We start from the raw sequence: 103,881 nt of genomic DNA on the forward strand, positions 1-103,881 counted from the left end.
AGTGTTAACACTTTGTTGATGGCGAAGAAAAAAATGATTTATGTTCTGTTTCGTGGAAAATACTAGAATATGCCCAAAGAGTCAATGCAGTAGAACAAATAAGCCAGAATATGAATTTTCATGTAAGCGTCGATACGCCGATCCTCATGATGGACATATCCTTTATTCGTCACCAAAGTGATCAAATCTGACTCACAAGTCATATTCTTGGCAACTATAACATTAAAAGCATGTGGTTTTAACGAAATAAATTAGGTAAATGAAACTGCTATAAATAATGAATGGATATTTGAAAGAGTAAAGTATTCAATTACATGGAAAAATGAAATCAACGAAAAGGGTAAACGATTTGAAGTTTTCAGATTACATTGATTTACCCGTCGCACTTTTCAATCCCGTCGGACTTTTTCGATTCTTGAAATCTACACTTTTTGCCAAGCAACTAGGATAAGTTAGCTCTGGAACGATGTTATAAAGCCCTTCGGCCTCCATTGTAGCCGACATACACCCACTGTGCATTGGGGCCCTCCAGTCGCACAGTAGTAGTGTCCATTTAGTGCGCGGGACAGAAGCTACCGAGAAGCCATTCGCGTATCCTGTTCACCCTGTCGTCTGTTGTCGGCCTCTTCGCCGTTCCTCGACATCCAGACGTTTGCTGCGGGCTTGCAAAATTGTAGATTTATCATTTAAGTGGTGTCTTGTTTTGCTCTCGTCTCGACCACCATCGCCATTTCGTCGAATTACCTCCCATTAAATGACGTATACGCGCGGATCTGTCTCCCTCGTTCCCTTTCCCATTTCCATCGCACTGTCTCCTTCTCACGTTTACTTTCCCACTTGCGTCGTTCTGGCTCCTTTGCAGGGCTCCCAAACGGAAGCAACCCCGCGATGGATCGCTGGATAAAGTGTCTCGTTTTTCGGTTCAACGATTGGTTGTGTTTTATTTTCTTTCACCCCCTCCCATTGCCACCCCACCCTCACGGAACGGGGGAGCACGTATGGTGGGGGGTTTTTTATTTCATTTTCATTCTACGCTCGGGTACACTTACGATACCAATACTTTTCGCGACCGCATCTATAAACCCTACCGGCACCTCCTTGCCGCATCACCCTTTGGCGTTCGCATCAGAATGATTCCAACGCGCCATCCATTAGGGGACATTCCGTCCTCCCGTCCTCCCACCCTTTCGTCCCCTCCCACCCCATCCGAGGCAGTCTATTTAACTGTAATTAACATTTGCCTTCGCATCATGACTTTTTCGCTTGAACATTCAATTTTCTGTGACGGTTTTAAAACATGTTTTCAGATCTGTTTTCTTTTTTACTTCTTTTTTATTTTGGTTCGTCGTGCCGTGCCATGCAATGAGGCCACACCACACCGTCGTTGGGGGCTGCTGCAGCACGGAATGCATCATTTACCGAGCAGTGCATTTGCATGTGCACGGAAAAGGGACGCCGCCCCGTAATGGACGATCACGATGAAATGCACACGATGCAGTTTTTCGCCCGGTCCCTTTAATCCCGCGTTATGTTGACGGGCAGCCAGCAGCGGGTGCTCTTCTTATAATAACTATGCGAATGCGAACCAAGTGCACATACACACATGCCGGGCATCATCACGGGAATGCTCTTTCGCATGGGTGTCATTTATTTATTGGACGAAGCTTTGCTTACAACAAATCGTGCGTGCCCGCTTGGGATTAGGTGGAAACGTGTAGTGCAAACCAAATTCAATTAATGCTTATAGAATGTTTTCAAATCATTTTCATTATACTTTTCGTACGAATTTGAGCGTGACAATATTAGAAATAACATATTGCTAGTCACAAAGCACGTTCCATGTTCACTATCATGCCGGATGGTTGTATCTTTAATATAATCCTTCGGCTTGCTATTAAAAGACTGGATTATTCATACTTTTAACTGCGAATCTTTCCTTCGACCGTTTGTTTAAATGTTCAATTGGTTTGTCTTTCTGCATTTAATCCTCAAGAGTAGAAGGGAATGGTGAGTTAATATTGATTAATATAACAAACAACCCGAGACAAACAGTATTATTTCTGATTGTTCAAATGTATTTGAAAATTTTCTTTTAAATTCCTTCACAATTTTCACCTTTTTTTTTGGTGAGAATGATAATATTTTTACTACCTGTTTGTAGATGTTTCATGAACAAATAGTTGATTCTTGTTTGTTTTAAATAAATAGTAGGCCTACGGAAGGCCTACGGAATTAATGTACAAACATTTTATTTTAGTATGAATATATTTTTTTACATAAAACAACACTTCATAACTTCCACGAATATAAAAACTGTTTGGAAACCTTTATAGCTCCCACGGTACCTGAATGAACCAAGGTATTAAAAATTATTCGACGAGGTTGTGTACTGTTTTACTTCGAAGCCGACATGTAAAAACATACATCCTTTCTCTCGATCGAATTACCCATTCGACAATAGTTGTAATTGTACTTAAATGGCAATCTGGTTTTTATTATTACGTTCACGCGGGGACGTGCCCGCTTTGCGCACGGTTATGAAAGTGTGCAATTAAAGTCATGGACTGCTGCGCAAACGCGAACACACGCAGAACGCGCAGAGAGGGAAAAAACGGCACTTGCATTTTAAACACCCCCTCCCACAGCGCCGATTCAAACGATCAATTAATTAACAACTTTTCTGACGGACAGAACGAACAGCACCAATTCAAGCAATTGATAACGAAAATAAACCACTCGACAAGGATGGTGAGGGGTTGAGCGCGGGAGAGAGGTATGGGGAGTGGACGCTTAAATAAAGCCATCGATAAATAAAGAAACACGAACGATGGAGACACTTACCCGGCGGGGGGGAGGTTCTTTCAACGGGTTCGCGCGTAATGGCTGGCTTCGATAGTAGGTTTCTGTTTTTACAACAATCTTCGTGGAATAGTATATTCCATCCGCACCTGTGCTGTGCCTGCTGTGTTTATCTGGTGGATTACGGGTTTATTACTACTTTCGGTCACACTCTTTTCACTTTCCCATCGATCTTGAATGGGCCTTTGGTTGTTGCACACTGCACTCGTTGTCTTTCTGCCGCGGACAAAAGTGGTAATGGTAGTAATTGGAATAATAATCAATACACTTCAGTTGCACAACCCTCGTTACTTTCTATATCCACTTGTTCCTTTTCGGCTTCTTAGCGGCTGGCGAACGGAACACGGTTGGAACACTTGAGAATCATCACACACAATCACCGATTCAAATTGCTCAATAACTGTCACTCGCAGCCGTGGTCGTCGGCCAGCTCGCTCGTCGGATGCTGCTGCGCCGCTGTTGCCACTCTGGCTCGACCTGGATGATACATATTATAACCATTGCCATGCTGGCCATCAGCCATCCTTTCCAATCCCTCCGCGTCCCTTCGCCCCAGGCAGCTGACGCATCCTTTCCCCCCGTTCCGTTCATTCATTCATGCGCGTCTGCCACTGGCGCACTTTCCAAAAACCCCAGGGACCATAACTTGCTTCGATTTATATATCCCCACACGACTCGGTTCCCGGGGCCACAGATTCCGTCTCCGACGACGACGACGACCGTGTGTGTTCGTCCGAGAACGCGTCGAACCGCACTACAAACACACTTCTTGGACATACTTTAGTGGCTCGATCCAGTAACGCCCGCTAACGATTCCGCTGCGTGTAACGACACGCGATCGAGCGCTGCGGGTCGACCGTTTTCAGATGGTTCAGGAATTATTATTCAATTTACCCATCGCATCATACACACACACACACATACACACACGCATGCTTTCTCCCTCTCGCGCCGCACTGTCCACGTTGACACGACGGTGCGAGAGGTGGAACGGGGCCAAAAACAACCCCTTTTACCGAACGGTTGTGTCGTGGTTCTACGTAAATTTCCTACCACCGGACGCGGCGAGACAAACTTACCCCGACGCTTGCCGCGTCATCCGCTGAAAAGGAAGGATGGCCCCCGCCAAAGACAGCGGAAGCACGTGGGTAAGAAGGCTTGTGATGCGGGTGGTGGAGGGGGGTTGTGTGTGTGTTTGCACAGCGCAAGTGATTTCGTTTCCATTCCATCCAATTGACACACTGGTATCCTTTGCTCGTTCGCGCACCATCAACCTTAAGGCCTGAGGCTAATTTGTCGTAATGAAATTATTTTCCATCGCGAACGCCGATATGTGCGCCGATGTGAATGAGTGGTAGGATATTTTATTTGAAATTATAAAAATTATTTCCTAAGGTGTTGCTCGCAAAAGCTTCCTTTCAACGTAATTAACACTTGTTATTTTTCTTCCTTTTAATTGCTGGGCACGAAGGTGACTCAGTTATCTTTCTTCGATTGGGCTAAACCCTTACGCCTACGACCGCTTAGAAGGGAGATTTATTCAACCCTCTTTTATTACAACGACTTGATCAAATTGAAATTAAATATTGCCTATATGAAACTTAACCTTTTCTTTTTAACATTTTTATCCTTTGTAATGGTCATCATAAATCAAAACCATAATAATTCGTTTACGGATTATATAATTATCAAACCTGCTTCCCGATCTAAATTTATATACCAAATTTAAAATATACGTAAGAAATATATCAAATAAAAATAATGCATTATTTAAGTCGCAGCTATGAGGGTTAGTAATAAAAGGACGGCTACTGCTGAGAAGTAATAAAATAATGCCTGCAGATGCACGTGCAGGCAGAGTACCGCTCACAAGCATACGGCCATTCATCAGCCAATCAGTTTACAACCCCTATATTAGTAAACACTCGCTTGGCGCTATTAAACGACCCCTCCGCGTAATAATAATCGACACACAGTGTTGCAGTTAAACGCCGGTGTAGCATTCCAAAACGCAGTTCTCTCGCCAAACCCCAAGCAGGGCAATAATAATAATATCAATAAAAATAAGAGTAGCATCGCGCAAAATCGCGGTCAGAAACATTCTCGAGTGATCAACTTGCACTACTTGCACAGACGGGAAGAACACGGTACGCAATGGGGCACACACTTTGCGCTGTGGCCAGAGAGCAATGAAAGAAGAATTAGCACGCGAACACCCCGCGGAGCGAAAGAGCGAGATGCGCGCGATTGCAAATTAGCTCACGGCGATGATGACGATATGGCAAAGGGGACTACGATTCCAATGGAGAAAAACGCCGCGCTCGTTCACGTCGACGGCTGCCCCGCGGTTAAAAGCAGGTAAATGGTGAAGTTAAATCCGCGAATGATGGGAACAGAAGTAAGGCAACCGAACTAATCGCCCAGCGAAATATTACGCGCGACGAGCACACAGAAAGCGCCAGTGGCCTGGTGCACAGTGAGTTTAGTGATATAGTTACCGTTTGCACTCCGGTTAGTCATTGACCGGTAATTCTGGTTCCTATAAATGTCTTTTCGACGACTGCAATCGCACACAGCGGGGAAGAATGCAACTATCACAACTTGCATCCCAAGCGATCCATAACCGACCGAGTAGAAAGTAATTACGATAAAGAGATGGTAAAGCAAGCTGATGACACAACCAGAAACGTCCATGAGCTCGACGAGCGTGCCGTAATTACGTTCGGCAAAAACGTCGTTATTGCTTGAAAGAATCAGAAGGGGCACTGCCGGGAAAGCCTCCTGGAAAAACGCTTAAACAGAGCGCCTTAATTGAAATAAACAGCGTCGTCGTGCCAGCAGCGAACAGGAAACGCGGGAGGTACAACAAAGCAGGCGTGTGTAAGAGAGAGAGCGAGAGAGAAAGTGCTCGAGAGCAAACGACGATAATAATAATAACAGTAGCAGCGATAATAGCAGCAACAACATAACACAGTAACAAGAGCAACAGCAGCAGCAGCACGACCGTAACTGACACCCGAAAACACGCACCGCCGCCTCACTTGCCTGCGCGCTGCCTAAACACTCAGCTCACTCAAACGGCACAACACAACGCACCTAGATATAAGCTCCTGGTTCCCGGTACCACCATGCACACTGCTCAATGTCAATTTATCGACTATTAACAAAAACTCCGAATGTCAATTTACAACTGAAACCATTTGTCTGATTTGAGAAACAAACACATCATGAAAGGCAGTAAAAGATAATCGACTCCCCTCGCGCACTAATGGAGCATAGAATTACATTCATATTCATCGCACACAACACCATCATCCGTATATTATTACTGTCGCCGCTTGTTCACCCCACCGGCGCTGCTCCTTCCCCTTTCGTAACGTTGCGGCGGTGTAGGTGCGTTGGGTTGCACGTGCCAGTGTGTTGGAGCCGGGAAAAGGATAGCAGCATGGTGAGTGAAAGGCGTGAGACGCGTCGAGAGAAAGGACGATGTTCTCTTGACACGTTGTGAGAGAGAGAGAGAGAGAGAGAGAGAGAGAGAAAGAGTTGAAGAAGGATAGCACGAATGGATCAATTGATATGGTTGTGTGAAATAAATTATACACAAATCAACGACTGCGCTCCATCACCAAATGCGGGATGGAGCAGACCGGGACGCTATCCCGATGCCCACGTGGCAGAGCGAGAAAGAAGAACAGAATGAGCGGAACCATTCGCCATTCGAAACGGGAGCAAGAGAATTGTGCCACTTTTACTGCGAGGAAGATGAGGGATAATGGTGTGCCGCGATGGCAACAGGAGCGAGTAAACGAGACCACCATCTTTCGATCGTTTCGGGGCTCGCTTTTGATGAGCTGGCCTTATTACCGGGAGGAGAAAATAAGATACCATCATAGTCGCAGCTATCACCATCGATTGCCCTCAACGGTCGACTCGGTGTGTGGTAGTTATACTTGATTGCTACTGCAACGTAGGATCAGGGCAGGCGTGGGATTGGAAATTGGAAAAACGATTCTGATTTGAATGTCCCATGCTCGTTTATACGTGTACAATTTTCGTTTCTTTTTATTCTTTCATCCCTGCCAGTCTTTCTGTCCCTTGCGTCCTTTCCACTTTCTTTGTAGCTGCAGAAATCATTTATCGCTTCCTCCCGGTGTGGCAGGTCAAATAAACTACCCTCGGGAGGGAGAAGGAAGCATCAGTATTTACAGTACTACAAGTGTATCATCTCCGCTATCTACCGACGGTAACCACGCGCCATATCCCGTTTCGCTGGGCGCAGCAGCACGCCAATACGCGTGCATTTCGCTTCGCATTGCCTACTGTGAGCTTCCCGCGACAACACAACAATCGAACGGCAAAAGCGGCGTACATTATGGGGGATGCTTAAATGCTGCCACCAGGGGGGTGTTTCTCGCCACGGCATAATGGAATCGTCGTCTTCGGTTAAGTGTTCGGACTGCGATTTAATTCCCACTTGTCTCTCGCGGTCCTCGTTGATTGATGTACTGCGTACGTTTTATTAGCTACAACGACGAATGAAAGATGATATTGGATCTACTTGGCGGGTCGTGGAGAGCAATTGTTCCGTTGCTATGACTTAATTCTTGAACCAATTCTTGTCGCGCTGCTAGCAGGGGCAGTAAATTGAGAAACCAATCTCGGCTGCAAAGAAAGCAAGAATGGATCGTAAAAAAGAAATGGCATGTTATGCTTTAGTTTCGGTTAAATTATAAACTAGAATTTACATGTTGTTTTATAAGTGACCCAGTCGTAACGTTTCTTTATTAAAACTTTGACCAAGTTATGTAAAACAAAAATGTACTTCAACATGTAGAAGTTCTTGGCGTGAAGTAGGATTAGCAGGTAGGAAAAATCATAAGTTAAATTCTTCTTGGCGTAACGACCATCTTGGTTATGCTTGCCTGTTAAGGGCTTACAAGACTTACGGATATTTATATGACACTGCGGATATTTATATGACATTTTAGGTGTAAAGCTTTTGTCACTCACATCATCAATATTCAGTTATATAGATTTCTCTCAATAACCTTTAAAATACTAAATGTATTGTCATTTATAGGGGTCAGGCGGTTAGCAAATCGGACCACGCTATAACATTACCAAGGTTTTTACTCATTTCTTTCAATTTATTTATTTTAACATCACATAACATAACCGAATCTTTAAAATTCACAAATCACATATTTGCACATTTTGTTAAAAACAGTACAAACAAATATATACGTCTAAGGATATGCCGAATGTCGATTCACCGATATTTCAAACTATGTGTTTGAACAGTATGTCGATTGGAACCGGTAATTACCGGTTCGACAGAACAGTCGATGAACTGTCAAAACAAACAACAGAAAATTACTTGGACTGTTATTTTCAATTTTACAAAGATGTTTACTTTCATGTGATTTATGCTTAAAGAAGTAAAAAGTAACATTAATAACGATAACGTTGTTATGTTTAATTCACGCAAAAAGGTCTCCAGAAATCACTATTACACCAGGCACATTCTCAGATGAAACACTGCTGCATTTCGTCAACGTCAACATCAGCCACAACTTGCTTAGCCGGCAATTTTTATCAGCTCGTTACGCTTGTTAATCAAGAGCTGTAAGCGAATAGAACACGTTATTTCCTATCTCTTGTGCCTTTAGTTCAACAAGCGACGTTCAATCGTGCGGTACAGTGAAGGTTTCAATCACAATCAACCATGAAGCAAGTGTTCCTCGGTCAAATTGTACATTCCAAATCGCTTGAGGAGTTGGAAATTTACGTTGATGGTTTCCTTGCAGTCAACGATGGAAAGGTGAGTGATTGGGGCAAATAATAGCAGACTGCTTAGATTTCTATGTGTATTTTTATCTGTTCGTCCCTCGTTTAGATTGAAGCGATTGGTGATCGCTCGCAGCTATCTTCCCTATTGCCGGAGGCAGCCGAATATGCGAAAGTAGAACTTTCGCCATCTCAGTTTCTGCTGCCTGGACTGATCGATTGCCACATACATGCCCCCCAGGTGCCAAATATTGGACTAGGGCTGGACAAACCGCTACTCGAGTGGCTCGAGTCTTACACTTTCCCACTGGAATCAAACTATCGTGATGCTGCCTTCGCGGAGCGGGTGTACAAATACGTGGTGGTAGGGAATCAGTTGTCTTCAAGTTGAAAGTGTCGCTTAAAATTGATTCATCCACAGAACAACACGATTGTCCATGGGACCACAACCGCGTGCTACTTCGCCTCGCTGTACACTGAAACGAATAAAATACTGGTGGACGAAATGCTACGTCAGGGGCAGCGGGGTTTCGTCGGGAAGGTCTCTTCAAACCGTATGTGTCCGGACTTTTACATGTGAGCTTCTTTTAAATGTGCACAAATATTCTCTATCGTTCCTTCCTGATGCTCACATCTTTCCAGTGAATCATGCACCGAAAAATCGGTGGAGGACAATGTGGATTTCATCCGGTATGTGATGGCCAAGGAAAGCGATTTGGTACGCCCGATTGTTACGCCCCGGTTCGCGATCACTTGCGACGATAAACTCATGCGTGCCTTAGCATCGCTGGCCGAACAGTATGAGCTTAACGTGCAGACGCACGTTTCGGAAAATCTCGGTGAGATTGAAACCGTCAAGCAGCAGTTCCCCAGTGCCCCGCATTATGTCGGTGTATATGATGAGGTGGGACTGCTGACTGGGAAAACCGTACTAGCCCACGGGGTTCACCTAGAGGATGCCGAGCTTGAGATGCTCTCTGCCCGCGGAACGTCGATTGCCCACTGTCCTAGCTCTAACACTAACCTCGGGTCGGGATTTTGTGACGTCCGTCGGTTGCTAGAGGCACGGGTAAAGGTTGGTCTTGGCACGGACGTATCGGGTGGCAGCGATATGTCCATCCTGGCGGCGATGCGTGCCGCGCTGGGTGTCTCGCAGCATCTAAACTTCATGAAAACGCAAAATGTTAAAGGAACCGGACGAGTCGAGGGTGGATCGGATGGGCAGCAAAAACCCTACACACCGTTCAACTACAATCAGGTCTTATATTTGGCCACTCTTGGAGGCGCGCAAGGTAAGAACATTTTTCGTTTTTCGTCGTAAGCTCCTATTGATCTGGAAATGTTCTACTTTTCATTAAAACACAGCACTAGCACTGGATGCAAAAGTGGGAAACTTTGTAGCAGGCAAACAGTTTGACGCACTGCTGATCGACACGGAGCCTCAACCGATTGGTGGATACCGCTTGCCCGAAGCGTTGACGAAGGAGAAAACTAAAACCCAGCTGCTGCTAGAGCTGGTTCAGAAGTTTGTCTACGTTGGTGACGACAGGAACATCTTAAAGGTGTTCGTCGCTGGAAAGCAAATCAAGCAATAAGCAATAAGTGTTGTGACTATTCATGATGATTTTATAGCCATATACTGATGTCGGTTCACTGTAACAGTTTTTTAATCGACAAAAAATAAAAACAACAACGAAATTACCAAACACTTTTGTTCATGTGTTGATTTTGCCAAACATTTGGTTGGCGTTATCAATGTACGCATTCGTACGGGACACGCTCAAAGGTTATCAGTATGTCGGTTCAAATCCCTCATTGTTTCGTTTATTTCCTATCTCCGATTGATGTATTACTCTCTAAATTTTTTAGCCTGGAATGTCCCTCTGCTGCAGTCGCCCTATTTGTTGTGCATTTCGCGCATTTTATTCCGTAACTATTTGACATATACTCGTTCACATCATTAAACAAATAAGATGATAAGATAACGGCTTTCAACGACTCATGAAGATTCTGTATCTTACAGCGAAATGGATTTACAGGAGAGCTCTCGTTATTCAGTCTTAATTGTAATTTTTGTATGCAATATCGCTATTCGAAGCATTTGATACTTTAAAAGTTATGTGGAGCAATTAATAACAGAATTAAAATAAAATAAATAAACTGCTATTGACATTGAAAATAAGCATAATGAAATACACATCCTTAAAACCGTAAAACGTGTTCTTTCGTAAAGCTATAGCTTTGCTTATAAACGCCTCATCCGTAGTTTCCCGACTATACATGTATTTTGTTTTTATTTTTGTTTATTTTAATCTTATCACTTACTCCAAGGGTTGAAACGTCGAAGGATATCCTGCTTGAAATGTCTCTTCATTCAATAAATCCTACATAGCGTGCATCTGTAGCAAAATATAAATTAAAAAAAGAAATATTAATGTTCCTTCCTTTATGGACATTTGTTTCCATCTTATCCATTGCTGCCATATGATATGAACATTTGGTTGCTACAAAATCATTGGTTCCACGTTTCCGTATCCTTTGTTCTGGTTTAGTTTCCTACTTGCACAAGCATAAATTATGCATGGAGTAGTTTTATTATGCAATAGCCTTATTCTTATCTTTCAGACAAGTGTCAATCACTTCGTTAGGACATATTTATCATCCCTTCGTTAGCAGTATTTCAGCATTTATTATTATCATAAAGTCATTCGTCGGAACCGGTCACTTTGAACTGGAGCTCCAGAACAAGTAGTTCTCGCTGTCCATACGATGCGGGTTACATTGTTTCTGCTGCTAAGTGTAAGGGCTGTGCTCGCTTCGGTTATCCCCAACCGGGCCAAGCACTACGAGGAAATGCGTGCGGCAATCGTTGGGGCCGAGCAGGACTATGGTCTCGGTGGAAAAGTGTTCCTCAATCCGGACGAACAACACGTGGATCGAGTGTTGCGTGAGATGAAAAAGCGGGAACTTCACCCACCGGAAAGTGGCCTACTGCCAGCCGGAATGCACTTTTTCGACGCGCGGCAATTGATTGAAGACAGTCCGGTCTTTCGGGCGCTGAAATCGATGCCCAAGGGTGCTGTCCTTCATTTGCATAACTCTGCTGCGGTGTCCTCGAGGTGGGTTATCAGTAACCTTACGTACCGGCACGAGGCAAAGCTATGCCGAAAGGATGATCGGTATTTCTTTACTGTGAGGTAAGTACGGGATGGGCTTTCATAGAGCAGCAGAAGTCGGGGGATTGATGTGAAGCTTCCCAGATATCTATATCTTGATTCAATCGCTTATTTGACTGCTCCAACCAATCATTCCATGGAACCTTCCATTTTTAGACCACATAGTCACTGCCTGGAGAACCAAACGCACCGCATTACGGACATGAGAAAGGAGCACACGGAAGGCGCCGAAGCATTCGACAGTTGGCTGGAATCGATCATCAACATGAAGCACAAGCCGACGGCCAATATGTCCCGCTTGGCCACCGTGAACGAGCTTTGGGTAGATTTCGAGAGTTGTTTCGATGCGATAAAGGGATTCCTGCAGTACAAACCGTTCTACGAGGCGTACCATTGGCAGCTTCTGCGCGAGTTTCACGATGACGGCGTGTTCTATATCGAGTTCCGGATCTCGCTGGGTAAGGTGTACGACGAGGGTGGCAAGGAATATGGTCCGCCGGAGACCACGGCCATGCTGCGTCGGATTGTGGACGAATTCCGCCGGCAGCATCCTTCTTTTCACGGTGTGAAAATTATACTAGCGAAGCATAAAAACATGGACGATGCGGAGCTCGAAAATGCATTAAAGTTATACGATAATCTTAGGTAAGCAATCAGTTGATATAAATTACCTTTTTATTTTAGGGACTAACATTTAGTTTCAAAAGGAATTTAAAAAAATTAAACGATGTCTATCTTCCAATGGTGCTTCTTTAACTCTTCCAATGAAATAGCACTGCTTTTCCTGGCTTCGTGATTGGGTTCGATTTAGTTGGACAGGAAGATAACAACCGTTCGCTGAAAAGTTTCATCTCTTCACTTCTACTTCCACCCATGCAGCCCCGAGCTCCTAATTATTTTTTCCATGCTGGTGAAACAGGTAACATAGACCCCAGGTCGTCAGGTTGGGTACACCTTGGGGCATAGTTTGGACTAATCCTTTCCGATCTCGATTGTTGCCTGGCAGTCGGATACTACACCGAGGCGGACGAAAACGTGATCGACGCCGTGCTGCTCGACGCGAGACGTATCGGCCACGGCTATGCACTGTTCAAGCATCCAATTCTGTGGAACGCCATGCGCCGGAAGCAGATCGCCATTGAAGTGTGCCCAATTTCGAATCAGGTGCTCGGGCTGGTCCGAGACCTGCGGAACCATCCGGCGAGTTTTTACGCGGCCCACAACATTCCCATGACGATCGCGAGCGATGATCCGGGTTTCTGGGATGCAGTGGGGGTCAGTTATGACTTCTACTATGCATTTATGGCAATTGCACCACACACTGGATTGGGGTTTCTCAAGCAGCTCGTGTGGGATTCGTTGAGGTGAGTACAATACTGGACAGTCTCAAACGGACGGTGTTGAAATGGAGTTATTTCGGTTACAGATTTAGCACTATCAGCGCAGATGAGCGTCTGAATATTACTGCCACGATGGAAATGCAATGGGCCACGTTCATCAGGGAATTTCGTAATCCAAATTTATCCGAAACATAATTGAACGTGAAAATGAATAAATACGTGTTTGCTTGAGTAGATATTGTTGAGTAGAAATTTAAAATGAAATTTTGGTTGCATAAAAATGGCAGATACATCCGAGGATCAGAATTCTTACGAATTATTTCTCTAACGCTTATCAACAAAAAGAAAGTCCGGACAAATTTAATAATGTATCTCACATAGACGTAGGATAAACATTCACTTGCTAAAATGTTTAGAGAATAAAAGCAAGAGCAAGATGACACACCTATTTGGGTTGAGGTGTTTAAACAAGAAACTAAGATAAGCTAGAAAAATGCATATGTTGGTCGATGGCCCAGCACGGACTCAGCATCATAAGGGTTAGCAGATTTCTCTTTCACATTCGGAAACACACCTTCGTACATTCACCAACATTCCACTGCGATTTATTCCTGCAACAAGTAGCCGCATGCCCCGCTCCCAGAAAGGTTGTGCAATTTTCGTATCTTTCGCGCAGCCTCCGTTTTTCAGCTGGGAAGGACGAATCGAGAGCACGAAAGGAAAGGGTACTTAAAATCAGCAGGGTTTAATTGCGCCGGTCTATGGTTTTGAATTGATTTTAATTTTACTTCATACACTTTTCACAAACTTTTGAACTAAAAAGGGATGTGTGTACTGTGTTAATGGTAGTTTTTAAATAATCTTATTACCAAAGCTAGAATGTAGAATTAACGTGAAACACACTGTAACTGCCGAGCAGCGATCGTCGAGCGACTTTTCGCTCTCCGCTCTCCAAATCCGCTAGCATAAAAAGAGAACGAGAAGAGAGAAAGAGAGAGAACAAATCCACCGAAAGAAAAGGGAGCCCCGAGAGCGGGACAGAGAGAGATCGTGTGTCGCGATCAACGCACACAAGAGCTGTCCCTCTTTCCAAACCCAAAGGGGAACATCGATCGTACACAAAAGGGTGTGTGCGTTCCCGGTTGACAGTCGCAGAGTGTGTGTGTGTGTGTGTGTGTGTGCGCGTTAGTGTTGAGCAGCAAAACGGGTGAGTCAGGCGGCAACAAACCCCGCGCGACTTCACTCCACCCCAACCCCTGCTCCGAGCGAGGGGTCAAAAGCGTACGATCGAAGGTTTCCTTTTTCTTTAAGGGTACAAACGACGGGATGGAACGAAGGAGCGGCTAAGGAAGGGAAAGAAGGAGAAGCCATTCGAAAGAGTACTTGGGAGAGGAAGAAACACACAACACAGATGGCGATACACGGTGGCCGTGCAAGGGTGTGCTTTTAACCCTCGAGAACATACGGCAACATCCTATATGTGGCTAATGCTCCCCCTCGGTTGAAAGAGAAACGACGTTAACCACCACGAGATGACGACGGCGACGGGAACACATTAAATGTACTGAAGCAGCGGGGGGTTTAGGAAGAGGCATGGAGCGGGAAGAGCGTCGCACCCTCTACTTCAGCTGGATATATGTGAGTGAGTGAGTGTGTGTGTATGTCTCAGAGAGAAGAGGGCAAAACGCGTTGATCTTTCAAGCGCGCCACACGAGAGACACAGTACAGCTATACACACACGCTCTCGTACTACACCTTGTTTTCAACTGTCGATCGCGGAGACCGACCGGGGGCTTTGGCTTTGTGTGTGATGCCATGCCGCCGCCTCAACGCTGCCGCCTGCTATGCTGCGGCAACTCTGGATGTTGATTATTACCTGTTAGAGCGGAAGGCAAGTGTGTGACACGTTTATAAAAGTTTTTCCCGAGAAAGTGCGGCCCGTACGTCTTGCCCGTCCAGCGAGCGGGGCGCAGTCCAGCAGCAGTCGATCGCCGTCGGAAAGACGACACGCAAGCGCGTTTTGCTCTCCCGATCGTTCGGGGTGACTTTTCTGGTTGCAACCCTTGCCCAGCGCGCCGTAGCATCATTTTTGTTTTCCGCTGCTGCGCTCGATGCCGCACGGGAGTGGATGGGTGAAAAGTCGACACTTTTTATCCCGAAATCGGACGCGTTTTTCCCAACCCCAAGTTCCGGGTTCGTGCAGTGAAAAGTGCAAGGCATTTCGGCACTGCCTGAAACGCCGTCGGTTAGGGGTGAAAAATTAAAAATGGCGAACGGAGGATAACTGTGGTGAGCCCTCGCAAGGAGCGATCGTCGCATAAGATTCGTCACCCTCCGTGTCGTTTGTTATCCTGTGTGCGTGTGTGTCAGTGTTTGTGCATGTGTGCTAGCTTAACGGGCTGCACCTTACATTTGAAAAAGTGTGCTAAACGCAAGCATAAAGGCCTTCAGTAAGCACGACCCCAGGTGAAGGGTGGCCAGTTAGAAGGCAAAGCGAAAAGAAGGAGATTTTAGGTAAAGCGTCTCCTGCTGATGCAAACTGTGTGTGGCATGCAAAGGAAAGATCAATCGTTAAACGCTCGCATGTCCACGTAATCATCTTCCGCTTGGTCAGTGTGTGGCTTCAATGAAATGAAATAAGGCGAAAAAAATAAGGATTCGAGAGAATCGTGTGGTGAGTGAAGCAAAGAAGAGAAAAGGAAAGAGAAAAATGAATGTGTCGCCCAAGAAAAAGTATGCCGCCTGCGGAATAGGTGCTGGTGAACGGTGCTGGTGGCGGTGGTGAGGACCGTGGTTGGGGAGTGCCGCGCACACAGCACGATGCTGTGAATGGAAAGAGGAAAGATATCGGAATTTGATATTTAGATATACCGCACTGGCAACCTGGCGAGATCGACGAGTTGTGCGACACGATCAAGGGTACAGCGATTAGCGGGGGAAGGAGCGGGGGAAGCGGGTTCGGTGTCCGCGGTGGTGGGGGAAGAGAAACTAGGAGCGGTCCCGCAGCATAAACGCGGCGAGAGCGCAGAGCATATTATAGCGTCATCATCGGAGGAAAGGAATGTTGACTTCATACCAACCCAACAACCAGCAACAGGTAAGAGAGCCGAGAGCTTTTTCTGTGCTTCAGCCTGTGGATGAAGTATGGGGTCGGGTGGTAATGGTGGTAGTGGTGGCGGTGGGGACATGGTAAAGTGTAGTGGAAAGGTGGAAGGACGAATGGAAAGGTAAAGTGCAAAGGGAGAAGAGGCGAACGAAAAGGTGCTGCAAGAGCGGGAAACTCCACACACAACAAAAGGAAGCTGATCGCGCACGCCGCGGCCGGGATGATCGCGGTGTAAAGGACCGGTTGTCGGTAGGGGGAAGGCGGGAGAAAGGGGCCCAAGCGGGACTTGTCTCGTTAAGAAAAGAACCTGAAAGGAGAAGAAGTGGCCCAAACAACAAACGCACACTCATCGAGCTGTTTTGCATACATCTTGTTTTTTTTTGCAAGAAAAAGGGAGGGGAGAATGGTATGCAAATGGTCATCTGCTGCGTCCAGTGGTGTACCTAATAAGATTGTAATAATTTTACCTAAGATTTTCTGTATTGTCACTAAATTTGAAGGGCACTTGTATAATGCAAAGTTTGGTACTCTTTCCAATTTTCTTTGTTAAAATATTACAAAGTGTGGCCACATCATAGTTGACCAATGTTCGGGAACGGTACTTTTTGTTTGCATATGACACTATGTATGCTTTTTGAAAATAGGTAAAATGTTTTGAGGCTTAACAAAACCATAAAATATTGACTCGAAAAGTTGTAACATATAACCTATAACAACCCACTTGTTGATGTCAAAACATATTTTAGTATGTTGCAATTGAAATGAGCCAGTGAAATTTGGTCTTTACGGCATTTTAGTGGAGCATTTCACATCAACAACACATTGTTGCCAAGTTTACATTTACAGGCTGGCCCCGGTTTTCGTCAGCCCCGGTTTTCGTAGTTTGAAAAATCGTTCGAAGCTGGTTTAAGTAGCGTGCTTTGTTCTTTACTCATATGATTCAATGCATTTTGTATGACAGAAGATCCGAACATGGACTAATAAACGAGTAGTGCAGGTTTTCTGCTTCAGACTACTTTGCTCAATTAAACATATCTTCCAATTGAAGCACTGAATGTATTATTGTAAACCTACACGGCATGGAAACCAAAGAAGTAAAACCGGAAAATAAAACGGTTGATGGCCATTGATTTGATGATTAAATACACAAACTTTGATATAGTTTGAAGAACAACTTCATATCAACCATTGAAAATTCAGACGAGAATAATGATCACATCCAACGTTTGTTTTGTGTTAGTCAAGTCTTGAGTAGGTATTATAAACGTAAGAAATTTAGTCCGCTAGCCCCGGTTTTCGTCGCTGTCAAAGTCCCGTTTGGTAACGAAAACCGGGGCCAGCCTGTATTTGATTAAATTAGTTTTGTTGCTCCTGAATCCTCAGTAAAACACGGTTGAAGCATACATTTTTAGTGTTTTTAATTTGTGATTTTTCTATTTTCATTACTTTGCATATTTAAATCTATGCTGGTAGATATTGTTTTTAATGAATAATTTAAGGTATTATTTGTTCACCGGTCTATAATATACCGCCTTTCGGTAAGACGTAACTCTCTTTGGAGAGAAGCCTGAACCAGACAAAAGCCATAGTTTAAACGGCTCCTGTGAAAGCTCGAAAACCAAAATCCAGAATAGAAGGTTTTTTTTCTCTCGGTACAACCCTGGCTATATGCCCTCCGTCTCATGCTTCCCTTTGGTGGTTCAGTTCGAGCTGGCGCGAGTGCGGCGCGATCGTTCGGGGAATAACGGCGATGGAAAAGTGGTTTTGATGATGCGCGATTTTCTTCCCCCCCGGGCTTGTGTGTGCATTTTGCTAGATTCACGGTCGTTTGCTTCGCTGCAATGCCTAGAATGTGGCGATGGTGTGACATTGAGTGTATAAAAAAAATATTACAAGTTATACAACCAACTTCTGACCTTTTTGCTTGTCGTTGGACGAACCTGTTGACCAAAGTACAGTTTCCTGGTGCTGTTTAAAAATTTTCCCATGATTTTTACTAACTGTCTTCTCATAATCTGCTTTGGTTCACGTGTGAAATGCTTTTTGTAGACCAATGGAAGCATACAGAAAGTTCAGGTGAACAATACAATGAACGGTTAGACGTTGCTCTTCAACAAAATGCACACACTCTTGATTGAGTATTCAGTAATGTATAAAGAACAAATTCTTTACGTTTTTTCCCCGAGAAAAGAGTATGGTACACAATACAGGGGGATAATGAGGGTAAAAGAATTCTATGTTTACAAGAAACAAGAAATAAAAATAAAAAAATAAAATAAAGCTAAAAAAACCGAATCCATGATAACAAAATATCGAAATACATCGTATTCAGAATAAACAATAAGGTCAAATCGTTATGTAATAAAATCGAATAGTCCGAACTGAACACAATGCAGGATTTTTAGGAAGGAGCTAGGAGAATCAAAGCTCATTCTTATTGGAAGGTTTAAATCTTAAACGAAATCAAATGTAATTTTAGATTGGATGCAACCCAAATGAACGATAGAACCGGTAGTTCACGGTCAGCTTTTTACTGTTGGTACAAATAGTACAGCGCGCTTTCTTTTGGAAAGAACATTTTTGCGTTTCCTTTTTGCTGGTACTTGATAGAATTAATCACGTTTGCGTCCCGGGAATTACAGCAAAAGAAAAAGAAAAGATTTTTCTCTCTATTCGTCCATTCAAATCACGCACGTACACGTACATGAACATTTAAATGAATGTTTAAAAAACGAAGAAATGTGCCTCCCCCGAGCACATGCGGCGATCGTCGTCGTGGCGATGAGATATAACCGTTGCCAAAACGTGATCGTGTCGTTGCTGGCCGGTTTGGGGTCCGGTCCGTGCGTGGTTTGTGCTGCGTAATGCGATTGGTATGCCCCGCGGATGGCGGGAAAAAAACAAGCATCGCACCCGATCGCGCTGGCCGGGACCTTCGGCATACGTTTGGCGTCCACGGAGGCAAACCCGGATCGACGAACGTTAACACAAACGAAGGAAGGCATCTTATTAACGAACAGGAGAAGGATGCGGCAAACGAGAAAGCGATACGCGAACGCGCTCATTTGCATGCCAACCGTTTGTTTGACGTTGACGGAGACATTTAAATTTTCGACAGGAATGTCAAGTGGCCAGCCACAGCAATAAGGTAAAAAGAAAACGGCTTGTTGTAACGGGTGTCGTTCGGATGGAATCGTTCCTTCGTGCTCTCCTTGGAGCGGGAGAGGTGTTCTCGTAAACGACGGCTGCGCACTGCTTTTTGGAACACAATTTCAACGCCGCCAACAAGGACACAAGCCCTTGACTATCTCGCTTTGGCTTTATTGCTTCGCCGCGAGCTCTGTACTCATAACACATTCCCTGTCAGTGCGCTGGTGGTAGTTGCCAAGCGAAGAGTGCATTTTCCCGTAGAAGAAACTTTCGACAGGAAGTACTCCAGCCAGGGAGGCCACTTCCTGTGCTGTGGCGAACAGTTTTCCGGATTGCGTTCCCGATTCCGGGATGGAAACTGGGTTGGTGGAAAGTGCGATAGAGCGCCGTCTGGGTGGATAATTTCAGTTCACACTCGCCGCCCATTACACCGAACTCCCGCGGGTTGTCCGGAAAAGTGTTGAGAGTGCTGAAAACCCGGACTGCCGTTTGGCGACGGTGATTGTTTCGATTGTTTGGCGTTTGGCTGTCGTTAGGCATGGTTAATCTGTCAAAATTGCAAGAAAACCGTGGACCGCGGGACGGAAAACATCATAAATCAGTATATTTGTTTCCCCCCTGTCCCGCTCCCGTGTCGGTGCTTTTCCCCATCCACTGCACCTTCCCTTTTCAGAGGAAGGTTTTCCTTTTGCGTCGCCGCGCGCGCTCGTGTTGTTTATCGTAATTTTCTCACACCGTATAGTAAAACTTCATTCATCGTGGAAATGGGGGAAAGAGGAGGACCAAAAAGAGCGAGCCAATTGGCGTGGAAAAGAGAGAGAAACCAGATGGCGATGGACACATAACCGTGGACGGTGCTGGTGCGCGTTTGACCATTTCCCGTTTGTCCGGGAGCGACAGTGACGGGGGCTCGCGATTTTCCGAGGGAAATCTCGGTAATTAGTATCGATTACGGTGCAGTGAAAGTACTTTTCGGGGTTCGGGTTTCATTTTTCGGGCGATCCGATTCAAACGCTACCCAGTTCCATTCCCTTGGATTTGTGGTTTCCTCTCCTCTTTCCCCGGAACGGTTGTATTAGGAATGAAATGAAAGTGTACGCGTTGTGCAGAGTACGGAAAAAGTTTGATTGACAAATTATCCCTTCAGCATTAGACTCGACCGCGCGGTAGAATTCGGGAATCGAACAGCAAAGGAATTTCTTTAAGTTCCAAGTACACATATCCCCACATACACACACGCACATGCACGCACACGTCGTCGCATTCGGGTCACGTTTTCGTGTAAAACACGCGTCGACCGTGTCCGGGTTTTAAGGGGCTGCCCAAAGGAACAACCGCCCAATCCGGGCGGAGAGCAAGCTGCCCGGGGGAGGGAGAGGTTGGAGGTTGGTGCTGGCGGGAAAAAGCTGGCAAAAAAGTGGGTCATGAAATTAGTCGCCGCTCGGTCGGTCGCTTTTCCGTCGCCAAGTGGTTGTAGTAGGCCCAGCATCATCAGCATCAGCATCAGCATGCATCATGCGGGGTGCTACGATTTAGCATAACTTTACCGATTATCGCGCTTTTATGCTGCAGTGTGTTTTGTGGAGTGGGCCAATGCAGCAGGGTGTGAAGGAATGCTGTCCAGCAGCAACAGCAGCAGCAGTAGCAGTCAGTACCGTGTGCGTGCATGTGACTCTCGCAAAATGACACGCTTTTCCCTTTACGAGGAACACATTTTTCTTTCGGTTACAACTTTGACGAGGAGTGAGTGGATGCTGATTCGGAAACTTTTTGGTGGACTTCTGGATGGTATACTCTCTAGTATACCGGGGGGTGTGTTTTTGGGCGTGTGTGTGTGTAGAAAACTGTTCCAAACGTGAAAAGGACAATTTCGCAGGGAATTTCTTACGCAGCCGGTGCTGGAGATTAAGGTGATTTTTGTTTATTCCTTCCCGACCCAAGGCGTGCAGCATTCCCTTTTCCCGAGTGTGTGATGTGCGTGTGAAGTATTAGTCTTCTGCCGTGCAACTAGCAAGATGGCCGTAGAAGTTTAGCTCCAAACAAGAAAAGCATCTCGAAAGAATCATGTTTAGCTGCCTGTGGCAATTGTGGGACTGGTAAGCTTGCCTAGCACCGCTTCATAACTCTGTGTGTTTGTGTTTGTTTGTGGTGTGTGTTGCACGGCGTGTGTGTAATGTGATGCGAAAATGATTGTTTTCATGTTGTTGCAAAGAGTTTTTGTGATGTTACTTTTTTTTCGTTCGTATTTTCGTGTTGTTTTGTCGAAGTAAAATCCACCAGCATGTTCTATGCCATCAACACTAACTGATTTCTCATCCACTTCCCCCACACGTCAGGATTGATCCACCCACCTTCACGACGATGGAGAGCAAAAAGCTGCAGCAACTGCAGCAGGCCAACTCCCATTTGGCTCCGATGCCACAGATGAAGGGCCCATCGCAGCAGGGCCAACACCATCATCAACATTTTCAGCAACAACCCCACGGAGGAGGAGGAGGAGGGTACGACTACGGGACGACAGGCCGGTCGCCGATGTTCGTCGGGAGTGGCGGTCCCTCGCAGTACCAGAGCTTTGCGACGACGGCGACCAACTTCGCCCAGCTGAACCACCCGTCGGCGGCCCTCCGCTCGCCGTACTCCACCGGAAGCCCCAAGTCGTCGCTCAGCACGAACAGTGGCGGGGTGGCGCTCTACGGTGCGACGGCGGACACGGGGGACCTATCGTCAGCGAGCGGTGCAACCCCGCACCATCATCATCTGCACCAACCGGGGGTTCAGCAGCAGCAGCAGCAGTACCGTGGCAACAACTATGCCTTCGAGCAGCAACTGTACCGGGTTAGCTCACCGTCGAGCGGAGGCAGCGGTGGTGGTGGTGAGCGGGAGCGACTGTACCAACGACCGCCGGGCGCTGCCGCCGTTGGCACGCCACATTCGATGGCAAGCAGCAGCGCCACCATCTCCGGTGGCGCCCCGATGTCGAAGCTTGAGCTGCAGTTTCAGCAGCTGCAGCGCGAAAAAATCCAGCAGCAGATAAAAACGGCCACCGAGGCGATCGCGCACCAGCAGCAAACGTTCGCGCTCCGGCAGCAGCTGAACCCGCCCGTGCCGAACTACCACCTGAAGCAAAACTTGCTACAGAATCTGTCCCAGCATCACCAGCAGCAGATTCAGCAACAGCAACAGCAGCAGCAGCAGCAGCAACAGCAGCAGCAACAACAAGCTCAACAGCAGCAGCAACAGCTGCAGAAGCAGCAAATGCATTATTCTCAGCAGCAACAGCAGCAGCAAAAGCAACAAGCTCAACAACAGCAGCAGCAGCAGCAGCTACAGAAACAGCAACAGCAAATGCAACAATCGATGAAGCAACAGCAAATGCAGCAACACCAGCAACGGTACACGACGGCGGGCGGCTCGCACCAGAGCCGGAACGTGCCACCGTCGAGTCTGAACCTGATGAACCACTGCCAACCGGCGGCCACCGAGACGGACAAAATGCTGCCACGGACGCACGCACCATCCGCCTCCTACCAGGGAACGCTGGATCACGCGCACCAGCAGCAGTCGCTCTACAGCGAGGAGGAGTCGCTCTACCAGAAGGGAACCGGTGGCTTCTCGACCGTCGGGCCGTCTCCGATGGGTGGTGGCACCGGTGGCCCGAACGAGATCATCATCCAGCAGAACATTCCCGGCCAGGTGGTGAACCAGGCCTGCCAGACGCAGATCAGCTCGATGATTGCAGCCGCGGGCGGGATGAAGTCGTCCCCCTCGGATACGCTGTCGAGCCCGTCGCACGATTCGATCGAGCGGAAGAAAAGCAGTGGAGGCAGCGGTGGAGGCAGCAGCAGTAGCGGTGGCCAGCAGCATACGCTCAAGTCGCCGGTTACGAAGCGGCCAGCAAACGCACCCGTCGCACTGTCCGGGTGGCTGTACAAGCAGGGCTCGGATGGGTTGAAGGTGTGGCGCCGCCGCTGGTTCGTCCTGTCCGAGTACGTGCTGTACTACTACAAGGGGCAGGAGGAGGAGAAGCTGCTCGGCACGGTGCTGCTGCCGTCGTACAAGGTGTCCGCCTGCTTCCCGGAGGACAAGATCTATCGGAAGTTTGCGTTCAAGTGCGAGCACGCCAACATGCGCACGTTCGTGTTCGCGGCAGAGAACGGGGAAGCAATGAGCCAGTGGGTGCGCGCCCTCACGCTGGCCACGATGATGATCCAGCAGGGCGGACCGGGTGACGCGGAGGTTTCGATGGCACTCGCGCAACATCAGCAGCATCAGCAACCGTACCAGCCGCAGCAACACCACGGCGGGTTGACAAAGGGACAGGGGGAGCTGCTTTCCAGCGACTCGAGTGGAACCGTCGGTGGTCCGCAAGGCTCGCAAGGCTCGAACGACACGATCAAACTCATACAGCAAGCGAGCAGCGGAAGCAGCGGAAGTGGTGGCCTGGGAGCGTCCCATCAGGCGAACGAAAGCATGCCCTTACCGCAACCGCTCTACGCCAATGCGCCTCCGAAACCGCGACGCGTGAACGATGCCGGCTACTCCTCTCCCAGCCCCGAGCACACGATCCTCCACGATCGCTACGAGCAGATGATGCACCAGCACCAGCAACACCAGATGGCCACACCCGGTCAGTTCGCGGCGGCAGCGTCAGGCAGCACCGGGCTGCTGGTAAACCGGGCGGGAGGACAAACCATGCTGACGGCGAACGCCATCTACGGCGACCCGAAGCGCATCGAGCGAGACCTGTACATACAAAAGCTGATCGAGCAGCAGCAACAGCAGCAGCAGCTCAACGCCACCAAGCAGCAACAGCAGCAACAGGGAATGCAAGCGTCTCCAATGCATGGACAAATGGCGCGCGGTGCCGGTACCAACCCATTTCTCTATCCCAGCAACGATCGGCGCACGCCGGACACGTACGGTCCGCCGGGAAACGCGGGCATCGACCCGAAGCACATGTCCGACTACGAGGACATCTACAACCTGACGATGCTGTCCAAGTCGCTACCCTCGAACGCGGGCTCGTCCGGGCCAGGTGAGGGGGATGGCGCCACCGGCTACAAGCGACCAACGAGTCCCCAGCACTACGGAAGCAATGGAGCTTTCCCTCCTTTCAAGGCAAACACTACAACCATGTACTCTGCCAACCCGTTCGAGGTAAGTGTGTGTGTGTGTGCTCTAGAGGAGGGGTGAAAATTAGTTTCCTATAATGCCCTCCCTTAACCGATCTTCCTCTGTTGTTCAAGTGAGCAAGTGCTTATCCAGTTATACTACTTGTGCACCACGGAAGTGTTCCGTGTTATGCGAGACACGACTTTTCCCACTTCAAGACGGATCGTTGCTGAGACTAGTAAAATGATCGTTCCATCCGCCGCGGAAGAGAAATTGATAGTTAACCGTAAAGCGCGATTCACAACAAATCGAATCAGGTGCAAAAAGATCTGTTTGCTCAATGAATCGTCAGAAGTATGATTGGTTCGTATGGGTATACGGGTCTTTTCCTATGACAATAACCGTACTGTATGAGTTTATTTGCAAGTGTAAGCTCAATTGAAAGTGTATAGGGGCGAGCGGGGCATAACGGGCCTGTTAAGAAAAAGTGGTCACTTCTTCAACTGCTGATAATTATAGTTTAAATGCGTTCGGATTGCACCAAATGTATGTAAAGTAATCAAAGGCTATGTAGTGTAAGAAATAATCTCAGTTAAAATATTTCCATAAAACCATGATCATGGAAATTATGAGTTTGGTTTGATACGATCTTACATTTTTTCCAAATTTCTTTTCCTACAAGATCAGGTTCGTATTACAGGTCAATTGCATTTTTACCTCACTGAGGGAAGGAACTCATTTTAAGTATGATTAAACGTTTAGAAAATGTATCCGTCTTTACGATTTACGTAAAATGGTTACTTTCCGGCGACGAAAATCGTAATGTGTCTTTAAATGTTCATAGAAACCTTCATTGTGTGCTTCACTTCGTTCGATGGGACTTAAAACGTTGTTGGTTTCACAATGGTCCGAAGTGGGGTTAATATACCACAGACCCCGGCGAGACACAATGTATGCCTTTGGTTGCATTTTTTCAACCATTGAGAAAAGGTTTAATTTCAACTAAGTATGGGAACGAAATGCTTTGCCCGGGCGAATAGAAACGTGGAACGAATTCATTTATTTACGCCCGATTTCACTCTATGTGCGCAAGTAATGGACGCATTTACCATGCGTGAGGTGATAGTTTGATTTCTAGTCGCCACGGTTTGCGCCACGGTGATTTCAGAAAAATTCCCAGCCGATCTCTGGAAGCGACATGACGACATGTTCATTAGGCAGAGGTGAACGTACGTTTAATTTGAAGAAATCGCGCTTTGTAGCAGCCAAACTACGTGCAAGAAAGCCAACATAATTGACATTACGATTTTTGTTGATTTGTATACGTGTAAAAAAGTTTGGAAATGATTTATTCGAATATGCAAAAAGTTTTAAAATGTGTGTGCAATAATGGCGGTTTGAATTTTAGGAAAAACCTTTGTGTTTTTAATGCTATTTTAATTTTTTCAACTAAAAGTAAACGTATGTTAGGGAATCTACATTTATCCTACATAATGATTCGAATCCGTACTGTTCATCAATGCCAAATTCATGAGCTTAATGACATTAAAGTGCTAAATGGAGTTTATCTAGAGTATTTATTTCTTTTTCCTTGGTACAACCTTTCGATTATTATATTTTTAAACTTTTGTTTAACATACTTCCCCTTTTTAGAACGCTCCAGTGACACCGATGCAACAGCACGTCCAGATGCGTGCCCGGCCCATTCCACCAAACATTCCCCGGCCACATTCGGCCGACTTCCTCGACTACGAGACGCGCCATCCGATGAACCCGGCGGCCAGCAGCACCAACGATGAACCGAGCCCGGCCCTCCGAACCCCACGACCAAAGTCGAGCCTCGACATCAACCGCACGCCAGACCATTACTACTACTCCGAGGCAAGCTACGCCGAAAAGATGCGCCTCCAGAGTGCATCGTACCTGCAGCGGGCGAACAATGCCGCCGCGTCGTCGACCGGCGTTTCGCGAAAGCAACGATCCGATGACGTTCAAGGTAGGAATGGTGAAGGAAATGAGTTTATGATTAAAACATAGGGTTATTTAAATATTTTCCAAATCACAACCTGTTTCTTTGTAGGATTGTTCACTGGCGGAACGATGCCCCGGGATGGATTGTACCGTAGTGGAAGCGGTAAACTGCTCCCAACGCAACAGCAGCACCAGCAGCATCAACAGCATGCGGAAGCCGATTACCACCACCCGGAGGGTACGCAAAGTATGCCCCGACCGTCGACCACCGAGCGGCCGACCGGTGGAGGTCGTCCGTCGGTGAGCAGTCTCAAGAAGCAAGGCTTCTCCCATCAGCAGCAGCAGGAACAGTTTGCCCGCTCGGCCAGCGCCCGGTTGCCGCGCAAGGAGGAGGACGCTTCGCTGCGGGACGGCGAGCGCAAGCGGGAGGAATCGATGAAGCGACTGCTGGAGTGGAAGCAACGGATGCTCCAGTCGCCGCTGACGAAGAAAATCACTAGCCAGCATTCGGCATCGATGGCTTCGGCCGAATCGCTAGATCCGGGCTCGCACGCCAGCCTCATTGCTGCCGAGCGACGCCATGAGGAAATCTACGGGCTGAAGTCGAGCGATTCCGCACTGCTTCGGGGGGATTACTACGCGACAAACTACGAACGTCAGTCTACCGGTGACTTGACGGGGGTTGGGACTGTCCGGGGTGGTGGAGGAACGGAGCGACACGGTGGAAGCACGCTTAACATCGCGCAACAGGCGGCCTACGGCAGCGAGATGAAGCTGAACGGCGACTACAACAGCTACTCTTCGGATGATGAAGGTAGGTGGCAATCTCTCAGGAGGAGCGTCAAACGCTTGATAACGATGCCGATTCAAGATAACTGCCACAGTGGCCTAACAATTAGTTCAGCTTGCTGAAGCGTACTATCCTATCCTTCTTCATGTCTCCTATAGCTGTGTGTTTTGTGATTTTACTATTGCTTTTGTAGCGCATCCTACCAACTGTGTGTGTGTGTATGTTTGTGTACTTCCTAGCAAAAAATTTTTTTATTTAGTTAACTGTACCTCCAAACACTCCCTGTTCGGGTTTTGAATGTTTGTGCATGCCTTCCTCATAGTGCTATCCTTCATCTTGTGAGATTTCTCTTAGTACACAGGAATGATCTTGTGGGACAACTGACGGTAACGATCATTATTTCTCTTCTCTATGTCGAAATTGAAAAACAAAATGAAAATCTTTCGAAATCGAAATCGAAATCATATTAGTTGGTTAGTTGAAGTATCTTTGCAGTCGTAATCGTAATGCTTCCGGGTTCTATTCGTCTACATTTCATCTTCGTTTCCCTCCTTTCGTTTCGTAATGTTTGCATTTCGTATCTCTCTATATGTTAAAACTATTCTAGCTTCAATTTCAGTTTTCCTACCTTCCTACCACTTCCCTGTTTTTCATCCAAATACTATGCCTTTTTTCCTTTAGAACATTCTGGATTTGCTTAGAAAGCTGTACGCTATTGAGTAATCATATACATATGTCGTTCACAATAAAGGCGCATCTACTTGTGTGGGTATTTTGTCATTCGCGAACAATTTTTAAACGGAACGCGGTTGTTCTTGTCTTCCAATGTCTCCCACGTGGAGTCTATTGCATTTTGTTAGAGCAGAAGCGGCGGTTGTATGTTGTATTGCGTTTGTGTTGTGCGTGATGCGCGTGATGGTGGTTCGTTTAGTTTGTTTTGTTTTGTTTCACTTTCTATTCCCATGATTCTTGATTTCCATGTGTCGTCTGTGGGTACCGTACAACGATTGCGAGACCTTCCTGCCAACAGCGTAGAAGCAAAACGATTGTCACGATTGAGAAAAGAGTGACAGAGGTATGAGAATGATGTGAAAATTTTGAAATAAAAAGTGTTGTCTTTGTATATTTTTTAAAATTTTTGTTAAAACCAACCAAAGCCCCTCCGTACCGGACCTCCCCCATCGATTGGATAGGGAAGTTAGTGTATACAGTCTGGTAAAAGCAAATCCTGAATCCTGAGGAACGGTGTATCCGAGAATATATCTGTGACCGTGTCTATTAGGTGTACCTTAGTACTAATACTACCCTTTCTCTTTCCATTAAACACATTACTATCTTATTACTACTAGTTTCCTCCGCTACCATCTGCAATCCAGTGTTTGAAGGTAACGCAAAAGAGAGTATTGATAACCTAGTAAAGGGAGGATGCTATTCCTAAAGTGGGAAAATCTGCCCCCCTTCATGACTGGAAAGGAAAAAAGGTTGCTTACTGAATTGAGATTAACTCTCCCACTCCTCCGTTTCCCTCCGTCCCTATAGTACATCCGTTCTTTTTCCAAACAAACTGTCTGTTAGCTTAACCAAGGTTTCGGGTAAAATCGGTCTTTCGAGGGGCTTGTCTTTGTCTTTCCTCTCCTGGAGCTGGAGATAGACTTTTTGCCGGGTTATTGGTGGATGTACCTACCTCACAGAGAGACCCCCTTAGTGTTTAGAGGCAGCGTAGTAGTGTGGGCAGGTGGAGAGAGGGACTGAGTGGGTCTGACAACAACCTATATCTCATACCATTCGTTTCGTTGCTGTTGTGTGTGTTTCTTATGTATCGTGTTAGATGGAAGAAATTTTACGCCGGCAGGAAGGTCGTCCCCAGTCGTTGTTAGTATCGCCACTTCCGGCAAAGTGGAAGCGGAAGCACCGTCGTCACCGAAACCACTACCACCACTACCAACACCACCAACACCATCACCACCACCACCACCACCACAATCATCGGCACATATCCTAACACAACGCAACCACAGTGTGACCACCGGGGGTACGAGCAGCACGGCCGAGGTTGGCGTTAGAGGAATGCACGCTGGTGGCGGGGAGGCAGATCCGCGGCTAAGCAGCAGGACAGGACACAGTAAGCAGGAGCACGAGAATGAGGATGAGGATGGGCGTGATGAGAAAGGGCAGGCAAAGGTAGCGATCCTCTTCCCGGCCATGCTCGGCGATCGGAGAAAGAAGGCGGCCGAGGCAGAGGATGAGCCGGAGGGAGTCGAGGACGAGGAGGAGGATGCCGTTTACGAGGATAGCTTAGTGAACCACGCCAGCGCGAGCGCAAGCCCGAACCTGAGCGTGGACGCGAATGTATATGAGAACAGTTTCATAAAGGCGGCACCAAAAGAAGATAGGAACGAGACGAAGGGGAACAGCTTTGGGAGGGAAAATGGAAAAGGGTTACCGACGGCGAGCGCCGAACGGCACGAGCGCGCGAAGGAGCTCTTCGAGCGCCATGTGAATAGCGGTGGCAAAAGTAGTAGTGGTAGAATTCCGGGACGGGTGAAAGATAACCACAGTAGTATTACATTCGATCGCGATAGCATTAACACCGGTGATGGTACGGGCAATGGTAAGTCCCCCCACCACCCATCGGTGGGAGGTCAATCTTTGGGTCAGCGAACGAAAATGGCCTCCCCCGGGCCGATCGCAGCGTACGTGCCGGTTTACAAGCAAACAACGCCCCTGAGCGTGGTGGGTTCTTTGCAAAGTAAATCGAACGATGTTGATGATGTCCCTGCGGAAGCAAACAGTAGCTTGGATGTGGTCGGGGCGATCGGGAGGGAAGTGCTGGGGGAAGAAAGTGCCGGCGAGGATGCCGACGACGATATATTCGAGTACACGGATGAAGATTTGGATGAGGCGTTGCAGCAGCAGCACGACGCCAGTGAGCAGCCTGCGTCGGAGGGCGTGAATCAGGAGCATCGAAGGACGGAACCCACGTCCGTCGGGGACCATCCGCCGTTCGTACGGGAGGAGATCGATGATGAGCTTTCGCTGCAGATCCTCGAAGGTCACTACATGCCGATGACGCCGCGGAAGAGCGTAATCAGCTCGGCGAACAGCCTCACAACGCTGGCGATGATGAACCGAGCGAACAGTATTAGCATTGGCAATCAGCCACCACCGGGGGGCGGCGGCCGGTTACGCCCATGCGAGAGCCTCACGGCCATGGACATCCTCGACTCAATACAGAAGAGCAGCAACGAGATGCAGATCTGCAGCAGCAATGCGTACGACGAGAGCACGTACATCGAGATGACCAAGGGCACGCTGGGGAAGAGTGTGTTTGCGGACGATCTGCGTGGGAATGGCGGCGGTGGTTGTGCGACGACCTACGAGATGATTATGGTTCCGCCACCCCTTCCGACAGGAGGTGCGAAGAAGGCGGACGGTGAGCTGTTCGGTCGCTCGACGGCGGAGGATCAGCGAACCAAGTTGATCGATTCGGAGCCGTTGTACATGGAGCTGTCACAGCTGCACAGCAGCATAACCACGCTCAAGCAGCACGACGGAAATGGCCGGGCTTACCTCGAGGCGGAGGAGAAGATGAAAACGCCGAACCATAACGTCGAGGGAAAGGAACAGCCGGAGAAATTCGGTACTATCGGTCGGAGAATGAAGAATGTGATGGGCGCGGGAGGCGGTGGGGGTGCATCGGGTGGAGCAACGGGACTGGGGAAGAAGAAGAAAAAGGATAAGAACAACTGGCCCGACATCCTGATGCAGTCGAGCGGCAGTAATAACAACAAGAGCGATGACAGCGATAGCGACTCCGACGTTATGGCGCTTTCTTCGAAACAGACGAACAACGATTCAGGCGAGGGCAAACTGCAGCGCGCGGGCAAGAAGAAAGGGGGCGGCGGGAAGGAGAAGAAAATGTCGACCGGAGGTGGATCGGTTGCGGCCACGGACCTGCTGTCGGCCAAAACGGCGTCGGCTCGGTCACGGTTTAGCCTTTCGGATACGTTCCGGCCAGCATCGTACTATTTGGGTGCGAGCGGGGGCAGCGGGGGAGGAAGTACATCGTATGGTGTCGCTGGCCACGGCACGACCGGTACTGGGAGTGACACGCTGCTCGACAGCTCCGACAGTGAGATCGTATCGCCACCACCGATTCCAATCTCTTCGCTTCCCCTGGACGAAGCGGATGGCGGTGCTCGGGGAGACGACCTGGCGGGAACGATGATGATGGCACGGTACGGTAGCCGGGAGCGGTTTCGGTCGAGCGATGCGATCGACCTGATCCGAAGCCACGCGCAGGAGAAACGCCAATCGGTGCAAAGCCTTCTCGCCGGGTTGGGCAACGGTGGAGGCGGTGACGGCGTCGCGATAAACTTCCAGGGATCGTACAACAGCAGAGCGGGGGCGGGTTTACGCCGGGAGAGTGGCAGCATATCGTCCAATCGGTCCAGCATTATCTTCGGCACACCGAACCACCAGCAACCGGCGCGCCACGACTCTCCGAGCTTTGTGCACGATCGCTGCTACGATGGCGTTTCGAACGCGTCCTCGGAGTACGAGATTCTGTTGCGCGGGGAAGGGCGCCCCAGTGGTGGCGGTGTGGCGACGGCGGGGACTTCTGCACGCGGGGACGATTCGTCGACGCGCAGCTCGATCACGCTCTCGGAGACGAGCGGATCCATCGAATGGCGCAGCCGGTCCTGCATGGACGTCTCGGTAAGAAACAAACGGAGGCCAATATCGGGCAGCTCGATGAACTGCTCGATCGAAATGGCACTCGTGGACGGCACGGGGGGTGGAGTCGACTTTGATGGTAGTGTGGCCAGCAGTCAGCCGTACGATCGCGCCGCGGAACTCGATGACGGTGCTTCCGGCGGCGCCAGTGTTCCCGGTGGTGAGTATTCGATGCACTTCCTTAGCACCGCCTCATCGAACCTGTCCCAGAATGGCCACGACAACAGTATCTACTACGAAAACGTAGAGATCGTGGGTGGTGTGGTGGTGGAGTCGTCTCCCTCCTCCCGGCCACCGTCGTCGGCCGGCGGAACCATCCTCAGCCCGCTGAGGGAGAAAAACCTATCCCTGCACGATGCCCGCTGCCAGTCGGAGTACCTCGGAACGGTTCCCGAGGGCCACAGTCTGGACGTGGACAGTGCGTCACTCTCGTCGGCGATGGATCTCGATCAGCGCAGTTCCTGCACGGTTCGGTTCGATTACGCACGCTCGACCATGTCCAACCGGACGATCACACCGACGGATGGTGGCGGAACGAGTCGCACGGTCGGTGGGGGAACGACGGCCACGCACAGTCGCAACAATAGCACCCTTTCGTCCGAGTGCGCACCGTATTATTACTCCGATCTGCAGGCACGCACCGGGGAGGAAGAACTGGAGGAGCGGTCGCAAATGGAAGACAGTCAACAACAGCGCCATCGGCGGACGACGAGCAACGATCGTAGCAACGGTGGTGGAAGTAGCAACGGAAGCTCTCGGGCAGCATCGGCAGCGGCCATGGTATCCACAACGCCGACGACAATGACCTCACTGCGAGCGGGTGGAGGTGACACGCTGAACAACCAGCGAGACCCGGGAGGCATACGACGCCAGGCGGCGGGCATCTTCCACATCCACAATCCGCTCACGAACACACTCAAGACGGCCAACCTGTTGGTGCACGCGTCCGCCACGGAGAAGCACGCCGACATCGATCGCAAGAACATCTACGAATCGGACCGAATCGGCCAGAAGGATGTAAACAAAACGATTGCCGCTTCGCTGGCCTCGTCGTCCGGTGTTGCCAGTGGGTCCTCCACGCTGACCCGTGCCACCTCGTCTTCGTCGTCGGCCGGAAAGGGTGTCGTAAACAGTCACCACCGACGATCGATGGGATCGATGATGCAAGTTGGTGATGATAGCGGTGACGATCGGGCACCGTCTGTGTCCGGATGCAGTAACAGTGGCAACAACAGCAGTATCGTCCAGCAGCTTCTCGTTTCCGCGGGCCATATTTCGTCCGGCGATCAGCTGTGGGAAGAGGACACCCTTTGGCGTGACAACCTTCGGCGCGTTTCACACATCCACGCCAAATCGATGGACAACCTCGATCATCTGGGAGTGGGTGGTGGCTCGGTACGTGCTACACCATCGGCCGTAGTACTGGCGAAAACGGTCAACTACCACCACCACCATCACCACCACCAACAACCGGAGCGTACGGGAGACGATGACAATGGCAGTGAAGTGAACGCGGAGGTTAAAAAACCGACTGTAAAGATCAACCGTAAAGATGTGACGTACGTCAATGAGAACCTCATCGCACTGAAGGCCGGTGTTTCGGGCGCTCAATCACCAATCGTCACAAAATCGATCCTACGTACGTCGACGCCAAGATCCGCACTGGCAGCGAATCGGGATGAGAGCCAGGGACCGGCTAACGCGGGGGACGACGATGATGTTTACGTTCAACTGGCCAGCAACGTAGCATCTGCTGACACGACCGCTCGTGACAGCCGCTGGTCCACGCATCCGCCACAGTCACAACCGTCGTCCGATGCTGTGTACGAGGTGCTACGCGACGAAATCAGCCGGTACGATATCAACCGCGAAACGATCCGTCAGTGGGATCTCATGTCCAGCGGGCTGGTGAACAATGGTTCCACCAACTATGGCAAGGGTACTATGGCACCGGGGCAGTCGTACGGGGTCGCCTCTTCTGCGTTCAGTAGCACCGGCGCCGTTGCCGGTGGACCTGGGATGAATGAACCTGGGAAGCAGATGGGCTTGCCTCCAGTTGGCACGAGTTTCTACAACCAACACCACCCGCAGTCGGGCCCATTCACTAACGCAGCAGACCTACTTACGGTTTCGGTTGATCCACAGAATGGCGCACGCTTCAACGCGTCACCCGTTGCCCTTCCGGAACTCTCCAGCAGTGAACCGTCGGAGAGACGCACCAAAGTGCCCAACAATTCCAAGTACCCAAGCAGTACAAGTGGAGCCGTAAACCACCACGATGAAGAAGTGATGGTGGTGGCGGCGGCGGCAGAGGGAAGAGTGGTGGGATCTGCTGCTGAGGGGCTTTTATTGTCCCGGTAGTTGGACTTTGTGAACCACAGATCAATCCGAGCCATGTAGATTGTTAATTAGTTTACCTTCAATCAGTGATAAACCGCACTTTTTTAGCCCTTTTTGGTGCGAATGCCGCGCTTGTGGTGAAGGGTTGTGTGTAAATTTAAATAATTTACATATGTTTTATTACTTTTGTCTTTCATTTTCACCTTTTAAAGCATTAACGTTAATTACAAAAGGAGGGAAAGTGTACCAGTGTACGCCATATTGAATCGAAAGGTTCAGATTATTTTTTATGGTTCTAGTAAAGCGCTCGTGGAGGGCAAATCTATCCAGGTTTGTCCTAATAATTTGATATATTTTTATGGTGGCCCACACTGGTACATTCGCCCTGTATATACCCTTTTTTCTTAGATTTGTTTTATTTTGCATTAGCTTTACTTTTCTCTTACTAACAATGTTCACGTGGCGATCGAAGAGGGATTAGTTTTAACAATCGTTTATCGGAACGACTTTTACTGTGACATCCGGTGTCGTTTTCTTTCTCACTTTTAAAAAACCCTCCCTGGGGCCCCATACTACCATGTACAGCGAAAGTGAGAAACTTTAAGACGAGTTGCAAGGGTGAACCCCACCGGGGGAAGAGAACAGTTAGGAACGCGAAAATTAGTGCCAAAATACGACAAAAGGTGGCTAGGAATGGCTAATTCGTTTGTAAGGGAAGGTGATTAACGGCGTTTCTAGCAGTAAGCAATGTAGAATACCATCACAAATCTGTAAATACATAAGAACGAACGATCAACCCCGTGCGTGCAGTTTGTATAAAGTGTGGAAGGAATGTGTGTTGTAAATTGGTTTTTATTTATCCTGCGTCCAAAGGCGTGGAAGGCATGTTGAATGTACAGTTTGTGTGTTTCGATCCGGACACCGGAGAGTGTCGTTTAGAGAACCGTTTCAGGATGCGTAGTGTTATTACACTTAATAATTATCTGTTTTCCCCATCTGTTTCCTTTCTGCGCGTTGCTTCGCGTCCCATGCGTTCCCTTCTGTCAGCCTCCATATCCGTGCGGAACGTGTTCAACATTCCCAAGGTGCCGCTGACCGTCAAACCGGACCCATCGGATCCATCCTACCTTGCAGCGGTGGTGGGCAAGCAACACCACCAGGGTGGTGGCTACTATGACGGTAGCGGTGGTGGAACCATGATGCTCGACTATCCGGGCGGTGAGAAGTACATCCGGCCGGACATCAGCTTCGAGTCGACGCACGATTTGTACACGCAGGCGCAGCTTCAGCGCGCTCAAGAGCTGAACCTGCAGCAGCACTATCAGCTGCAGAACATTGACCGCAGCCTGGCGACGATGCAGGACCAGCAGCACCCGGACGCGTCACCCCAGTCGCCGATGGTGGTGGGACCGGGGACCGGTGCTCCTTTGACGACGCATGGCATGGATGAAAAGTGGAGCAACAACGGATCGGCGGTGGCCGCTCTCGGTGTGCAAGGTGGTGGTCTGTACGATCGTCACAAGCACGGTTCTTCCAGCGAGATGCAGGTGAGACATTTGCATGCCACTTTTTTCTACCTACCAATACTCCGAGCTTCGAGGATAATTGGATACCCTACCATGAAAATGTGTTTCACAGCATGACTCAATAAGACTCGTATTATTTCCTTCTACTGTTCGTTCTTATGTTTTTAGGTAATTGGATGTATTTATATTGTTTATTTTTTGCTTTAAATTATTTCTGATTATTGGTTTCTTATTTTTTGTTCCTCAACCAATATTATATGTCGAGGTTTAAGTGTACAAGAATTTTGAATGGACGTCGCTACAGGATGTAGTTAAACAAAATCTAAACTTTACGTCTACAAATTTCAACTCAAGAGTTTGACAAGCTGAAGTCCATAAACCATTCAGAAGAGTTCAAATTGTTTATTGTCCAACGAAGTTAAAATACATATCATACATCGTTAAAGGTATTCAGTCCTCATTAGAATAATGTCTCATGTGGATAACAAATGGCTATGTGCCCCCTCCTCCTTTTACGATATCCCACAGCCGCTGGATGTGTCCGCCGGTGATTTGTTGAATCGCACGCATGAAGAATTGATCCTTTTGCTGATTCAACTGCGACGACAAAACAGTCAGACTGCCCGCTCGATCGAGCAATGCTGCACGAACATGCACGCGTTACAGGTTATTTTAATTTTGATTTATTCTTTTCTCCTTCCTCTACCTATGGCTTTTGGTGGGTTAAGGTACCCAAGTGCTCTTCTAACCATTTTAACCAGCCCAAAGAAGAAATGTAACTTGTTTGGTTATGATCTAATTTTAAATTGATTTTAATTTTTATGGTATTCATTAACAACTAACCCAACAGAACTAGTATGTGAACGTTTATGGCATAACGGGTTTAAAATGGTGTGGATGTTTTTTCTTCGTGGAAAATGTTTTTCCAAATATACAAAATAACTAATTATCCGCTCTCCCTGGGTAGAACCTCATCCGTACCGCCGAAGGCGAGCGTAAGGCGGACAGCTTGGCGAGGCTGGACGCCCTCAAGCAGCAGCTGACGGAGCTGGAAAAGCAGTACGAGAAGGAGAAACCGTTGATCAATCTGGTGGACAACATGGTCAAGCTTGGCAGTCTGTACCGTGGCCCGGTTGGCGGCAAGAAGCAGCTGCAATCCCCGGAATCGGCCACGCTGGATCGGTTGGAGTTTAACCAGCGCATACAGGAGCGCCGACTGCTGCAAGAGGAGCAGCGCCAGTGGGACCGCACCAGCCCGAACCACGTCGAGCTGCAGGTAACTGTTTGGTTTGTACGGATGACGAAGGATGTAAATTAATTCTCTATCGATTCGATCATGGTCCCACAGTCCAAAGTGCAACAGCTGTACCAGATCGATAAGCTAATGCAGGAAGAATCCGGTACGCTGCAGGCACTGCAGCGGGACAAGGAAAATCTCGAAAAGGCCCTGGCAATGCTGAAAACGCGCGTGCTAAATCGCGAGGGCGGAAGTAGTATCCCGATGCCGATGGATAACGCCCGGCAGCAGCAGCACAACCTGGAACGGGAACTTTCTCGCGTGCATCAATTGTTAGCGGCTAACTCAAAGGTAACCCAGAAAATGTTTGAGAATCATTTGATCTTCATTTAACACTTCTTTTATTTATTTTTCGTTTGCAGAAATTAGAGAAAACTGTTTCCACCAACGCCCGCTTGGAGCAGGAATTACTGGTTCTCCGTCAGAAGCTGCAGGCAACGCGTGAGCACCGTTCCATGCACTCTGTCTACGATACGGCCTCGCCGATGGATGGTCAGTACGTGACCGGCTCGGTGACGGCCGTGCTGGAGTCTGAGCTGAAGCGGGCTAAGCTGCTCGTTGGCGATATGCAGCGGCAACGGCAAGAACTTGGCCAAGCCGTGCGTCAGCTTACCTCCTACGGCAATGCGGACGTCGGTGGAGGTTCCATGCAAATGGATCCACGGCATTCGGAACACGGCAACCCATCGGAGCAACAGCAGCAGCAGCATAAACGAGAGCAATCGCTAAAGTCGAAACATAAGCGCAGCTACTCATCGTCGTGGGTGGAAACAGATTTGGATTCAACGGCAGGAAAGGATGGTTCGGCGTCGTCGGTCGGGTCGACCGCAGGCCATCACCGCACGATGTCCTCTTCCTCGTCCAGCGTGCTGACGATCGACGATGAGATGCAGAATCTGTTTCTTCCGAGCGGTGGTCGTGCGCACGAACCATCGCTCGATGGTGCGGAATCGATGGACGAACTGTACGCGATCGGTGGTGGCGGTGGAGCCTATGGGTACGGCAATGGTGCGGCAATGATGGCGATCGACAAGCAGCAGGAAATCAAAACCGTGCGCATAGTGAAGCGTGAATCGGAACGGCGCACCCGCGACAAGGAGAAGAACGATCGCAATCTGGCGCTCAGCCTCGATCAGGTGCTCGAAGAGGAGGCGCAGCTGATGGAGGACTATCAGCGGGCCAAGTCGCTGCCACGCGGCTACGAAACGCACGAGCTGTTCGTGCAAGGTCCGGAGACGGATGGACGCATGGGAGGATCGATGGGCGCGATCGACAGTGGCCGCCTGATGATGAACGACTACTACAGCAGCGTGGTGGCGTCCGCAAATGGCAACAGTTATCCCGTGTCGTTGATCGACCGACAGGCGGACCTGTACACCGGTCATTTCGAGCCGGGTCTGCTGCAGTCGAAGTACATCACGAACGGTGCTTCCTCGGGTCGAACGACGACGATGACGACCTCCTATCAGGAAGGCATTAACTATCCCACCGGGACTACCGGTAGTACGGGGCTGAAGCGAAAGACGGAATCCATTCAAAGTCTGAACGCGGCTGGCCCGGAGTTCGATCCAGTGTTTCAGAGTGAGGCGGCAAAGCAGATTATAAACGAAATGGCCACCGGGGCGGGTGGAAATGGCAGTAGTGGTGGAAGCAGCAGTAGCACCGGTGTTGGTGGTGGTATGCTTATGGCCACTGGCGAAACAAGTGGCGATTCTTCCGGTTCGGGTAGCTCCCGGGATGCGAAGCTAGATGGCACGGCGTCGGCCGGATCATCAGCGGCCGGCACTTCCTTGACGGAACAGCAGCAGCAACAACTACTTTTGCAACAGCAGCGCCAGGCTCAGCAGAATCGCCAACGGCGCGCGGTACCGAAGGATAAACGGCGCCACCATACGGCACCCCACCATGTGAATGCGAAATCGATCGAGCTGATGCATAGTGAAAACGACATGAATAAAAATGTAACTAACCTCCTACGAAACACACCTATCTCTTCTCCATCCCCCTTGCACGGTAACGATAACTGTGTCTCTTTTCCGTTTTCTCCCTTTTGCAGAACGTTAACTGGCGGGCGCGCGATGATGTCGATCTGGAGGTCACGATAAGACCCCGATCGAACGCACCGGATGTGGTACGGTCGGCGCTAGGACCGCGCGAGAAGATATCCGAGCACACCATCGACAAGCTGCTGGCGGCTCCGAGCAAAATCCTCATCCCGGAGCGCTACGTGCCGGAGCAAACGCCGGAGCTATCGCCGGAAGAGAAACGGCGCCGCCAGGAGAAGGTGGAAGCCATCAAAAAGATGCTCTCCGACACACCGATCGGTAGCGGTGCAGCTGGCAATGTAAGTAGCAAACAACACTGCGCTTTATGTCCTCTTCTGTGCATATACATCATGCATTAATCCATTTGTAGGAGACCGGTCCGAACCCGGTACCGAACGTGGAGAAGAAACAGCGTGAACATTTGATTCAGCTTAACCAAATCCTGGCCCAACAGGTGATGCAGATGAGCAAGATTGTTGCAGGTAAGTGCATAGCCGGGGAAAGAATATTACGATCACTCGAAACAGATTGATTCTGGTTTTTACTTGTTACCGAATGTCCGGTACCGTTTCCAATTGCACACGTTATTTTAGTGGCCGTTGTTTTTGGATCTGTTTTTGTGGTAGCAATGTGTTCAAAGCAATTCTGTATTGTAGTGTAGCTGTAACTTCATTCTCATAGGAGACTTTCATTTTTTAAAACGCCTAGAAAAAATTATTCTAATTTGCAAGTTTGTCAGTGTGCTCAAGCTCGGTGTGTTCCTAATGTTAATTGTTTGACACTGTAGCTTTTATCATCTATATACGCAAACTATTGCCTCATTTTATCAACCATCATACTCAATGCACACTATCAGCAATAATGTTTCTCATAAGTTTACTTTGCTAAGATCATTGTGTAGAACAAGCGTATATTCTAAATATTATTTATTGTAGCAAGAATTTTTATGTGACTTTAGTAATAGAAAAAAGAAGTACAGTTCAGTAGTATAAAAGTGAACGATGGAAGGTTTAAGTTGCTGCTACAGCTCTTCTTTTCGCCATAAGTCAAAAGTTCAAAAACTGTTTTTTGGTTCATTAAATTAAGGTTTAATAATTCAGTAAATCAAGTTGTGAGTTCACCTTTTTTTTATAAAACTGATTAGTTTAATCATAAAATAAGGCATCGAGTCTTGTTAAGAGACTCCCTGTAGTATTAAGTATCTATCATGATCATAAAAAATTATTTATTTGTTTTTGAATGTTTTTGCTTGCATACGTTTATGTTTTATGTTGGTATGTTTTTTTTTCTTTTTTGTTTTTCTTTTCTTCTCATACCAGGCAACCCCAGTCATCATTCAGCTACTAATGCACACAAGTAGTAGGCTAGCTTGCATCCGAGTTTTAATCACGACAATAGTGTTGGGGGGGCGTTGCTATGCAATGGAGAATTGGATAAAAAAAAGAATGATTATGGAGCTGCACAGCCGGCAAAAACTTTAACGCCTCGCCGCAAATATTACCTGTTGCTGTTACATTCTGTTGTTGTTGCTGTTATTTCGCTGTGTTGATGTTGTGAAGCGCAATTGCACCCATCACCCATCACATCTCATGACACACTGCGATGCACTGGCATTGTATCCCTTTTCGTTTGTTTTGAATCAATCAACCAACATTTCACTCAATAACTCAATTCGATCCACTGAACGGACACTTTTAATCCATTTCCTGCCCACAAAACGTTTGCGTTCTTCAATTACTCTAACACCACCACCACCACCACGATCACCATACACTCACGCAGAGGATAAGCCGCCGACGCTGGCCAAGTATGGCACGAACGACGTGAGAAAAGGTTTGTATGGGGTGACGCTCCGTGCGCGAACTATCAGGGCATTAAACGTCCTATGTAAATATAGGCAACGTTTGATAACAAAAAAAAAAGAAAGATTTAACTATCGAACTGTTTAAAATTAATCTGTTGCAAAGAGCTGTAGTTATCACACAACAGCTAGAAAAAAAAAATGAATTGAACGCTAATGAACGGCTGTACGAAATATACAACATCAATTACAACTGCATCATCCATTGATCATACAGAAACACACGATCATCTCATACGGAAAGCATCATCTGCTAAAGTATGGTAAATCTGTGTACTGCAACAACAAAAAACTATCTATTTAATCTGATTATGAAAAACAATTGCATGTCGTTTGTTGCGGTTGCTATTTCGAAACTATTTGGCCAAACGGTTGTTCGTTCTATACGTGCATGCAGGCGCATTGTAAGCTATCGTGAAGTCGCGTATCCGACTTTCTAAAGTGTAGAAAATGCTAATCTGTACTCTTTATGTGTTTGTTCATAAAACTTCTCCCCTCTCCCGGATCCCGTTCGCATCGAGCAGAAAATTCGTCGGCCGTGCTTCCGTCGAAAATCAAGCGGCGAAGTGGTGGCGCGTTCGGTGCGGCAGGTGCTTCCGGTAGCAAACCTGTGGACGAGAAGGACAACTACGAGTCAGACCTGGAGGACTACGATACGGATTCACCGGCGGAGCCATTACCACTGTACCAGCAGCGGGAAAACTACTTCACATAAACGACATCAACCAGGATAGTGACCAAAGGAGGTAGCACATGCAGCAGCAGCAGTACTGTAAACCTGCATGTAACCTGATCCGATCGATTTAGTCGGCTCACTTCCGTCCGTGTCTTATTCGAATCGATTCCTAGCAAAGCGGTTAGGTGACAAAGAAAACATCTCTGAAACAACGCAGTCTAGGCCTTCGGGTTTGGGATTCGGCAGCGCATCTTCCAACGATCATCAACGTGTGTCATCGCGAATCATAACTTGCTTTCTAGTGAACAGGCTCCATTCTTAGCTACTACCTTCTTTTGAGGTAAACACTATATGGCCAAAGGCGAAACCTGCGGCCGGTGCAGCGAATTGAAGTGCATTTTCCTATTATACTCAGTATATACGTACACCCCGAGCACCAGTTTTCGTTTATCAACGGTGTGCCGGACTCTGCGAATTGGAATCAATGCGAAATCCCAGTGTTCAATTGAGGTAAAAATGATTGATTCTACCGCCTTTTAAATTAGCCAATGCGGGGAAATAAATGCAATCACACCTCATGCAACTACATAGTGTGCGTACGAGCAATCATTTTACATGAACCAACATTGCCGGTTGATAGTTGTGTGCCGTACAGTAGTATAGAAATGTTATACAGTGTACATCTATCTAGCATGCCTGTTTGGCAATCGAAAAACGGGTTCCAGCTCTATGTAAAATTTGAAAGAGGATGTTTTGGAAACTCCATGGCTTGCTTGTAGTTTTGGATTTGACGGGGTTTTTTTTGCACTTCGGCGGTAGCGCATCCTCCGTTACAAAAGCATTGATATTTGAAGGCAACTGTCACTTTGAATATTTTGTACAATTTTTCGCCACGTTTTTGTTTCACGGTTTTGAAGCAAATAACCCTTTCCCAGTGGAGATAGGTCAAGGCGAAGGAAATGAATTTGTTTCGTGCGTTGTACATGAACAGTATCAGATCGATAATGGAAGAAAAGACAAACACACGAAACTGAAAAGATGTAAGGAAGATAAGTTGGCATGCATCGAAAAAATATTAGAAACACATTTCACTACGGGACGCGTGTTCCCTGACTCGTTGAAGTCACACCGAGAGAGCTTTTACTCCGTAGAAACGCCCGCTACTGTCCCGCGGATCAGCGCCTCTAGCTATACAACGTAAACACGGCGCTGTGGCTCATCAAGAAGTAGAAACATAATTTATTCGTTTAGAACCATCATCATATCAACCGCGCGCCGCATTAGCCAAGGCTTCCAAGGAGAAACGATACAAGTTCCCACATCCTCTCATATCATACTAGAAAATCGTGTCATTGCAAGAGCAGACGCCCCTTAACGATCGACTTGCTCAAACCTGGAAAAGGGTACGATTGCGCGTTCGGCCATACGAATGAGGAACAGACGGCGGCTGCGGCGGCGGTCAGTTAGTCAATTAGTTGTGTGTTTGCACAAAGGACACCTAGAGCCGCCGAGCACAGAATGGATAGCAATGTAGGGCAGTTGCTAAAGCAAAACTGATAAAACAATTATGGTTCTAGAAAACACTAAAAAAAGGGACTACCTATCACGAATGCAGGGGTCGCGAAACGCGAGTGTGCTGAAATTAGGCTAAGAAGAATATTGAAACACCACAAAAAAACCCCCTATGCTTTATCTGCCATATTACCATTCTCATATATGCATACATATATAATATAGAAAAAAAAGGTTTATAGGATGGACAAACCACCACTCGTAAACATATTCGATCCAGCGTACTTTAGCCACCAAAACAAACCAAAACCACATAGCTACATTATATATCCGTCGTTTACCGTACCTATCCAAAACCGATAACACAAAATCAATGGGCGCTTTCTACTGCACTTAACATACAACAAAACTACGCCACAGATATGTAAACTCGAGCGGGTAGCACGTGCAAGCCACTGTTGTTCGCATTAAAACGATTCTTTCATGTGTGGTGCACAAGTTCTCAATTATTTGCTCAGTCAATTGAAATATTTTATCGCGCGCTAAATACCGGTTGGGCGTCGCAAGTGGTCAATGAAAAGACTTTACCAGTATTCAATTATGGACGGCAATTAATAACGTAATCTATCGAGTATGGAAAAGTGAAACACACGTGGCTCGTTCAGTCGGCCTGAATGGTTTTCTCGTAGATTTTGGTTACATTATATCGTTCTCACTATATTGTCTGCTTCTATTGAAATGGTTTCAGAGTTATTTTGTTGTTGCCATAGGTGTAAAAGATGTTTGCTTTGGATAACGCTTTCCAACAAAGCTGTCAAATTGTTCATTGCCTTTATTTATAGTGATTGTTTTATTTTCCTTAAGCAAAATGTGTAGAAATTAGTAGACAATAATGCGAAAATTACCCGGTTTTGAAGATGGAGCACCATTGATGAAGCATTTACGCAGGGCATCCTGGAAGGAGGGGAAAGAACATTTCTTTTCGAGAGTACAAGTACAAGTTTAAAACAAAATTTAGCTCAATCTGTTGAAACACCTCGACCAGGGGGTGGCATAAAAGACTACTCCCCGAAAAGACGATCTGAGACACGAAACACGAAAAGACATTCTTCGGCAAGAAGTGGCAGCCAATTATTTGCAGTACAATTTGTAGTAAGCGACGTTCAAGGCACGATTGGCCATTACTATATGGTGTACATAAAAAAGGGGGGGAAAAGTAAGTTAGTTTTTTTTTTATTATTATTGAGTGGAAAAAGGCGCGCGCGTCGATTGTTCATTATTTTTTTATCAATTTATCTTCGTTAATCTCAACCATTTCACCAGTTCCAACACAAATCGCTCGTTCAAAACGAAATGTGTGTGTGTGTAAAATTTTAAATTTATAATTTCCTTTATGTACTTTAATGCCATATTAGCCAATACTAGGTTACGGGTAGGGTTAGTACTTTTCCGTACGCTGCTGGAAGGCGCTTGTAAACTTTTAGAGCACCCGCAAGGGGAGAAGCGACATCCGATTCATCATGAAGTTACCTCAGGCAAGGAGGATCATACTGAGATGTTCATTCTTTTTAATTTTTTATTTGTTCAACTAGACAATGATACACGCTCGTATCATGCGCCGTTCGTCAGTTGTGTTGTATACGATTTGCTCATTTATTCTTTAGCAAAAATTACCTCCGGTACAGTTCAAACGGCGACAGTGTTGAAAGGGATAGCAATAAACAATATATTTAAATTGCATTACAGCAAACCCCATAGGTGTGCACCCATTTTAAACCCATAGCGTACATATATGAAACGGTTCGTTATATTTACCTTTAACACACAGCAACAAGGAAGGAACAGACAAAAGACAAACCGAGGTAGACAACTAGCTTACTTGCAGCTACAGATGCGAATTTTATACTAAGTGATTTATAGGAATTTAGTGTGCTTCGTCACCCGTGCGCCAGCAACTCTTAATAAGGACTCTTTTAAGAATGCACTTCAATAACCGTAAGATTTACCTTGATTTTTATGCAGCAAAGCACCACCAACCCTCGACCTTTTCTTCGCCGCGTGTAGGAACAGATCGTGGGAAATAAATGATTATACGGTACATCTAGAATGTAAGATGTTAAATTATTATAATAAAGATACTGATAACTATACATACAGTCACTTAATAAAGTGTTCGTACAAGCCTGTTTTGTACCCCCTGACATTTTGTTCTTTTCCCACTCATCAAAAAAACTTAGCATTTCTAGTGACCATATGGATTCCACCGTCTTGGGGGTCCGCGACAGCCGAGCGGTAGTGCCGGTTAGAAAATCGGCTCATGAGCGCCGGGGCTCAACACCTCGACGGCGTGGGTTCGAATCCCAACCGAGACCGGACCGTCCCCTGTACGAGAGGACTGACTATCCATGTACAACAGGGAAACAAGTCTCGTAAGCCCTTAACGGGCAGGCATGACCTAGAGGTCATTACGCCAAGAAGAACAAGATGGATTCCACCGATGAGTTTGTAAATTTTCTTACGCGAAATATGTCATCCCCTTTACCATGCCAGTTGAAAGAGAAAGGCTTTTCAAATTATTTTTAGTTATAGAAGATTGAAATGTATCCAATGATGCCTGTTACTCTGCCTATGTGTAGAAAGCACGTAATCTTGTTTATATATTTGGAAGATTTCTTCTTGAGTAAGAGGCGATTATTTTTCATACTATTTCTTTCTATTGTTCGTTTCTTACGTTTCTTCGTTTAACAAAACATTTGTAAATAAATGTAAATAAATTATTGTGCAAGCTTTAGTTGTTGAGGAAAAAGTAAAGTGTATAATACCCAGACCAGAAACAGAGAGGTAGCGAAAAACACGAAAGAATAAAAAAGAACGTTTCCCCGGAACCTTGTTACATAAAATGGCAATTAATCTCTTTCTTCTACTAATGGTCTGAAAACCAGACAAGTTGGTATTTTTTATTGCGATTGTTGAGTGTGTTGCAAAATAACTAGTTTCATCGTCTTAGAGAAGAGTCGATTGTTTTTTTTCATGATTGGGGGAATGTTGTTGTTACAGTTCTCACATTTACGCAAGGGCGCCCTTTACTGTGCGAAGGGTAACGTTTTCCATTGTTGCTTTTTGTTTTTTTGCGTAAATTTCACCCTCAATGTAGTTGCACCCTTCACAACCCAAAGGTAAGTGCAATTTCTTTTTGCTGATTTTTTCTATCTTGTTCAACTTTCACATTTGTGATCTTCAATTGAAACAAAAAATATGTTTCTAGTACCAGTGGGTATTAGGTGGTATTCCTTATTGTCTATTTAGACATTTTTTCTTACTCGCTCGTTGAGTTTGAATTTATTGGTTTGTATCCTAGCCTCTTACTTAAATACTACAGTATTTACCATAAGGAGTTTTTGAATTCATGTCTTTCAATGAGAGAGCTTTTAAGCCTAGGTCAATATCATTCCCAACGGAAGCAACCGGTGCGAACGTTTCTATCAACATAACATACGCGTTCAGTTCGGAAATTGGATCATTTTCATCAAGACTGTTTTCCCAGCCCTCCCTCCCCTAATTCTATGGCAAAGAGTGGGGACTTATTGTGACCTGCATAGGTCACAAGTAACCTCTTGAACCAGCTGCTTGCAAGTGCTGTGTTAAGCTTTACCCAGGGTGGTTCATATGAACGACGGCAAGTTTTACTCCATATCGAAAAGCATATTAATTGTGCTTATGTGCAGTGAATAAAGTAACCAATATGATGCTGCAAAAAAGTCGAATGCTTTTACACGGTGTATTTGTCATAATTCTGCTGGTTATGCTTTTCTTCTTCGAAGATGTTCAAGCATCTCCGTTAAAATTGCGACGACAAAAGTTGGTAAGTAAATGATTAACATCACCGATCATTCACATTCTTATTATACATTGTTCTCCTATTACTCTAGAAATTTGGACGAATGATCACGCGTACCATTAACAATGCGATGTATGGGTTTTTCGACGTTTTTGCTGGTTAACGACAGAATAGAACCTGATCTGGAAGTACAGCATGATAGTGAAACGGAGGAAATACGATACAAGAATAGGAAAATGAAAATGAAATGAGAGAAAAACAGCTAATTTTAAAAGAAAATACCAAATGTTCTCAATAGATAAAAGCCAATAAATTTGTTAGCAATTGGTTTAAGATGAAATTATTTTTTTGAATTGCTTAAATGTCCTCCGACATCCGTTTTCAAATCTGACGTATAGAGGGCGTTGGTAGCGTGCATTGAGAGTCGACATAATGTTCCGAAATAAAACATCGCACTAAGAAATGGCAAAGGATAACAGCTGCTATCCTTTATATAAGATTTATGATTAAAATGCATTTGCTATTGTTAGACGGGTTAAATTTCTTTCTTCCATTTTCGCGCGCTGTTTTGATAGAAATAGAAAATCTTTACTTTAAACGGTACTCTCTGTACACTGCGAAGTACCGCGATTGATCGATTATGAAAATATTGTTTTATTTTTAATAATTTTACGTGAACTTCCACACTTATGCTAAACGTATTGATCATGTTTTTATCTAGTTGGATTAGCCGCAGAAGAAAATTTACCATAGGAAGTTTAGCAAAAACCTCCTACCATAAGCCTCGCGGAACTAGATCAGTAAATCGGAACCGATGCCGCCTGACTGGCTGATAATTTAAATAATGAGAGTATGACGGCGTGGGTAAACCACCCTGGGAGTAGTGGTTGGGCTCATCGGTGCCGACACCTGGAAATTGCCAAACAGTTGCAGAATTCGTCAATCAGCCATCGCTCCTACCGGCCCTGAAGGATGGTGTAAAAGCATCAGGCTGTAAAAAAAATCTAATGTAAAATGTTTTCAATTGAAATGGTCTTACAATCATGTACAGTTAAATATGTACAGGTTAAATATTTTCTCCAGCATTTTAAGCTACAACAACCAGGACTCACCTCGTTAATAGGTGACTAATCACTCTCAATGCTACACTCGATGCTCTTGGATGCCCCGCTGTGGCCGTTGGTAGTGGAGTCGCCTGAGTTCAGCACGTGGGTCGGTGTGTCGTTAGCTACCGCGCCGGATGACAGAAGCTGTCGGGTGCTGGAGCTAGACGAGTAGCTATCGCTCGAACTACGGGTGGAAGTCTGAGAGTTGCCACTAATCGGACTGTCCGGTAGCGAACCCTGCGAGAATTCTTCCTTCAGCACGGACAGTGCCGACGGTGGAGCTGGCGCTGGGGCTGACGTTGGAGAGGAGGTGGTCAATAATGGCATCGGCACACCGACACTACCCGAGAGCAGCTTCCGGCCAACGTCGGGTTCCACTGCCAGCTTTGGCAGCTCGTCGTCGTCGTCGATCGATTTCAACGGGCTCGTTGCCGGTGGATCTTCCGGCGTGTAGTAATCCTCGGAATCGTCTGCTACGATTGTGATGATGCTACCACCAACACCACCCACTCCTGCTCTGCCCCCTCCTGTGACGACCACACCATTCCCGCCGATATCGTCATTCCCGATGATGGCTCCCTTTAGCAGCTCGGTGATGACTGTTGAAGGGGATGTTTTCATCTCACTGCCAGCACCCGATCCGATTCCACCACCGGTCAGCAATTTCTTCATCGCACTGTCCCCGTGAGGAGACTTTTTCGAATCGTAGCTCTCGGCACTCTTCCGAAGCAAGGGCGATAGTTTCTCCCCATCGCTGTCGTCGTCGTTTTCGTTCGGATCGGTTGTCACCTTCGTGTCGGCAGATTTTGGCAACCCAACGGTAAGACCAAGCGGAGGTACACCAACATTACCACCACCACCCGCTGCCGTCGCCACGGGCTTTTCATGCACCAGCTGGAAGGCGATTGATTTTTCTCCGCCCGACTTCGATTTGCCCGGCCCATTCGGTCCCCCGGCGCCGCCGTTCGCGTTGGCTCCGATGCGATGGAGGCTTCCTTTCTCACGCGGATTTTTGTCCTTGCTGACGGGAGCCCGCTGCAGCAGTGGGGAGTGTTTCGAGAGAAGCTCCTTCTTGGTCGACACGGTCGGATTGGTGACACCGCCGCCAATGGTTTCGCTACCGTCGCCCGGTGAGCCACCGTCACCATCGGCAGCCAACAGATGCATTCGTATGTCGGCGGGTGATTTCTCCGAGACGATGCTTCCATTTGCTAGCTCGCCATTGCTACTGTGGTCAGTAGACGATTTAGTCATTTTGCTGCGGAATCCATAGCCGTTTTCGGTGCTCTGTAACAAAAACAAAAATCAACGCACAATAAAAAAAACTCAAACAATAACACCACCTGCGACATACCCGATTATTGTCGCTTCCGGTGTCTGTCGGTGCAGTCGCATCGTTACCGCTTGTAATTGCCTTCGAAGAAACGGTCGGTCCGTTGAGCGCCTCGATGAGTGATATGGTTTTATAACCGGCAGGAATGTTATCAGCACCCTTTACATGAAGAGAAATGAATCAAAAGGAAATTTAGCACATAATTGTTGAAAAGCGATAATATTATTAATGCTTGTCTGTGTGGCTAGCAGAAGTGATTAAAATTTAAAGTCTATTTTGGTGTGACAGATAAGATAGGTTCAATCGGATAGGGATAATCTACTGGATCACGCTACTCCAGCTCCCTTTTTATTGCCCAACAAAGGGAATATCTATGGTGAACTTTGTTTTCATTCTTAGTCAAAAGGAAAGGGGGTTTGGAGTGTCCTATATGTACTCACATCAGTCGAATTTTGTCCAGCCGGGGCACCCCCGCACGGCAATCCATTCCCAGTATCCTTCTGCACCGCCCGTATCTGCAGCAACGCCCGGAACGGCGCTCTACAGATCGGGCAATTGTTCGCTTGGTAGCGCAGGGAATCGGCGCACGAGTTGCACAGGCACAGATGACGGCAAGGCAGGATGAGTGTGTCGCGCGTGTCACACATGCAGATGACGCACTCGCTTCCATTGTCTTCCGTCTCTTCGTCCGTGATGGATTTGCTGGTCAGCTTGTTCTCGATGCCATAGATCTCCTGCAGCAGATAGTACAGCCCGTCAACGAAAATTTTCTGCTTCAGCGCTCGCAACGCGTACGTGCCATCGGAGTGGTGATCGATAACGCAGATCGTGGCGTGCGATTGGCGGCTCGCGTTAGCTTCGCTTACATCCGCACCGGTCGGTGCTGTTGTGGCCGTTGATCCTCCATCTCCCACCACGCAGTGTATGACGACGGGGAACGTGTCTTTCTCGGGGTTATATGAGAGATCATCCTCCGCGTACAGTGCGGGATAGATGATGTGATGGGGCGCCGAGAACACCTGGTTCACGCCGCGCTGGAAGTGGAACGTCTCCGAGGTCATGGAGGAGTCGCGCGAGATGTAGTTCAACCCGCCCGCCCCGATGTCCTCAATGCAGAAGTAGTAGATCGTAATAAGACAAGCGTGGTCGGCATCGAACACGAACTCGATGTTGTAGCCATTGCTGATGCCGTTGCCATTGTTGATGGCCGGTGCTGAGTGGCCCTTCCCCGCGGGATCACCGTTGGCAATGGTCAGGGCAGTGTTGGACAGTTTGTTCCCATTGGAGCCACCTTCCGACACCTTCACAAAGCGTACCGACTCCTTGCGAATGTTGACGAGACTTTTAAGGGTTTTCGTTGGCTCCGTTGCCTGGGGCGGTGGATAGGGGAACTGTGAACGAACCAAAAAACGATAATACCCTATTATAAAACGACGAACATACGACGGGCTACACTTCATCCGACTCACTGGTGTAGGTTTGGAACCGAGAAAATTCAGATCAGCGTTCTCTCCGAACAGGTAAGCTTCCGGTTGAGGCGTATCGAACCTCTCTCCACCCATTATGAAATGTGTTCCAAAGTAATTGCCTACGGTAGAAAGAAAACGGGAAACCGTACACTGTGGCTGCAAAACTGGAACACGGCTGGTGCGTCCTATTTCCACCACTTACCCGTTCGAGGTGGATACTTGTACAGATGGTTCAGGCTCACGTCCGTCTCCTCGACCGTGGCATTCTGTCTGCTAGCAAACAGGCCCATTTTTCTTGTTTGGAATTCGTCTGTTGTTCTCGTACAATCGCAATCCGCCAGAGACTATTAAAAAGAATTCATACTTAACTGGCTTCAAACACCCCTGCAATGGCAGGCTCAATATATGACCACGGAAGCACTAAACAGCTAGCACTGGAGCAGTCTGTCGCAGGCTGACGAGCTTGTTTTTCGATATTTTTATAGTTTTCGTTCTAATTTTCTCTCGCCACAAAAACCATTTTTGCTAGTGACAAAAACAAAACGCGAAATGACAGTCCGTCGACGTTCGCTTCGCCTGTGGCATGGACAGAGATAGCACTTTACAGTGAAAAGATAAAGACAGCTTGATTTGGAGTTTAGGTTTAAAAAAATGCCACATTGCCAATAACTTTTTAGTTCCTCAACCAATTTCGACAAATGATCCCTCAAATGAAAGGTATTTTAAAGCCACGCAACTTTGTCCTAAGTATGTTACTACATTTTCCTTTCTTTACACTTGATTTTTTGTGAAATATGACTGTGTTTTTAATATGATAGAAACGTCAAATTATGTCTGCACTAGTGGTGAGAAATCGAATCCGGACCTAGGTTTGCGTAACGATTCCAGCTCGGAGCAATTTGGATTAGTCATTATTTGAATCTCTTCAAACAGGTTAACGAATTGACCATGTAAATAGGGTATTTACACATCAGGATATTTGCAATTTTACGTAAGTTATAGTAAATAATTGGTATGATGCAAACATCGTTTGTAAAATAAATGGTATTTTAATTTGGACTTCATTTTTCGGTCTGAACCGCCTATAGGCGGTGTTGTAACACGTGCTCTTGTCCTGTACTACACCATACCGAAACTTATCGAAGCAAATTCGAAAGTACGTGTTTCAAACCTATCATTTAAATGAATAGAGAATAACATGTTATGTTTTCTACTAAAAAACGCTAGTTTCTATTAAAAAAAGCCTAAACTCTTGGAGGTTAGAATTTATTAAATATATTATATGTGTCATCCGTTGCATACCTGCTGGGCGCAATATTGTATATCAAACTTTTTATACTTTTACACATCAATAATCCACCATCAATCTTTGTAGATTCACATATTTTTCATTGACAACAAAACATTCAATAGAAAAAAAAAAAAAAAATAGTATCACAAATTCCTGTAGTACCTTAAAAAAATGCCGTAGTCCCGAAAGCCTCAGACAATTTGTAAGGATCCTTTAGAAAGGGGATCATACATCTTTGAAACACTTCACCATAATCCTTCCGCCAAGGCTTATGGAGCTGATTTGTACCTGTTTGTGTGCAGTAGCGTGTAGACTGTACTGTACTATCTCTCCTGTTGCTCGGGGCGGCACGGCATAGAGCCTTGCCGGTCGCTGATCCTGGCTCTCCTGTTGCGCGTGGTCGCGCTATCCTGAATCGGTAGAGCTTTCCAACAGTCTGGCATTGAGGGACTGGAGAACGGAAGGGCTACTTTTCGGTAATCCAGTAGTGTGCGTGCCACCTTCCATTCACCATCTTAGCGTTAAAAGGACCTACAGCCGCTAGCTCGCGGCTTGCCTAGTGGCGGGCGAAAAAAGGCAACGATTGTCGTAAATACACACATAAAGTGGCCGAACTCTCTGCGCCACTACTAAACACTGACTTTTGCTCATGCTCTTGCTTTGTACTGCTTTCCTTATCTCACTCCCGGCTGGAACTCTCGTCCCTCCGACGTTGCTGCTCCAGCACGTCGTCGTCGTCGTCGTCATCGTCATCGTGGTGTCTCGCTCCTGTGCCTGCAACAGGCGCCAGGTCTGGCAAGGAGCAAACCCAAAGCCGACGAGCGCGCGCGGACCCATCCTGGCGGGCCTCGATCGGGTTTTTCGGTGGGGATAGGACTAGCAGAATGACATATTCAACTGGTCGCCACTGCTGGCGCTGTGTTCGTGAATCCTCGTGGCCAGGACTCACGCGCTCCACGCTCGCAGTGCCTGGATACGTTTTGCAAAGTTCAAAAGCACTTTTTTGTTCGTTCGGTCGGTTCGTTGGTTGATTTGTTCGCAAGGCAAGCGGCCTAAGGTGATTTATGGAGCGTCCGTAGGGCCTTTTTCGGTTAGAACGCGTAGCCTGTCCATAGTAGTGTAGCGAATTTGTGAGCGAAAGCCTGGTTTTGTGTATAGTTCTCACCCTTTTAACCACCATTCGATTGTTCTTCGGTGTTGCAACTCTGCGGTGTCGCAAGATATTTCCCCGCTGTCGTTCGCCGTAGTACCTAGCCTCCGCCGGATACACTCCCATTTCCCCCCTCCTCGTCTAGCTCATTGTCTTCCACGGGCAACACGATTTTAATTGATACCAAATTTGCCAAACCCCAGGCTCTGGTGGGTAAATCCTTCTCTACTCGTGCCTCCCGCTCCTCGTCGCAGTCGGTCGGGTTTTGCCTGTTCACCTGTGTCCCTGCTACCCAGCAGCGGAGTAGCCGTGCGTGCTAGTGTATGTGTGTCTATGTGTGTGCGTGTGCGTGTGTTTGCCCGTAAAATTCGGATCCCGTACGCTGCGTGCGGAGGAGCCCTATTGTGTCGCTCGTGTACATATCCTTCTGGTGCTGGCCGTGGTCCTTCGCGATACAGCGATTCCACAAATAAATCAATCACATCCACGTGTGTGTCGGCGACAATAACACCGAACAAGGAGCACCACAACTGCAAAATAAAAGCAAAAGGAACGGGCCCACAGTTTTGCCAATATTATTCACTTACGGAACGCCTAGCCGCTAGCGATCCTTTCATCTGGGGGTAGTTTTTGGGTTTTTGGTCCGCGTCCCGAGTGAACCAGTGTGCGGCGATAAAGGAGTGAGTAGCCTACGTGGGGTATACAAAAAAAATTAAATAAAATAAAAAAAGAAACAAGTGTCAGCTCCTTACGCGGGTTGTGGGTATGTGTACGCGTGTAAACTGGGCCTTTTTCGTGCGTCGTGCGTGACGGCGAGGTGCGCGTGTTGGTGCGTTGTATGTGTGGTCGATGTACGAGCGGCTCGTGGAAATACTTTAACGCGTGTGGCAGCCCTCGGTGGGGCGGAAGGGTTCCGGCTGTGAGGGAACGGGGGACCCAAGGCAGCAAAAGCGGCAGGAAAGGAATTCGTTTGAGGATTCGTTCGGTGAGCCAACCCCGGTCAACCAACCAACCAACCAACCAACCAACCAACCACGGACGGACACATACACATAGGTTGGGGGTTGCTCAATTATCACCTGCCGAGCATTCTGAGCGTTCCTGGGGGTTAATTTACCTGTCAAATCCTTGCGGAGAACGTGGACAAAGGTATATTAATGTAGCTTTTTTTTCTCTTTTTGTTGAATAATTACCATACTTATGTCCTACCACCGCTAACATAGTCCTAGTCCTAGAGACGATTTGATTCAAATTGCGGTTTTGCAACACTCCAATACGGACAAGACGATTCATAAGAATGTCCGGAAAAATGCCTCATAATTCAAAACCCCTAGACAAATCTCTCACAAGTGCAACAAGTTTGAACGAACGAAAAGATATTTGAACCGCAAACTTGGAGAACATAATTTAAAAAAAGTATTCATTTTTATGGAGAACAAAATTTCTTTCCAAACGAATAGAAATACATGATTCACCCTTTCCGGCGCAAACCATCGCACCTCGGGGGCATTTCATGATGTTGCCTGACGCTCGTTCATTACCACGATTGCATAAGTTTTCCGATTGCGCCAGCGAGGATGAAGTCTTTCAACATTTGGAAGGAAAGCAAACGAACTGGCTATTATTGTTATCCCAGATCTCCTTTAGCTGTCCATGTGAACCTTCGGTGGGGAGATTGCGTCGTGAATATCCGTTTTCGGTCAGCATTAGAACAACTGTGTTTCCTGTTGATTGAAATGTGCTACTTTAAGTAAAACAAAAAAAAAAAAGCGAAGTGGTCCTTGTAGGTTGGGTTTGTGTTTTTTTATGACTCTAGCGTGCTGTAAACTAACGAGATGAAAGATATCATCGAATAATCAATACACATCCCGTCCACTTCAACCCACTCTCGACCGCAGCCAAACCGAACCGTCATCGGTTTCCCCCGGACGGATTGTATTGGAAACACTATATTATTGTTACTGTTATTGTTATTGTTACTGTTATTAGTATACCCAACCGCGCGCGGAATCGGTGGTTCGAAGTCGTAGCGGAGTCGGTTGGCAAGGACCAACCGAAAGCCCTGGAGAGCGAGAGCATGTGACTGTGGCGGAAACCACGGTGACAACCGGTGGGAAAATGTGTTACATAAATGTGGGCGAAGTGAAAAGCACATGGAAATGGATACCCGCTCCATCGAGTGCGGTTGCGAGTGGCCCTTTTCCTTGCCAACATCTATTTTTCGTCGTCGTCTCCCTTCGGGTACGACCCCTACTACCTCCGCCCTTGGCTACACTTCTCTTATTTATCCTTCCTTCTTTACCAACGGGTGAAACAATAGAAAAGCCTGAATGAAAACCTCAGAAGACAGACTCTGGGGTGTACATTCTGCCGGTATCCAGAGACATTTAATTTCTGTTAATGAAACAAGGAAATTGACCGCTTCCTACTTATAACGGTGCGTTCTAATGTCAGAGCTGTCCTCTTTTAGATCCCCTTTACGTGCTTCGAGACTATTAGAACATCTTTTTACATACAAGCCTTGCCTTTTATCTCTACCGTGTACTTGCAATAATGGTTTTCCTTCCCACCTTTGGAGGAAGTAACCACCCAACAGCCTTGCCATGATTTGATTATAACTTGTTGCCTTTTCCCGCGTTCATGCGGTTTCTTGCAAGACACTGCCGAGTAACAGATTTTTCTTCCATTGTCATTTTTGTTTTCTTCGGGAAAAATTCCGTGCCTTCCGGTTTCGGGGACCGAATCATCTCGCACCTGGATTCAAACAGGGGATACGACACTCGGCAGGATATTGAGCGCACGATGGCCAGTGGACGGGCCCGGCTGCCACCAACCCCTGGGACCATCGGTGGTCCCAATCCTAGTACACGTCCGCTGACAGAGCTCCACACGAACAACAACCTTTACCATCCGGTGACCTCGGGCACGGTAAAGTCCGCCGTCGTCAGTGCAGTACCAGTTCACGGAGGTGACCCGGAATACCAGCAACAGCAGCAGCAACAGCAGCATCCTCAGCATCTTCAGCATGCCCACCAGCAGGGCATGGGACCGTCGACGGTCGGAGGACAGTCGCAGGCAGCCCATCTGAACGTGCACCGGCACCAACAGGAAGTCGTGACCACCATCGGAACGGATTCGGCGCTAGGACATGGCGTCGTGACGCAACCACTTCGCAAGCAGTTCGACGCTACCAGGCAGATGTAAGAAGGGATGCTTTTTAATCTATATATGACTTGGGAAGGGGTTCCAGTTTTTTGCAGAAGTTATATAAAACATTTCTTTAAATAAACCACTGTTCATTGTCACGCCATGTATGTGGAACGCGTTGCAAAACAAATCCTTTGTTTGAGATTCAACCCTTTTCATCAACCCCTTGTTTGAAATGTTGGGCGAGTTGAAAAATACAAAACAAAAATTAGCTTTCCACGATAGTGAATGCTGCTCTATATGTAATGAAATATTATTATTGAAGCATTTAGAAAACCATAGCAATAATCTAAACATAAACCATTATAGCCACTATTGGAATAGAGAACCTATTTCACAATTGATTATAGCTTCATATCAGTTTGACATTTCGTATCGGTTCTCGCTTTTTTACATTTGTGAGCAATGTATCTGTAAGAACAAAAGCATTTTTAAATTTGTATGCATTGTCTGTAGTTCAATTGGGAAATATCGCAGATAATTTCAAGTCAGCTCTGCTGGTATCATTAAAACATTTCCCAATCGTAGTGGCCTAAATTGTCTCGAGATCTTTAAGAAACCTCATCAAAGAGTGTAAGTGCATTTTCTGGAACGTGTATGTTACGATCTTATAAGTCATCCCCTCGTAGCTAAATGTTCAAGGTTTTTTCCGGAATATGCTATATTTCTGATGCTGTATGCTGTGTGTATAAAAAAGGCATAAGAGTTTTCTCAAAAGTTTATTTTAGCCTTTTGGAGCCTTTTTTTAACTACTCGTAATCGAAAAGTTTAATTTACACTAAGCGATCGCCAACGTGCGTAACATAATAGCCTTCCCAGGACACCCAAGGGTTAAGATAAATAGCAGTGGTAAAATAAATCGCGAACTAACCGGGCCTGCATTGAGTCTGATTGATGGTGTCAGCTGTAGCAGAAAAACAAAAACAACAGCGAACAAACAAAAAGGTCCTTACATATTCCCCATCGCCCATCCGTCCACAGCTCGTTTAGATACAACAAAAACCGCCCATACACCCGGGCAAGAGTGTCCCGGGGAAGTAGCACAGGCCACTACCATGCACATGTGCACGGAAGCTGTAGAAAAAGAGAGGGACATAGAGAAAGAGAGCGTGCGGGAGTGGGATGGAGACTGTGCTTGAAAATGGAGAGAATTGTTCAAATATGGTTCCGTTGGTTTTTTGGACAGAAAATGCACAAAAGATGCAATTCGAGGCAGCAAACAGTTGAAGCTTATTCCCGTTTCGAGCGACGAAGCTGCGGCAATGATCGATACGAAACTGTGGACAAGCTGGATATAAAGCCCTGGGCACAACAAGTGACTCACAGGGGAGCAGGAGGCAGATGTGTGGAAAAAGAATGAAAAAAGGATGTAAGGATACAATTAGCAACAGGCTCTTTGGATATGAAGCAACACATGTCAGTTATGTGTGGTGGTGGTGTTGGTTGGTTCGTGCTACAAATACACCTGCACGCGTCAAAACAAATGAATCCTCAGCGCCCCATCATGGCATTTGTCGCCTCCAACCCGGGGATATCCTTGCGGTCGTGCGCACACAACAAAGTTCCCAAGGATCACTTTGTTTGTTTGTATGTGTGTGTGTTGCTTTTTACTACGCGCGTGAGCGATAACGAATCATCACCGCCGATTTCATCCCAGCGCAACGGGAAACATATAGTCCAACCGCCGTTTTCTGCTTTGTGCACCTGTCATTCATAGGAGCTTCAGGGCAGCCCCTAGGCCAGTACGTTGTTTCCGCTTGGAGCTTTGTTGTTGAAGTCACTTCCACGTCCCGTGGTTGGCGAAACCGGAAATTCAAAGTAACTGAAAAAACTTTTTACCCATAGTCACAATCGTATTCGTTGGGGCAGCACACAGGTTCGACACATGTTGCGACTGATGCTTTGCTAAAAGTTTTCTCGTCCACTACTATAGAGCTGTTGAATTTATAAACAAAAAATGGTGTTTTGTACTTGTTTGGATGAGTTTTTTGCTATCTTGTTCAAATCAGAAATTAAGGTGCGAAATTGAAAAAGTTTCACGAGCAAATGAAATGCTTTAAACATCGGTCCGGTACCACTGGGAACCTAGTTTGAGGTGAAAAAAAGTAGTTGAATATGAAAAAAGTAATTGAAGCCATGCAATACGCGAAAACTTATTCTCAATCTAAGCTCATAAAGACGGAAATAAAAATATTTTACGTTTTTTATTACTGCAATTAAAGACCCACCCTGCAAAAAATCAACAATGACTTTGAATTGGAAATTTAAATTCATTTTTTACTAACTTTTTTGTATTTAGAAAATATTACTATGCTTTTTACTTATTTGAAAACTATGCTTCAAGAAAATACTAACTGAATCGTTATCGTGCCATAAAAATGTATTACGCGCCATAAACATCATAACTTACGAAGTGAGAAAAGCTCACTTCGCGAGCTGTGATTGGTCCGTATCGTGAAACGGTCGAATGACCGTCGTCGATGCGGGGTCTGTTTGAGCATAGGTCATCGAAACGGTATTTGCGTTCTTTTTTTTCTGCAGGTAGTTCCATTCCTGTTTTCAAGTTTTTGTATGCCCCGCGGATTGTGTTAGTATTTGTGCATAGCACTGCCTGATGCCATGCAACTTGCCAAGCACCGTGCTGTATAGAACGCAAGCAACAGTTGAGCAAGACAGCTTGAATGGTGCGGAGGTGAAACTGCGCTGCAGGTTGCTCCGGGCTATTCAATCGTGCATTTAATCGGTGTTTTTTTTGTACTGTGAATTATGAAGAAGCTGAAAGAAGCAATAATTTGATCGTATGAAGTTTGGGCAAACCACTGGTGGATAGAGTTTAACCGTTCGGAAAAAGTTAAAGTGAGTAGAAGCTTTAAAGCAACCCCAGGTGAGTTGATCCAGTTGCAGAAAAAGGGTTAAGCGTGTGTCGAAGGAATAAAAGAGGCATGTTTAAAAATAGCCCAGCAGCTCCTAGCGCAGTGGAGGAGCCTCGAACGGCCGTAGGATATAAAACCGGGTAAACATACACCTGGGGACCTGGGGCCCCCGCCGTGCTTTCGGGAAGGTGGCTTTCAACAGTTCTTCACCACGTTATGGGACATGTGTCGAATGGATAATGATATGCTCTCGTACATCCTTATGCGGTTTTGTACTGTTTGGTTGCGTTTTCTATGGTTCATTTTGTAGGACCGCTTTTTTTCTTTTTGTTTGCTTTTGCTTCGCTGAACGATGCACATGTGTTTGTGTATCTTTTTCTTGTTGTGGGTTTCCAAGTTGACGCGCGGTCGGGTCAGGAAGAAATCATTCAATGAAAGGGGCGTCTAAAACCACAACCGTTTGTTCGCTTGCCACTCCTGTCAAGCTCCCCTCCCTTCAGCAATGTGGACACCTGAATCACCACGCTTCTGGTTACCATGCCAATGCAGAATTCCAATCAATCGAACAAGTGTCACTTGTCACAAACGTGCACGTACAATTCATACGGAATATATGGGGGTTGCACGCCCGCCGTGTACGCGCGTCGAATGGCTCGAAGCAGTAGAACAGAAGTCAGTTGTCCCACAAGGGGCTCATTTTGCATGCGCTAATTAATGCGACATCAGCAGAGTACGGTGTGTCTGGGACTGGCCTGCCAAGAGTATCAATTACACAGAAGCGTGTGTGTTTTGTAAGTACGATTGATTTTTTCGCGCAAACCAAGTAAAAGTAGGTTCACTTGCAACGGCTACTTGCTTCGGTCGAGGGTTAACCACCTGAAGTGTAGATGAATTTGGGAAGAAAACAATGAAAAAGGGGCGAACAAAACGAACGCGCGCCGCACTGCTGAGGTATTAATTAGCGTGACTTATCATTCTTCAAATATGTGGACCCTGGTTTTCCATCCATCCCTCGTTCTCTATGTGTGCGTCTGTATTCACCCCCTCCATTGGGGGTTGAGCATCTTAGACGCCTGCTATTTTTTCTTTCTTATGTTGTACATCTCTCGTTGACACCTGGGAAGGCCAAAAGAACCGGCCTGCTGCGATTTGGATAAACGATTTGGAGAACGGTAGATCTTTGTTAACATTTCTAACAGTCTCTCCCCCTCATTTCCCATTCGCAGCCCCGAAAGGCCCAGCCATTTGGCCGACGAATGTGACTGGATGAGCGAGTATGCGGACAACAATCTGAAGCGGCGCAGTTCAATCTCGAAAGACTTCCTGCCGGCGTCGACGGCGTCAGCTGCACCGACGACGTCGGATTGGCTGAAGAAGAGCATCCGCCGCTCGTGGACCATATCCAGTAAGTCGTCTCGAAGCCGTCGAACCGACATCGATCATCGTTCAGCTTCTTCAGCAACGCTCATGCCCTTCTTCATCATCTCGTAGTAGCTGTAAAGTGCGCGCGCAAACGCCACGATCGCTATCGTTGTTGCTATTCACATACCTCTCGATGTCTATGGCCGGACGTCGAGTGTTGTCGTATCTCTCATCGGATCACATTAATACCGTTCTTTTTCCCCATTCTAGTAGTGTGTAGATTATTTGTAGCATAATATCGTTTCACATCTTTACGTCCACATTTATCATCTGTATACTCATCTTTAGGCAGCCACATCTCATTGCTAACTAGATCATATGGTTGTGTAGTGCTTTGCTTAAACACGAAAAAAAACGGATGCTCGATCGAGAAGGGAACCCTTTGGGAAAAATGGCGCGGGGGTTTTCGCTGGAGCAACTGCGACGAGTCGACAGTTTATCTTATTAACCATGCCTCGTGGTGTTTGCTTGTAGATGCAGAAGATGATAACGGTGCCACGCGGGATCCGGACGTGCAACCGTATCCGCATCCGCACCTTCCTCGCAAGCAGTCGCAGTCAAGCTACCCGTCGCTGGTGAAACACCCGTACTTTAATCCGCTCTCGATGGCGGACGAGGACGAATATGGTGAGGAGGAGGAGGGCGAGGAGGAAGGTATGGATGCGATCGGCGGTGGAGGAAATCGGCGACCAGCGGCACTGCGACGTGCAATGCCACCAAGACAATCGACCCTGCCTAACCCGGAGGGCATTTACTACGGGAGCAATAATAACCTAATGCCACAGGTGTCCGTGTCGGTGTCGCCGAAGCAGCAGCTAAGCCCGAGCCCGCAGTACAACCAGGGCACTACCAGCCCGTACCAGACGGACAACGAGGCGGACAATGACACTGGCTCGGATCACCACCGGTCGCCGCTGGCGGCACGGTACAAAATACGCAGACAATCAACGCTTCCCTGCAAGCCGAACGAGATGGCGATGGAGACGGGAGGGGGAATAGTGGCAGGAGCAGGCGGGCCGGCCCATGGCAGCGGTCCGAAGATAATGATGATGTCCTCGTCGCCGAACAGCAGGACCAATCTGTACTCCAAGTCGCCGGAGCGGGACGGTTCCGATGCGTCGAAGCAGCAGCAACGTTTTCCACCCTTTGTACGTCAGTCCACCTTTCCGTCGAACTCTAACGACCCCTTCCTACTACAGATCCAATCCCATTCTTCACCTTCTTCTTCGTCCCTGTCAACGCAGCAGCCGGGGCAGCAAGCGGTTGTCCCGCATGGGCAGCAGCGTCAGCTGCCCACGTCCCCGAATCGGTTGGTGTTTAACAAATCGCCCGATAGCGGCACCGAGTCGGGGCCGGGGGCGAGCGAAAGTAGTGGCACCAGCCCGCATCAGGGCGGGGGGCCATCGTAGTGGTGGTGCCGCCGCCGCACAGCGTAGCTACCAAATGGCTCGCCAAGCGACACTACCCAATCCCGAGCAGCACATGAAGCTGCTTCCCACATCCCCTCCCAAAAAGCAACTGTCACCGCACAGCATCAAGCGCTCTCCCGACTTTGCACGCCAAAACACGCTTCCAGCTTCCCAGCAGCAACAACAGCAGCAGCAGCAGCCGGCTTCGGCACCTCAGTCGGCCCCGGTAGCCGTGCCGCAATCCGTAGCCTCGTCAGATGGCGGCGGTATGGCACCGATGGGCGGTGTGGGGACGATGAGTTCACTCACGGTGCACCAGCACGGGCCCAAGTTCATGCCCATTTCGCCGCGCCAGAAGGCATCCTTCCTCTTTCCCCAACCTGCCGCACCACAACCACGTCCCTTCCACTCACAGCAGCACTTCCCGACGCACTTGAGCACCTCGCCTTCGGCGGCCGCGGCCATCAATGGGACCGCCGGCGGAGCCGCCATCGGCGGCATAGGCACCAGCCACTCGTCCTCGACGTCGCTCGTGTCGGCTGCCGCGTCGAAGATGATCAAGGTGCGCAGTCACAGCAACGAAGAGTATACGATGACGGCGGCTACCAGAGCGGCCATGGGGATGGTGGGAATGGGTCCGCTGAGCGAGGGACGCCGAATGCTGCCAGAAATACCGACTGGCACCGGCGGGGGCAGTCGCTCCCCGAGACTGGTACGTCAAGAGCACGTCAGAGACGAGCTAGTAATCGGCTGTGTTAGTCAGGCCACGCACTCAGACAAACGTACCCCCTCGTCATCCTCATCTCCCAAACAGAAAACGTTCGCTGAGGCGAAGCAAACGATGGCGTCGGCGGCAGCGGAGGACATGATGATGATGGGCTATGAGTATGGGCACGTTGGTGAATTTTACGACGAGGATCAAGAGCTATCGCTGGGCGATCAGTACGAGGAGAACGATGAGACGAGAGTACACGAGCGCACACAGCAGCAGCAACAGTATGCGGCCGAACCGTTTCCGCTGCTCCCGATACAACAGCAGCGACACTCCTTTGTGCCGCAACCAGTCGACTCCAGTCCGGAATCGGTTGGCCCGGGAGGAAGCTACGGTTTCGCGAGCCGTAAAGATCGGCTCCGGTCGCGTCGCAAGTCTCGCGATATGTACGAGCAGGATGAATCGCACCATCAGCCGCAGCCACCCGCGCAGCAATGCGCCGTTCCAGCGGAAATGTCCGATGCCGGCCCGCGAATGCCGGCTAGTGAACCGGTCAAACGAAAGCCGGAAACGATGCGCTCCATCTCCGAGGAGGCACCAGCTGCAAAGCCACCTAAACCGATCACCAGACGCTCGTTGTCGCATCCAGAAAAGGAGACGCAGGTAGAAACGAATTCTTTAATATACGTACGTGCGTATACAAATTAGAGTTATTTGAAGCACCCGTGCAATTTTAAACAATACTTTTATTTAATGTGATATGTGATTGATTTCTCATTTTCTTCGCATTTTGTTGCAGGTATACGGTTCGAAGAAACAGGACATTTGCAAGATCCCATCGCCGAAACCGCTGACGGAGCTGCACGATCGTCAGTACAAACCGTCGTCAGCGGTCGTTTCCGCTACGTCACCGCGCAGGAAAAACATCAAATCCTTCGACTGTGGCACGATGGGCACCAAGGCGGCCAACCTCACACCGGGCTATCATCCGCAAATGCTGCCGCTCGGTGAGGGCATGCAACAGGCAACTTCTCCCGGGGCTGGTGGCAGCTGCCTTAGCACCGGATCATCGCCGAACACATCTGGCACCAACCGATCCACCAGTGGCTACGGAGGTTCCGCTACGACGCTCGCCAATAACAGCAACGGTGGCGCGGCAACCACGACAATGGCTAGTAGCGTTGGTAGCAACAGTGCCGTGGCTGGAGCGGTGGCCGGATTCCAGTCGTTCGGGCAGCGGAAAATATCAGCCTTCCAGCAGATCCTGCAGCGCCAACGGCTGCAGAAGCGCGACTCGAAGAGTCTCGACATTGTCGCCTCGAAGCTGATGGAGGAAAAGTACGGCAGCGGAGGGCAGGATGTGGATGTTTCGAAGTCGCTGGACGATGGCATTTTCTCAGAGAGTGCTGGCCATCAGTCGGACGACAATAGCAGCGACGAACATATCAATCTTACGTACAAGACATCGGCGGTAAGGATTTTTGTTTTGTGTTCTTTTTTTGGGGTGCTAAAATGTAATTCGTTTTGCGTGTGGTTTTCTTTTTTACTCTAGGACAACAAAACGACACTCGGTGAGGCAGAAATACAGAACGCTGTCGAGGCGGCGGCCGTCATCTTCAAGAAGGTGGTGCTGCAGCGCCGGGAGGAAAACAAATGCAAAACATCAAATTCCAACAGTAAGTGTTACGAAACGAGCGAAAAGGCAACAAACCACGCACTGTGTGGCTTTGTCGTTGCCAAATGTAGATAATAATTAGCGCTTACTAACTAATGGGTAGAATGGGACTGTCCTCTCAGTGGGATGGAATGTATTAACCGTGTTGGTAGCTTGGTGTAATGGGTGTAATATCGAGGGCTAGCATTATTTGGAGGTGTGTGGCGTAGGATGGAAAGCAGTTGTTGTTCGTCGTCAGCCGTAGGTGTGCTCGCAAAGTCGCTTACTAACCGAACCTAACCTTAACGGGCTTTTCTGTTGGTAACCACCGCTCTCTCATGGCCTCCTCTAATGCTCCCTCGGGGTCGGGGAGGAAGTTGGTTTGGTAAATCGTAGCAACCCATATCTTGCTAACACCATGTTCGCTTTTAGAAAAAAAAAACAAAGTTTCTGATTGAAGTATCTTTTCTTTGTACGATCGGTTGAATTCCCTTCCGTGGATTTCCGTTCGTGGTGTGCTATTGCCTACCGTCTTTTGTGCGATCTCAACAGCTGAGTGCCATAGCAGCAGCGCCGATGGATTTACCGACGAATCGGCCACCATTGGTGGCTACTCATCGTCGGAAACGGAAGCGGTCGGCCGGATGCGTGGTGGTAGGTCCAACAGTAATCGGCCACTGGTGCCACCCGGACCGCCGGCGGACTACGAAGAGTACCGGTTGGTGTTTTTCAGCTCGGACTCGTCGAGCAAGGAGGAAGAGTACGACAGCAGCTCCACTTCGTCCTCGTCCGCCATACGGTGCGCCCGGCGAACCGCCAACCGCTATCCAACCACCTCGGCCTCGCTGGATGAGTGCGATTGGGATTACTTCGAGCCGGACATGATGCCGGAAGCCGCCACGGCCGATGGTCGCCAGGGTACATTCTTCTACGAAATGCTCGCCATGGCAACGATGACTGCAGCGGCCGCAGGATCCCCTCAAAAGCTCGGTCATCATCAGTGCGCTCGGAATGTGGAACCACCGCCAACCGCCGCCCCCACATCACCGTCACCGTCAACATCGTCCACAGCGTTACCGTACTGCCATTGCGAATGCTGCAATCGGCGGCAAACGACGCAGTACGTGCCGATACCGGTCCCGGTACCGGTGCCCGTTCCGATAGCCGCCTTCCAAAGTTGGCTGCTCGAGCAGCAGCAACAGCTACTTTTGTTGCACGGCGGTGGAGGTGGTGGAGCTGGACCCGCGCCGGCCACCGAAGGACGTGCGGCCGAGCATGCCGTACGGGCTGATTTGGTGCAGCAGCTGTGGAAGCAGTTTGCCGAAGCCAGCGGACAATCGGGCGGGGTGGCGATGGGCGAGCCGGGCCCGAAATGTTCCTGCAAAGCTACACGAAACCGTGACCCGGAACCGTGTCCGACATCCGAAAGCCACGGCAGTAGTGATAATGACCGATTGTTTGATGACCGTGCCGTCCACGTGCTTCCGAAGGGAGCGCAATTACAGCGTGGTGGTAATGACGATGCTGCTGATGACGATGATGATGACGGGTCCGTTAGGCAGAAAAGTGGTTTACTAGCAAACACGGTGTGCAGCAGCAGTAAAGTGCAAGTGCAGAAAAAAACAGCATCACTGCCTGGGTCGTTGTCGTTGTCGTCGTCGTCGTCGTTGTGTAATGTAATTACAAGTGGTGGTGTAAGTGATAGCCGCTGTTCATTGGCTTCATCGAAGCGCAGCAGCAATAGCTGTAGCAACAACAACAACCCGTCGGTCGCGGTCCGCGATGCCGCTGCACTATTACTACCACGATCACTACCTTCACCGAACGCAGGTGGTGAGTTCTCGTCGTCGCCGCCGCCGCCGCCGCGACTGTTGCCGCCCCACGTTCCGGTTGCTGTGTCCGCTAGCGCTAGCGAAATCGGTACAAACATCCCAGCGGCAGCAACAACTACAACCGCGACGTCTACGACGACGACGACGACGACGACGGCGACGCGGGCCATTCAAGCGAAAGATAATATCGATGGTGGTGTGGTGGTGGGCAGCAACATCACCGAAGCAGGCGACGACGGGCAGATTACCGCGACCAGTAATGTACGTCGTGCTAGTGTTGCAGCAGCACTCGCTGCCGATAGTACCCGTACCCGGTCCGGCTGCGTTGGACTAGATACCGCGATGAATGAACGAGCCGACGACGGTTCGCAGCAGGCGACGACGGTTGCAGCACAACAACGAAACGACGACGGCGACAAAATCGAGAACGATGGCATTGAACTGCGAGAAATCGAACAAATCTCCTCCTCCTCCTCCTCATCCTCATCCTCCTCCTCCTCCTCATCGTCGTTGTCTACGCCGTGCAAAATCGACAGCCTGAACGCGGCAAAGGTCGACGAGGGGGACCAGGATCAACCAGAAGATGGTGGTGGTGATAAAGTTTGCGCAAAAGAAGATAACACGGTCAGTGATAGGAAGTCGGTGGTGGACCACCAGTTACTGCGACCGGTGAAAATCGAACACCGACCGTCGATGGACGACGCGGTGCGATTGGTGTCGATAAGTGTGCGGGACGAGCCGGAACCAGACGATCACGACACCACCCGGCGGTCCGGGGAGGGCCATCATGTGCCGGGTGGTGATGGTGATGATGGGGATGCCGGCACAAGTGTTAAAATTAGGGCAGTTTCACCGAGCGGCAGTAGTCAGGGATACTTGCAGTACGAATTGCTGTACCACCTGGCACAGTCCGGCGGCAAGTCATCGACATCCTCCTCTTCATCCTCGTGCTCTTCTTCCTCGTCAGGCGAGGAGGCGGAGAGCAGCGAAGCGGCAGCGAATGCACCCGCGGGTGAAAGTGAAGGTTCGAGCAGGAAGAAACCACCGTCGTCATCCCGGAAAGTCAAGGTGGGAAAGTACTCTTTCCGCCTCGGGCAACTCCACCACCACCTCCCTCGGGCAGGCAATGATGATTCTTCCTCGCCTCGCTCCTCCTCAGCATCTGACGCCGGGTCGGTGCATAAGTCGAGCGACGAGGATTCGTCCGACGAAGATTTCAACGTCGATCATCTTGCGGAAGATGACGATCGTAGTAGTACCACCTCCTCGGGCGAGGAAGATGACCGGCCCGATGGTGGCTGTGACGAGGGATCCAATCGTTTGTTGCTGCGAAGGAAACGAAGCGGCAAACGGTTTAGCGCTGTGATGGTGGTTAATCCCGATCTGGACGATGATAGCATGCGCGGTACGAGCGACGAGGGTGACAGCAGCAACAGCAGCGACAATCAATCGATCGAAGAAGGCGGATGCTATTACGGCGCGGACGTAGAAGAACGCGACCAGCTAGGAGGTGGCGGTATAGTGCTGAAAAAAATGAGATCAATCGTCGGAGTAGGCGACGAAGAATGTCACCAGTCCTGGCCGAGCAGCAGTAGCAGTGCCGTTGCGATCACGGGCGGCGTATTGGTCAGGAGCAATCGGAGGAGGAGGCAGTCAAGTGCGGAGGAGTCAATCGAGCCAGAAATGGTTAAAGGAGAAGGGAGTGCCGAACGGGAGCACGCGCATGAGGAGAGCGTGACGACGGCAGACGGTCAAGTAGAAGACGGAAACGAAGCAGAAAAAGAAGCAGGATGCAGCTCAAGAAAGCCTCGCAATGTGGAAGAAGTTAGTACTTTGGCACCCCTAGCGGAGAAGCGTGAAGACGCGGTGGACGAAGCAAAACTTTACCAGCGGCAGCCGCAGGTAGGGGAGGTGGACCCCGAGAAGACGACGGGTACCAGCGATGCTGTTGATGCTGATGCTGTTACCGTTTCTGCCCGTACCTCCTCCGATGGTGGTAATGTTGCTGCTGGTGGTGCTTGTGGTCGTATTCCATCAACACCATCACCACCAACCGATGCGCTCGATGCAGTGCATCGGCAGCAACATAACAGTGGCGCCCAAGAATGGGAAACACCACCACCAACACAGGCGGACGGCGAGCAAAATAAGATAAACCTGATGGCGTGTGCAGCAGGTAGCAGCAGCGGTGTTACAGGTGGGCAGCATGCATCAATACCAACGCAACAACCGCCAACATCGGAAACGCATACCACCGTACTGCTGGCCCCCGCCGAGGTGGCTACAACTACAGCCACACCGATGTTGGCAGATCGAGGGGGCTTGAGATCACGATCGTCATCACAGTCATCATCCCCGTCGTCTTATGTGGATATCGTGTGTGAAAACACCACGGCCACGACTGTTGGCACCAGCAGCAGCAGCAGCAGCAGCAGCAGTAATAACAAGTATACGAGTCTTGTTATGATAACGTCGCCTATTGCTTCTGGCAGCGCAGGTAACGGTAACGGTAGTGAAGAAGTTGGTTCTGCACGCTGGACAGCAGTGCCGTTGATCCACGACAACAACGACGACGACGACGACAACGAAGCTGCCAAGGTGGCCAGTGAGCACGTAAACGTTACAGCAAGTGCAAGTGTGGAAGGTGGCCTGGTGGGTCGGCATGAGTCCACGTCTGAGGCGATCACTGTGCAGCACACAGCGCCCTTCTTGTCGGGGAGCGAATTGTTGTTTGCTGGCCATCGCGATCAGTGTTTACCAGGGGAAGAGTTACATCAAGTGGAACACCACCAGCAAGACGAGCGCAAGGGCGTAATAAATCACCGTGGTGAGTTGTTGGCGGTCGGTGGTGAGAATGATTATGACGGCGAACGAAAGAGTTCAACGGAAGAACACGGTGAAAACCCGCCCCAGCATAGGTGTGACGACGACGACGACGAGGACGGAACGGCGGTGATGGATCGTGAACCTTCGCCCTCCTCGCTGGACCACAGCGTCATGGATGAAAGGAGGAAGGCACAGAATGTTGTAGGTGGTGATGATGGTGAGCGAAACAGAGTGAGTTTAAGCCGTCAGCATGATGGGGAGCGCTACCATCAGCGGACTATAACTGTGCCGTACGGGGGAATCGAGCCACACGCAGTGAGTGTTGACGACGTCGACGATGATGGACGTTTATCGCAAACCCCCCCTGTGAGTTATGGTGAATCGTCATCGATGGGAGAGTCCCATGAGTATGATGATGGCCACGGTGGCGGTGCACGGGGGGAACAGTTTGGTGATGCTGAGAGGCAGGACGGGGGCGATAGTGTGACAGTCGTGACCGGATCGAGCACGCTCTCGGCGGTGATCTGCCTGGAGGATGGGCTCGCGGATGACGATTCGTGGGTGGAAGAGATTAGCCAGGATGAGGAGGAGTTCGCCACGACCACCACGGCCACCGATTCCGATATGGACGACTCGAGTGAAGAAATGTCGTTCTCGTCGCAGCACGAAGAGGAATTGCGCGGCTATAACCGGGCCGCGATCGATTTCACGCTGCACACGATCGTGGAGGAGAGCTGCGAGGAAAGCGAAATCGAGTCACGTGGGTCCGGTCGGGCGGTGGGCGGTGGGCGCCATCGCGTACGGAGGGGTGGAGGCGGTGAACACGGTATCGGTGCGGACGACGGTGGTGATGATGAGGACGGGCCAGACTCGGCCCATCGACTTTCCGCGTCCGAGCTGGAGAAGTACTTTTTCTACGGCCTCGGTGGGGACGTTGGTGGTAATGGTGGTGGAGGAGCTAGTGGTAGTGCTGGTGGCCGGCAGACCGGGCAGTTTGGTGGATCGAGTGGCTACGGCATGAATACGCACGACGATCAGAGCGAACTGTCCGAAGAGAGTAGCTCACTGTGTAGCGAAGGGCACGATTCCCTTGGCAGTGGTACCGCGTCGGGGAGCGCATCGGCGGCCCGGCTTTCAGGCGCTTCAATGGACAACCATGATCACGAGGGGGAGGACAATTCGACTGACTCTGTGGCGGATTTGGCTTCATCGCGGTTGGAGAAGTACTTCCTGACCGGGTTCCTCGGTTACAACAGTAACGATCGCGGTGGAGGCGGTGGAACCGGTGGTGGTGGAGGATCGGATGGTAGCGGTGGCAGCGTTGGCAGTGACAGCGAAGGACACGCCAGTCCCGAGCAGCGCCGGAAGAGGCTGGTCCGGGCCCGAGGGGCTACGCGATCGCACAGCTCGCTGGACAATCTGCTGCTAGCCGGCAAAGATCCGGCCGACCACGACATGACACCCGGGCTCGGTTCGGGCACACACTCGGGGACGTCTTCACTCGATGCCGGAGGTTCCGGGCTTCCGGGAGGACCGAGCAGTGCCGCCGGCAGTGGCGATATTGATCATTCATCCGAAACGGACACCTGCGACGAAGCGTCCCTCTCGTACCCACATCCGGACCGAGGAGAATCGTCTCCATACGACACGATCGGAAGGCGCAAGAAAAAGTACACCATGAAGAAGTCGACTGAAGTGTTGTCGCGCGTTGACCAACAGCATGCCGGTTCCGTTGTTCAGTCCACGGAAGGAGGTGGAGCTGGTTCGGAATCGGAGGATAGTCGTAAAACCCCACAACCGATCGCTCCACCAGAAACGGGGGCCACAGGTGGAGCAGCACTGGCTGCCACCTCCAGTGTCGCGACCCTCCAACCCGCTGCAATCGAGAATGCGAGGAAACAGAACAGCCGGGACAGTGGTTTCATCGGAAGTAACGATGATCTGCTGAAGGAGGAACATGGTGGCCACACGAACGCCGTCACCGTTTCGACGAAGTTGTCCGCTGGCTCGGAGCAGCGGTTCGAGTTGGCGGGCATACAGGAAGAGAACAAGAGCGACCTAAAGGAGATGGACACTGGAGCGGCGACGGCGACGATGGCGGCGGCAAGGAAGCCACCGCTAGGAAAAACGACAACACCGACGGCGGCCGCATCCCGATCGTCGTCAACGGGCGCTGGTAGCGTTACAAAGACCGGTGGTGGTGGTCCAGGTATGGTGAATCTGGTGCGCAAGGATAGCTTCAACAACTGGAGCTCGGACGAGGAAACCAACCTGATGATGTCCAAGATGCGACAGTTCTTTAAATCGCTTGTCGCCGCCTCGGCCAACAGCTCCCGCCGGTTGCCAAATTCGAGCAGCAACTCGACGCCAGTCGTCAGTGGATCGAATACACCCCAGCAGGGTGGCAGTACGCCGGTGGCGCGACCCCGCGGCATGCGCACCAAGCCCCCGCAGTTGGTGTACTTCGAGAACGAGCTGACGCGGTTGATGAAAACCGTGCCCGGCATCCGGGACGAGCAGGTGCGCGAGATTGTAGAGTACCTGAGCAGCGAGGACACCTGGTCGGATTCGTACGATTCGTCCGACTACACCAGCTCCGATCTGGAGGGTGCCGGTGTGACCGGCGACGGCGGGGGCAATCCGTTCGGTCTGCAGGAGGAGATATCGGCCAGCTGCCGGCAGATCATCAGTAAGTTTGATAGCAGCGTGCGCAAGGACGAGGAAGGTGACATCGGAGATGGCGGGCTGGTGACGGGGATGGGGCCACCCGAAGAGCCGCTCGTTCCGTCCCATCGCCCTTACCATCACGCGCTCCCTCATCATCATCAACATAACAGCACACCGCTAAGCAAGGAAACGGCCTTTGTCTATCAGCGCTTGGTGGCGTCTTTGTCAAAGGTGGTACCGAACGAATCACCGGGCGTTACCGACCACGATGGGCCCGAAAACGAAGTGAAGAAAAGTGCCTCGACGATGTCGGGCACTGCGACCGCCGGGACTGCCGCACCACAGCCTGCTGGGGCGCCTGGTACGAGTTCGTCGACCTCCTCGCCACCGCTCATAGCGAAAGTGATGCATCATATCGGAAGCCGTCTGGTGGCGCTCATGCACGAGGTGAGCAGTGGCGAATCGTACGCTAGTGTATCGCCGAAGCAGCACAACCGGATAGGAGGCTCCGGCCACCGGACACCTGGTGCGCTTGGGGGAAGCAATCCGATGGGCGGCGGATCGACGCACCATCTACCCCATCATCACCACCATCATCATCTGCACCATAACGTAATATCCGCGACGACGACGGAGGACGATGAAGATAGTAGTACCTCGGAGAGTAACGACCGTCCGCACCATCATCATCATCATCACCACCAGCACCACCATCAGCCTCAGCCTCAACACCACCATCGGGCCCGAGGGCAGGACGATGATGAATTAGTAGCAGGACCAGCCGAGGCCGGATCCTCGTCGTCATCGTCGTACGCGGCGACGATGCTACTGCCAAGGAGCAAGAGCCACGACTTGCTGCTCGGTGATCAGAGATCTCAGGGACCGTATCAGTATCATTCCGGCGCCGGGTCCGGCGATATGGTTGGCATGGAGGAACGGGGCGAGGCGAGCGATTACGAGCGATTTTCCTGGCGAGGCAGCTTCGAGTCGGCACTGCTGGCCAACGGGGACTCGCGCACCAAGCTCTCCATGTTGGACAACTCGTCCTCCTCCAAGTCGGTGCTGGTGGCGAAACGCCGGTCGGCCGGCGATCTGCTATTCAACAATCAAAACCTGAGTCAAGAGCAGCTGGATCGCGTCCGCAGCTGCGGCAGCATCGGGGGCGATCGGGAGGACTTTGACACGTCCTACCAGCAGAGCCCGGCACACGGCCACCAGCAGCCAAGCATGCAGCACCACCAGCATTACTCGAGCGGTTCGGCGACGACGGGCCGACGGCGTACGCTCTCCAGTGTGGCCGCTGATGAGGAAGACACCGATTCGGACGGCTCCTGCAGTAAGGGAGGCACGGCCGGCAATGTTGGTAGCGGCGGCAGCAACAGTAGACTGGTGCTCGCGTCTCGCTCGACCCTTCCACGAAGTTTGCAAACCACGATGGCCACCGGCACGACCAATTCGCTTCCCCGGCTACCGACGTCCAACCTTCAGACGATCATGCAATCGGTGGCCTCGTCTTCTTCCGTTTCGTCTTCGTCACTCGCGCCGACCCCCGCCACCGCCATCTCCTCGGGATCGACGAAAAGTTCTGGCTCCGCTGGTGGTACCGCGAGTGGTGCAAGTGGCGTGGCCATGGGCCAAAAGTCCCAGAGTGTGTACCATTTCTTGCAGAACAATGTGAAAAGTGCACGTTACCGAGCGCCCGGGTTCAACCGGCCCCCTTCCGCTCCGAAGCGGGCCATGTCCGCGCCCGGCTTACAGCCACCTTACCCGCGTCGAGAAAGGCGCGGTCGCTTGCAGCACCTCTTAAATGGTAAGTGTCGCGGATGATGTTCTGCGTGTGAAATGAACGAACGAACGAACAACATGTTCGCAGTGGAGATTTTAAAATCTCAAATGAATGTGGTCAGAGAGCAAGTAATCTTTAAAAAAATAATGCAGTTTTAGGAATAGGAATTTTGGGCACTGGACGTCTTATCTTGAAACAGCACTTAAAAACAATTAACTTTTGGCAAAGAAGGTAAAACATATTGGGTTCGTGTACGTGAAAAAATACCTCTAAACTTCTGCTATCTTGTATTGCCACAAAGTATCTTCAATTACCATTTGACCTGGTCATTTGAAGTTTTCTTTCCCTGAATATCATCTCATCGGCGCGATGGAGTAAGATAGCAACCCCTCTAAATTTAGCCACATCTGTGAAAGGCTGGAGACACATGCACGCCATAATGGTTGTATTGATTTATCTTTGTTTGACCGACAGCCAAGCGGCACTGTTGAAACTGGTTCAATTTCACTGAATCGAAATTTGAGCAAACGTTGCACCAACCCACAGCGATCCCCTAGCATTCCAAGCTGCTGCACACGGTGACCGCTGTCTGTAAAGTTTGTTCTGCTTGATATGTTCTTTGCTTTTGCGTTGACCACAAAGACTACGACGGCGACGACGCAGCACCAAATCGTGTCCAATTAAGATCAATTGACCCTTGGTGTCAATTAAATTTGCGCACGATTCTGCGCTTGTCCTGGACAGCAGAAGGGACCCCCAGGCTGACGGTAAGCTACTGTCTCTGTCACCCGAAATGGGAACGATGAGCTGTTTCTCATTCCCTTTGCAATAGTAGAGAGCTTGGATACAGGGCCGCTAGGTGGGGAATATATCAGAATTCGTACGACTAATTGAGCCCGTCCTTATTGGTTACCCATTCGCTCGACCACCCCCGGGGGGCCGAGATCACGTATCTAAGTATATATATGATCGCCAATCAGCGACTCTGGTCGTTCATTCGGTGCATTTGTTCGGTGGCGCAATGAAGACCTCGGACCCGGTGCTCCGTCGTCGGGGAGTTGACGTGAATCTCACCAAGCAACCGATCTGTCAATCGGTAGAAGTAAGTGATCGGCTACGGGATGACTCCGGGAAAACGTGTGGCACAGTAGTAGCAGCTGGCCCAGGTGTATTTAGCAGATGCCAGAGTGGTGCTTCCGTCCGTACTACAATGCTCCGCATCGGCTAAGGGGGACGATCGATCATGGCGAAAGGGAAATGGTGGAAAAGAAAAACGCGTAGTGCGAATCGTTACGCAAACTTTAGCACAAACCAACCCGTGAATTCGACCGATGGTGACGGTGGTGGGAAAGCTGGAAGAAGCGATTCTTCTGCCACCGTTTGCGCGAGTGCCCAGGTGAACCAGAAAAGCCGGTCGACGAAGGCGCAAGTGTCAGTCCGTCCGCTGGGCGGGGTGGGAAAAGCTAAGCGCGGCAAATGGACCAGGCGAATCGTGAGGTTTATCTGTTGCGGTCGAAAGCGAAGGTCGAAAACGAAAGAGGTGGCCTCAAAGGGAGGCACCACATCCTCGAAGGCTCGAAAATGTTGTTCGAACCAGCTACGTTGGAGTGGTTGGTTATGCTGTTGCTCGTGGTTTCGGTGTTGTGCGTGTTGCAGCTGCTGCCAGACAGCTTCCTGGAGGCAAGGCAATACCGGAGGGCCGCATGACGTCGACAACGACGAGGATGTCGATGCAGCGTTCGAAGCGTACAAGTTGCAGCTCGGTACCTCCACCTCCGGCACCGTGACGGACTTTGACGCGTTGTCTCCGTCGCAGAAGAGCACCATACGCAAGTTGAACAAAAACTCCCAGTGGGGCTGGAACGACAGCTTTCGGTCGGTGTCGGATCGCTTTCTCGAAACGCTCGAGCTCGACGATGTGAGCGCCTGCGGGGACAACAGTCTGCGCAAAAAGTTCGCTGTCTGCTGCCGGAAGCGCCTTTCTTCGCCCTTCCGGGAGCGGAAGGCTATTCTCGGCGAGATCGAACTAGGTTAGAGAGTCAGTCACCTGATCGTGGCACTCGCTAACGATCATCACCACCACCTGGAGAGCAGTGGTTGGCCTCGACCTGCAAGTGCATGCGACGACGAACGCACATCCGTGACCGCCTATGTCTATGATTACGAACGCTATCCACTCTCGAGCACCATTACGATGAGCAAACCCGAATCAATGCACCTCACTTCTTTTCTCTGGGGAAACGCAAATGAGGAAGTGCAAGGAAATAAACTAACATGACAATTGTGGCATACACTTTCAGAAGAAAACAACAGTCCCGAGTTGACGGGATCGACAGGGGCGCTTGGTGGCGACGAGGATACACAGGGCAGCAGTCCGCGTGCGAGCGGACCAGGTGCCGGATCATACGACCGGGCGGGTGGCGATGGAACGGCTCCGAACGGTAGTGGTGGAGGAGGCGGAGGCTCGCTACACAAGGGCGTTGGAGGTGGCAGTATGGTATCGTCACCGGTGGGATCGGCCGGCGGTGCCAGCGACAACTGGCCGTCGCAGTCGGACGAGGATATCGATCGGCTGGTGGCACTGCACCAGAACCGCGCCAGCCTCAGCTCGCTCGGTCTACGCTCGGACTCGATGGCGAGCGTTTACTCGGGCGCCGGCGAGGGCCGGTACGGTACTGTTACGGTTCGCGGACAGATCGAATTCGGTATGCAGTACAACTATAAGCAGGGCGCCCTCGAGATACACGTGAAGCAATGCCGCGACCTGGCCGCGGTCGACACGAAGCGAAACCGTAGCGATCCCTACGTTAAGGTAAGGTTTCAACAATAAGTGCCTAGCTAGACCCCCGGGGAACTTTAATGGCATGGGTGTGTTTTATGTGTTATCCCCTTTTTCACAGGTATATCTGCTACCGGACAAATCGAAGAGCGGTAAACGAAAAACGAAAGTAAAGAAGCACACCCTCAATCCGGTGTTCGACGAGGTGCTTCGGTTTCACATGAGCCTCAACAGCTTGCAGACGCGCACGATCTGGCTCACCGTGTGGCACTCGGATATGTTCGGCCGGAACGACTTCCTCGGCGAAGTGATGATGGGTCTGCAGGATAAGGTGTTCGACAATCCACAGCCACAGTGGTATCAACTGCAGGAGCGGGTAAGCGACAATTTGTTCGTTATTGTTGGCTTCTGGAACACTCAACTCCTTTCTTCATTGGTGGTTTTTAAAAACATCCAATCGTTAGCTTATTATTACGGTAGAACCTAGAAAGCGACGAATTTTCTATTTAACTTGAGTTTAGTGTTCCAACTTGGAAGTTTGGAGATTCAACATCAAATACTTTTCAGTAGGCTATGATTGTTTGATGTTCTACGTACCCTGCCAGGGTTACTAGATGATATATAAATCGCTGTAATATAAAATACATTGTTACAGCTTCCTATGATGGTTAAAAAATCAAACAAAAATAATGCTAATATACGAGCGATGACGTAACAGCAACCGATCCCTTACTGTTATCAGAAATACAAGAAAATCAATCAATCAAAAACTCATTCCAGTTATGGTCCACAATTTAATTGATTGTCTTTTGTATTTCTAGAGCGAACCGTTTGAAGATCTTTCCGCATACAAGGGAGACATCATCGTCGGGCTGAAGTATGTTTCGGCCGACTCGGATGGCGGTGGCAGCATCGGACCGGGGTCCGCTGCTGGCGGTGGCATAATCGGCAGCGGAAGCGGCGGAGGCGGCAGCGGTGGCAGTGCTGGCAGTGGCTTTGGAACGCTAAATTTACGCAAGTTTAGCACGCGCTCGCTGACCTCGAACTCGTCGATGTTGTCGGGTCACAGCAAGGGCGCACTGCACGTACTGGTGAAGGAAGCGAAACACCTGCAGCCGATCAAGTCGAACGGAACATGCGATGCGTTCTGTAAGAGGTAGGTAGTTGGTCTCCCCATCCTCATTAACGTGGCGTGATTGAGCGCACTGTCACATCAGCTGTTACAAGATTTTAACGCGCATGTTTTTGTGTGTTCTGCTCTCCCTCTCTAGTTATCTACTACCGGATAAAAACCGTAGCTCGAAGCAGAAGACACCCGTCATCAAACGAACGAACTCACCGGTGTGGAACTTCACGTTCGTGTACGAGGACATTTCGCTGGCGGAGCTGTCCGAGCGCGCGCTGGAGCTAACGATATGGGATCACGACCGGCTAGCGAGCAACGAATTTCTGGGCGGTGTTCGCTTTTCGCTCGGTAACGGTAAGATGCATCTGTGGCTAGCGTGTGGTCTGTGCGGCCATCCGAACTTATTCGCATTAGCAAAAGTATTTTCATGTGGTGAAGGGATTAGAGTGCTTGTTGGTGACTTTTCAACTGCTATATTTTTCCTATTTGCTAACTTTGATTTCGTCTTTTCTCACTCTGACACACGGCTCCTGTTTGACGCTGCCTGCCAATACACGGCTCGGATGACAAACACCTTGCACGCCGGACTGTGGACACGCGATATACGGCGACAAAAAATAACATCAATACAACCACAGGTAAACATAATGGCAGGGCAGTCGAGTGGATGGATTCGACTGGCAAGGAGCTATCGCTCTGGCAGAATATGATCAACCGGCCGAACTTTTGGGTCGAGGGTGCCCTGGTTTTGCGTCCCTCGCTAGAAAATGCCCGATTTTCCACATAATTTTCAGAAACCCCCGTAGATTCGCGAGGAATCTTTTAGTAGAGTCGGTTCCTCGCCAAATCCTTCAACACCACCATCAATTCCTGTCCGAACCTTTCTTCCTTTCCCGCCCTCAACAAAAACCAATGGCAACCGTTAGCATAACTAGCGTAGATAAGTCCGAGAACAATCACATTACGAACAACCGGCACACACACGCATACACATACACCTAAAACATGAGACAAGTTGGGAGAAGTGTGGAAATAGAATTGTGATGTTGCTTTGCAATCAACCTATTCAATATAGAAGTATAACATATACTGTGAATTGTAAGAAAATTCAAACACCTAGTGTAAGCACACGAATGGGAAAACCTTTTCTTCTTTGGGGCTGGTCTTTAGGGTTTGCTAGGCAGACAGTTAGTTTGGCGTCATTGATCGCAACAGATGCGACCCCCCCGTGCAATGGAAAAGGGCCAGAGTGAGAGCTTAAGGTGTAGGCAGGAAAAAGAAGAAGAAGAAGAAGAAGAAGTGAAAGAAAAAGCAAAATCCGCCATAAGGGCGGACGATAGCAAATGAAATAAAAGGAAATCATTACGATGAACGTTTGCTCTACATCACCTCATGTGAAAATAATAGAATTTTTCTGTGTTCATCTATATACCATCGTCGTAATACCATTCTCTCTCATCAATCGTGTCCACCAACAACCATGGTGATGTTTTTGTAGGCTGTAAAACATACAAGAGAAAAACACATTGTATCAATTTCCTAATTACACTACGAATAGTTATTATTAATGTTATGCTCCGTGTCCTGCAAAACGGCACCGGATGCCCTCTAGTTCAGCAATGTTGTGCCGGCGCTTTGATACAGTACCATGGCATGCACTCCCGCCTTCCTCGTCCTGTCCACCGGCCGCCTGGTAGAGGTTTTGACCCACGAAAACGGTTCCACCAGTGGATGATAATGTTGAAGCTTATGCCCTTGCCTTTTTGCTCTCTTGCCCTGAACCTAAAAGTGATCGATGGCGTAAGAGGGTCAAAGGAAAAGAGATACATAGGAAAAATAGATGACTTAAACGTAGGCTATCGAGGAAAAACGATTCTTGGTCGATGTAGTATGCCCGCGTGCGACACATTGACAGCCGCAATTGGACACATATCATGCATTTGTAAATTTTATACCGCATTGGAAAGCGCGCGGCTTTTTTTTGTGTGGTGGGATAGCTTCTATTTGATTTCAGAAACGTAATAAAAAGAAACACGAGAAATGAGGCTTGATGGCACGGCGTGCTGTGGCGGGGGCATATGGTACTGTATCCGATCCGCCGGCAAACGCAACTTATTCTTGTTAAACTTTTTCACCACAGATTCACTCTGATTGTTATACACTTGATTCCTCTTGAGTCTGAATCTTCGATGGGTGTATTATGCGTACGCAGATGCACGGCCACCTTTATACATTTAAAACAAAAACTTAGCTACATATTTACAATTCTTACAACAAACAAAAAAAAACCAATCAAATGACTGACCATGTTTATATAACAAAAAAAAATTAATATTATAATACGATACGAACAAGCGTATTCGTTTACTCGTGGCAGGGTTTGGAAGCAGCAAACCAACGGATTACTGAAACGCGCCTGAACACAAGTGTGTGTAGTCTCGTAAAACCCGACTTTGATCAATTGACGCTAATTCCTCCACAAAGCTCTAGGGAGAGGAATCCTTGCCAAAGGATGATGGCAGGGATGAGAGGCGTATTTAGGATTTGCAAAACGTTACAATACAATTAAACTGACACTTCGCGCCTGTCTCGCGATTACGTCGAGTCTCGGCAAAGGTAGTAGTAGCTGCTAACCCGGCTTCTTTCGGGAAGCACGCGGTAAAGCGCGTGGCACGGATGCAATGCAGTGGGCGAAGGATTATTGGAGGGATTTGTCGGCACGGACACACAGGACGGAGAAAAAAAAATGGTAAAGAAATAACAAAATCGCGAACAAAAACACAGGAAAACGACACACGCGTTTCGACTGGGCGTTTCGTGCTGCCGTGTTTGTGTGTGCGCCGATACGCATACGTACAATTTACACACGTATTTTGTAAAACGAATAATTGTATAACACAATTCTATTGATATTTAACGATTATATTATACACACGACGGATCATGGAGCAAAACATGGATCATGCAAAAAATCTTATGAACTTCGCGATTAGTACGTACTAACGCACCCTTCTCTATCCGAAGTAGAGTCGGGTCATTCCTTAGTAATATTAGGATATAAAAACAAAAAAAAAGACAGAAAATGGGGGAGGAATGTGAAAATTAAAGAGAGAGAGAAAGAGAAAGAGAGAGCATGCAAAAGAATAAGAAAGGATATAAGACAAATCGAGAAACAACCCACACGTGTTGCAATCTTTCGCGTAAACAAATATTGAAACATCGTTTTTAAATAGCCTATTCAACATCTTCATAGTTCATTCTTTTTCGAAAGATTGTTCCTTCAGCTACTAAATGGTGGTTTTTTTTCTAGCCACTCAATCGAAATTCCATTTCCTGACAAACAATTTACGAAATCCTTCGAATGGCTTGCATTACAAATTTATTAAATTAAATATACGTATCAACATTTTTTCAACATGTCAACATGACATATATTTTAAATTACTTTATTCGATTTTATTTATATAGTCTAATTTGTATAACGCGGCAATATGCATGTGTTCTATCGTACGCTACCTTCTAGCGATTTGTCGTAAGGTGAAAGGACAAAGTCTTGATAAGTTGGGGAAAGTGTCGCAATATCCACCCTCCATGCAAATCATTTCCATTTATTCAATTTACACTGTTTAAAATTGTGAGTAATTTGGCCACAGCATGGAAAGATTATGGCCAATGGCTTATAGACCAAATGTTCTTTACTAATTAATAAAACGAAAGTATTGACAGTCGCTACAAAATGTAACGAAATTTAAATGTTCAACTATTATTTTTTCGTGCCACAACTTAACGCAGCTATGCGACACATTTTGTAACATAGAAAACATCCAAATTAGCGAGCCCCATCGAGTGAATATTGCCACACTTTCTTGTGCTTCGCAAGGAAGTAGGAAATGAGGGAAAAGCGGTAACCAGCACGATATGATTTTTGTTTGTGATTTACCATATTAAAATGTGCAATGAAAGCTACTTATTATATAACCCTGGGTTGGCATTCTGTTGGCCAGGTTAGGTATTATCCTGCAAAGCAAATTGAAGACGATAGGCGTAACAATGTGACCAACGGTTTTTCTTGGCCTGTAAAGGCACATTAGGGAAGGCGCGGCGTGACGAGCGGGAGCAAAGATTGGGCAGTTATAGTGCAAGATATAGTAGCAAAACGTAGTATTATCACCACCCGTAGTAATTATATACACACACATACACACACACACACACATACATATACACACGTACATTCAGATAATTAGTAGTTTAAGAGAATCCAAAATCTAAGGGAAAGTCCCATCATAGGGAGCAAACGACTTCTCCCGAATGCTCCATTTGACGTTAGTTTGTTTCGTAATTTCCGATGTTTCAGTTTTTGTTTTTTCGAATCGCGAAACAGTAGTGCGAAAGTTAATTGTTCGTTGGTAGTAGTAATAAAACTAGGGAAGGAAGAACTTCAATCCGATTTCTCGGAACACACTTTTCAACTATTGCATTTGCCGTAGACGTGTTTTCGTGTTTTTTCAACTACAACAATTATAAAGCGCGGCAGGAGAATTAAGAAACTATTGCAGGAGAGAGTGAGAGTAGGGGTAAGCGCGGGAAGACAAATTGACAAGGATACAATCGGATAGAATAAAAGTGGAACGTACCGGTGCAAGAGGAAGATAAGCAACACTTTATTCCGTTTACATATCGCGTCGCCCGAAAATCACTTATTCACTCGAAACTATTTGACTTAATGATGAACACGCCGGTTGTCGTTTCCAATTCGACCTTCTTCGAACCACAGACACCTGGGTATGAGTGTTTGTTTAATCTGTTTAGGAACCAACGTTCAAATGCACGTGCCGTACGGCTGTGCTGCAACACATATGAAAAGTGGTGGGATACAAGAAGCGGAATCAAAAATTACATTGCAGTAGTACAATCATTTACCATTCGTCCCCGTGAACAATTCAACCCCGCGGCGGCTTGGGGTGGAAAAAGGCACACAACTGGTGGAAGGTGAAAAATAGTGAAACATCCCCTCTCTCGATAAGTGAGGATAATCGGAAGGAAGCAATCGGAATAGAATTGGATGCGACTCGAAGGAAGGGACAAGACGGAGGTACATTTGCCAAAGCAAGGGATTTCAAATTTACATTAGCCAACCGGTGAGTTTGAGATTATTTTCGTTGCTGCCTTTATGAAATATTTTACGTTTTACTAGATGAGTTTATGAGTATAAACTGTTAGTGTTACTGCCACGTGGCCGTTGCACGTGGTTAGGCTATATTACCCGCTTGTAATGATTATGATCTACTATTAGTGCGCTATTTGAGTGTCTGTTCTCGTGAGATATTCTCTAAGCAATTGACATACGTGTATGTTAAAATCATTCCTGTACGCTCAGCTAAAGTAACGGGCCACGCCTGGTCACAAATAATGTAAAACACTCTGCAAAAACTCTAAACTAAGCTACTTAAACACGCCAGCTGCGATAAGTAATGGACGCGCGAGACAAATCGGGGTCAATTTCAAGTGATTTAATTCTGGTTTTTGTCTCGCAGGGCACGCGGCGAGAGACCCCGATCGGGGGAGGGAGGGTAACTAGTTGAAGGTAGAAACTGTGCATGTGCATGGCATAGGGAAGCTGGAGAGGAGGAGGCTCTAGTAACCCGTTGCGTTCACATGATTTTCCTGACCCTTTTGCTGTTCCTTTCGCTTGTCCTTTTGCCCATCTTCAACTGTCCAACGGACGTAAAAGCAAAATGGTGGCCTAGCCCGTTCATGCGTACTTTTTGGATATTCTTTTTTTTACTCGTTTCGAAGTTGTAGATACTAATAGTCACTAACAATTGCGTCCGACACTAGCGGCGACAGATAAGCAAAAAAGGAAAAAAAAATTATGTGACTTCTTGTAACATGCAATGCATGCACTTTGCTGTAAAGCTACGTTTTCTTTCTTTTTCCGTTCATGGGGGGCAAACGATGTGGTATAACAATTGTGAAACACTAAAATAGGCGGATAGGTGAAGATCACTGATTGCAATATTAAAACAAAAAAATATCAAGAAAAAAACTAAAACCAATCGTTTGTGTGAGTACGTTAAAGTTTATTGTTCGCTTTCGGTACCGTTTTGCATTTCGTTTCCATCTCTACAGCCTTTCTCTCAACCTCAATGAAAAGGAACAAACCAGACTCGGATGCTCATTATATACACCTATTGGTAGTAAATTATATAAGTATAAATGATGAAACCACGAATAAATATATATCCATATACACTCAAACACAACAAAAACCATACACATTTCATATATTTATAGCATGTACAAAATGCATGGTGGTAGTGGTTATGATTCAATGAATTCTAATTAGCTGGCGCCACGGCGCTGAGGGCATGGGAGGGTTAGTAGGACCGGCCGGAATCGAAACCGAGCGTGGAAATGGCACCGTTTTTTACCCGTTTACGTGATTTTTACTCCGCTCCATTTATTACCAATCTAGTTAAGTACACGCAATTAAATCCTTCGTAGTATATTCGATTCGTCCGGGAGGATTCTCTGGCCGGCGGATGGGTTCTGCAAGAGCGTGAGCGATAGTTGCGCACAGGACTATATAATAATATGTAGTGGCAGGATAGAAACCATTGGCACAACTGTTCGAACCTGTGGCTGGGCCTGAAGTATTCGTCGAACACTTTTTTTCTGCATAAAGTGGGCGGAAGGGGTTCGTCACTTTGGAAATGCAACTATGTGCAATAACTTAAGCTCTTTTCCTGTATCTTCCATCGTGAACTAGATTATAAAACATTATTCTTCAACCCTTTCCTGTCGTTTTACATTCTAAGGGAAAAAGGTTGAATGGGAAAAGGCAGCGGAAGAATAGGAAGATGACATCTATTTGAGACCTTTCTCTCGTTCGCTTATGAGTTTTGCAATGAGGGGTTTTCTAAAGATGTGTGAGCGGAAAACTTTCTTGCGTCCTGTACTGAGAAAACAGCTAGAATGCAATATTAATCTACAATCATACAAAATACCGAGAACCAACAATTGTGGTGGAAGAGAACAATTCCATTTTACACCATGACATAGGAAGCATTTAACGTTGACTTTCGTCTTTCAGACCTCAGTAACTAAAGATCCTGTTAAAAAGATCAGCTTGAATCGAGTGATTTGACTTATCACTGGTCAAATTATTAAACGGATTGAAATAATCTTTTTGTTTTTGGATAAACAATGCAACTCCATCCCACTGGGGAGAAAGTCCCTGTTCTCACACGCAGATGGCGCTAGTTATTTTTCTAGGCTAGCCTCATTTTTACTAAGTTTCAACGTTCAAAAACTCAAAAAGGCGGAGAGAAAGGGCTTATTTATTGAAACATTTTTTTTATTCTATGCTGTTTTCCGTTTTTCTTTCGTATTAACAAATTACTGACCAATTTGCGAAATCGAATGAAGAGTGATAGCGAAAGCTAACAAATGGGAAGTTGTACATAGCAAGTGATAAACACAAAAGTAAAACTTAGTAGCCACACGCATACACACAGGAGATCATTCTAAAAGCATACAAAAAAAACGAATGTCAAAAATCTAGAAAAGTTTTTGGGATTTATTGTCGCTCGTAACAGGGAACAGAACTTTCGTCGAACTGGTTTCCGTTTTCCGCAAACCAAGATATTTAGCCTTACGGACTTCTGTTCCGCTGCACGCGTTCACCGTTATTGGGCAGTTGAGTTCCAGTTTCCCGGTTCCTTTACCGAAATGGGCGCAAGCCGTTTTCGCAACAGCAACAACTAACTAGTAGCATTCAATAGTAGTAGTAGTATTTTAGCCGTAGTTGCAGCAAACAAAATGTAGCAAAGTAATTGCGCATCAACCCCATAGCACGTTTATTCAAACAGTTCCGCTTTTTAAAAGTTAAATTTAAAAAAACACACCCACACACACACACACACACAAATAGCTATACTTTCCGCCCAGCTTCTCTTCAAACAAGCTAAACAAATAGAGGAAGTTCAGTTGAAGGAAACAGCTGAAACGTAGGTCAATCGCAGCTCACAAATCAGGATGAAAAGCTGTCTCAATTTTCATAGGGTGAGTTATTTCAACTAAAAGTAATGAAGTTATATATAGTAAAGAAGCTAAGAGAGAGAGATAAGAGATAAATTCAAGGATCTACTACTTCCGAACCAAGGTGTGGAAAACATTACTGTATCTACAAATGAACAGACCTTTGTTAGGTAGTGTTTAACAAAAACGAAAATAACACAATGTGGAAGTTAGCAGAACTAAACAAAGAGCGCAGAGTGCAACAAAGAACGTGCAACGAATAGATGAAAAATGTTATGATGCATGAAGCAGCAATAATGAACCAACACAGCATAACGAAAAGTGCATGAAAGAACTCGAGATGCGAAGAGAGAGGAAAACCGCCCGCTTCACACAGCTTGCAGTTAGTTGTGACTCATCCAAACCAAGTACAGTCAGCAACACGCGCTTACGCTGTTCTTTTGCATTGCTAAAGGTGAAGGACAATGCCCCTGCACGCGACAATCCATATCATAAACCCAATTCCACCCATTAACAAATCGAGGACAATTCGTCCCACGTGTTCTCTGGAGCAACATTGGAGAGAAAAGTACGTTAATCGCCAACATTGTCCAAAGGCCATTTATTCCTTCACTTTGAGGTATCGAAAGATTTGTGCTAGCATACATAAAAACACATACACACACACGCACACACATAAGCCTAAGACCTTCATCTTCATCGAGCATACTCATCTAGCCATCACTGGAAAAAAACCGAACCGAATGTGTAATCCAAAGTTGTATAACACGTGTGTTTGATTTATTTGTTTTGTTCGCTTGTTTTGGATAGCTTGTTAGTTCTTGACAAAACAAAAATAGGAAATAAAATTACAACAAAAATAGCAAAAAAAAATACAAACAAACTAATAAACAGTTGCTTTACCAAAATATATGATGCCCGTTGCTTGTTAACCATCGTTTGGCTGCATTACTATTTTACAATCGATCGGTCTGCTCGTTTGGAGTTTGCTTTCGTTTATAAATTTATTTTTTTATTTTTTTTTTCAATTTATTATGACATCCATAGCACGTTCGACAGTGCAGTTTTGCTTGTATGCCGCTTTCTTTTCAGCAGAACGCAAAATACTTTCAAACAGCTGATACAGCTTCAACTGTTTCCGGCACCTACATCGTCAATGGGTAATTCTTTCTCTCGATTTCTACTGTTTGAACAATCTTACGATTATTATGTATGCCAATGTTCAATATGGTTAAATTGGTAATGGTCAACGAATTCTTTAAAAAAATATGGTAAATCGAAATTGCAAGACAAGCAATATTTTCATTGATAAACTCTTATCAACACTGGTAAGTATGACTCACTACGAGTGATCGATTCAAAATCATGAAACATTGTTCTGTTCGATTGAAATAAATTAAACATATTTTTGCAGGCGCTGAAAGGTAGACGTATAGTTCTTTAAACCGTACCTTCTAATATGTTATTCTGTTAATATGGTAAATTCTTCTATAATTATTTCAGGGCACCTCACGCACCACAAACCGTAGACCAACAACAACGCAACCAACGACCAAATAATTCATTCAATCCGTTACGATCTACCTTTACCTTTTCTATTGCAGCGTATTGCATCCTGCATTCCCCTCGGTAGACATGTGTAGTAATATATCTTTTTCGTTTGCCCCTTTGCGGCCGTATCTCACCCAAAAAGACGCCGTACATCGAGGTCGAGTTCCGTGACGCAAGCCCGAAGAAGCGCATCAAGCGCAACCTGTCGATCAACTGCGACCCGAATGCGAACGAGACGCGCTGCTGCCGGTATCCGCTGACGGTGGACTTTGAGCTCTTCGGCTGGGACTGGATCATCGCACCGAAGCGCTACGAGGCGTCGTACTGCGCCGGCGAGTGCATGCTCAGCTTCCTGCCCAAGTACGAGCATACGCACGTGATGCAGCTGAGCACGTCCGCCATCCCGTGCTGCTCGCCGAAGAAGATGAAATCGATCAAGCTGCTGTACTTCGACATGAGCTACAACGTGATCTACAGCATCATCCCGAACATGGTGGTTGAATCGTGCAGCTGCTCCTGAGGGTAACGGGAGAGCGGGCTCGTTGGGATGCGAAGGACTAGGTGTAAAATCGTGGAAGAATAACAGCAAAGCACAACCGAAACAAACATAAACAAAGCCACTCATCCTTTACCACTAGAGAAGAGCACCACTGAACGGCTAAGAAGGTTTTTGTAGAATATAAGCAATAGGTAACAGTAAAGATCACAGAAGCTAACGGAGAGAATAGATAAACATTAACATGGACAGCAAAACAAATGCAACACAACAACAGGGACGGGAAATGGAACGAATGGAAATGAGAAAAAAACTAAAACTATAATAACTTAAAATGTGGAGAGAGAAATTCTAAAAATTATTAATCTTTTTGGATCTGCTGTCTACCAGACAAAAATTTTGAAAGGACGTCTTTCAGTGGCAAAAGGGCACCGATTCGGATACGTGCCTTCCCTTCTTAATTGCGCTTTAAATTCTACTACTTCTACCCTTAGAAGTCTGACGGTCGGTAACATTTGGAGCTTAAATAAATTTTAATTTAGATCGATTAGCAACTAACGAACGACAAAACGTGTACGTAGAAACAAACAAAAAACTCTCTCGGGTTTTGTTTTAGCAACGGGTGATAGTCGAAATCAAAATTGTTAGCATTACGAAATTTATTAGCTGTGCGAATTGAAACGAATTTAAACGTATTTGGATGTGCGTAATAGAAGGAAAAAAATGGAAATAAACGTAAAAATTGGCATTCGGCAAACGGCAGTCAGAAAATAAAGGAAATTACTCTCGGTAGAAAGCAACAAAAAAACAATGTGGGAAATATGGCAATTGTGATAAATAGAAGATTAAAAAGAAAGACGAACAAATACATAAGAAAGTATAAACAAAACAATCGAAGGGATCTGGTGCCTAGCAAAACACAAATTAATCTCAATTAAGACGATATTTGTATAACACTTTTAAATTAATATGGTGAGCGTTTGTTTTACATTATTTCTTCCGTAGCGTTCCTTCCATTGGCGAAGGAAACTTGGACGATGCAATTAAATGCAATGTTAATAGCATCGTCTTCTGTAATGCATGTAAGGTAACAGTGAAAGTGGAAAAAATATATATGCACATCGCGTCTATTCTCAGTTTAACTTCTTTCTACGGACAAATATTACTGGTTGCTTGAAGACCGAACCATGCTTCGTAGAATGGCAGTGAAGGTGAGAGATTTATATTGAATAAAATGTTCTTCTAAACGATCCCGTTTTATTTTTCAATTTTGTTTTTGTAGACATTTTAACATTACACTGTTCCATAAGTACACTTAACAAATAAAGCAAACCGATAGCTAACACTGAATATGTGAAGTCAAATTAAGGCATAGAACAGGAAGTAGAAGGGAGCTGGATTTAAAATGTTGAAATTAAATGTTGTACCAACCTGTACCTTTGATTTCCTTTTAGTTTCATGGTCTGTGCAGATCTTTGGCATTTTAACTTATGTTTGATTTCGTCAATTTAAGCTTGATTTCAAAATAAAATGTTTGCACAGTGAGTATCAGTCGGCTTATGCTACTACTGAATACTGAATTATTAACTCAACATGTATTGTGTTTCGAAAGAAACAAGCAGATTTTTTGAAACACACGCTTTGTTCTTTTTTTTATTACGGTACATTTTGTCTTTAAATCGTTATACAATATATCACTTTATAAAGCTCAGAAAAAAATCGAGTACTCAAGCTTGGAAGCGTTACCGCTCCGTTTCGCCCGGTGTGACCTCTCCTGCCGGGCTTCCCGTCGTCCCTCCCTCCTGGTGATTCAGCCGCACTTCGCACAAACGCTTCACGTGGGTCTGACCGAGCAGTTCCGCCTGCCGTAGAACCTTACGGATGTCGCTGATCCGATGGTGCCGATTCGCTAGCAAGTACGCCGTCTTCAGCTGCCCGGAAACGATGTAGCAGTGGATGCGCACCCCCACCGACCTCGCCCGGCTGATGAGCGCCTCGAGGGCAACCTTTGTGTCGACGCCGGCACCGTGCCGATCGATGGCCAAGTCCACCGAAACGCGCACGATTTCGTCACATACCGCCGACACCACCGAGTCGGTCGCCGTGCCTACCCCGTTGTTGCCTACTATCGCGTCAAGCAGCTTGCCGACGTCCTCGATTTTGGCGTGGTTGATAAAATACTTGGCTGTCAGCGCGTACACTCTCTGCACGTCCAGGTTGTAGTCCTGTACGATTCTGTTGCAATAGAAAGAAGATAAATTGAAAATGGCAAAGAGAATACATGGCAAATGGCACAAACAAGAGTCATACACATCTTTGAAATGAGAAACATCGGGCCACATTTCGATAGCTTCTTTGTACACATAATAATTACCTGTAGGACAGGCCGAATGCTTCCTCCACATTCTGTCCGCAAACTAGGGTGAGGATGGCAAGCTGGAGTTTCTCCTGACTAGAGCCGAACAGTGTTGGCAGTTGTGTTGTGTCGCGGAAAATCTGGAAAATCGCAGAATTATCAATAAAAACTGAATTAGACAGACCATAAAAAATACTCGTTGGAAGTAGGGTTAATTTTTCAATTGCTATCTTGTTCAACAACACGCGTTTCATGGCGCTAAAAGCAATTTCATTTTCAGTAAGATCAAAGTAAAAAGAAAACCACCCATTCCAACACGATTGGCCCAACGGAAAAGCGGAACGAGCTAGTCAACGAATTTATAAACAATCCCAAAAATTTAACCAGAGACGAACATAAGCAAGCGGAACAAGGCTTTCAAGGTCTTGATGTAAGATAAACAAAAACACTCTCGCTTAAATTGTTTACTTTGATAAAATCATGCACGTGACGTGTTGCCCAAAGTAAAACCAGTCCGAGAAGTTAAGGTTATCTTTAGAACGCCCGCCACGCCCGAAGCCAGGGCTAGCAGCGCTTGCTGAGTAAGCCAATTTCATTCGTGACCATTTATTTCCGAACAAAGCAGAGATACACCGAATCCAAAATAAACGCTCTAGATTGTGTAGGTTTCTTCCGTTTAATCTGGGTTCAACAAACAACCATCTTAGATACAAATCAAAGTAAGCCAATGCAACAAACTACCGTAGCGTTGGAGTAGGGAGGACATTCAGCAAATTAAATAAACCCACTCTACGGAAAAAGGTAACTTTCAGTAAACTTAATTTTAAAAGGGTTCAACTTTTCTAAAGGAGTTTTTAAAGGGCTCCACAAGGGAGACGAAAGTATCAATCGATAATCTAACTTCTTAAAGTCCCACCAACTTACAAATCCCGAACCTACCTTCGGTAGCACGGTCACCGTTGGGCGTCCCTTTGCTTCGCACTTGGCCAGAAACTTGGTCACCTCCAGCTGCAGCAGTATGGTATTGATGTGGTTGTTGAGCTCCTTCGGATCCAGCTTCATCAGCAGCGATCGATGGGTTTCCACGACCGAACCGGTACTGTTTAGCCGAACCTCCTGCCAGTTACACAGCTCCAGCTCGTTCTGTTTGCAGTAAGAAAAGGTCGATTAGTAATTTTCTTCGGTTGCAATTTTCAATTAACTAAAGCTACTCGGAAAATGTTAAGGACACAACCGAAAATAATATAAAAATAGCAATGGCAGTCAAATAAGTAGGAAATTTAGTCGACCTTGTCCCAACTCCCAGAGCGTTCGCAATTTAGGAAGTGTTACTAATCAAAGTAACCGTTTTGGTTCGTGACATTCTCAATTTTCCGACCTTATGTGTGTGTGTGTTTTAGGTGCTTGTTTGTCAGCTTTAAGTGTATTTGGACCGGACGAATGGTTGAAACTAAACTCATTACTTAAATTAAGCCACCTACCTGCAAATGCGTAATGCTCGTCTTGAGATGATGCTCGGACGCGTGCAGCTCGGTAAACGTGCGGCAGCCGGCAATGTAGAAGCGCACGCAGGTCATGCTGGCCCGGATCGGGTCCTTCAGCAGTAGCTGCAGGTTGTACAGGCTGTTGAGCATGTCGTTCGTCTCGAGGTAGCGGCAAGTGTAGCGAATGTAGTCGCGCCACTGGAGCAGCGTTTCGTCGAGATCGGTAAGCCGCTGCACGATCGTCTCGAGGGCACCGCGCTGAAGGTATGGCAGCAGTACCGCCTGCAGGAACACGTCCGGCTCGACGCGCTGGCACAAGATGTAGCGCAAGGCGGCCACCTCCGTCTGCTGGTGGCGCATCAGGAACGCCACCACGCTCTGGTGTGAGCCGTACGCGAGCAGATAGTGCATCGATTCTTCGAACAGCCGGCTGTCCATGAGCGAGGTGTGTTGCTCCTCCATCACACCATCCACCTCCCGGAACTCGCCCTGACAGATGTGACGCAGATTCGCGAGCGTGCTGAGGATGTTTAACGCTGGTTCGTGTGTTGCCGGGGAGCCGGTTGACTGCTGCTTAGCTGCCCGTACCCTGGCCATCACCCGCTGGGAAGGTGCTTCGAGGCGAGCCGTACACGAGAGTGCATAGAGAACTTCGTTCAGCAGCGGCGGACAGCGTGCTGGACGCTTCACGATCGCCACGTCCGACGACGACGACGACGACGACGACGACACCGTCTTGGCCATCCCGGGCGGAGTTTCGATCATCCGAAGGACGGCTTCACACTCCGCATCGCTGGCGACGCGGGGCAGGCAGTGGGAGAACTTTTCCCGGGCCGTCTCGTAACAGCCAGCCCGCAGGCATGTCATGCCCCAGGCGGCCATCACGCCGTTCAGCGAGAAGCCACATTTGAGCGACAGCTCCAGGGCAAGCGTCCACTTTTCAGCCTTCACCAGTGCGTCCCGCAGCTTCCTCAAGCTGCCGTGATGGTTGCCCAGCGGGGCCGTGTGCAACAGCAGCGACTCGCAGTTGTCGTGCACGATCGAGAGGATGATCTCGGCGTGCTCCTTCATCTTCTCCACCTCGGCACCACCGCCACGCACCTTCACGCCTAGCGTCAGGTTGAGCAGCATGCGAGCCACCAGCGCGTAGTCGACCTCGGGATTGGGAAACCCGGGATGCAGCGGTCGCAGCAGCGCCTCCAGCTTGGCGCAGTGGTACAGCAGGAAGGCACCGATCTCCTCGTTCGCCGTGTGCAGGCTGCAGATGGCCAGACACTGGCCGGTGGAGGGCGCATACTCGTAGCTGTACTCATCGCGAATCACGTTGTCGTAGCGCTCGTTACCCGTCAGCTGCCACTCGAACTGGCCGCTACCATCGGGGCTGCCGGTAAGTGAATGAGGCCCACTTCCCACCTGTCGTCCGCCCACCGTGGACCCCCCGGCGCACCCTTCGTTCCGCTCCTTGTCCAGGTGCTGCCAGCAGTCGTCACAAACGCGCACCGCAACGTCCTCATACAATTCGGACGACAGGCGCTCCTTGCGCTTCGAGCACGAATGGCACACGACGCGGCCACAACGTCGACAGTGGTGACGCCGGTTCAGCATCGAAAACGTTCGCCGGCAGCACATGCAGTGCAGTGCGTCCTCGTCCTTCACCCAACGGTCGCGCGGTGGAATTTCCTTCGGTATCACGAACGGACGGGCGATCTCGCTGAGCGAATCGTAGCTCGATACGCGACTCAACCGGCACCCATGGCCTGCCTCGTCATCCTCCAGCCCGGCCGGGAGCGGCGACTCGGCGAACACCTTGTACTCGAGCGCCTTCCCTGCGTACACTCGAAACAGGCAGTCCACACACTCGTGCCCGATGAACAGCCCGTCATGGACCGGGTTCAAACGAGTGGCACCGACCGGAGCCGTCCCGGAGGGCAACTGTTCGTGCAGATCGCGAATGTACTCCCGGTGCTCGTAGCACGGCCGACATAGTTCCTCCACCAGCAGTGGCCTAACGGACCGCATCACCGCACCGAGCAGTTCGAGACGGGAATTCATGAGACACTGTTCGATGATGAGCAGCGGGCGACTGGCCAGGTTCCACAGCCCGTCGTATTCATCGCGCGCGAGATACTCGAAAATGCGCAGCGTGATGGCGTACTTCTGGTACAACGGCTTCCGGGCTCCGTGGCGCTGCAAATACTCGAGCATGTAGCTCACGACCGGCACGCTCCGAATGTTGAGCATCATCGTTTCATACAGCTTAACCACCGCCTCCACCGGCATCGTCTCGATGATGGCAAACAGTAGTCCCGCCGGAGTCTCGCTGCCACGCATGAGTACGGCCTCCGGTGTCGGTGAAGCGGCCGTCACCCGGTGCACGGCGTACATGAACATCTCCAGCTCGCGCTCCGCCTCGATCGGATGCAGCTTGATCCACTCGCTGCACACCCGATACTCGCCCCCTTCGATGAGCTGCTGTAGGATGACACTCTTGTTGCTCTCGGAAAAGCTTCGAACGCCGCGCCAGCCACCGTCGCCTTCCATCGCCGGAGGAAGCTGCGCCTGGAGGATGTTCCCGATCTGCAGGTATGTTCGAAGCTGGTTCGCTTTCGCGTGGAGCTGGGCACGCACCGGGGCGGATATTGTCCCGCGTATCGCCGTCAAGAGATGTTCCGATGCGCTGATCCACTCGCTCGCATTGGCAAAGCGGTCAACGTTGGCCAACAACTCGTGAGCTATTCTTTCCATATCCTTACCATCCGAACACGACCTGAGAGATGTCGGTCGGACGGGAGAATCGTCACATTTTCCCGTCTTCAAGGGACAACAGGCACAGGCAGCCTCAAGGGGGAAGAGGTGTTGAGATTCGTCTTTGTCACCACTTTGTCCTTCTGCTCGATTGCAGCGAATGAGTGGAAGTGATCCCTCGGAGGGAGTTGCATTACGAAGGTTCTTATACTGCCGAATTAGTGAATGCGAAATGTCTGCTTCCGGCGGGGCGAATTCGTCACGCTGGGTTTGACATAAACGCAACAAAAGGTCACTTTTACTCGCAATAAAGTCCCACAGACCGTCCACGTTTGTGTGGTTGGTTTCATCCGCTGGTTCACCAGTTGTACGGAGTATTTTCTGTCCGATGATTTGTACCAGATGGACGCCCAGCTTCGAAGCCATCGCATCGAGCGTCCGGAGTGACATTTTGCGCCCAAACAAACCATCCAGCAGGATTCCCGGCAGGTCCATCTTGATGAGCTCGTTAACCTGTCTACCATCGCCCTCGGTTGAAGGTATCTCCAACGTATCGACCAAGTCCACCAGATGTCCCAGGAACTGCTTCGTGCGGCCCAACGATGGCGATCCGCTGGCGCCTGTAAGCAGCCCAAGCTGTCGGTCGATAGATCCCGCCCGCTTCAGTTCTTCTCCCCGCTCGGACATGCTGTAAAATCGAGCACGGCGCTTCAGCACAACACCATTTTCCACCGCATCCAGTGGGCAAATTTCGCGGGACAAAAAGTGACCAACGGTGAGACTAAAATCGGCCGAGCCCGTGCCCCCGGGGCCTCGGGTGGTTCTCTGTGCGATCTGCAGAGTATCGATTAGTGAGCCGAAGAAGGTGACAAAATTACCCACCAATGGGGACATTTCCCCCACTCCCGTTCCGCTCATGCTGGTGGACATGGCGAGCGATGGTACGCCGGCGGATGGTTTGGCATTTTTCAGCAGGAAATTGTAGATCGCCAAATTCAGCTCGTACCGGAAGGGCAGCCCGAGCACGGTGTCCACGATTTGGCTGAGATGTAGATTTTTGCCCGTGTGCACGCCCAGAAAAGGGTACCGCCCGACGAAGCGATCCATCGGCGCGAGCACCCCCATGCCATCGTCCGGCAGCGTTTCCGGTTCCTCGACTCCAGCGGACTGCGACTTGAGGAACGTTTCGACCGTACTCAGTACCTTCGAAATCTCGAATCCAAAGGCCGTTTTCGACCGGATGTCGTCCAGCAGCGTGTCGCTTCTACCTTCGGTGGCCTGCTTCGATTCCTGTTCCCGGCGCTCATGCTTCTGCACCAACGCGGCGAGATTACTGCTCAGAGATTGCATCTGTTCAATCCGCTGCACCAGTCTGCCCACCGGTAGTTCATGCAGATTGTGGTTATCGATGATTTGCTTGGCGGAGTCGAGTTTATCATTCGTAAGGCATACGATGGCTAGCGTTTCGGGGGAGGCAAAAAGCTTGGTAAATGCTTTCCTGTTACTTGCAGCACTTTTGGCCTCGGAATGATGCGCCTCTCCGTCACCATCGACTGCGTAGGGTATCGACTCGGACGTTTGCCGCCGCAGGTCTTTGTTGCTTCCACCGGAATTGCTCGAGCCCGTTGCCGTCAACGGGTATCGGGTGTGACGGCGAGCCGGTTTCTGCCTCGGCAGTGTCCCATATCGTCCAAATCGCTGTCGATGGGCAGCGCTGCTGCCGTCGGTCCCATTGATTGATTCCACGCTACGAAACAAGCTACCCCTGTCCGTTGATGATGATTTCGACGGCTCCCAGTAATTTTCTATCGGCTGCATCATCGGAACCGATAGCAAGTCGGTAAGCTGTACCGCATGACGAGCCGGGTTTTTGTCAAGCTGACCGGTGGCTGGCGGTGCGTTTTCCTGCGCCAGTGAAGCATCGGCGTCAAACAGCGATAAGCGCCAACAAACGTCGATGACATGATCCAGAACGGTTTGAAACCGATGCTTCCAGTGTTCGCTTGCCTCGAGGTAGGCGGCGGAGTGTTTCCTAGTGATCATGGTTGCTTTGATGCACGTCGCCACGATCCCTAGCAGGGGGAGGCTGCAGAGGAAATATTTTCCTTCCGTTGCTGTCGGCCCTCCGTCCGAGATAAGACATTCCGAACGGACAAATAGCATCGTTACGATCGATTCGATTGCTAGCACGAACGTTTGCAGGTCCGTCTCCTTTAGAAGCGACTTCAACTGCGCATCGAGATTACTTGATGAGATGTTTTCGTTCCCTTCGGAGCCAAAAGAGCTTTCTATCGCCTTGAACAATACCATTAGAGTCTGTATTTGAATCAGTTGCATTGTCTCGGAACATTCCATCGGTATCTTCTCGCCCAACGACACTGCGATTTGTTCAATTAACGAATGATTTTTACCCATCAATTCGAAAATGGTAGAAAAATCGCAACCGGACAGATTCATTTTCGTCCTGGCAAGAATTTCGATCACGGTGGAATGCTGAGAAAAGTCCCAGGAGGGTAATAAGGCTTTATCAACGCTATGGAGAGCATCCTGCAGCAAATAGCATCGTTGCAACTCTAGCAAGTACGCCGTTAGATAAGACCGACCCTTGATCTGATCGTGCATCGGCCGAATGTCTAGGGACAGTGATGAAAACGATCCTTCAGCGGTGTTTGCTAGAACCACCTGTTGCATGAAACGAATGTAATTTGCGTGATGCACATAGATTTGTTTGGAGTCTAAGAAAGAGCTGACAAAGTGTTGCTTTTTCTCTAAGGCATCACACGTCCATTGCTGTTTCAATGGGGCAGATAGCTCGGGAAGTAGATTGATCAACAGTTTGAGACTTTTCCTTGCAAACAGTGCCAACATTAGCCATTCTAGGTCAATCTGCTTAAACTCCAAGGCGTGAATCATTTGTGGCTTCAGGCTGCTGATTGCTTTCACTGATATGAGGCAGTTAGCCAGAATGCTATAACATTTGCTGGGATCGACGGCACGTTGATCATCTGCAAAAGCTTTGAGGGCAGCGGATGTGGCTATTTCGTAGATGGTGTTATTTTTCCCCGGGATCTTTGACATGGCTAAAAGCTTTAGCAGTTGGCACGTTGGGTAAGGATTCACTAGAATATTCTTTGCAAAAAAAGCGCAACATTGTTCCGACAATTCTGTTCCATCCTCACGATCATCCAGCGTTTTGTAGTAGGCTATAATCTCCTGATAATGCGTAGAAAAGTAAATAGAACAAATAAAGCCGACGCATTAGTCATCCGACCTAGGCCGAGAGGGGAAACTTATCAGCTCATCACTACGGGCTACACCTACTTTGGCAATCGAATCTTTCTTATCAACGAACAACTCCCAATACTCGTTAAAGTTTTCCATTCTGTGGCACTTTTATGGGCATTTCCAACCTAAGTCACAAACACCAGTTCTGAACGTTGCTAAATAAGACTCGGCTTCGCGCACAACCACTTGGTTCACTTTCTGTTGAAGCACTACTGGAACAAAACTTGAATGATGTCCCAAAAACAGCTGATCTCACAACCGCTGGCTCGGTCATCAAAACAAATATACGATAGTCTGACATTTTACGCTTTCATTGATTAGGTACGAAAGAAAGTCTTGTAGGATCGATCTTCATCGATCCTTCTTCGTCGATTCCTTGTTCCTCGCAACAAATCTGGGTTTGGAACGAAGCAGCTTGCTTCAAGTAACCTTGATGACGTCGAGAAAACACTAAAATTAGTGTTGGGAAAATCGATATCCAGTTGGGATCCAATCTTTCGATTCAAATCCATTTAGAGGACCGAATCTCCGAATCCGAATCTCAATCCGTCATGTCATACATGCACAACTAACTTGTCAATTTTTCATATGATTTGTTTAACTCATTTAATGATTTACGTAAGAATATAAGTATATTTGACATTCTTTTAATTATATTCAATCAACACGAACACACTAAATTGCAGCGACAGGTAAGGAAACTGGTACTTTGCGTCCATTTTGAAGGGTATTACAATACATCAGTGAACGTATTTGAGACATTTAATTCCTAAAGCCTGTGAAATGACCCCATGAGAGCTGTTTTATTCACAGGTTCAGGATTGCATGAGCCGCCACTAATTCACCCTTTTCGCTTACGTTCGGCCAAATCACCAACCGATTCCGAATCATAAAACAGAGCAATAATTTAACGGCAAAAAAAAACCCATTTTCACAATGTGTGGTATTTTGCACAATTTTTAAATTGCGACTGGTAAATGCGTTTTCCGCGCAGACCGGCTAGCAGAATTAATCCAGAATATTTCAACTAATGTTGCTCTAGAAGACGGCAACAACTTCGTAAATTTCCCCGATCATGAGCGCCCCATGATCACCCATGGTGAACGCATGCTACAAGGCGAAAGAGTGAGACAAATATTCGCTCAACATTTTCAATTCAACGTTGTTTAGCTTCAATAATAACTTCAATATTCAGAACCCCAATTCAATGTTGTTTTTTCACAATGTCTTCAATATTCAGTACTACAATTCGAAGTTGTTTCTTTTTTTGCCATTATTGCCATTATTTAATCAAATAACTGATAATTAAGTTTGAATCATATAACTGATAGAGCATAGTTAGTCATGGATGCGGCACAAGATGAAGTGTAGGAGATGCGTCATTATGGCTACTCAAGCAGGGATAGTGTACCATGTATTTCGTTAGGGTTAGGTTAGTTAGGAGATTCGAGCATTCTCGAGCTGTTTTTGTTACTTTTAAGAGCTTTACGTAATCTATTTTGGTATACCACCATTTTTTTCTTGGTCAGGTGGATTAAACATACGGAGTTAGGAATAGTAAAAATGTATCACCACCTCCTTTTCATGGTTAACGACAGGCGACTCAAAACTATGATTAGGGTATATTTCGCTCAAAAATCGGCCCATGAGCGCCGGGGCTCAACACCACAACGGCGCGGGTTCGATTCCCAACCGAGACCGGACCCTCCCCTATACGAGAGGACTGACTATTCACGTACAACAGCGAAACAAGTCTCGTAAGAACTTAACGGGCAGGCATGACCAAGAGGTCGTTACACCAAGAAGAAGAAGATATATTTTGCCAGGGTTAGTGTCAGGATCTATTAAGACAACTATCCTCAACAGAATCACCAGTAGCTGTTGCGTGGCTAATATTTTAGTTAGGAAAGGTTACATGCGAGGTTGGTGGTGTAAGGAACAGCTTTTTGCGGAGTTTTTTGGGAGTAGTGAGGGATACCCTTTGGGCCCTTCGAGTCTGTTCTTATGCTTAGTTTACACGAGGCGCAAAACTCTGAAAATACACGCGCAAATGTCGATTTTGCTGCCACTTTTTTTCGCTTCGTGTAGACGTTGCTATTCGTGAGCCGATGCAGATGAAAGCGCGTTCAGTGTTGATTTGAGTGTTTAACTGTAAAAAAACAGCAGAGAGGTAGTGTACACCTCGAAATCTTATCAACAACCGTTGCACATCATCACACACAACTATTTTCCTTCCACCGGCACTCTATACCTGGTGCGCAAATCTATTTTTCACTCGCCGACCGAAAAACACATTTGCGCACATTCTGACAGTTGACTGCCCATCTGACAGCATTTTACCGCTAACTCACAGCATTTTACCGTTTGCAAAGGTTGCTTTGCGCTTCGTGTAGACCAAGCATTAGGAACCGCCCGCCTCTTTGCATTATTCTTGGCTTTAACACGCTTTCCAGACTGCACCGTCGCGTAACGCGACGTCGCCTGACAGGCGCTGAACTCCATGAAAAAAAAATCTAGCGCGATTTGCGCGACATCGCGCAAGGTTTTTTTTACATGGAGTTCATCTCCTGTCAGGCGACGTCGCGCTGTAGTGTGGACCCCGAGGTAGAGTAGAGATACACGCAACAATCGCACCAATGTGTTTGGTAACAAGTCCTGGTACCGGGAAAAAACAAACTATCCTATCACCATGTTCATTTTCGAATTCTACCCAAAACAGATGGATCCTTTTGTCCGTAAAAGTTTACCATTTACTGCCGCATGCTACCCGTAAAGTCCTTCCTACATACACGCTCCTCATAGTCGTACTGTGTTTTTCAACTGCCATCGCTGCAATGTAAGTATTTGCATTGTTCTTCAATACATTATTTTTACTTACATGGTCGCCTAGATGTTCTTTCGAATCATCTATTTGATGAATCTACGGGCCCGAAAATGCTCGCCGGAGGCTGCCGCATGCCATCGTTCTTTAGATGTTAACTGCCATTGCTGCCAGGCCTGTAAGTATGCAAAAAATGCACATCAGCCTACTGTTCCGATTGTTCATCCTTTTCATTTATGGGGTTTCATGTACAAATCGGTGGAAAGAATCAAAAAAGAATTACAAATTTCAGCAGCAATTACCAACCAAGGTATCTGTACCTACATCCGATTCAAATGTTTATTTCATAAACTAAGAATCGAGGTAGAATCTTTGTTGTATCAAGTTGTTTGCCTTCAATAGACCTTTCATTTGAGGGTCTGTTGCCGAAATTGACCGAGGCACTTAAAAGTTATTAACAAATTAGCTAAAATAGCACCCGGTTGACAGAAATTGACATTGTTGCTGGTACTATGTAGTTCCAGCAAGAGTCCCAGCAATCTGCTATGGAAAAACTTGCTGGACAGCTGCAAAAAATTTGAATTTTTGTCAACCGGGCAGTTATTATTTTAAGCTGTGACCAAGGTTTTTGAAACTAGTTGATGCCAGTTTGGTTGGTATCAGTTCATTGTCGCACGATATTTTATCGGACGTCAGGTCCACCAATGTTTCTGTAATTTTTCAAATTCTAAGAAGATTAAATGAATTTTATTATTTCTCCTAGATAAAAACCATGACTCCGAGTTTATAAAATCCAACTTTGTGGACAGATAAAATCGGATGCATCCATCCGGTACGATATGCAGCTGTCAAATCCCATACATTTTCGCCTGTCAAAACCTGACGCGATAAAGCACTGACACCAGCCGGCGGCGCTGCAGGTTTGTTCTAGTGGTGGGTAAACCGAATCCCCAAATCCGAATCCCAATTCATCAATCCATGAGCTTCACCGTTGTTAGCAGTTCTGTTGATAATAAAAATGTACTATCGTCAGAAAATGATGTTTTTCGCAGGCATTGAAAAGCGGGTATAGTTATTGTTGTATGTAACATTGTCTATGAAGATTATCAATGTAGAGTGATAGTTTTATTCAAAATCCGGTAAAAATGTAAATCAGGTGCTGATCTGAATAATTGTCCCTCTATTTTCGTATCCGTTCCACTTTATTTCTTTGTTAAAAATAGGTTCATGAATGTTTTTCGAACCTAAGTTAAATCGTACAAAAACCTTCATGAATGTTTAATCCATTCTAACCAGCGCCCGATTCGAGTAAACTGAACGTGACTAATTCAACTCACCTCGTGTCTAGGTCGAGTCATATCAAATTCAAATAGATTAGGATCAAGTCAGAACCGAATCAAATCGAGTCCCAATCTAATCAAATTGTTAAAATCCGTCAGATGGGATTCAAATCTTTGGAATTCGTGTAGGGATCGAATCTTCAAGTCTTCCAAATCTCGATTCTGCCAACACTACTGCGAATCCTTCTTTTTGACAGCCACATTAACCTTAAAAAAATCATTGAGATCAGCTCGGCACGAAAACGTGGTTTCGTGAAGGAAACAAAATATTTATCCGGACTAAAATTCGTGCTTTCCATTCGACTAACCAACAGTGCGGCACGGAAGTTTACAATCGTTCGCGCGAACCAGCGATCCGACCATGGAAAACGGGAGATTAGCCTAGCCCGGCTGGCCAGTAAGAAACGGAAAAAGAAGAAAAAAAACCCTCTACCTCTAAGTCCGTTCTAAGTGCGGTGTGCCTGCGAGTGAGACCGACACATGTACCGCACACGGTGCTGTGGGACGGAAAAGTCGACGACGACGACCACCAGGCAAGGACATCCATCGGGACGGTGTGTGTGTACGTCCTCGAAGGGATAATGGTGACATCGGTGTGTCCTGGGTAGAAAGTTTTACACCATCCGCCCGTGTGTCCCGTATCTCGACCGGATCCGGAACAAGTCCTTTCGGCTGCTGGGTACTTCCGCACTGATAGGCTTTTTCCAGCACAAGTGCGAAAAACGTGTGGTCACGCGTGTTCGACGGCAGACTTTTCCTCGTCCCCCGGGGGTGGTTGGTGTTCGCACCGCCTCTAGCGACCGTGGTCGGTGTTTCGAAATCGCAACGTCCCGGTTCCGGGGATTCGTCTCGCGCACACCACGCACCGTCAAGGGACGACACAGTCCCGAATCCCGTCGCAGGACGGTGGACTCTGCGGTGCGTGGCTGATCTAGCGCGACTTGCTCCGTCTGTGTGGTTGCATATATTATGTCATCACGTTACACGGCCAATAAAGTATAGTTCTTTGCGGCTCGGCACCACACCGCCGCTCGTGAGTTGTATTTTTCGGCCTGATCGCGTACAATGTGCGTTCGCTACAGATCGTAGTGCGTAGTGCAGTGGCAAAGGCAAAACCCCGAAATCGTGCGTCAAGAACGTTTCATGCATTCATTCATTTTTTTCTTCTGTCTCTTGTATGGTGGTTCGCCCGTTCGCTCGCTTGTTCTTAGGTTTCTTCTTCGCCCGGTGTGTTCGGTGAGGAAGGTGTGTGTTGATTGCGAGCTCTAGAAATAAAGTCAAAAAATGTGTGCTTTCGAATTTTGATATACGTATACATATGTGCTGCCTCGGCTACCTCGTGTCGAGGTAAATCGAGAACAGCTCGCTCTCGTACGCACTACCGGTGCTGCGGCTGTTTCCATCTCGCTCGCCGAGCTCCCTCTTGGCAGCGACCGTTTCGGTCGTGCCGTCGCGTGAGTCGAGCACCCGTTCCTTTCTTTCGTTAGCCAGCGGCGGCGAAACGGAAGCAAAACGAATAAGCTACCACACCATCTCTTGTGACGAGCACCAGCACAACATGGGCAGCATGTTGGATGGAACGGTCGATAAGAGAAGCGGTGCTAGCGAGAGATCGTAGTAGGCAATGCGTGTATGACAGCTAAGGGACAAGCGCGCCCCGCCGCGTGTGCGTGTTTGTACCTGCGTATCGCTACCACCTCGTTGTACGTCTTGTGAGGAGCAAGGAGGAAAAAAACAATTGGAAAAATCGAGCACCATCTGACAGATTGTGTGCCGTACGAAACGCCGCGTGCTCTCGCGGTACATCTGCGGATCCACTGACTTGCAACTTGGGGTGACGTTTCTCCGGGAGGAAGGACACTGTGCGCTTGTGGGTTGTGGTCCAAGGATTTGGACAATCCCATAAAAACGTGGAAACAACATTACAACAATCCTATCCTTGTGTGTTTTCTGCTCTATCTATTTTTCTCCAGTGACGGCGGAAGGAGTGGCGGC

General features: G+C 48.0%; 7 protein-coding genes across 8 annotated transcripts; 5 read left to right on the forward strand and 2 right to left on the reverse strand.

Moving 5' to 3' along the window:
• Positions 1-8,265: 8,265 nt before the first annotated feature.
• LOC131263486 (guanine deaminase) lies at positions 8,266-10,338 on the forward strand. The gene is made up of 5 exons (XM_058265690.1): positions 8,266-8,680; positions 8,756-9,010; positions 9,068-9,222; positions 9,289-9,938; positions 10,012-10,338. Exons 1-5 carry the CDS (start codon positions 8,585-8,587, stop codon positions 10,239-10,241), a joined length of 1,386 nt encoding a protein of 461 aa, XP_058121673.1. The 5' UTR covers positions 8,266-8,584; the 3' UTR covers positions 10,242-10,338.
• Positions 10,339-11,415: 1,077 nt separating this feature from the next.
• LOC131265014 (adenosine deaminase 2-like) lies at positions 11,416-13,357 on the forward strand. The gene is made up of 5 exons (XM_058267276.1): positions 11,416-11,843; positions 11,979-12,467; positions 12,596-12,741; positions 12,829-13,186; positions 13,249-13,357. The coding sequence occupies exons 1-5, from the start codon at positions 11,416-11,418 to the stop codon at positions 13,355-13,357; spliced, it is 1,530 nt and encodes a 509-aa protein (XP_058123259.1).
• An 8,125-nt stretch (positions 13,358-21,482) lies between these two features.
• On the forward strand, positions 21,483-41,812 carry LOC131265015 (uncharacterized). Its single transcript, XM_058267277.1, has 14 exons — positions 21,483-21,514; positions 21,755-24,575; positions 26,184-26,526; positions 26,611-27,315; positions 29,120-29,207; positions 29,310-34,279; positions 35,416-35,915; positions 36,423-36,560; positions 36,862-37,170; positions 37,243-37,482; positions 37,554-39,152; positions 39,248-39,535; positions 39,607-39,718; positions 41,622-41,812. Exons 1-14 carry the CDS (start codon positions 21,483-21,485, stop codon positions 41,810-41,812), a joined length of 12,336 nt encoding a protein of 4,111 aa, XP_058123260.1.
• A 5,908-nt stretch (positions 41,813-47,720) lies between these two features.
• Positions 47,721-51,544, reverse strand: LOC131262154 (uncharacterized). Of its 2 annotated transcripts, none has more exons than XM_058264088.1 (6): positions 51,234-51,544; positions 51,032-51,150; positions 50,003-50,953; positions 49,584-49,721; positions 48,236-49,516; positions 47,721-48,114 (listed from the first exon to the last, which is right to left on the reverse strand). In XM_058264088.1, exons 1-5 carry the CDS (start codon positions 51,319-51,321, stop codon positions 48,251-48,253), a joined length of 2,562 nt encoding a protein of 853 aa, XP_058120071.1. In that variant the 5' UTR covers positions 51,322-51,544; the 3' UTR covers positions 47,721-48,114; positions 48,236-48,250. The 2 variants fall into 2 exon arrangements, with proteins under 2 accessions (XP_058120071.1, XP_058120072.1); XM_058264089.1 differs by having other exon boundaries at positions 47,721-48,127.
• Positions 51,545-53,469: 1,925 nt separating this feature from the next.
• On the forward strand, positions 53,470-83,706 carry LOC131265016 (uncharacterized). Its single transcript, XM_058267278.1, has 15 exons — positions 53,470-54,621; positions 56,241-56,672; positions 60,779-60,957; positions 61,449-62,379; positions 62,411-63,095; positions 63,198-63,758; positions 63,895-64,566; positions 64,648-64,771; positions 65,302-67,024; positions 67,118-73,884; positions 76,161-76,672; positions 76,761-77,015; positions 77,461-77,795; positions 77,911-78,119; positions 78,404-83,706. Exons 1-15 carry the CDS (start codon positions 54,311-54,313, stop codon positions 78,550-78,552), a joined length of 13,845 nt encoding a protein of 4,614 aa, XP_058123261.1. The 5' UTR covers positions 53,470-54,310; the 3' UTR covers positions 78,553-83,706.
• Positions 83,707-87,035: 3,329 nt separating this feature from the next.
• On the forward strand, positions 87,036-88,983 carry LOC131265018 (growth/differentiation factor 8-like). Its single transcript, XM_058267279.1, has 2 exons — positions 87,036-87,047; positions 87,442-88,983. Exons 1-2 carry the CDS (start codon positions 87,036-87,038, stop codon positions 87,877-87,879), a joined length of 450 nt encoding a protein of 149 aa, XP_058123262.1. The 3' UTR covers positions 87,880-88,983.
• Positions 88,984-89,516: 533 nt separating this feature from the next.
• LOC131263081 (zinc finger FYVE domain-containing protein 26 homolog) lies at positions 89,517-97,821 on the reverse strand. Its single transcript, XM_058265227.1, has 5 exons — positions 97,762-97,821; positions 91,693-97,653; positions 91,151-91,354; positions 90,230-90,351; positions 89,517-90,090 (listed from the first exon to the last, which is right to left on the reverse strand). Exons 1-5 carry the CDS (start codon positions 97,819-97,821, stop codon positions 89,598-89,600), a joined length of 6,840 nt encoding a protein of 2,279 aa, XP_058121210.1. The 3' UTR covers positions 89,517-89,597.
• Between the last annotated feature and the right edge of the window lie 6,060 nt (positions 97,822-103,881).

The sequence above is a fragment of the Anopheles coustani genome, chromosome 2, assembly GCF_943734705.1.
Source record: "Anopheles coustani chromosome 2, idAnoCousDA_361_x.2, whole genome shotgun sequence".
Lineage (NCBI taxonomy): Eukaryota > Metazoa > Arthropoda > Insecta > Diptera > Culicidae > Anopheles > Anopheles coustani.

Bases quoted from the DNA above. Each gene is read 5' to 3' on its own strand.
- LOC131263486 (XM_058265690.1), top strand. From the start codon at position 8,585: ATGAAGCAAGTGTTCCTCGGTCAAATTGTACATTCCAAATCGCTTGAG. The intron at 8,681-8,755 runs GTGAGTGATTGG...TCCCTCGTTTAG, and splicing joins TTGCAGTCAACGATGGAAAG to ATTGAAGCGATTGGTGATCG. The intron at 9,939-10,011 runs GTAAGAACATTT...ATTAAAACACAG, and splicing joins CACTCTTGGAGGCGCGCAAG to CACTAGCACTGGATGCAAAA.
- LOC131265014 (XM_058267276.1), top strand. From the start codon at position 11,416: ATGCGGGTTACATTGTTTCTGCTGCTAAGTGTAAGGGCTGTGCTCGCT. The intron at 11,844-11,978 runs GTAAGTACGGGA...TTCCATTTTTAG, and splicing joins CGGTATTTCTTTACTGTGAG to ACCACATAGTCACTGCCTGG. The intron at 13,187-13,248 runs GTGAGTACAATA...TTTCGGTTACAG, and splicing joins CTCGTGTGGGATTCGTTGAG to ATTTAGCACTATCAGCGCAG.
- LOC131265015 (XM_058267277.1), top strand. From the start codon at position 21,483: ATGTTTAGCTGCCTGTGGCAATTGTGGGACTG. The intron at 35,916-36,422 runs GTGAGACATTTG...GATATCCCACAG, and splicing joins GTTCTTCCAGCGAGATGCAG to CCGCTGGATGTGTCCGCCGG. The intron at 37,171-37,242 runs GTAACTGTTTGG...ATGGTCCCACAG, and splicing joins CGAACCACGTCGAGCTGCAG to TCCAAAGTGCAACAGCTGTA.
- LOC131262154 (XM_058264088.1), bottom strand. From the start codon at position 51,321: ATGGGCCTGTTTGCTAGCAGACAGAATGCCACGGTCGAGGAGACGGAC. The intron at 50,954-51,031 runs GTGAGTCGGATG...GTTCGTTCACAG, and splicing joins TCGGTTCCAAACCTACACCA to TTCCCCTATCCACCGCCCCA. The intron at 49,722-50,002 runs GTGAGTACATAT...CTTCATGTAAAG, and splicing joins CTGGACAAAATTCGACTGAT to GGTGCTGATAACATTCCTGC.
- LOC131265016 (XM_058267278.1), top strand. From the start codon at position 54,311: ATGTGTGGTCGATGTACGAGCGGCTCGTGGAAATACTTTAACGCGTGT. The intron at 62,380-62,410 runs GTAGTGGTGGTG...CGCACAGCGTAG, and splicing joins CATCAGGGCGGGGGGCCATC to CTACCAAATGGCTCGCCAAG. The intron at 64,567-64,647 runs GTAAGGATTTTT...TTTTTACTCTAG, and splicing joins TTACGTACAAGACATCGGCG to GACAACAAAACGACACTCGG.
- LOC131263081 (XM_058265227.1), bottom strand. From the start codon at position 97,821: ATGGAAAACTTTAACGAGTATTGGGAGTTGTTCGTTGATAAGAAAGAT. The intron at 97,654-97,761 runs GTAGGTGTAGCC...ACGCATTATCAG, and splicing joins AGAAAGATTCGATTGCCAAA to GAGATTATAGCCTACTACAA. The intron at 90,091-90,229 runs GTAATTATTATG...CTATTGCAACAG, and splicing joins GCATTCGGCCTGTCCTACAG to AATCGTACAGGACTACAACC.